The following is a 106,540-nucleotide window of genomic DNA, read 5'->3' as shown; positions in this document are numbered from 1 at the left end:
CTGGGTGGGTTTCGAGTGGGGTCTCCGGATTTGTTCTGGCTGAGGGTGCGGTCTCCGGGTGTGGTCTGAGTGAGGGTGCGGTCTCTGGGTGAGGGTGCGGTCTCTGGGTGTGTTCTGTGTGAGGGTGCTGTCTCTGGAAGTGTTCCGGGTGAGGGTGCAGTCTCCGGGTATGTTCCGGGTGAGGGTGCGGTCTCTGGGTGTGTTTTGGGTGAGGGTGCGGTCTCCTGGTGTGTTCTGGGTGTGTTCCGTGTGAGGGTGGGGTCTCCGGTTGTGAACTGGGTGAGGGTGCGGTCTCCGGGTGTGTTCCAGGAGAGGGTGGGGTCACCGGGTGTGTTCCAGGAGAGGGTGGGGTCTCCGGGTGTGTTCCAGGAGAGGGTGGGGTCTCCGGGTGTGTTCTGGGTGAGGGTGCGGTCTCCGGGTATGGACTGGGTGAGGGTGCGGTCTCTGGGTGTGGTCTGGGTGAGAGTGGGGTCTCCGGGTGTGTTCTGGGTGAGGGTGCGGTCTCCGGGTGGGCACTGGGTGAGGGTGCGGTCTCCGGGTGTGGTCTGGGTGAGGGTGGGGTCTCCGGGTGTGTTCTGGGTGAGGGTGCGGTCTCCGGGTATGGACTGGGTGAGGGTGCGGTCTCCGGGTGTGGTCTGGGTGAGGGTGGGGTCTCCGGGTGTGTTCTGGGTGAGGGTGGGGTCTCCGGGTGTGTTCTGGGTGAGGGTGCGGTCTCTGGGTGTGTTCTGGGTGAGGGTGCGGTCTCCGGGTATGGACTGGGTGAGGGTGGGGTCTCCGGGTGTGGTCTGGGTGAGGGTGCGGTCTCCGGGTGTGGTCTGGGTGAGGGTGGGGTCTCTGGGTGTGTTCTGGGTGAGGGTGCGGTCTCCGGGTGAGGGTGCGGTCTCTGGGTGTGGTCTGGGTGAGGGTGGTGTCTCCGGGTGTGTTCTGGGTGAGGGTGCGGTCTCCGGGTGTGGTCTGGGTGAGGGTGCGGTCTCCGGGTGTGGTCTGGGTGAGGGTGCGGTCTCTGGGTGTGGTCTGTGTGAGGGTGCGGTCTCTGGGTGTGGTCTGGGTGAGGGTGGGGTCTCCGGGTGTGTTCTGGGTGAGGGTGCGGTCTCCGGGTGTGTTCTGGGTGAGGGTGCGGTCTCCGGGTGTGGTCTGGGTGAGGGTGGGGTCTCCGGGTGTGTTCTGGGTGAGGGTGGGGTCTCCGGGTGTGGTCTGGGTGAGGGTGGGGTCTCCGGGTGTGGTCTGGGTGAGGGTGTGGTTTCCGGGTGTGTTCTGGGTAAGGGTGCGGTCTCTGGGTGTGGTCTGGGTGAGGGTGCAGTCTCCGGGTGTGGTCTGGGTGAGGGTGGGGTCTCCGGGTATGGACTGGGTGAGGGTGCGGTCTCCGGGTGTGTTCTGGGTGAGGGTGCGGTCTCCGGGTGTGGTCTGGGTGAGGATGGGGTCTCCGGGTGTGTTCAGGGTGTGGGTGGGGTCTCCGGGTCTGGTCTGGGTGAGGGTGCGGTCTCTGGGTGTGTTCTGGGTGAGGGTGCGGTCTCCGGGTGTGGTCTGGGTGAGGGTGCGGTCTCCGGGTGTGTTCAGGGTGTGGGTGGGGTCTCCGGGTCTGGTCTGGGTGAGGGTGGGGTCTCCGGGTATGTTCCGGGTGAGGGTGCGGTGTCCGGGTGTGTTCCGTGTAAGGGTGTGGTCCCCAGGTGTGGACTGGGTGAGGGTGCGGTTTCGGGTGTGTTGGGGTGAGGGTGGGGTCTCCGGAAGTGTTCCGGGTGAGGGTGGGGTCTCCGGTTGTGGACTGGGTGAGGGTGCGATCTCCGGGTGTGTTCTGGGTGAGGGTGCCGTCTCCGGGTGGGCACTGGGTGAGGGTGGGGTCTCCGGGTGAGGGTGCGATCTCCGGGTGTGGTCTGGGTGAGGGTGGGGTCTCCGGGTGTGTTCTGGGTGAGGGTGCGGTCTCCGGGTATGAACTGGGTGAGGGTGGGGTCTCCGGGTGTGGTCTGGGTGAGGGTGCGGTCTCCGGGTGTGGTCTGGGTGAGGGTGGGGTCTCTGGGTGTGTTCTGGGTGAGGGTGCGGTCTCCGGGTGAGGGTGCGGTCTCTGGGTGTGGTCTGGGTGAGGGTGGTGTCTCCGGGTGTGTTCTGGGTGAGGGTGCGGTCTCCGGGTGTGTTCTGGGTGAGGGTGCGGTCTCCGGGTGTGGTCTGGGTAAGGGTGGGGTCTCTGGGTGTGTTCTGGGTGAGGGTGGGGTCTCCGGGTGTGGTCTGGGTAAGGGTGGGGTCTCTGGGTGTGGTCTGGGTAAGGGTGGGGTCTCTGGGTGTGTTCTGGGTGAGGGTGGGGTCTCTGGGTGTGTTCTGGGTGAGGGTGCGGTCTCCGGGTGTGTTCTGGGTGAGGGTGCGGTGTCCGGGTGTGTTCTGTGTAAGGGTGTGGTCCCCAGGTGTGGACTGGGTGAGGGTGCGGTTTCGGGTGTGTTGGGGTGAGGATGGGGTCTCCGGAAGTGTTCCGGGTGAGGGTGGGGTCTCCGGTTGTGGACTGGGTGAGGGTGCGATCTCCGGGTGTGTTCTGGGTGAGGGTGCCGTCTCCGGGTGGGCACTGGGTGAGGGTGGGGTCTCCGGGTGTGTTCCGGGTGAGGGTGCGATCTCCGGGTGTGGTCTGGGTGAGGGTGGGGTCTCCGGGTGTGTTCTGGGTGAGGGTGCGGTCTCCGGGTATGAACTGGGTGAGGGTGGGGTCTCCGGGTGTGGTCTGGGTGAGGGTGCGGTCTCCGGGTGTGGTCTGGGTGAGGGTGGGGTCTCTGGGTGTGTTCTGGGTGAGGGTGCGGTCTCCGGGTGAGGGTGCGGTCTCTGGGTGTGGTCTGGGTGAGGGTGGTGTCTCCGGGTGTGTTCTGGGTGAGGGTGCGGTCTCCGGGTGTGTTCTGGGTGAGGGTGCGGTCTCCGGGTGTGGTCTGGGTAAGGGTGGGGTCTCTGGGTGTGTTCTGGGTGAGGGTGGGGTCTCCGGGTGTGGTCTGGGTAAGGGTGGGGTCTCTGGGTGTGTTCTGGGTGAGGGTGGGGTCTCTGGGTGTGTTCTGGGTGAGGGTGCGGTCTCCGGGTGTGTTCTGGGTGAGGGTGCGGTCTCCGGGTATGGACTGGGTGAGGGTGCGGTCTCCGGGTGTGGTCTGGGTGAGGGTGGGGTCTCCGGGTGTGTTCTGGGTGAGGGTGTGGTCTCCGGGTGTGTTCTGGGTGAGGGTGCGGTCTCCGGGTGTGTTCTGGGTGAGGGTGCGGTCTCCGGGTGTGGTCTGGGTGAGGGTGGGGTCTCCGGGTGTGTTCCGGGTGAGGGTGCGATCTCCGGGTGTGGTCTGGGTGAGGGTGGGGTCTCCGGGTGTGTTCTGGGTGAGGGTGCGGTCTCCGGGTATGAACTGGGTGAGGGTGGGGTCTCCGGGTGTGGTCTGGGTGAGGGTGCGGTCTCCGGGTGTGGTCTGGGTGAGGGTGGGGTCTCTGGGTGTGTTCTGGGTGAGGGTGCGGTCTCCGGGTGAGGGTGCGGTCTCTGGGTGTGGTCTGGGTGAGGGTGGTGTCTCCGGGTGTGTTCTGGGTGAGGGTGCGGTCTCCGGGTGTGTTCTGGGTGAGGGTGGGGTCTCTGGGTGTGGTCTGGGTAAGGGTGGGGTCTCTGGGTGTGTTCTGGGTGAGGGTGGGGTGTCCGGGTGTGGTCTGGGTAAGGGTGGGGTCTCTGGGTGTGTTCTGGGTGAGGGTGGGGTCTCTGGGTGTGTTCTGGGTGAGGGTGCGGTCTCCGGGTGTGTTCTGGGTGAGGGTGCGGTCTCCGGGTATGGACTGGGTGAGGGTGCGGTCTCCGGGTGTGGTCTGGGTGAGGGTGGGGTCTCAGGGTGTGTTCTGGGTGAGGGTGTGGTCTCCGGGTGTGTTCTGGGTGAGGGTGCGGTCTCCGGGTGTGTTCTGGGTGAGGGTGCGGTCTCCGGGTGTGGTCTGGGTGAGGGTGGGGTCTCCGGGTGTGGTCTGGGTGAGGGTGGGGTCTCCGGGTGTGTTCTGGGTGAGGGTGCGGTCTCCGGGTGTGTTCTGGGTGAGGGTGCGGTCTCCGGGTGTGGTCTGGGTGAGGGTGCGGTCTCCGTGTGTGTTCTGGGTGAGGGTGCGGTCTCCGGGTGTGGTCTGGGTGAGGGTGGGGTCTCCGGGTGTGTTCTGGGTGAGGGTGCGGTCTCTGGGTGTGGTCTAGGTGAGGGTGCGGTCTCCGGGTGTGGTCTGGGTGAGGGTGGGGTCTCCGGGTATGGACTGGGTGAGGGTGCGGTCTCCGGGTGTGTTCTGGGTGAGGGTGCGGTCTCCGGGTGTGGTCTGGGTGAGGATGGGGTCTCCGGGTGTGTTCAGGGTGTGGGTGGGGTCTCCGGGTCTGGTCTGGGTGAGGGTGCGGTCTCTGGGTGTGTTCTGGGTGAGGGTGCGGTCTCCGGGTATGGACTGGGTGAGGGTGCGGTCTCCGGGTGTGGTCTGGGTGAGGGTGCGGTCTCCGGGTGTGGGTGGGGTCTCCGGGTCTGGTCTGGGTGAGGGTGGGGTCTCCGGGTATGTTCCGGGTGAGGGTGCGGTGTCCGGGTGTGTTCCGTGTAAGGGTGTGGTCCCCAGGTGTGGACTGGGTGAGGGTGCGGTTTCGGGTGTGTTGGGGTGAGGGCGGGGTCTCCGGAAGTGTTCCGGGTGAGGGTGGGGTCTCCGGTTGTGGACTGGGTGAGGGTGCGATCTCCGGGTGTGTTCTGGGTGAGGGTGCCGTCTCCGGGTGTGTTCTGGGTGAGGGTGGGGTCTCCGGGTGGGCACTGGGTGAGGGTGGGGTCTCCGGGTGTGTTCCGGGTGAGGGTGCGATCTCCGGGTGGGCACTGGGTGAGGGTGCGGTCTCCGGGTGGGCACTGGGTGAGGGTGGGGTCTCCGGGTGTGTTCTGGGTGAGGGTGGGGTCTCCAGGTGGGTTCTGGGTAAGGGTGCGGTCTCCAGCTGTGTTCTGGGTGAGGGTGCGGTCTCCGAGTATGGACTGGGTGAGGGTGTGGTCTCCGGGTGGGCAACTGGGTGAGGGTGGGGTCTCCAGGTGTGTTCTGGGTGAGGGTGTGGTCTCCGGGTGTGTTCTGTGTCAAGGTGCGGTCTCCGGGTATGGACTGGGTGAGGATGCGGTCTCCGGGTGTGGTCTGGGTGAGTGTGCGGTCTCTGGGTGGGTTCTGGGTGAGGGTGGGGTCTCCGGGTGTGTTTTGGGTGAGGGTGCGGTCTCCGGGTGGGTTCTGGGTGAGGGTGGGGTCTCCGGGTGTGTTTTGGGTGAGGGTGCGGTCTCCGGGTGGGTTCTGGGTGAGGGTGGGGTCTCCGGGTTCTGGGTGAGGGTGTGGTCTCTGGGTATGTTCTGGGTGAGGGTGCGTTCTCCAGGTGGGCACTGGGTGAGGGTGGGGTCTCCGGGTGTGTTCCGGGTGAGGGTGGGGTCTCCGGGTGTGGTCTGGGTGAGGGTGCAGTGTCCGGGTGGGCACTGGGTTAGGGTGGGGTCTCCAGGTGGGCACTGGGTGTGTGTCTCTGGGGGAGTACTGAGTGAGGGTGTAGTCTCTGGCTGGGTTTCAGATGAGAGGGCAATCTTCAGATGGGTTCTCGATGAGGGTGCAGCGTCTGGGTGCATTCCAGGTCGGGGTTGAATCTCTGAGTGGGTTCCAGATGTGAGTGCAGTCCCAGGATGGGTTCAAGGTGAGTGTGGTGTCTGTGTGAGTTTTGGCTCGCTTCTAGGAGGGTGTGAGATTTGGGAGTAGTCCCTTTCTCTGAGCCAATCGGCCAGAACCTAATTCTGTGATTTGCCATTTGCCGGCAGTTTATCATTGCCTGGCTCAGTTATTCTCTGTTCATTGAGAAGTGAAAATTCACCAAAAAATGGTCACCATAAAATCAGGATTCCCTTATATTCCCTGCTCATCTTCAGAGAATCATATAATCCCTTCAACATTTCTGAGCTTTCAAAACAACACCACTCTCTATTACCCCCTAACAATTCATTACCCGACCTTAATTCAGAGTTTTGCAATAAATCCATAATGTTAATTTTTAGTCATTTGTGCAACACGAGAGATCCAGTCTGCTGCTGCTGCTGCTATTGGCGATGAATTGACAATCACTGCTGTTAAAGTAGTTCCAGGGGCTGTGGCTGTTTCTGAGGCAACTCTCCACAACCACAGCTCCAACCCCAACAATGAGGTGGGGCAGCCACTCTGTTTGGACTTTGACGGGGAAGAGTCATGTTTTACACTCACACCATCCCCCGGGAGTGTATTGCCTCCCTCAGTTCTGCTTTTTTGCACTTCGAAGTTGTCAATGCAGCGATTAATCTTTCTGGTCCAGCCACAGCAACGTGGTCCTGATCCTTCACGTCTGTGGAGAGACCATGAAATATTTAAACTTCTTCCTCTGAACCCATCAAAGTTTGAAGCCTGAGCGAACCGACCACCAACAATGTGAAAGCCATTTTTCGACGTGTTTTTCTTTTGCAAAGTTCTTCATTTCATGGAACAGTCAAGGTGAAGACTTTAGTTGGTGCAAGCTCTTGGGATGTGAAGGAAAGTGCGCGAGTGAATTAGGTTCCCCAGTGGCACGGTGGATCAGTGGTTAGCCCTGCTGCCTCGATTACAGACTATCTGTGTGGAGTTTGCACATTCTCCCCGTGTCTGCATGGATTTCCCTCCAGGTGCTCCGGTTTCCAAAGATGTGCAGGTCAGGTGAATTGGCCATGCTGAATTGCCCACAGTACTAGGTGCATTAGTCAGGGGTAAATGGATCTGGGTGGGTTACTCTTCGGAGGGCCGGTGTGGACTTGTTGGGCCGAAGAGCCTGCTTCCACACTGTAGGGAATCTAATCTAATTTCTGGTCACACGTGTTCCAGCAGGTTTGATAAGATGATAAAATTCCCTCGGTTTTCTTTCTTTCCGGAGATGTTACCAAACCCGCTGAGTTTCTCACCCAGTGTTATCTATATTTATTTCACATTTCCAGCATCCGCAGGATTTTGGATTTCTGATTGGCAAACGTTGAAATTACCAATGACCTTGTATAAAGGCAGTGCATGATCTCTGTTCTGTCCCCTCTCTTCCCCCACCACGCCAGAAGCAGACAAACTTTGCACTGGCACATGCTGCAGATGTGAATCAACAGTTGTCAGTGGAACTCTGCAATGCTCTTGCATTTGCTGGAAAACACACGTACTCTCGGGTACACTCAATCCCCTCTCCTTCGCATGCTTGGAGGACGATATTCTGTTAAACTGGTGCAAAGTAATCCCGTTCTGTATCTATCTTCTATTTATTGGACTCAAACATAAGTAGAACATAGAACAGTACAGAACAGGCCCTTCAGCCCACGATGTTGTGCCGATCACTGATCCTCATGTATGCACCCTCAAATTTCTGTGACCATATGCATGTCCAGCAGTCTCTTAAATGTCCCCAATGACCTTGCCTCCACAACTGCTGCTGGCAACGCATTCCATGCTCTCACAACTCTGTGTAAAGAACCCACCTCTGACATCCCCTCTATACTTTCCTCCAACCAGCTTAAAACTATGACCCCTCGTGTTAGCCATTTCTGCCCTGGGAAATAGTCTCTGGCTATCGACTCTATCTATGCCTCTCATTATCTTGTCTACCTCAATAAGGTCCCCTCTCCTCCTCCTTTTCTCCAATGAAAAAAGTCCGAGCTCAGTCAATCTCTCTTCATAAGATAAGCCTTCCAGTCCAGGCAGCATCCTGGTAAACCTCCTCTGAACCCTCTCCAAAGCATCCACATCTTTCCTATAATAGGGCTACCAGCATTGGACGCAGTATTCCAAGTGCGGTCTAACCAAAGTTTTATCGAGCTGCAACAAGATCTCATGACTCTTAATCTCAATCGCCCTGTTAATGAAAGCCAAAACACCATATGATTTCTTAACAACCCTATCCACTTGGGTGGCCATTTTAAGGGATCTATGTACCTACACACCAAGATCCCTCTGTTCCTCCACACTGCCAAGAATCCTATCCTTAATCCTGTACTCAGCTTTCAAGTTCGACCTTCCAAACTGCATCACCTCGCATTTATCCAGGTTGAACTCCATCTGCCACCTCTCAGCCCGTCTCTGCATCCTGTCAATGTCCCACTGCAGCCTACAACAGCCCTCTATACTGTCAACGACACCTCCAACCTTTGTGTCGTCTGCAAACTTGCTGACCCATCCTTCAATCCCCTCATCCAAGTCATTAATAAAAATTACAAACAGTAGAGGCCCAAGGACAGAGCCCTGTGGAACACCACTCACCACTGACTTCCAGGCAGAATATTTTCCTTCTACTAACACTCGCTGTCTTCTGTTGGCCAGCCAATTCTGTATCCAGACAGCTATGTTCCCCTGTATCCCATTCCTCCTGACCTTCTGAATGAGCCTACCATGGGGAACCTTATCAAATGCCTTGCTGAAGTCCATACACACCACATCCACAGCTCAACCCTCATCAACTTTTCTAGTCACATCCTCAAAGAACTCGATAAGGTTTGTGAGGCATGACCTGCCCCTCACAAAGCCATATTGACTGCATTTAATCAAGCCATGCTCTTCCAGATGGTCATAAATCCTATCCCTCAGAATCCTTTCTAACACCTTGCAGACGACAGACATGAGAATTACTGGTCTGTAATTGCCGGGGATTTCCCTATTTCCTTTCTTGAAGGGAGGAATTACATTTGCCTCTCTCCAGTCCTCAGGTACGACTCCAGTGGAGAGCGAGGATGCAAAGATCTTCGCAAGTGGCGAAGCAATCACATTTCTCGTTTCCCAAAGCAGCCGAGGACAAATCTGGTCTGGCCCTGGCGACTTGTCAATCTTAATGTTTGACAAAATTTTCAGCACATCAGCTTCCTCAATCCCTATCCATTCCAGCATGCACACCTGCTCTTCAAAGTTTCATTCACTACAAAGTTCGTTTCTTTCGTAAAGACAGAAGCAAAAAACTCATTTAGGGCTTCCCCTACCTCCTCAGACTCCACACACAAGTTCCCTATGCTACCCCTGATCGGCCCTACTCTTTCTTTGACCATTCTCTTATTCCTCACATAACTGTAAAATGCCTTTGTGTTCTCCCTAATCCGTTCTGCCAAGCTTTCTCGTGCCCCCTCCTGGCTCTCCTGAGACTATTTTTGAGCTCCTTCCTCGCCTGCCTGTAATCCTCTAGAGCTGAGCTTGACCCTAGCTCCCTCCACCTTATGTAAGCTTCCTTTTTCCTTTTGACGAGAAGCTCCACCGCTCTCGTCATCCAAGGTTCCTTTATCTTATCCCTTCTTGCCTGTCTCAGAGGGACATATTTATTCATCATTCGCAACAACTGTTCCTTAAACAGTCTCCACATGTCTATAGTTCAAAGTTTGTGAGAAGATCTGTAGCTCGGGTGCTCGTTGCTGTGGTTCTGTTCGCCGAACTAGAAGTTTTTGTAGGGCATTATAGGGCAAGCGAAACAAAGAACAGCCAGGAATTCCTAGAAGCTTGGCACTCATCCACAAACTCCATCAACAAACACGCAGACCTGGACCCAATATACCGGCCACTACAGCGGACAGCTGAAACTGACAACCGGAAGCGGCAGGGACAGGCTACTATAAATGCCGGAGGAAACACCACAGAAGCGCTTCACAGGAGGCTCCCAAGCACTGAGGATGTCACCTAGACAGGGGACGAAACGTTTGCAACAAAAACTTCCAGCTCGGCGAACAGAACCACAGCATGTCTATAGTGCCTTTACCATGGAACAATTGCTCCCAGTCCATGCTTCATAACACATGTCTAATCGCATCATAGTTTCCTCTTCCCCAATTAAATATCCTCCCATTTTGCCTAATCCTCTCCTTCTCCATAGCTATGTAGAATGTGAGGCAGTTGTGGTCACTATCGCCAAAATTCTCTTCCACCACAAGATCTGATACTTTCCCCGGCTCGTTTCTGAGTACTAAGTCTAGAATGGCCTCTCCCCTCGTCGGCCTGTCAACGTACTGAGTTAGGAAACCCTCCTGAACACACCTTACAAAAACAGCTCCATTCAAATCTTCTGCTTGAAGGAGGTTCCAATCAATATTGGGAAAGTTAAAGTCACCCATTACAACAACCCTACTACGTCCACACTTTTCCAAAATCTGCCGACCTACGCTTAATTCCATCTCCCTGTTGCTATTGGGGGGCCTGTAGTAAACCCGAACGAGGTGACTGCTCCCTTGCTGTTCCTAATTTCCACCCATACTGACTCGGTAGGCAGATTTTCCTCGACAATGGAAGCTTCTGTAGCTGTGATACCCTCTCTGATTAGTAGTGCTACATCCCCTCCTCTTTTTTCCCCCCTCCCTATTCTTTTTAAATGCTCTAAACCCTGGAACATCCAGCAACCATTCCTGCCCCTGAGAAACCCATATCTCTGTTATGGCCACAACATCATAGCACCAGGTACTGATCCATGCTCGAAGTTCATCACTTTTATTTCTGATACTCCTTGCGTTAAAGCAACCACACTTTAACTGATCCCTTGGTTCCTTCCCAGGAAAATCCTTCCCACTAGCTGGTCTAACTCTTGCTATTGCCTCATCTGCATCAACTCTCACCTCCGGTATACAGCTCAGGTTCCCATCCCCCTGCCATCCTAGTTTAAACCCTCTCGAACTACTCCAGCAAACCTTCCACCCAGGACATTGGTCCCCTTCCAGTTCAGATGCAACCTGTCCTTCTTGTACAAGTCCCACCTTCCCCAGAAGGCATCCCAAATTATCTACATATCTGAAGCCCTCCCTCCTACACCAGCTGCGCAGTCACGTGTTAAGCTGCGCCCGCTCCCTGTTCCTCGCCTTGCTATCTCGTGGCACCGGTAGTAAACTAGAGAACACTACTCTGTTCGTCTTGCTTTGCAGCTTCCATCCTAACTCCCTGAAATCATTTTTTATATCCTCAATCGTTTTTCTGGCTATATCATTAGTGCCAATATGTAACACGATTTCTGGCTGTTCGCCCTCCCCTTTTAAAACCTTATACACCCGATCGGAGATGTCCCGAACCCTGGCACCAGGGAGGCAACATACCTTCCGGGAATCCCGATCCTGACCACAAAATCTCCTGTAATTTCCCCTAACTATCGAGTCCCCTACCACGAGTACTTTTCTATTCTGCCCCCTTCCCTTCTTTGCCACAGTGTCAGGTTCAGTGCCAGGGAACTGACTACTATGGCTTTCCTCTGGTAGGTCATCCCCCTCCAGCAGTATCCAAAGTGAGGTTTATTGACTGAAAAAAATGAAAATATTGCATTGATGGAGAACCCTTCCTGACCTCAGACTGCCCGAATGTATTTTAGGCCAGTTTAGTACATTTTGGAACCTGGATCCTGTGAGACGTGGCAGCCAATTTGTTGTGCTTTCTCGAGCACTTTAATGCAATTGTGACCAGGCAACTGGTTTCAGTGATGTTGGTTGTGGATAGTGAAGTCAATCAGTCAGGACTGACCCTCTGTCAGGGCAGTGTTCCCTCAGGACTGATCATCAGTCTGACCCTCTGGTTGTACTGTGCTCCCTCCGTGCCGAGTACTGAGGGATGGACTGTCAACTCAGGCTCCCTGAAATCACTTGTGCTTTCACCCATGAAGGCACAATTATCTCCAGTCACCACAAGGTTAAAAAATCATTGCACAACAAAATCATACCATGTTCAATTTATAAACAAATGTAATACAGAGACAAGATGTACAATTCTGATAATTTTATGAGTGTGTTGGTATTGTTCAGTGATATTCAAATTGTTATTTTGCTCCAATATGTGAAATACATGTTTAATTATTGGTGAAACTTGTTTCTTTACTCCTTCTGCAATGTCCCTTGGACAATGAAACGGACTAAGCTGTCTTTCCAGTCTCCTTGATACATGTGGTCATTAAAGCAGGCAGGAACAATCAGTTATTCAGACTGCAGTATCACCAACCCTGACGTCACATGGTGCCTGCATCTATCTTCTGTTTTGGTCACACATTGGCATTCAGCAGTGGTAAATCTGGCTTGAATCTGCCACCCCAAGTGCCCAGTCCACAAGGCTGACAGTGAACATTTCTGCTGCTGATGTGGCTATAATGAGCTTCCTCAGCACCCTAGAGTCATAGAGATCTCCAGCACGGAAACAGACCTTTTGGTCCAACTTGCCTATGCTGACCAAGTATCCTAACCTAATCTAGTCCCATTTGCCAGCAATATTCCTCTTAAACCCTTCCTATTCATATACCCATCCAGATGCCTTTTAAATTGTACCAGCCTCCACCACTTCCTCTGGCAGCTCATTCCATACACGTACCACCCTCTGTATGAAACAGTTGCCTCTTAATTCTTTCTAAATCTTTCCCCTCTCGCCATTAACCTATGCCCTCGACTTCTGCACTCTGCCTGTTTGTTAAGTGAGTTACCACATAGAATCCTAGGAAGTGTTTGCCATCGCCAACTTATCCTTCGTGGGGCATCTCAGCCTTGTTTCTGTTAACTCCAGACAGACTAGGACATAGCGAGGAAGCCCTTTGAAAGGGCGATCGAGCCTGGAGAGCACGTTTATGCTCACTGCAATCAGCATCACCACTTTGCATCAGGACCTTTCAAAGTTTTTAACGTTGTGCATTGAATAAAGGATCAATTGGTCACTCCCTGTTATGTTAAGTTGACCAGAGGGTTGGTGACATCTGTGATTAATTGCTGTGGTCTTGTTGCTGCTGTGGCCTGGGTTGGCAGATGGGGCGGGGGGGGGGGGTGATGGAGGTGGGGCCAAAATATAATTTGGAAACTTGGGAGGGGGGAAAACACACATTTGGTTTAGAAAGTCCTCATTTCCAAAATAAACATGTCATCATTTTGCGTTGACAACATTAGCTCGCATTAAAAGGAAACAGACGCTCTGGAATCAAAGTGATGATATTGTAGGCTTTTGGAATCCAACTGTCCAGTCAGGTCACAGTCCAATTCTTTTTCATCTTATTACAAAGTCACCCTTGATACAGCTCGCAGACTGTAATGGAAACCAGGCCCCTTAGTGGTGTTACGTTTCTTTAAGTGTCAGAGATGACAAGTGAATCCAGTATTGTGTTTTCCTTCGCATGATCCACATGCTGACGCCAATATTTACATTGCCGAAGTTCCGCAAACTCGGCATATTCACATGACGACAGTTCTTTGCAAAATAATTGCATTTTTGCACACGTTTGCTTAGACTGAAGACTTCATTTCCCATTCCTGTAAAGAGAGGAGGACCACGTCAGTGGGGATAGCAAACTGGCGCAGTGAGATGTGTCCCTGATCAATGTGATTGAGATAAAGTGTCAATGAAATAAGCACCCTGGGTCTAAATTCACAGTTTGTGTTTCTCCCGAGCTAAGCACCTGAGCTGAAGGACTGTGGCTTCCAATGCAACAGACCTGCAGAGTTGAAAGAAGAAAGAAAGAAGAAAGAGTTGAAAGAAATAGGAGCGGAGGTGCGCCATTTGGACCATCGAGCCTGCTCCACCATTCAATAAGATCATGGCTGATCTCTACTGGACTCAGCTCCACTTACTGGCCCACTCATCATGGCCCTTAATTGCCTTACTGTTCAAAAGTCTATCTTTTCCTTCAAAACATTCCACAAGGTCGCTCAACTATTACATTCGGCAGGAAATTCCACGGATTCGCAACCCTTTGGGTAAAGGTGTTCTTCCTTGACTCAGTCTGAAATCTGCTCCCCCCTTATTTTGAGGCTGTGCCCCTTATTTTTCGTTCTGTTAGAGTTGCAAAGTTGCCACAAATAGCAATGGCAAAGTGACCATTTTGTGAAGTTCGCTGGACATTGGTCAAAGAGACCAGGGAAAGATTCTATTCTTTACAGTCACTGAGCTGTACAGCATGAAAACAGACCCTTCAGTCCATGTTGACCAGATATCTGAAATTAATCTAGTCCCGTTTGCCAGCATTTGGTCCATAACCCTCTCAACCCTTCCTATTTATATACCTATTCAGATGCCTTTTAAATGTTGTACCAGCCTCAACCACTTCCTCTGGCAGCTCATTCCACACACACACTTCCCTCAGCATGAAAACATTGCTCCTTAGGTCTCTTTCAAATCTTTTTCCCTCCCACCTTAAATCTGTGCCTGCTAGTTTTGGACTCCACCCCAGGGGAAAATACCGTGTCTATTTATCCTATCCATGCCCCCTCATGATTTTGTAAACCTCTATAACGTCACCCCTCAGCCTCCGATGCTCCAGGGAAAACAGCCCCAGCTTATTTAGCCTCTCCCTACAGCTCAAACCCTGACACCCTCCTTGTAAATCTTTTCTGAGCCCTTTCAAGTTTCACAACCTTGTTCCTGCAGCGGGGAGGCCAGAATTGCACGCCAAGTCCCAGAAGTGACCGAACCAATGTCCCGTACGGCCGCACTTTCTTCAACACTTCCGTGTGGTTTCTCACACACCCAAAAGGGGGGGAAATCAAGTCTCAGTTTAATGCCCCCCTTGAAAGACGGTACATCCAACATTACAGCACCCCTAACAGTATTGTGTGAATAGATTTTGCACTCGACTCATGACAGTGGGACCTTAAACCATGACTACAAAAGCAAGATTGCTAACTGCTGAGTCATGCCTGACCCCCTGCTGTGGGATGCACGAGCCGCTTTTGTGAACCAAAAGATTCACTGGCTCAGAAGTTTGATTTTCTTTGCTGTCATAAATCAGCAGAAAGATGATGGAATGGAGTGTGCAGGCCAAAATTGGTGGAGGGGCAGATCGTATTGAGGAGGTAGGGAGGCCGTAGGGAGAGAGTGGGCAAGGAATTTGCAGATGAAATACACTGTGGGAAAGTGTAAGGTCGTGCATTTTGGTCGGGAGAACAGAGACGTTGACTATTTTCTAAACAGGGAGAAAAATTCCGAAATCGGAAGTGCGAAGGGACTTGAGAGTCCTCATTCAGGTTTCCTTTAATGGAAACATGCAGGTTGGGTCAGTTATTAAGGCAAATACAATGTTTACATAGACCTCTGTAAGATTAGATTAGATTCCCAACAGTGTGGAAACAGGCCCTTCGGCCCAACAAGTCCACACCGACCCTCCGAAGAGTAACCCACCCAGACCCATTTCCCTCTGACTAAAGCTTCTAACACTGTGGGCAATTTAGCCTGGCCAATTCACCTGAGCTGCACATCTTTGGACTGTGGGAGGAAACCCACGCAGACACAGGGAGAATGTGCAAACTCCACACAGACAGTCGCCCCGAGGCTGGAATCGAACCTGGGACCCTGGTGCTATGAGCCACTGTGCCACCTGCTGTTGTCATTCATCTTGAGAGGACTAGAATATTAACGTAGGGATGTACTTCTGAGGCTTTATAAGGATCTGGTCAGACTGTATTTAGAGTACTGTGAGCAATTTTGAGCCCCATACCTCAGGAAACATGTATTGGCCCTGGGTCCAGAGGACAATGATACCAGGAATAAAAGGCTTAACATATGGGGATCATTTGAGGACTGTTGGACACTCCTCAATGGAGTCGGGAAGAATGAGGGGAGATCTGATTGAAACTTAGAGAATACTGAACGGCCTGGACAGATTGGACGTTGGGGTGATGTTTCCATTGGCAGGAGAGACGAGGACCCAAGGGCACAGCCTCAGAGCCAAGGGAAGACCGTTTAGAACAGGGAGAAGGAGACACTTCTTTAGCCAGAGAGTGGCGAATCTGTGGAATTCATGACCACAGAAGACTGCGGAGGCCTGGTCACTGAGTATATCTAAAACAGAGAGAGATAAGCTCTTGATTGCTAAGGGGATCAAAGGTTACAGGGAGAAAGCGGGAAAATGGGATTGAGAAGCCTCTCATCCATGATTGAATGGTGGACCAGACCCGCTGGGCTGAATGGCCTAATTTCTGCTCCTCTGGTGTTGTGATCTTAAAATCTCTGACATGTGACAGTTCTGACTAAAAGTGCCACTGACCTGTAAGGCAAATTCTCTTTCTCTCTCCGCAGATGCTCCCCGACCTGCGGATATCCAGCATTCTTCTGTTCTTCCCAAGAGGGATCTCTGAATCGCAGACCAACTCTCAAAGAGATCGTCAAAGAGGTGGGGGATACATACCTTTGTTTTCTGCAGGACTCGGCCCTTTTCAACCACCGTGATGGACGGTGTCCTTCTCAGAGTGCTTTTGGCTGAGGCTGTGCGTCTTAAGATTGGGCTGACTATCGGACCCTGTGAATTGAATGAGAAATGAGCAGTGACATTGATATCAAGTCACAGCAGATTGGCAGCAGCTCTGCGAGACTGACCAGAGCCCAAATGATGGCATTCCATCAAATCTGATTGAGTCTGGCCCGGGTCAAATCAAAAGGCCAGTTATAAATGAATATCAAGAAGAAAATGCAAAAGCTACATTTGTTGCTGGTGAAAAGCTGCCTGTTTAATTGCTCAAAAAACTTGCTCTTTCAGACTCCAACTCCTGTTTAAACTGGTGGAGTTTGGATCTGAACTCAGAGATCCAAGTGAGTGATTAGAGTCCGCATCTGAACAGATGGGAAAAGATTGAAACATTTGCGATGTTAAAATTGAGATTGGGGATTTGGTAGATTTTTAGTCCGAGGAGCAGGTCAGGGATGAGTAAAATGCTGTGAGATATGTCAAACAGCACTGCTTCAAACTCCAATAGATATCTGCTTCTGTTTAAAAATGACGGAGCATTGTGTACGTGTGAAGTTAGTGTCTTGACTGAACTAACAGCGCAAGGCAAAGTAAGGTCACACATTCCTGAGACGAGTGGAGAAATGCTTCAGACTTCCAACCGTCCCACCCTGCTGTCTGTACGGGCCGCTGTCCAGGCCGTCGTGTTTGACAACTCGAGGCCTCAGGTCGTTTACAGCTGTGAGTCCATCTCAGACTGACCTGACTGTCTAACTGTGCTTTCCACAATCCCAGCCCCCAACCCTGCAGGTGCCATGAAAATATGGGTCCCAGATAGTGAGTTCAAGTCCCACTTGAGGATCTGAGTCCTTAATTCAGGCTGATACTCTGAGTGCTCTATTGTGGAAATGCTGTGAGAGGTGTTGTGATTAGATTAGATTCCCCACAGTGTGGAAACAGGCCCTTCAGCCCAACAAGTCCACCCCTCCCCTCCGAAGAGTAACCCACCCAATCCCATTTCCCTCTGACTAATCCATCTAACACTATGGGTAATTTAGCATGGCAAATCCACTCTAACCTGCGCATCCCTGAGCACTATGGGGTAATTTAGCATGGCCAATCCACCCTAACCTGCACATCCCTGGACACTATGGGTAATTTCCCCATGGCCAATCCACCCTGACCTGCACATCTTTGGACTGTGGGAGGAAACCGGAGCACGCGGAGGGAACCCACGCAGACATAGGGAGAAAGTGCAAACTCCACACAGTCAGTCACCCGAGGCTGGAATAGAACCTGGGTCCCTGGCTCCGTGAGGCAGCAGTGCTAACCACTGAGCCACCGTGCCATCCCGTGTCTTTGAAACATGGAAAATTTGAGTCAGGAGGAGGCCATTCAGCCCTTTGAGCCCACTCCCCCATTCAATAAGCTATTGAATAATAGAATTCCAACAGTGTCAGATGAGGCCACTCAGCCCGTCAAATCCACACCGACCATCCCACACAGACCCACCCCCTTAGCCCGTCCCTGTAACCTTGCATTTCCCATGGCTCATCCACCTCACCCACACATTCCTTGGACACCATTGGCAATTTCCCATCGCCAGTCCACCTAACCTGCACATCTTCTGACTGTGGAAGGAAACCGGAGCACACGGAGGAGATCCTCACAGAGACGGGAGAATTTGATCCCATTGTAACCTCAAATCCACGCTCCCATTCACCCCTCATAACAGTTTGGTCACTTGCTTGGCGTAAAATCCATCTATGTGGAGAGTGTGGGTGCTGGAAAAGCACAGCAGGTCAGACAGCATCCGAGGAGCAGGAGAATCGACGTATCGGGCATAAGCCCTTCATCAGGAATGAGGCTTGTGGGCCGAGGGGGCGCTGAGGGGTAAATGGGAGGGGGGTAGGGCTGGGGGGAGTTAGCTGAGAATGCGCTAGGTAGATGAAGGTGGGGGAGAAGGTGCTCGGTCGGAGAGGAGGGTGGAGTGGACAGATGGGAAAGACGATGGACAGGTCAAAAGGGTGGTGCCGAGTTGGAGGCTTGGGACTGGGACCAGGTGGAGGGAAGGGAAATGAGGAAACTGGTGAAATCTGTATTAATCCCGTGGGGTTGCAGGGTCCCAAAGTGGGATATGAGGCGTTCCTTCTCCAGGCGTCAGGTGGTTCGGGTTTGGTGATGGAGGAGGCCCAGGACCTGCATGTCCTTGACAGAGTGGGAGGGGGAGTTGAAGTGTTCAGCCACGGGGCGGAGGGGTTGGTGGGTGCGGGTGTCCCAGAGATGTTCTCTGAAACGATCCGCAAGAAGGCGTCCTGTCTCCCCACTGGAGAAGAGACCACACTGGGTGCAACGGATGCAGTAGGTGACATGTGTGGAATTACAGGTGAATTTCGCTGGGATGTGGAAGGATTCTTTGGGGCCTTGGACGGAGAGAGGGGGAAGGTGTGGGCTCGGTGGCAAGGGAAGGTGCCAGGAGTTGGGGTGGGAGCGATGGATCTAACAAGGGAGTCGCAGAGGGAATGGTCTCTCTGAAACACTGATAGGGGAGGGGAGGGAAATGTATCCCTGGTGGTGGTGGGGTATGTTTGGAGGTGGCGGGAGTGGTGGAGGATAATGCAATGTATACGGAGGTTGGTGGGGTGGAAGGTGAGGATCAGGCGGGTTCTGTTCTTGTTGCGTTGGGAGGGGGGGGGGTTGAAGGGTAGAGGTGTAGGAAATGGTGGAGATGCACTGGAGGGCACCGTCGACCAGGTGGGAGGGGAATTTGCGGATAGGATTTTCTGTGGTGGAATTGGTCATCCTGGGAACAGATGCAACAGAGGCGGAGCACTTCGGAATTAGGGATGGCATTTTCACAGGAGGTAGGGTGGGAGGAGCTGAAGTCCAGGTAGCTGTGGGAGTTGGTGGGTTTGTAGTGGGTGTCCGTGGTTAGTCGGTTGCCGGAGATGGAGGTGGAGAGCTTCAGGAAGGGGAGGGAGGCGTCCACGATGGTCCGGGTGAACTTGAAGTTGGGGTGAAAGGTGTTGTGAATTTACTGAACTGTTCAACCTCCTCGTGGGAACACGAGGTGGTGCTGATACCGTCATTGATATGGCGGAGGAAAAGGTGGGGAATGGTGCTGGTGTAGCTGCGGAAGATGGACTGTTCCACGTACCCAACGATGAGGCAGGTATAGCTGGGGCCCATGCGGGTCCCATGGCTATCCCTTTGGTTTGGAGGAAGTGGGAGGATTGGAAGGAGAAGTTGTTGAGGGTGAGGACAAGTTCAGCCAGGACGGATGTGGGTGTCAAGGCGGGAAAGGAAGAAATGGAGGGCTTGGAGGCCTTGGTCCTGGCGGATAGATGTGTACAGGGACTGGATGTCCATGGTGAAGATCAGGCATAGGGGGTCGGGGAAACAAAAGTTTTGGAGGAGGTGGACGGAGTGGGTGGTGTCCAGAATGTAGGTGGGGAGCACCTGGACCAAGGGGGACAGGACGGTGTCAAGGTATGCAGAGCTGAATTCAGTGGGACAGGAGCAGGCTGAGACACCTTCTCCCCTGCCTTCACCTACTGATTGCATTTGCGGCTGACTTCCCCTCAGCCCCACCCCCCCTTCCAATTATCTCTCAGCATCGCCCCCGCCAACCGGCCCACAAGCCTCATTCCTGATGAAGGGCTTATGCCCAAAATGTCGATTCTCCTGCTCCTCGGATGCTGCCTGACCTGCTGTGCTTTTCCAGCACCACACTCTCGACTCTGATCTCCAGCATCTGCGGTCCGCACTTTCTCTAAGAATCCATCGATCTCTCCCTTAAAGATGGTCAAGGTCTGTCCTTCCATGCCTTTTCAGGACAGGAATTCCAAAGATTCACAACCCTCTGACAGAAACGAAATTCACTTCCTCTTTGTGATAAGTGATTTTTAAACCGTGATCTGGTTTCCCTGTAAGAGGAAACATCCTCTCCACATCTACTCTGTTCAGACCCTTTCATTGCCTCTTACCCTTCGAAACTCATAGCTGGTCCAACTTCCCCTCGTCATCTGCCTGTCCCAGGTTTTATGGATGGGTGATGAAATCAGTCTGCTCTCTCAGATTGATGTGTAAGATTGCGTGGCACTGTTTGAACGGCTCCCCACTATCCCAGCTGATAAATAACTCTCTCCTGACCGCTAATGATTTATTTCATTGCTGATTGTGGTGATTTTCTGTGCCCAAAGTGACATTTCACTCCATCAGAGCAGTCACCATACTTTGAATGCACCTCAGTGGCTGTGAAGCAGTTTGGGGTTGCCCCTGAACTCGTGGCAGGTGCTATATAAATGCAAGCCTTTTTGTTCAGTTACAGGCAGCGTGGGTAGCATTCAAAGCAGAGAAGTCCCCTCCCCTACGCCCTCCAACAACATGTACAGACCTCAGGACTCGCTGCTTCTGAGTTTGAGGAAAACAGAGCCAGAGACTGGCCACAGGATGCCCGTTTCAACGTCTTGCTCAGGGACAGCAGGTTAAGTTCAGATCCCGACTTCACCCTCTCTTTCGCTCTGTACATAGCCTGCTCGAGACGACGGATCTTCTCTTCCAACCTTGGCAGCGCCTTTTTCTCTGCAGCCGAGAACAAACACAGCATGGGGTTACCGTTGCGCACACACGCACACACACACACACAAAGTTAACAAGCTCCCACGCCCTGTCACAAGCGAGTAGGGAGAAGCGAACATAAAGCGAAGCAACTCGTTTAAAGAAATGGGCCTCAGTGCGATGGGGGTCAGAAGCCAACAGCAAGACATAACACTGCCTGCTGACGTGCGCACACGCCCTCTGGGCTGAAAAGCAGGAGGAGCCCCTTCACAAAGGCGCTGGAGAGCTGAGAGCAAACACAGGTCAGACTAGGACATAACATTGTCAGCGAGGGGTCACCATGGGCAGGACAGGTCAGTGACCGATTTCCCATTGGCCTTCAGCTGAAAACAGAGTCACGCGCACAGACACACTCTCTCTCTCACACAGACACACTCTCTCTCACACACACACACACACTCTCTCTCTCACACTGACACACTCTCTCTCACACTGACACACTCTCTCTCACACTCTCTCTCACACACACTGACACTCTCTCACACACACACTGACACACACACACTCTCTCACTCACACACACACACTCTCACGCAGACACTCTTTCTCATTCACACACACTCTCTCACGCACACACACTCTCTCTCTCACTCACACTCTCCCTCACACACACTCTCTCTCATTCACACACACACTCTCTCTCACGCACACACACACTCTCTCTCACACACACACTCTCTCACACTCACACACACTCTCTCACACTTACACTCTCTCTTTCTCACTCACATTCTCTCACACTCGCAGTCTCTCTCTCTCACACATTCTCTCTCTCACTCGCACACACACTCTTTCACTCACACTCTCTCACTCACACACACTCTCACTCACACACTCTCTCTCTCTCACTTGCACACTCACTCACACACTCTAGAACATAGAAGAATACAGCGCAGTACAGGCCCTTTGGCCCTCGATGTTGCGCCGATCCAAGCCCACCTAACCTACACTAGCCCACTATCCTCTATATGCCTATCCAATGCCTGCTTAAATGCCCTCTCTCTCTCTTTCATTCAAACGCTGTCTCTCACTCACACACACCCTCTCTCACTCACACACTCTCTCTCACTCACACACACTCTCTCATTCACACACACTCTCTCACTCTCTCACATACTCTCTCACTCACACACTCTCACTCACACACACTCTCTCTGACTCACACACACACTCTCACCCTCACTCATACACACACACCACGATAAACACCTCTCCCCTTCCCCCTCTTAAACCCTTTTCTGTCTCAGAATGCTTGTCCAGTACTGGACTGGAAAACATTTTCTCCAGCTAAGTATCGGGAAACCTGAAGCAATTGTCTCTGCCACACTCTGTTTCTTCACCACCAGCTCTTAGCCATCATAGGTGGCACAGTGGCTCAGTGGTTAGCCCTACAGCCTCACAGCACCAGGGACCCACGTTCGATTCCAGCCTTGGGCGACTGTCTGTGTGTGGAGTTAGCACATTCTCGCCGTGTCTGCGTGGGTTTCCTCCGTGTGCTCCGGTTTCCTCCCACAGTCCAAAGACGTGCAGGTTAGAGGTTAGATGACCGTAGTGTTAGGTGCATTAGTCAGAGGGAAGTAGGTCTGGGTGGGTTACTCTTTGGAGGGTTGGTGTGGACTTGTTGGGCCAAAGGGCCTGTTGGGAATCTAATCTAATCTTAGTTTTGTCCCTTTCCATGGAAACTGAGCTGAGACCGTTCTCTATGTTTGATGTTGTACCTAACCCTGAAATGTGCTTGAGCCTCTAACCCAAGACCATCCTATTTCGACCTCGGTGACTTCAGCCAACTGCCCCCTCTTGATCTCACCTGAGCCCTGAGCCCTGCCTTTGTTCCCTCGACCTTTGACTATTCCAACAGATTCCCTCCCAGCTTCCATCTTCCGTGAACTTGAGCTCGCCCAAAAACTCTGTTGTTTGTACCCAAACTGGCATCGAGTCTCATTCACTTGTCACTCCTACATTTTTCAAAATGTAAGCTTTTGTGGGATGTGAGCATCACTGGCAAAGCCAGGATTGATTGCCCACCCTGTCCCTGACTTATATTCGTTTCTTATAAGCAATGGCTCATTTTGTAAAATTCCATTCTTGGCTGTAGGTTTGCTCGCTGAGCTTGGAGGTTCATTTCCAGGCGTTTCGTTACCTCACTAGGTAACATCTTCAGTGGGCCTCTGTGAAGCAATGCTGAAAATTCCTGCTTACTATTTATATGTTTGGGTTTATTTGGGTTGGTGATGTCATTTCCTGTTGTGAAGTCACTTTCTGTTGCTTTTCTCAGGGGGTGGTAGATGGGGGTCTAACTCGATGTGTTTGGTGATAGAGTTCCAGTTGGAATGCCAAGCTTCTAGGAATTCCTGTGCGTGTCTTTGTTGGGCTTGTCGTAGGATGGATGTGTTGTCCCAGTCGAAGTGGTGTCCTTCCTCATCCGTATGTGAGGATACTAGTGAGAGAGGGTCATGTCTTTTTGTGGCTAGTTGCTGTTTATGTAAGTTGTTGGCTAGTTTTCTACCTGTTTGCCCAATGTAGTGTTTTTTACAGTCCTTGCACGGTATTTTGTAAATGACGTTAGTTTTGCTCATTGTCTGTATATTCTTGCTTTCCATTCTTGCTTTCAAATCTCCCTATCTCTGTCATCCCCTCCATCCCCAACCAACCTTCAACAATCTCCAGATTCCCTTGAATCCTTGCTTCTTCCCATATCCATAATTTTATTTGCTCTGTTTATGGAGAATATGGAGATACAGGCTACTAGATTAGATGGGATTGCTGTTGACAAAGAGGAGGTTTTAGCAATTTTAGAAGATCTGAAAATAAATAAGACCCCTGGGCCAGATGGAATTTATCCTTGGATTCTCTGGGAAGCCAGGGAGGAGATTGCAGAGCCTTTGGCTTTGATCTTTATGTCATCATTGTCTACGGGAATAGTGCCAGCAGACTGAAGGATAGCAAATATTGTTCCCTTGTTTAAGGAAGGGAGTCGGGACAACCCTGCTATTTATAGGCCAGTGACTTTTACTTTGGTTGTGGGTAAGATGTTGGAAAAGGATATAAGAGATAGAATTTATAATCATCTGGAAAGGAATAATTTGATTAGGGATGGTCAACACAGTTTTGCGAAGGGTAGGTCGTGCCTAACTGAGCTTCGTGCGTTCTTCGAGAAGGTGACAAAACAGGTGGATGAAGGTAAGGTGGTTGATGTGTTTTTGGACTTCAGTAAGGCATTTGATAAGGTTCAATATGGAAGGCATTTGCACAAAATACAGAGTTTCGGGATTGAAGCTGATTTAGTGGTTTGCATCGGAAATTGGCGAGCTGAAAGAAGACAGAGGGTGGTGGTTGATGGGAAATGTTCACCCTGGAGCTCACTTACCAGTGGTGTGCCACTGGGATCTGTTTTGGGGCCCTTGCTGTTTGTCATTTTTATACATAACCTGGATGCGGGCATCCAGAATGGGTTAGTAAATTTGCGGTTGACATTAAGGTAGGCAGCGTTGTGGATAGTGCTGAAGGATGTTGTGGGTTACAGAGGGACATCGATAAGATGCAGAGCTGGGCTGAGAAGTCACAAATGGAGTTTAATGCGGAAAACTGTGAGGTAGTTCACTTCTGAAGAAGTAACAGGAATGCAGAATACTGGGCTAATGGTAAAATTCTTGCCAGTGTAGATGAAAAGAGAGATCTCGGTGTCCAGGTGCATAAATCCCTGAAAGTTGCCACCCAGGTTGATAGGGTTGTTAAGAATACATATGGTGTTGGCATTTATTGGTAGAGGGATTGAGTTTCAGAGCCATGAGGTCATGCTTCAGCTGGACAAGACACTGGTAAGGCCGCACCTGGAGTATTGCGTGGAGTTCTGGACACCGCATTATAGGAAGGATGTGGAAGCTTTGGAAAGGGTTCAGAGGAGATTTACTAGGATGTTGCCTGGTATGGAAAGAAGGTCTTATGAGGGAATGCTGAGGGAACCGAGGCTGTTTTCATTGGAGAGAAGAAGGTTGAGAGGTGACTTAATCGAGACGTGTACGATAACCAGAGGGTGAAATAGAGTGGTCAGTGAGAGCCTTTTTCCTCAGATGGTGAAGGCTAATGTGAGGGGACACAGTTTTAAGACAGATAACAGGGGTAGTTTCTTTACTCAGAGAGTAGTAGGGGCGTGGAATGGCCTGCCTGCAACATTAGTAGACTCACCGACGTTAAGGGCATTTAAATGGGCATTGGACATACATATGGAAAATAACAGAACGGTGTAGGTTAGATGGGCATCAGATTAGTTTCACAGGTCCTTGATGTGGCTCCGAAGTAACATTTCGGGGTGCTTGCCCAGGTTAAAAATCCGATAAAAATGCAAATTGTTCATATTGCTGCTGGGACACAAGGCTTCCAAAATGAGTTCTGTAATCAATTAGGAAATTACCATGAGCATTTTAATCATAGACGGCTCCAGCACAGGGAGAAGCCATTCAGTCCGTTTGATTCCATGTTCGTCAATAAAGAAGGAACTACTGGAATACCTCGAATGGGAATGGCCTGGGAGGCTACGGCAATGCAATTGAATATCTAAATCCTGCTTAAATGTTAGGAGAGTTTCTGAATCAACCACTCTTTCAGGCAACAAATTCCAGACTGCAATCACTCTGAGTGACAGACATTTTCCTTCTCAACTCTCCTCTTAGCCTTTAATCTATGCCCCTGTTCACTGACTCCTCCTATCCATAGAAAATATTGCTTTCTGTCCACTCTATCCATATCCCTCATTATCCTCTACATCTCAAACAGGTTCCCTCTGAAAGTTCGCTTCTGCGACGCTTGCTTATCCAACCTTTGCTCATTACCGGACAAACCAATCCAGACAGCATCCTGGTAAATCTCCTCTCACCCCTCTCCATGCAATCCCTTCCTTCCCATAATGTGGTGACCGGAACTGCTGTCTCTAACCTGCACTCGCTTTGAACATGACTTACACATTTATCTTATCTGTTTACTGCCTCCATCACCAAATGTGACGGAGTTGGTCAGCACAGTGACAAATCACACAAGCCCTTGCGGCAGACATTATGGTCTCTGCTTACCAGACAGGATATCCATTGCCTCTTTGAAATCCTTCTTGTCTGTCTGCGTCGCTTGATTTCTGAAAGGCTCCTTTTCAGCTCCGCATGTTTTGATTTCAAAGTCGCTCCAAGATTTTAAAAAGTTGGTTTCACGAAACACTATCGGGGAAACAACACAGAAATTGCAAGTATTTCATCCAGCAGAGTCCCTTGCTGTTTCACCTCTCCATCATCCTTTTCAGACTGAATAAATCACTGCCCAGCTACAAGTGTGTTCCATCCGCACATTCATCTGGGTGACACAAGTGGGAATTGAAAATACCTGCATTGAGTAGCGACAACAACTTGAGGTGTTGCCAGAAAGGAAACTTTTATCGGTGCCTACTTCTTCATTTCATGGGCCCACAGTAACTGGAGGGAGGCGATGGTATTATCATTAGACTATTAATCCAGAAACCCAGCGTAATGTTGAGGATCTAAAATCTTGATTTAGGCTGTTGTCAGGAGCAATCATTTAATGCATGCTTTTGCTGACGACAAAATGGCGTCTCAGTGCAAGTAACATAATAAAATGGCTTCAGGCTGCATGTTAACACTGTGTTTAAAATGGCTTCTCACCCTGCTGAAAGCTGTATTCCTGCCTTGCTGAGCTAACTGAATCAAAGATAAAGCAGAACAATGGACTCTTCACAGTATGGAATTAACAAAGCTCGATAGGACGTTACGAACCGTCCCAGCTCACCTTGAAATGCAGGTGTGAAGAGATAATGTGTGTGAAACAACTTTGTTTCCCAGGAAATATCATTGGGTTAACCTGCTGTCCATAATGTCATTTTATTGGATTTACTCTGCAATTAAGGCTGTACTATTTCAGAAGAAACATACAAAAGTTGCCTTTGTTCCAAGGGAATTGCGCAGTTTCTCCAAGGAACACAGAAGCTTTTAACCTCTGTGTTGCTGGACAAACCTGTGCCCAGCCGTTACTAATTAAAGTGTGAAATCTTGCTGAAGCAGACCATAGTTCTGTTGCTTAATTGACCGATCAGGGAACCGAGAGACCCCTCCCAGGGGTTGAGATCTTCAATGTCCTGGGGAACTTGGGTTTGGATCCCACGATGGTGGAATTTGAATCTGGAATTAAGAATTTAATGACGACCAAGAACCCATTGTCACTTGTCAGAAAAAACCCCATCTGGTTCAATGATGTCCCTTCGGAAGATAAGCATCTGGTCCAGTCTACATCTGAGTCAGACCCACGATCAATGTGGGTGACTCTTAAACTGCCCTCTGGGCAATTAGGGACAAGCAATAATGTTGGCCTAGCCAGTGACTCCCTCTTCCCGTGAATGAAGAGAAAAACGTGAAGCATCTACCCTGCTCAGGAGCAGCAGTTGAATACCACCTCTCAAACGCAATGCAGAAAGTTGCCCAAGATCTTGAAATAGCATCTTCCAAACCCAGGGCCCCTTCAATCCAGAACGACAAGGGCAGCAGATACATGGGAACTGCAGGTTCCCCTCCAAGCCATGTATATCACCGTCTGTTCACTGACACTGGGCCAAAATCCTGGATTTCCCTTCCTAACGACATTGGTGGGGGGGGGGGGGGGGGGGGGGATCTACCTATGGGGACTGCACTGTCAACTGACCACCATCTTCCCAAAGGGGCAACTCACACGCACGGGCTCTGTCAGCAACAGCCAAGTCCCATGAGGGAACAAATTTTAAAAAAATGTTCCGACCAGCAATGCTCATCAAAGCGTCACACAGATAGGTCACTGCTTCTGGCTTTGTGCCTGCAATTCAGTTTCGCCCAGTCCCAGCTTTGTTCATTCAGAGAATGCGAGCGTCGCTGACAAGGCCAGCAATTATCGCCAGTTGCGAATGAGCCTGGAGAAGACGCTGGTGGGTTGACCTGCTTCAGTCACGTGACATGGATACACCCATGGTGAATTTTCCTGTGATTCAACTTCTCCAGGAAAGAGTGTTGTGAAACTTAAGAGGGTGCGGAAAGGATTTACGAGAATGTTGACAGCTTTGGAGGGTTTGAGCCAGAGGGAGAGGCTGAATAGGCTGGGGCTGTTTTCCCTGGAGCATCAGAGGCTGAGGGGGTGACCTTATAGAGGTTTATAAAATCGTGAGGGGCAGAGTTAGGGTGAATAGCCAGGGTCGTTTTCATAGGGTGGGGGAGTCCAAAACAAGAAGATATCACCCCAAAGTGAGAGGGGAAAGATTTAAAAAGGAATAACATTTTCATGAAGAGAGCGGTGCTTGTATGGATTGAGCTGCCACAGGAAGTGGTGGAAGCTGGCATAATTACAACATTTAAAAGGCATCTTGATGGGTTAATGAAACAGAGGGTTTAGAGGGATATGGGTCAAAAGCTGACAAATGGGACTAGATCAGAATGGGATGTCTAGTCAGTGTGGATGAGTTAGACGAAAGGGTCTGCTTCCATGCTGTATGCTCTATAACTGGGTGCTCCATTTCGGAGGACAATTAACAGTAACCGCATTGCTGTAGATTTGGAGTTACGTATCGGCGAGGTCAGGTAGGGACTGAAAATTTCCTTCACTGAAGGACACGAATGAATCAGATGGGTTTTTACAACAATATGAAGTTTGTCTTTGCTTCCACTTTATTGTCTGTGCAGAAAATTCCATTTTGATAATTCAATTTTGGTCTGTTGCCTTTTCATGAAAAACTACACCTCAGCAAATAACCTCAGTAGAGAAAAAGAAGTTTCTCAGAGATATCTAACTTTATTTAAAACTTGACTAGATTCCCTTCAGTGTGGAAACAGGCCCTTCGGCCCAACCCGACCCTCCGAAGAGTAACCCACCCACACCCATTTCCCTCTGACTAATGCACCTAGCACTCTGGGCAATTTAGCATGGCCAATTCACCTAACCTGCACATCTTTAGACTGTGGGAGGAAACCCACGCAGAACACGGGGAGAAGGTGCAAACTCCACACAGACAGTCGCCCGAGGCTGGAATCGAACCTGGGGCCCTAGTACTGTGAGGCGGCAGTGCTAACTGCTGAGCCACCGTGCCACCCATAATGTATTGAAAGTTCCAGAGTAGTTAGAGTAATGAACCCCTCCACCTCGAGTACACGTTCTCATCCTTGCATCAGCTCGTGTTAAAAGTTCTCACAGAGAAGCTCACAAATGAGTTAATTAGCTGACATTTTCTGCGCCTGAGAGATTATAATCTTGTCCCTCAATAGGTTCAACAGTAATACTATCGCAAAGGGTGACCTCCCAGTTCAAAACACTCTTTACTTGGACTAACATGCTTCAAGAGCAGATTTCATCGCTGAAGATCAGTTTATCACATCTCTTTCCTGCCTGGTTTAGTGACCTCTGTGTTATTAATGGACGAGTATTTTATTGGGATTCATTAACTGAATTGGAATTCCTCTAGCTGTTGGGTGTGATTTTAACCCCCGGTGTTTTAGTCCAGGCCTCTGTATTGCCAGTTACAACCACAATGTTACCATCCTCCCTACTGATATATGGAATGTTGATTGTTTTCAGATTGACCTCAGCAAGACATGGGACAGGATAGTTGAAGGGAGGAGCTAAACAGAATGCCCAGCCAACACTTACCACTTGGCAGGGTGCTATATCTTGCCGGATTATTGTTGTTTGTACTGCTGCAATGTTCCCTGTCTTGAAATGTTGCGCCTTCTCTGTTCACTACTTCACGGCTTGGCCAGTTGACCCTCTGCAGGAAACAAACAGATGGAAAGAATGGCCCTCATCTCTGATCTGCTGCTCTTTACTGAGGATCAGGCCCGGCAATGCAGTGAGCTCATTCTCAGTCGTCAAGGGAGACGAGACCTCGCTTAATCTCAACTGAGCTCACCTCAAATCTGGGAACAACAGACCAGGAATGGTCCAGAGTTGCGTGTTCGGAAAACTATATCAAGTTCCTTAAATTGGAACGCTGTACCAGTGAGTAACGCAACTGCACCAACCTATTATCGCTATTGCTGTTTCTGTTCAACCACAGAATGGCTCCACCTTAACCGTGATGGATTAGGTGTTAGGAATGCGCGGGAACAAGATGGAGGACACAAAGGTACTGCAAGGAGGTAAAAACTCAGGTGGTTCAAGTGCTGTGTAGCAAGTGTCTTGTCCATGATTGCCAAGTGTGTTTCAAGCAAAAAATGTACAAGAAAGTTCTTTCTGAACAATTAATTCTTGCAATGTGAGATGCACTGGCAATCCATAGACCCATCGGGCAGATGCTGGAAATCAGAGTTTAGATCAGAGTGGTGCTGGAAAAGCGCAGCAGGTCAAGCAGCATCCGAGGAGCAGGAAAATCGATGTTTCGGGCAAAAGCCCTTCATCAGGAATGGAGGCAGGGAGTCTCCACCCTGGAGGCTCCCTGCCTTCATTCCTGATGAAGGGCTTTTGCCCGAAACGTCGATTTTCCTGCTCCTCGGATGCTGCCTGACCTGCTGCGCTTTTCCAGCACCACAGTCTAATCTAGACTCCGTAGACCCATAGCTGATGCAACTAACGGCTTCTCAGGCCCTTTCAAAGGACCTTTTAAAAAGGTGGGGGACTGATGTGACTTCTCTGGGTCAGGCCAAAAGGTTTCCTCTTCTAAAGAAACAATGACAATTCAACTGTCACATATACTGAGACCCAGTTTCTAAATTCTACATTTGGTAAAACGAATGAGTTCAGATTTTGCCCTGAAATTTGATCTTGCTTTTCTTTCGCATTATAAATCTTAGTACACTCCCTCCACTCCTCTGCTTCTCCACAGCAAGATCAATCTCAGCACCTCTTTCTCGTGAAGTGCTTACGTCCTTGTTTTCAGACCTACCGTCTGTTGAGTGGCTCCCGAGCTCCTGTCTTCTAGAGCGTTCTGACCGGACACTTGGCCGAATGGGTCATCCATGTACGTGTTGGGAGTGGTGATTCGTCGCTGAAGCAAACCACTGAGAACAATGAAAACATCACATTGAGCCAACAACCATTCTGCACAGCTCCTCCTCAGCACATTTTAGTGACATTCAGTCGTATCAGCGAGATGGTATTGCAGAGTCTGATCTCAACAAGGAGACTGGGGAAAATTTCACTCCAACTCCGAAAGGTGCATTAAAGCCCCTTGGATCCTCGAGACCAGAAACAAGAGGAGATGTAGTCAATCGTTTTTGGATCCCGGAAACTCTTTGACAGCAAGTTCCAAAATTCAGGACTGAATGTTTGTATTCCAAAGAGCGAGGACCATTCAGCCCCTTGAATCTGATCTGCCATTCAATGTGGTCAAAGTTGATCAATGAATTTACTCCATGTATCCACCTTTGACTTTATTCCAACGGACAATAAATATTTACGGAAGGTCTTATGAGAAAAGGCTGAGGGAACTGAGGCGGTTTTCGTTGGAGAGACGAAGGTTGAGAGGTGACTTAATCGAGTCTATAAGATAATCAGAAGGTTAGATAGGATGGATAGTGAGAGTCCTTTTCCACGGATGGTGATGGCTAGCATGAGAGGACATAGCTTTAACTTGAGGGATGATAGATTTAGGACAGATATCAGAGATAGTTTCTTTACTCAGAGTAGTAGGGGCATGGAACTCTACCAGAGTTTGCAACAGTGGTAGACTCACCAACGTTAAGCGCATTTAAATGGCATTGGACATGCAAATGGATAATAATGGAACGGTGTAGATTAGATGGGCATCAGATTAATGTTGCCAGTTGGTGCAACATCGAGGGCTGAAGGGCCTGTACTAGCTGTAACGTTCTATGCTCTATTTAACAATCCCTGATTTAAAATGAATAGTTATCTATCATTAACCGCTGATTGCAGAAGAGAGTTGCAAATTTACACCATATATTGTGTTATATTTTATCTGAGTTTCACTCTTGAAAGGTCTAACGCAGAGTTTTAGACCTCTGGTTCGAGATTTGAAATGGCTTCTCCCTCCTTTTATCCTGTCCGATCAAATCCCCCTTTCATTCTCAAAATTTGAGGGGATACAGCTTCCACTTGTTGAATCTCTCCTCAGCTCTCAACACGTGGAGGCCAGCTATCATTCTGGTAAACCGACACTGAACTCTCTTCATATCCGAAAGTGTAATGCCCAGAACTGCTCAAAGATATGATCTCACTGGCGTTTTGTGTCGCTGTAAGACTTATACCCTTCCTGTATACCTTCGAGATCTCTAAATGTCAAGGTCAACACCCCATTTATCATTTTTGGTGTATCTCTCAACCTGTTTATCATGTTTTACTCGTGTATCTACCTGGACTATCAAGTCACTTTGAATCCACACTGTTTCTGACTTCTCACCATTTCACACCGGATCCTGTTTTATTCATTTTTAATTCAAAGTAGATCACACATGCCTACCTTGAAATCCACTGTCCATTCAGTTAATCTAAGAATGTTACCCTGCTGGCAAAACTTTTGTATTGTCATGAATTTGGAATGTTAGAACTATTCTGTGACTGAAACATGGAACTTCGCAACTAGTGACTGAGTTTTTCACGTTTTGTTAGTTTAGTTGTCCATTCTGTTCACCCAGTCCAAAACTTATTGGAGGTTGCAAAGACCTCCTGTCGGGCTAAGCAAGTGTCAGAGCACAGGAATACTAGGGTGGTCTTTAGTCACAGGGACAGAGTTCTGGTCCCACATGTCACACTGCAAGTGTCAGGCAGAAAAGAAGCGCAAAATATGACCCAGAAATCTCGGGGAAAAATTGCAAACAATCCGTACTAAGACTGAGCAGCAATCTAGGTGGAAACGAGAGAAAGATGGCTGACCTGACTTGGTTTCCATCCCTTGGAGCTACATCAGTTCCACTCGGCAGGACAGTGTCTTCGTACAGGTGAGCGGGTTCTGTGTTCATGCCACACCCTGCCTGCAGGAGGCCGAGCCATCGATCTCTGTCCTCTGGCGAGCTAGTCTGTGAGAGAACACTGAATTGAGCTTCACTATCCAATCCAACACAGTCTGTCCAGTTAAAACAGCCTGTCCAACACTATAACGTTGGAATATTTGTAGCAATTTACAATTCAGAGTTGGGGACCAAGTGTGTTAAAATTTGCAGATGAGTGGGAGGGCAAAGTGTGCAGATGACACGGAAAGGCTGCAGAAGGACATAGATAGGTTAAGTGAGTGGGCAAGGGCCTGGAAGATGGAGAACAATGCTGGTAACTGTCAGGTCATCCGTTTTGGAAAGAATAGATGGTGGGACATTGCAGCGTGCTGCTGTGCAGAGGGACCTAACTGTTCTTGTGCATGAATCACAAAAAGTTGGTTTGCAAGTGCAGCTGGTAAGTAAGAAGGCAAGTGTCCTTCGTTGCTAGAGAAATGGAGTTTAAAACAGGGAGGTTGCGCTGCATTTGTAGAGGGTGCTGGTGAGGCCACACCTAGAGGACTGTGTACATTTTTGGTCTCCTTACTTGAGACAGAATGCACTGGAGGGTTTGCAGAGGAGGTTCACGATCCTGGAATTGAGAGAGTTGGCTTATAAGGAGAGACTGAACAGATTGGAACTGTACCCATTGGAATTTAGAAGAATGGGGAGGAGAGGGTATCTGATAGAAACATATAAAAAGATGAAGGGACTCGATAAGATAGAAGCAGGGAGGTTGTTTCCATTGGTGGGTAAAACACGAACCAGGGGATGTAGTCTCAAAATAAGGGGAAGCAGCTTTAGGAGTTGAGGAGGGATTTCTTCACTCAGAGGGTCGTGAATCTGTGGAATTCTCCGCACAGCGATGCATTTGAGGCTTCCTCAGTGAATGGTTTTAAGGCAAAGAGGGAGAGATGTTTGAACAGTGAAGGAAATCAGAGTGATGGTGAGCAAGTGGGTAAGTGGAGCTGAGTCCACAAAAAGATTAGCCATGATCAGACAGCCCCAAGGGGCCAGATAACTCCTGCTCCTGTTTCTTATGTTGTGACGTAACCGGGCTGCAGTCGGTCATTGAAGAGCTGCCAGTAAGAAGGGGGGAATCATGGGATGGTAGACAAAGCATCTGGCCTCTCTGCCTGCCATCAATGTCTACACAGTGACCAGTCCTGCAGCTTGGTTGAGGATTGGGATGATAGGTGAAGATAGCTCCACACGTGTCAGAGAAATTGGCTCAGTGGTTACCACTTCTGCCTCACAGCACCAGGGACCTGGGTTCGATTCCCACGTTGGGCAACTGTCTGTGTGGAGTTTGCACATTCTCCCTGTGTCTGTGTGGGTTTCCTCTGGGTGCTCTGGGTTTCCTCCCACAGTCCAAAGATGTGCAAGTCAGGTGAATTGGCCAGGCTAAATTGACTGTAGTGTTAAGTGCATTAGTCAGGGTTAAATATAGGGTCAGGGAAATGGGTCTGGTTGGGTTACTCTTTGGAGGGTCGGCATGGACTTGTTGGGCCGAAGGACCTGTTTGCATTCTGTCGGGAATCTAATCTCGAGATCACAAAACACAGATCGAAGTGAAATTAACTTTTCGTCTGGTGGAAGAGAAATTGACTCAGCTGAAGCAGCACAGAGAGTCTGTCCAGGTGCTGGGAATTCTCTTCCCCGAGCTGAGAATCATGCCAGGTTTTATAGGAATCTTGTGCAATGAGGTGAATTAAAATGGGGAAAGGTACAATGTATTTGGAAATTAAGTAATCCAGTGACAATGGTGATAATTGAGAAAGAGTTATCAGAAAAGTGTCCTGATTGTTGATGCAAGTAACATCCTGACAGTATCAATCAGTTCTTGATGGGATCGGGAGATTCCAGCTCTCTTTGTAGGTAGGTGAGAGTTCTCTTTTGAAACAGGAAGGTGCTTCCATTGTTCCTATCCTGGGAGCGAGGTCCTCTGCTACCTCTCCGTCTGACTTATCCTTTGTGTTGCTTTGATATCTCTGTGTTATCAGACTGCTCTTGGGCTTTGGGACAGCTTTGTTGACCGGGTCCAGGGAAGCTTATTGTTAGTGTGTTTTGGGAAATGTATTCCCTTGTCTGCGAGTGACTGTGGTTCTCTCTGATTTCACTTGTCAGCCTGTTTGGTCAATGCTGAGGCATTCTGGGAGTTTCTGGTATCGTTTGGCCAAGTTTGATTTCCTGTGTGGGCATACAAATGGGTAGGCAGGGTGGCAGATTTTTTTCCCACAACTCGTTACTCTAACTGAACCCAAGAAGCCATTCAAAGGAGCACCTTACCTGCAGCACAGCCAGATCCTTGTGCTGCTGTGAGACAGTCAGCCTGTACTTGTGGGTGCTGTCAGCCTGCATCCTGACCTCACAACCTTGCAGGTCCACGGAGTAGTGCAGCCTCCCGGCTCCGCCGACATCTTTATACATCAACAGCACTCGGTCCTCAATGTGACACCACAGAGTCTGCCAGTGGCTGTTCACGAGCACCTTCAGGTAACCTGGGCAGATCAGATGGAGTGCCATCAGTGTGGAATCACGTTTCTAATCACTGTCCCCTTCCCCATATCTGTCGTTCCCTGTCCTCCAGTGTGGAACCACTTCAAACCTCCAGTTTGCGATACAGATACATCAAGTAAGAAGTAATGGATATGGAAAGGGAGTGCAAGAGCTCATGTAGTGATGATATCAGGCCAGAAGCTGACCAAAGATCCAGGAACAAAGGCCAAGTGATTTCCTCATCTGTTTGTTCTCAATGTCCCGACATTGTGCAGCTCAGAGGAGAATGGGAGACTTGCGACTGTTAATATCTCAGTGGCTCACTTGTGTTGACAAGTAAAAAGACTTAGATAAGCACGATCATTTAGCTCCTCAGGACGACGCCACCATTCAACAAGATCATAGTTGATCTCCCCCAGGCCCCATCTCCTCTGTCTTGCCAGTGGCTCATCGTCCTCCACTCCCTGATATTGCAAAGATCTCTCTCCAAGTCAGAGTCATACAATGTAGGAACAGGCCCTTCGACTCACCATGTCTTTGCTGACCAATAAACACCAAACTGCACTGTAATCCCATTAACCTGCACTTGTTCCATAGCCGACTATGCCATGGTCTTTTAAGAGCTCTTCCAAATGCTGCTTCAATGCCGGGAGAATATCTGTCTTTACCAACCTCTCGGGCAGCATGTTTCACATTTCCACCACCCACTGGGCGAAAAATCTTTTGCTCAGATCTCCTCTGAATCACTTACTCCTCAACTTAAACTTCTGTCCTCTGGTCTTAGATACGTCTGTCATGGGGAAAAGATTCTCATGATCTACTCTGTCTCTGTCTCTCTTAATAATGTCAGTCTAAGTCAAATCCTTTCATTGCTCCAGGGAAAACAAACCCAGCCTATCCAGTCTCTCCTCATAACTGAGATTTTCCATCCCAGGCAACGTTCTGGTCAATCTGATCTGCGTCTTCTCCATTGCACTCACTTCCCACCAACTCAGTGGTCACTGCTGCCTCACGGCGCCAGGGACCTGGGTTCGATTCCCGCCTCAGGTGACTGTCTGTGTGGAGTTTGCACATTCTCCCCGTGTCTGCGTGGGCTTCCTCTGGGTGCTCCGGTTTCCTCCCACAGTCCAAAGATGTGCAGGTCAGGTGAATTGGCCAAGCTAAATTGCCCACAGTGTTAGGTGCATTAGTCAAGGGTAATTTAGGGTAGGGGAATGGGTCTGGGTAGGTTACTCTTCAGAAGGTCATTGTGGATTTGGTGGGCCGAAGGGACTGCTTCCATATTGAAGGGAATCTATTCTAAACCAACCATCTGTGGGCTAACCAATGTTTTAGAAGATTGTCACAAGATCTCATTGCTCCATATTGTATACCCAGCTAATAAAGGCAAGCATCCTGTATGCCTTTTTCACCAACCTATCTACTTGTGCTGATTAGAGGCTGAAGAGTAACCTTATAGAGATTTATAAAATCATGAGGGGCATGCGTGGGTGAATATTCAATTTCTTTTCTCCCAGGCAGGGGTGTCCAGAGCTAGAGGGCATAGGTTGAAGGTGAGAGGGGAATGATTTAAAAGGGACCCAATGGACAGCTTTTTCACACAGATGTGTGTATGGAATGAGCTGCCAGAGGAAGTGGTGGAGGCTGGTACAATTACAGCATTTAAAAGGCATCTGGATGGGGACATGAATAGGAAAGGTTGAGAGGGATATGGGCCAAGTGCTGGCAAATGGGACGAGATTAGGTTCGGATAATTGGTTCATATGGACAAGTTGGACCAAAGGGTTTGTTTCCATGTTGTATGACTCTATGAAGAAATTCTTCCTCCTCTCATTGGCCTCCTTCTCCCTCTGAGACTGAGTTCCCTGATTCTGGAGTCCACAGCCAGGGAAGCATTATTTCTGTTTCTGAAGAATTTTGTAAGATTCCATGAGATTACGTATGTCAGTTGGCTTGCTGAGCTGGAAGGTTTGTTTTCAGCCTTTTGGTCACCATGACGAGGTAACATCATCAGAGTCTCACGTCCAGCTTGCAGCTCAGCGAGCTAAGTTACATACTTCGCATCAACCTGAGCTACAAATCTTCTCAAACATTGCTGTTCTGTGAGATTGCCACTCGTCCTTCTAAATTCAGGATAACACAGACCCAGTCTCCTCAATCTCTCCTTTGATGACAGTCGGACTAGTTAAGAGAACAATCCCATGAACCTCTGCTGCACTCCCTCTATAGCAAGTCACTCCCTCCTGAGGTCAAGGGACCACATCTGCACAGAATTATCCAGGTGCGGTCCCAGCAGTGTACAATTGAAGGCAGACTTCCTTGCCCTGAACAGAAATCCTCACAACAAAGGTGAGCATAACGTTTGCTGCACTGGCTTTCAGCTCCCTAAGAACAAGGCACCCAGATCCTTGGGAATCTCGAGGAAAATAGATGGTGACATCTTGCAAAATGTCCATATTACAGAGGAGGAAGTGCTGGATGCCTTGAAACGCATAAAAGTGGATAAGTCCCCAGGACCTGATTAGGTGTACCTTGGAACACTGGGGAAGTGATTGCTGGGCCCCTTGCTGAGATATTTGTATCATCGATAGTCACAGGTGAGGTGCCGGAAGACTGGAGCTTGGCTAACGTGGTGCCACTGTTTAAGAAAGATGGTAAGGACAAGCCAGGGAACTATAGACCAGTGAGCCTGATGTTGGTGGTGGGCAAGTTGTTGGAGGGAATCCTGAGGGATAGGATGTACATGTATTTGGAAAGGCAAGGACTGATTAGGGATAGTCAACATGGCTTTGTGCGAGGGAAATCATGGCTCACAAACTTGATTGAGTTTTTTTGAAGAAGTAACAAAGAGGATTGATGAAGGCAGAGTGGTAGATGTGATCTATATGGACTTCGGTAAGGTGTTCGACAAGGTTCCCCATTGGAGACTGGTGAGCAAGGTTAGATCTCATGGAATACAGGGAGAAGTAGCCATTTGGATTCAGGACTGGCTCAAAAGTAGAAGACAGAGGGTGGTGGTGGAGGGTTTTCAGACTGGAGGCCTGTGACCAGTGGAGTGCCACAAGGATCGGTGCTGGGTCCTCTACTTTTTGTCATTTACATGAATGATTTGGAGGTGAGCATAAGAGGTATAGTTAGTTAAGTTTGTAGATGACACCAAAATTGGAGGTGTAGTGGACAGCGAAGAGGGTTATCTCAGATTACAACAGGATATGGACCAGATGGGTCAATGGGCTGAGAAGTGGCAAATGAAGTTTAATTTAGGTAAATGTGAGGTGCTGCATTTTGGGAAAGCAAATCTCAGCAGGACTTATACACTTAATGGCAAGATCCTGGGGATTGTTGCTGAACAAAGAGGCCTTGGAGTGCAGGTTCATAGCTCCTTGAAAGTGGAGTCGCAGGTAGATAGGATAGTGAAGAAGGCATTTGGTATGCTTTCCTTTATTGGTCAGAGTATTGAGTACAGGAGTTGGGAGGTCATGTTGGGGCTGTACAGGACATTGGTTAGGCCACTGTTGGAATATTGCATGCACTTTGGTCTCCTTCCTATCGGAAAGATGTTGCGAAACTTGAAAGGGTTCAGAAAAGATTTACGGGAATGTTGTCAGGGTTGGAGGGATTTGAGCTACAGGAAGAAGCTGAACAGGCTGGGGCTGTTTTTCCTGAGCGTCGGAGGCTGAGGGGTGACCTTATAGAAATGTACAAAATTATGAGGGGCATGGATAGGATAAATAGGCAAGGTCTTTTCCCTGGGGTTGGGGAGTCCAGAACTAGAGGGCACAGGTTTAAGGTGAGAGGGAAAAGATTTAAAAGTGACCTAAGGCGCAACTAATTCACGCAGAGGGTGGTGCGTGTATGGAATGAGCTGCCAGAGGATGTGGTGGAGGCTGGTACAATTGCAACATTTAAGAGGCATCTGGATGGGTATATGAATAGGAAGGGTTTGGAGGGATATGGGCTGGGTGCTGGCAGGTGGGACTAGATTGGGTTGAGATATCTCGTCGGCATGGACGGGTTGGGCCGAAGGGTCTGTTTCCGTGCTGTACATCTCTCTGACTCTATGTACTTAGCAGCACTTTTCCTCCCACCAAACTGGATAACCTCCCATTTAAAACATACTTACGATGTAAGTCGGCTAGATTTCAAATAAGCAGTTTCAGAGTTTGTGGTTGTGTTCCCAATTTCAGAATTATCGACATAAATACAGCAAGGGAACGCATTTCTCTGAATCGGTTTAAGATCATCACTGCCACTACTATTTATCTTACACCTGCATTCATTCAACAAAATCCAGCAGCATCTCAAATTAGAACCGTGGAGTCATACAGCACGGAAGCAGACCCTTCAGTATAACTCGTCTATGCTGACCAAGTTTCCCAAACTAAGCTGGTCCCATTTACCTGCAATTGGCCCACATCCCTCCTTAGCCTTTGTATGCCTGTCCAAAGTTCTTTGAAAACGTTCCACTCGACCACTTCCTCTGGCAGAACAATTCACATACAATGCCCTCAGTGTGAAAAGGTTGCCCCTTGAGTCCCCTTCAAATCTTTCTCCCCTCGCTGTAAAAATCTATCTTTTAGTTTGACATTTCTTTACCCTTCAGGAGATGGTCTTTGCTATTCACTTAATCTCAGCCCCTCATGATTTCAAAAAATCCCCACGTTTTGTTTCAACAAAACTATGCTTTTGCTACCATGCCTGTACTTTACACAAAGGATCTGGGTATGGATGCCATGTGGGTGGTGGGCATGAGGGTTTGGGCTGGGCACTAAATGAAAAGACATAGGCTACACTCTTGAGTCCAGCTTGGAGCCTGAAGTCCAGTGTTTGAGATCAGAGCAGTTGGCGAGACAGACAGTAACAACTCCTGAGGGAATGGAGGTCAGAGAGTGAGGCCTCACCTGTGTCTCGAGTGGCTGGGTTGTCAGCGAGCACTTCACCTGGGGGTCTCTCCAGTTCGGAACCTCGACTGCCCCTCAGTGCTGACTGTGGGAAAGCAAAGCACATTATTTCAGAAAACATGGCTCCCTTGGCAAAGCATTCTTGTTAGTTCAGAGGCCATGACAGGTCATACAAATGTCACGAGTCACATGCTAGTCTAAGTACGTGGTGGGAAATTCATTTCAACCTGAAAAACTTCAGTTGTGGGTCGAACTTTGTGTGTATTCATGTCCACAGCAGGCGTACAACTTTCTCTTTGAATCGAATCCCTCTGACCCCTGACCTTTACCTTGGCCTCCTTATTCCTCTTGGTGTTGGATCGACACGCAAAGGGATTCCCCTTACCTTCCTTTCCCAAGCTTGGCAGACTAGCTCTTGACATAGAATGTTCATCGTCGGATTAGCCCACTTGGCCCAACCTGTCTCGACCAAAATGTTGGTGCCTCTGGGGTGAACATTGAGCGGTATGTTTTGACTTACTTTGCTTGCGACACATTGACTGTCCGTCCCTGGCGTCTGTGATGAATTCCATGATGATGTTCGGGAAGACATACTGCTCACCTCTTCAACGACCTAAAGACAGTAAAAGCTCTGCATTATGGGACCCAAGATGAGTCCAGAATTGTTTCAGACCAAATCGTTTCTCACTGGCATTGTTGTTTTGATTCCCCCCTCCCCCCGCCAGATAACTCCAGTTACAGCTCGCTCCTGCCACAGTCCCCCTCTTCCTGCAAGGAATAGGAGAGTGTCACCAACAACTGCCCGACCACTAACCCAAGGCTGAAGGGTACAACTAACTCTGAGAGACCTGGGAAACAAAACTGGCCAGTTTCTGGCCTCTACACCTCACTCCTGTATGCAACAGTGCCCTTCCACTCTGCAATTAAGCAACGTTTAGCGTAAAATTTGATTCATGTCCCCGATCGTCCCACAAGACAAATTTATGACCTGACACATGCTTCTCCTTCTTTTTGGAACACTCGAAGGAGGCTGTTCAAACTAACTCCATTCGATCATGTGTATCAGAGTTAAACCCATGCTTGTGTATTTTATCATGAGCCAGACAGGCTTCTGAATCATAGAATCCCCACAGTGTGGAAACAGACCATTTGGCCCATCGATTCCACATCAATTCTCCAGAGATCATCCCACCCAGACCTGCTCCCCCACCGTGTCACCATAACCCTGCATTTCCAATGGCTAACATCCCAGGACATGATGGACAATTCAGCATGCCCAATCCACCTAACCTGGAAGAAAGTCAGGATTGCAGATGCTGGAGGTCAGAGTCGAAAAGTGTGGCGCTCGAAAAACACAGCAAGTCAGGCAGCATCTGAGGAGCAGGAGAGTTAGATGATCAGCCCTTCATCTAATCTGTTTAACCTGCCCGTCTTTGGACTGTGGGAGGAAACCAGACCAAGCTGTGGGAACCCATGCAGACACGGGGAGAAGTTGCAAACTCCACACAGACAGTCACCCGAGGGCGGAATCGATCCCAGGTTCCTGGTGCTGTGAGGCAGCAGTGCTAACCACTGAGACACAGTACCAACCATACTCTAAAGCAGATGCTCTCAGGCCAAACTACCAGTGACCAAGGGGTACTGAAATGCTTCATTCCCTGGAACAAGGCATACAGTAAGAATTAGTCGCAATGGGTGCTGTCAATATCAGTGAATCCACCTAAATGCTGTTGTTGTACAAGTTAGTAAACCAATAAAATGAGGTAATGTCACAGGGAGTCATTCCTAATGATGGAGATTGTACCAACAAGCTCCCCGAACCATAGTTACTACACCACTTTGTACCCGATAACATAGATCACCGTTAGTGTTCTTGTTAGTGCCCGCAACAAGGATTAATGTACCGGTTAGTCACCCATAACAAGGTTTAGTTGTTCACCAGCTATACCCACAATTCCTATACTGGTTAGTGACTTGTAATGAAGGTCATTCTAGTGTTGAGTCATTTATAAACAGGGTTACTGTACAAGTTAGTCGCTGAGTTAAATTTCTGGTGTTAACACCTCCAAACCTTCCGCCAGTCCTCAGTCTGCTCACGACTCTGCAGGCCAAGCACCAGAGTCTCATTACTCGCTGTGGTAATCTTAAGCTCGTGCTGTATCTTCTTACTGCGTTTAAACTTGTACGTGACCCGGGATCCCTGCAGGCTGAGCTCCATCAAGGGATACTGGTCCTTCATGCACTTATAACACTGCAGGAAAGGAGAACTGATTAAGCGCTCAAGGCTAGAAGGTTATTGACATCAGCTGTGGACAAGATGATTTGATCTGACACAGAGCCCACACCCCATCACTCAAACGCACAGGGTTGCTGCATAAGTCTGTGATTCCAGTCGACACATCGACCTCACTGAGACTACAATGAGAGTGAGTGGCTGATACTGTCCTGCATTTTCACCGGTTTCATTGTTTGACCACCATCCTCGTTGGAAATGGGGACACCTCCTACGCCATTCAACACTACCTCCTGCTCCTCAGATCCTTACCTTCTCTTAATGTCCAAAGGAACCTGTCAATCCCAGTCTTGAATACTCTTGTTGACCTTTTTTTTCCCCTCATTCGTTCACGGGATGAGGGGATTGCTGGCGAGGGTATCCCTCATTGCCCCAGAGGGCAGTTCGAGGTCAACCACATTGACATGCGTTTGGAGTCACATATTGGCCAGACCAGATAAGGATAGCAGTTTCCTTCCCTGAATGATCGAAGTGAAACAGATGGCTTTTTCTAACAGTCAACATTGGGTCCATGGCCAGCATTAGGCTCTTAATTCCAGATTTCTCCCTGTTCAATTCAAATTCCATCACCTGCTCTGGCTGGATTCGAACCTGGATCCCCAAAACATGACCTGGATCCCTGGGTTAACAGTCCAGCAATTAAATACCACGAGGCCATCACCTCCCTCCCCACAGACATGCATGGACATCGCAGCTGTCTGGGTTGGCGAACTCCCAAATGTCACAAACCTCTGTCCAAAATGGATGGCCCCTTATCCTGAGACAATGATCGCGACCTCCTGACTCTCCAACCTGGGAAATTGTCTCTTCCCCCTCCGCCCCTTGTATCGATCTTGGCAAGAATTGAACACATTTCAATGAGGTCACCTCATTCTTTTGAAGTCCTGAGTGTGAGTCCTATTCTCCTTAATCTTTCCTCCCTGCACAACGCTGTCATATGGGATCAGTCCTGATTGAGTTACCGCATTGACTGGTGAAGTAATTCTTAAAACGCTGAGGATGTACCCTGAGTATTGGACAGCACTGCAGCCTACCCTATTGGAAGTAACTGTTTCAGATGGTTATCAACATGGGCCCAGAATGGTGAGCGAACTTGTAACATCTTTATCATATCCCAATTCAGTTATCAGTCTGAACGATGATCATACTTTTGAATGACTTGTTACAAGACCTACCCAACAATGTTAAATATCAATAGCATTTTGGGAAAGCAAATCTTAGCAGGACTTATACACTTAATGGTAAGGTCCTTGGCAGTGTTGCCGAACAAAGAGACCTTGGAGTGCAGGATCATAGCTCCTTGAAAGTGCAGTTGCAGGTAGATAGGATAGTGAAGAAGGCGTTTGGTATGCTTCCCTTTATTGGTCAGAGTATTGAGTACAGGAGTTGGGAGGTCATGTTGCTGCTGTACAAGACATTGGTTAGGCCACTGTTGGAATATTGCATACAATTCTGGTCTCCTTCCTAACAGAAAGATGTTGTGAAACTTGAATGGGTTCAGAAAAGATTTACAAGGATGTTGCCAGGGTTGGAGGATTTGGGCTATAGGGAGGGGCTGAACAGGCTGGGGCTGTTTTCCCTGGAGCGTCGAAGGCTGAGGGGTGACTTTATAGAGGTTTACAAAATTATGAGGGGCATGGATAGAGTAAATAGGCAAACTCTTTTCCCTGGGGTGGAGAAATCCAGAACTAGAGGGCATAGGTTTAGAGTGAGATGGGAAAGATATAAAAGAGACCTAAGGGGCACCTTTTTCACGCAGAGGGTGGTGTGTGTATGGAATGAGCTGCCAGAGGAAGTGGTGGAGGCTGGGACAATTGCAACATTTAAGAGGCATTTGGATGGGTATATGAATAGGAAGGGTTTGGAGGGATATGGGCGGGGTGCTGGCAGGTGGGACTAGATTGGGTTGGGATATCTGGTTGGCATGGACGGGTTGGACTGAAGGGTCTGTTTTTGTGCTGTACATCTCTATGACTCTAATAGCCATCTGGATGCCTGTCTACCTCAGTGGTGAAACAGGCATCCAACTGAGCACCAAATGAGAGAGAAATTGTGAGCGTTAATACCCATGCATTAATGAGAGAGGGTGAGTCTGTGCAATGCAGAGAGATAAAAAGGAGCTATGGTTAGACCACAAATGCAGGAGACAGAAGGAAGTCAGGATATCGAGGCTGTTGGAGGAGACTTGGGCAGGGAGGAGAGTCTACTGTAGAGCAGTCTTACTGAGGCTCTGGCAAAGGGTAGATCAGAGTGAAGAAAGTTCCGACATTTCCAGGACCGTCTCAGGCCAGCGTGAGGGAACATACCAGCAGAGCTTGGTCTCTGATGAGAAATAACTGCTTTGTCCACTGTCCCAGCCACTTCTTCCGCCAGAGAAAGCCACAGATCCGTGGGTGGGGCGGAGGCCGTGTGGGCGAGTCTGTGGGCAGCATTCGAAGGGAGCCTGTGCGGTTGTTCCCGGAAACGTCATCCTCTCCGTAAGACTCATAGTGACTGCTGTCTGAGTCCGCGCACTCTGGAAGCACATTCATTTCGTACAGGTTCAAATGAGAATGCTCTATAAACACTGACGTGCTCCTCCCCCAGGGACCCCTGTCAATACAGACACACTCCCCTGGAGACCCCTGCAAATACAGACATACTCTCCCAGGGACCCCTGTAAATACAGATACACACCCCTGGAGACCCCTGTAAATACAGGCACACTCTCCCAGGGACCCCTGTAAATACAGACACACTCCCCCAGGGACCCCTGTCAATACAGACACACTCCCCTGGAGACCCCTGTAAATACAGACACACTCCCCCAGGGACCCCTGTAAATACAGACACACTCCCCCAGGGACCCCTGTAAATACAGACACACTCCCCCAGGGACCCCTGTCAATACAGACACACTCCCCTGGAGACCCCTGCAAATACAGACACACACCCCTGGAGACCCCTGTAAATACAGGCACACTCTCCCAGGGACCCCTGTAAATACAGATACACTCCCCTGGAGACCCCTGTAAATACAGGCACACTCTCCCAGGGACCCCTGTAAATACAGACACACTCCCCCAGGGACCCCTGTAAATACAGACACACACCCCTGGAGACCCCTGTAAATACAGACACACTCCCCCAGGGACCCCTGTAAATACAGATACACTCCCCTGGAGACCCCTGTAAATACAGGCACACTCCCTGGAGACCCCTGCAAATACAGACACACACCCCTGGAGACCCCTGTAAATACAGGCACACTCTCCCAGGGACCCCTGTAAATACAGATACACTCCCCTGGAGACCCCTGTAAATACAGGCACACTCTCCCAGGGACCCCTGTAAATACAGACACACTCCCCCAGGGACCCCTGTAAATACAGACACACTCCCAGGGACCCCTGTAAATACAGACACACTCCCCCAGGGACCCCTGTAAATACAGACACACTCCCCTGGCGACCCCTGTAAATACAGACACACTCTCCCAGGGACCCCTGTAAATACAGACACACTCCCCTGGAGACCCCTGTAAATACAGACACACTCCCCTGGAGACCCCTGTAAATACAGACACACTCCCCCAGGGACCCCTGTAAATATAGACACACTCCCCTGGCGACCCCTGTAAATACAGACACACTCCCCCAGGGACCCCTGTAAATACAGACACACTCCCCTGGAGACCCCTGTAAATACAGACACACTCCCCTGGAGACCCCTATAAATACAGACACACTCTCCCAGGGACTCCTGTAAATACAGACACACTCCCCTGCAGACCCCTGTAAATACAGACACACTCCCCTGGAGACCCCTATAAATACAGACACACTCTCCCAGGGACCCCTGTAAATACAGACACACTCCCCTGCAGACCCCTGTAAATACAGACACACTCCCCTGGAGACCCCTATAAATACAGACACACTCCCCTGCAGACCCCTGTAAATACAGACACACTCCCCTGGAGACCCCTATAAATACAGACACACTCTCCCAGGGACCCCTGTAAATACAGACACACTCCCCTGCAGACCCCTGTAAATACAGACACACTCCCCTGGAGACCCCTATAAATACAGACATACTCCCCTAGGGACCCCTGTAAATACAGACACACTCCCCTGCAGACCCCTATAAATACAGACACACTCCCCCAGGGACCCATGTAAATACAGACACACTCCCCTGGAGACCCCTGTAAATACAGACACACTCCCCTGGAGACCCCTGTAAATACAGACACACTCTCCCAGGGACCCCTGTAAATACAGACACACTCCCCTGGAGACCCCTGTAAATACAGCCACACTCCCCTGGAGACCCCTGTAAATACAGACACACTCTCCCAGGGACCCCTGTAAATACAGACACACTCCCCTGCAGACCCCTGTAAATACAGACACACTCCCCTGGAGACCCCTATAAATACAGACACACTCCCCCAGGGACCCCTGTAAATACAGACACACTCCCCTGGAGACCCCTGTAAATACAGACACACTCCCGTGGAGACCCCTGTAAATACAGACACACTCCCCTGCAGACCCCTATAAATACAGACACACTCCCCCAGGGACCCATGTAAATACAGACACACTCCCCTGGAGACCCCTGTAAATACAGACACACTCCCCCAGGGACCCCTGTCAATACAGACACACTCCCCCAGGGACCCATGTAAATACAGACACACTCCCCTGGAGACCCCTGTAAATACAGACACACTCTCCCAGGGACCCCTGTAAATACAGACACACTCCCCTGGAGACCCCTGTAAATACAGCCACACTCCCCTGGAGACCCCTGTAAATACAGACACACTCTCCCAGGGACCCCTGTAAATACAGACACACTCCCCTGGAGACCCCTGTAAATACAGACACACTCCCCTGGAGACCCCTGCAAATACAGACACACACCCCTGGAGACCCCTGTAAATACAGACACACTCTCCCAGGGACCCCTGTAAATACAGACACACTCTCCCAGGGACCCCTGTAAATACAGACACACTCCCCTGCAGACCCCTGTAAATACAGACACACTCCCCTGGAGACCCCTATAAATACAGACACACTCCCCCAGGGACCCCTGTAAATACAGACACACTCCCCTGGAGACCCCTGTAAATACAGATGTACTCCCCAGGGACCCCTGTAAATACAGACACACTCCCCTGCAGACCCCTGTAAATACAGACACACTCCCCTGGAGACCCCTATAAATACAGACACACTCCCCCAGGGACCCCTGTAAATACAGACACACTCCCGTGGAGACCCCTGTAAATACAGACACACTCCCCTGCAGACCCCTGTAAGTACAGACACACTCCCCTGGAGACCCCTATAAATACAGACACACTCCCCCAGGGACCCCTGTAAATACAGACACACTCCCGTGGAGACCCCTGTAAATACAGACACACTCCCCTGGAAACCCCTGTAAATACAGACACACTCTCCCAGGGACCCCTGTAAATACAAACATACTCCCTGGAGACCCCTGTAAATACAGACACACTCCCCTGGAGACCTCTGTAAATACGGACGTACTCCCCAGGGACCCCTGTAAATACAGACACACTCCCCCAGGGACCCCTGTAAATACAGACACACTCCCCTGGAGACCCCTATAAATGCAGACACACTCCCTGGAGACCCCTATAAACACAGACACACTCGCTGGAGACCCTGTAAATACAGACGTACTCCCCTGGAGATCCCTGTATATACAGACACACACCCCTGCAGACCCCTTTAAATACAGACGTACTCCCTGGAGACCACTGTAAATACAGACACACACCCCTGCACACCGCTGTAAATACAGACGTACTCCCTGGAGACATCTCTAAATACATACGTACTCCCTGGAGACCCCTGTAAGTACAGACACACTCCCCTGGAGACACCTTTAAATACAGATGTACTCCCTGAAGACACCTATAAATACAGACATACTCCCTGGAGACACCTGTAAATACAGACACACTCTCCTGGAGACCCCTGGAAATCCTGATGCATTCCCTGGAGACCCTGGGCACTCACTAAATCCAACTGTTCTGGGATGGTTTACCATTGGCCAGTCAGATGAAAGCAAATTGTCGTAGATGCTGGGGATTCGAAGCAGAGCCATTCAGATAAACAGAACTTATTTTTCACATCTGATATGACTCCTTTTCATTACTGGTTCGAAGAAACCTTTGGGTTGGCAACATTACCTCTGCTACTCTTTTCATAGACACTGCCAGACCTGCTGAGATCCTCCAGCGCTTGTTGGCTTTATCACCATTGACCAGTTAGACTGTGAATCCAGAATCTCTGTGAACTGTCTTTCTGTTGTCGCACATACCTCAAGGATTGATGTTTGCATTTGTCAGTTCACATACCTGCAGTGCACTGCGTGAGGGGGTTGAGTGGTTCTGCGTCCTCGTAGGAGTCATCGGGGTGGACCTCATTGGTTTGGTGAGGGGCCGGTGGAGGAGTACTCTGCATCTGTTGGGAGGAAGATGTGGTTAGAGCTGTGGGAGCAATTGGAGCTCAACTCTGGGCATTGAGACAGTATTTGCCAACGTACAGGACATTGGTTAGGCCGCTGTTGAAAGATTGCACGCAGTTCTGGGCTCCTTCCTGTCGGAAAGATGTTGTGAAACTTGAAAGGGTTCAGAAAAGATGTTGCCAGGGTTGAAGAATTTGAGCTATAAGGAGAGGTTAAATAGGCTGGGGCTGTTTTCCCTGGAGCGTTGGAGGCTGAGGGGTGACCTAATAGAGGTCTATAAAATCATGAGGGGCATGGATAGGATAAATAAAGTCTTTACCCTGGGGTGGGGGAGTCCAGAACTAAAGGGCATAGGTTGAGGGTGAGAGGGGAAAGATATAAAAGAAACCTAAGGGGCCACATTTTCACACAGAGGGTGGTACGCGTGTGGAATGAGCTGCCAGAGGAAGTGGTGGAGGCTGGTACAACTGCAATATATAAAAGGCATTTGGTTGGGTATATGAATAGGAAGGGTTTCGGAGGGATATGGGCCGGGTGCTGGCAGGTGGGACTAGTTTGGGGTTGGGATATCTGGTCGGTATGGAAGGGTTGGACCGAAGGGTTTCTGTGCTGTACACCTCAATGACTGTGGGGCAACCTTTCTCAGAGGAACCAGCACTCTGTCCATATTAGCTCAGAGTGCCAACAGCTTCATTGTGACTGACAGTGTTAAAAGGAGCTTGGAGTTTGTCGCTTGTAGCCCAGTACTGGGCTTGCTGAGGAACTGGGAGCAACTGGCAGTGACGCCCCAGAGCACGAACCTGTTGTCCCCTCCCTCTCAGGGGATGATAGCATCTGTCCTGCAGCTAGTGTCCACTGACCGGCGCCCAGACTGCTGCCTCTCGAGTCACTTTCGCTGCCTAACCCACCCAAGCTAGAGCAGCATCCATCCAGACACTCGGCTCCACAGTCAAACAGCACACCCCCTGACACCCTATCGCAAACCCGGCATGCTGGGGAATGCTGCAGAATGACTCGATCATCTTGAATTCCTGTAGCTTTTGATGCGACTGAGGGGCCCTCAGTGCTTCCTCTGTTTACGTGGGTGTTCCTGGTCTTGCAAACATTTGTCCAGACATTAATTATGACTGATTTCCTGCCGCTGATGGTATCAGGACAGCAGCTCAGAGGGGGAGCTGGGGAACGAGCCCACGTCTTGTAAACAGGACATTTTCCTTCTCTCTGGAGAGGCTTGCGCCCTTTTGAAGATTACGTTGGCCTGCGTTTGAAAGAGCACACCATAACTTTATCATAAGCTCAAGTGTGGGCTTGAGTCGGGTTCTGGATTCAGGGCCGTGCGTTGGTTGCCATGATGCTGTGCTCGCTCTGCGCTCCAGACCTTACTGGTCAGCTTTCACAGATAATGCAAACCTTGGTGAGGCACCTGTCAGGATACTGTTAGCCAGAGCGCAGTCTTCAGGTCACCCGCTGTGGTCATCCTATCCACACACACAGAATTTGATGGACAGCAGCAGGGTTCACAACGACAGTTGGAGGCTGCAGAGATGCAAAGCATGAGCTTTTAATTCCACAACACTCGACAGTCAAGATGCCATCGAGAGGTGGTTGGGCCCAGTCTCATCCGAAGCCGCCCCATGATCCTCTCTGAGATGCTGTTGTCTCATGAGGAAACATTGAGCAGGTTGGGTGCAAATTCATTGGCCTGTTGCGGAAAGACACATATAAAATACAAGCGGGGTTGACAGGAAGGATAGTGAGAGGATAAATCCCCACTGATGAAGACTGCAACAAGCCTTGCTCCATCGGACATCCCAGGGGATTTGGCACTGAGTGGCTTTTTGGTTGGTGAACGTTAACAACGAAAGGCCGAGGAGTGTTGGGGGCGCCAGCATTACTCAGTGCTGACAAATGGCCAATGTATCAGGGATAGACTCGGTAAAAACAATGACTGCAGATGCTGGAAACCAGAGTCTAGATTAGAGTGGTGCTGGAAAAGCACAGCAGTTCAGGCAGCATCCGAGGAGCAGGAAAATCGACGTTTCAGGCAAAAGCCCTTCATCAGGTATTCCCGAAATCAGCTTTTGCCCGAAATGTCGGTTTTACTGCTCCTCGGGTGCTGCCTGAACTGTTGTGCTTTTCCAGCACCACTCTGATCTAGTATCAGGGATGGACGTCCTTGTTCCCTGCAACTCCAATTGATTTCCACCAATTCCCTGCAACTCCAATTGATTGATGTGCCCAGACCACGGGATGTGAGACTCACATTGATTGCCCATCTCTAATTTCCCCTTGAGAAGGTGGTAGTGAACTGCCTCAGAGAACCCCGGGGCATAAGGACCCTCGCACAGTGCTGTTCGGGGAGGGAGCTGCAGGATTCTGACCCACCGACACTGAAGGAACGGCCATCTCTATGACTCTCTGATATTCTTCCAAGTCAGGATGGTGAGGGGCTCAGAGGGTAACTTGCAGGGAGCTGGTGTTTCCATGTATCTGCTGCCCTTGCCCTCCTAGAGAGTAGAAACCACGGGTTTAGAAGGTGCAATCAATAGATTCTTGGTTCTTGCGTCTTGCAGTTGGAACATGCTGCTGCTACTGTGCATCAGTAGTAGAGGAAGAGGATGCTGAAGGGATTGGATGGGATACCCCTCAGATGGACTGTTGTGTCTTGAATGGTGTTGAGAGCTTTTGTAGCTGCATTTAGCCAGGCAAATGGGAACATTCTATCACATTCCTGCTTGGTGCTTTGTGATCTACACAGGCAGGATTCTGCTGGGTTCTAAGCCTCTGACTGGAATCCATGGTCCAGTTCCAATTCTAGTCATTGATAACCTCCAGGATTTCGAGGGGGTGATTTTTATTTTCATTAATTTGCAGAATTCCGGACTGTGTGAGCTCCAACTCATATTAGGAAAACATAATGATGAGCTGGGGAGTCGGTTCGAACAGAACTTTGCGAGGGCTGTTGCCAGCTAATTGAGCCAATGGGGCCCAGTCTTCAGAGGCTTTTCTCTGATGTGGTCTCATTAGTGCCACTCATTAGAGGATCTGTGGGAGTGCGGATTGTCACGGACTCAGGTCTGGCGCGCTGCCAGACAGCAGCAGCTGCCCAATGTCAAACCAGAAGCTTAAAACAAATTAAACTGCATTCACCAACAAGCACTTATGACACACAGCGCTGTTTGGTAGGGGGGAAGCAAGCAGGCGCGGGAATGGAGAGGTGAATGAGAGAAACGGAGGAACAGAGAGTTGCAGGAAAAGTGGCCGAAGGAAAAGAGAGAGGGAGGAGAAGGGGAAAAGGGATAACGAAAGGGAGATGAAGGCTGACTTCTCCTGTCTCGAGCACGGTCTGACCTATTGTGTCAAATTGGGTTTGGGCACAGAAGCGAAAATTGCATTTTAACTTTCTGTGGAGACCAGGTTTTTGGATTGATCTTGATTCTTGCTTGCAGTTGCGAGACTGTTAACATTTGTGCTACTTTTGCAAAATAAACAGCTTAATTAGTGGCAGAGAGAGAGTCACTGCTTTGAACCTTTTGTGAAAACAAAAACAGCTGCACATGAACCGTTCGGACTAACTTTAACTGAATGATTCTCCCCTTTCTGTCTGTTTGGGCTAGTTTTGAAAGGGTCCCGTCTTGCTTGGGTTTGAATCCCACGGTGGTGCTGCATTCTCAATAAAGAAGACCAGACCCACTCAAAGTCTCTGTCAGTTTCGAACCCGATCAAGGTACTTCCTTATTATCTGTGTGACATCCCGACCAGTACCTTTGTCTCTATCCAAAGACATTGCGTGTCTAAAAGTCCCTTCAGAATGATGTATGGATGAAAAGAGCTCGGAGTCGCGAAAGTGTAGGGCTGGAGAAAAGCACGGCAGGTCAGGCAGCATCTGAGAAGCAAGAGAGTCAACGTTTCGGACAAAACCCCTCATCAGGGCTCTCCTGGTGAAGGTTCATGCCTGAAACATCGACCCTCTTCTGAAAAGGTCCCACACAATGCTGCACTCAGAGATGAGGCACCAAGCTGCAGTGAAAGGTTTATCAAGATTAACTTAAGAAAGACAGGTCACAGATTTGCAATATTATCTTTGTGTCTCTCTGCACAGTTGCTGCGAGACCTGCCAAGTATTTCGAGGAATAATTGTTTTCATTCCTTCTAAAAATCTGCTTTTTACAGCTCCCCTTGCTCCCCATACAGGGCCTCAGCTGCTCTCAGCGATAGGACTTGTTTCCCCAGATAAGTGTCAGTCTGTAATCTCTGGTTGTGCAGACACATGAATACCCCCTAGGCCTAATCTGAGATACCATCTTGAATTGATTTGGTTTTCTACAGTGTGGAAACAGGCCCTTCGGCCCAACAAGTCCACACAGGCCCTCCGAAGAATAACCCACCCAGACTCATCTCCCTACCCTCTTAGTCTACGTTTACCCCTGATAAATGCACCTCACCTACACACCCCAATTCGCCTGACGTGCACATCTTTAGACTGTGGGAGGAAACCGGAGCACGACACGGGGAGAATGTGCAAACTCCACACCCAAGGCTGGAATCGAACCCGGGATCCTGGTGTTGTGAGGCAGCAGCGCTAACCACTGAGCCACCTCATGATTGCCTCGCTCCCCTTTAAAAGCACCTGTGGTATTCGCCTCAACTGCTGTTATGAGGTCCCATGCATGTCTTCCTTACCTTTTGGCTTATCTCTTCCCACAGACTCCTGGCTGTCCATCTGCATTCTCCCCACATGGGGGCGGTAGGGTGGCTCAGTGGTTAGCACTGCTGCCTCACAGCACCATGGAGCTGGGTTCGATTCCATTCTCGGCAACTGTGTCGAGTTTGCCCATTCTCCCCGTGTCTGCGTAGATTTCCTTGTGCAGGTTACGCGGATTGGCCATGCCAGATTGCTACTAGTGTCCAGGGATGTGTGGGATAGTTGGATTAGCCATGGGAAATGCAGGGATACGGTAGGGGAGCGAGACTGGGTGGGATGCTCTTCAGAGGATCAGTGGGCCGAATGGCTTGATTCCACACTGTAGGGATCCTATCCTCCCTTTAATCTGTGAAACTGCACTGACTGTGTCCCAACTTGCACCAAGGCATGTTCACCCATCAGCTCCTGAACTCACTGACTTTATGTAGGTCGGTCTCAAATTTTGTTCGATGAACTCTCCTGTCAAGGACCTTTTGGGTGCTTGATAAATACAAATGGAGTAGGGAAATTCCTACTGAATTGTGTTGACTCACAGTTATCGTAACTTCCTGGTCTTGAACTCCCCACATGTGAAAACAGCTTCTCTGCACTCACCCTGTTAAAACCTGTCATAATTTTAAATACCTTGGCCAGGTCATCTCTCAGTGTTCTGTGTCCAATCGGAAGGCATCTGAGCCTGTTTCATTTTCTCTTGTCACTGAAGACCTCTCGGGTGTTGTCTCGTCCCTTGTAAAATCATTTTCTTGCACTTTCTGCAGTGCTCCTGTATCTTTATTGTAGTTTGGAGAGCAGCAATGTGCCTCTCAGTAAATGAAGTGTGGGAGTACAGAAGCTGATTACTGGAGAGGCTTAATTATCAAGTCGATCCAAGGCTGAGATAGACAGACAGATTTTTAATCAGGAAGGGGATCAAAGGTTACTGGGGAGAAAGCACCAAAGTGGAGATGATCAGATCAGCCATTGAATGCAAAGTGGACTCAGGAAAGGCCTCCTTTTCCTCCATCTTCGGCATTGAGTCATAGTCATAGAGATGTACAGCACGGAAACAGACCCTTCGGTCCAACCCGTCCATACTGACCAGATATTCCCAACCCAATCTAGTCCCACCTGCCAGCACCCGGCCCATATCCCTCCAAACCCTTCCTATTCATATACCCACCCATTTTTAAAGTTGCAATTGTACCAGCCTAGGTTCTAATATCTCTCAGGACTGATGGAATACACTCTTTCAGAGCTGAGAAATGTGATTTAACAAGCTTGATTGCCAGTCCTAATGTTATTCATAAAAGAAACTTTGACCTTACCACTTTGGTTTGGAAATCATCCAATAATTGGGGGCAGGGCGAAACGTCTTCTGTGTCTTCGATGATCTCCAGAACGTTCCGCAGCTTGCTCGCTGTTGGACAACAGTGGAATTACTTCAAAGTATTGGGAGAGTTCGGAACATTCACGTTGTTTTCACTGATATTATTGACAGTGCATTGTTATCTCGTGCTAACCGCTGCAAGTGAGCAGTGTTGGCCATGTCCAACACTGACCTCCCCTTCACCTCTGCGGGAGGCTGCAGTTGATGTGAAATATAGGCCACAAATAATCAGTGAACAGGCACAAGGTGCTTCAGGGCCTACTCTCCCACTCCTCTTTATTGGCCTGTGCTAACCAAAAATATCAGTGAGTAGGTGACCAAATCCCACCCCACTGCCCATTGATGAGAGCCAATAGGAGGGACTAGGAGCTGACAGATTCTGCGGCCTAGCAAAGTTTGTTTCTCGTAGGTCTATAGACATAGCTCACTCTCACTGGAACCAGCTTCCATTTCATAAACTCCCCCAGCAAAACAGCATCTCCAGAGCTCCTGTTTCATGGAATTATCAAGGGGAGGGGATAGCCTCGGGGTAATATTGCTGATTAATCCAGAGACCCAGCTAATGTTGTGGGGACCCAGGTTCAAATCCCACCACGGCAGATGGTGGGATTTGAACTGAATAAAAATCTGGAACTGACAGTCGGATGATGACCGTGAATCCATTGTCAATTGTCGGAAAAAAACCATCTGGTCCACTAATACCGTTTGGGGAAGGAAACTGACATCCTCACCTGGTCTAATCTTCATGTGACTCCAGACCCACAGTAATTTGACTGACTCTTAATTGCCCTCTGGGTAATTTTGGATGTCACCTCGCCAACAAGGCTCTTGTGAAAGGGTTAAAAAAAAACCCTCAAAACAGTCAGTGAAGGGCCATCACTGCTGTAATAAAGGAAACAAGACAGGCAATGGCTGCACAGCAAGATCCCACAAACAGCATAGAGATAATGAGCATGTTTGACACGAACTGAGGATCAACATAGTGCAAGACACTGATGATTAACCTCCCTCCCCCATTGGCCCTCTGAGCAGTGCCACAGAGTCTTTTTAAATATAGCTGCGCCTCAGGCCTCCATTTTATACCTCACCTGAAAGCCAGCACCTCTGACCGTCCAGCACTTGATCAAGCCTGCATTGGAATGGCAGCCTAAGTGTCACATTCAAGCTTCTGGAATGAGACTTGGTCCATGATCTTCTGATTCAAGAGGACAGCAGTGTCTGTGACTACTTATTGCCGCTCGAATGGGCTGACCAGGAAATGTACAATGCGAACATGAATCCCACCTACCACTTGTGGGGAGCTGCATATCCAAGCGATTCTCTGCCAGGGTAACACAACTCATGAACATGTAATCTGCATCCTCGGCTGCCACTGAAACACAAGAACCTCTCATTAGACAGCCGACAGTCATTGGTTTGCTGTGCTCTAAAGTGTTTGTCCCCAGAGGGGTTTCCCTTCTAAATTTCCCACTTGCCCAGTTGACACAGCCTGCCCTTAGGTGACTGTCTGTGTGGTGTTTGCACATTCTCCCTCTGTCTGCGTGAGTTTCTTCTCACACTCCCAAGATGTTGCGGGGTTAGGTGGAGTGGCCGTGCCGTGGTGTCCAGGATGTGCAGGCTGGGTGGCTTAGCCATGGGAAATACAGGGTTACAGGGGGATGGCTCTGGGTGGGATGCTCCTTGGAGGGTCAGTGTGGACTCAGTGGGCCAAAGGCCTGCTTCCATACTGTAGGGCATCTGGAGTTCGTCCCAGAGGCTAAACAAGAGCAGTTTATCTGTGCTTTTGGATAGCAGTTCAGGTCCGAGCACACTCTTCAGAGAAACAGAGGAGGCACAAACATTTTCTTCCTAAGGGAGCCCAGGACATGAAATTACTGTTGACAGCAACTTAACTCGACTACACATATAAATACAGTGGCTACAAAAGCAAGTCAGAAGCTGGGAATACTGCAGTGAGTAACTCACCTCCTGTCTCTCCAAAACCACCCGGAAGGCACAAGTCAGGAGTGTGATGGAATACTCCTCACTGGCCTGGAAGGGTAAAGCTCCAACAACACTCAAAAGGCTCAGAAACACCCAGGACAAAGCAATGTGCCTGATTATAAGACCACAAGACACAGGAGCAGAAATTAGGCCACTCAGCCCATCGGGTCTGCTCCGCCATTCAATCATGGCGGACAAGTTTCTCAACCCCATTCTCCCCCTTTCTCCCCATAACCCTTGATTCCCTCGATACTCAGTGACCTGGCCTCCACAGCCTTCTGTGGCAGTGAATTTCATAGATTCCCCAACTCTCTGGCTGAAGATGTTTCTCCTTATCTCCATTCTAAAAGGTCATCTCTTTACCCCAAGTCTATGCCTTTGAGTCAGAGTCTCTCCAACCAATGGAAACGTCTTCCCAACATCTACTGAGCCCAGGCCATTCAGTATTCCATATGTTTCAAATTAGATCCCCCCACATGCTTCTAAATTCCATCAAGTATAAACCCAGACTCCTCAAACGTTCCTCATATGTTAAGCCTTTCATTCCTGGGACCATTCCCTCTGAGCACGCTCCAGGACCAGTCCATCCTTCCTGTGATATTAGATTAGATTCCCTACAGTGTGGAAACAGGCCCTTCTGCCCAACCAGTCCACACCGACCCTCCGAAGAGTAACCCACCCAGATCCATTTCCCTCTGACTAATGCACCTAACACTGTGGGTAATTTAGCACGGCCAATTCACCTGACCTGCACATCTTTGGACTGTGGGAGGAAACCGGAGCAGACACTGGGAGAATGTGCAAACTCCACACAGACATATGGGGCCCAGAACTGTGCACAATCCTCCAAATGTGGTCTGACCAGAGCCTTATTGAGCCTCAGGAGTGCACTGCTGCTTTGGTATTCAAGTCCTCTCAAAATAAGTGCCATCATTGCATTTGCCTTCCTAATGACTGACTCAACCTGCAAGCTTACCTGGAGAGAATCCAGGACTAGAACTCTCGAGTCTTTCTGCACTTCAGACTTCTGAATTTTCTCCCCATTGAGAAAATAGTCCATGCCTCTACTCTCTGTCCCAAAGTGCATGCCCTCAGACTTACCCACATTGTCCTCCATTTGCCCCTTCTTTGCCCACTCTCCTCACCTATCCAAATCCTTCTGCAGCTTCCCTGCTTCCTCACTGCTACCTGTCCCTCTACCTCCCTTTGTATCATCTGCAAACTTAGCCGGAATGCCCTCAGTTCCTTCATCTCGATGGCTAATGTATAAAGTGAAAAGTTGTAGACCCAACACTGACCCTTGTGGAACACCACTTGTCACCAGCTGCTATCTTGAGAAGGATCCTTTTCTCCCCACTCTCTGCTTTCTGCCAGGCTTCTGTCTGTGCTAGCACCTTGCCTCCAACACCATGGGCCCCTTATCTTACTCAGTAGCCCCCTGTGCAGCACCTTGTCAAAGATCTCCTTGAAGTCCAGGTAGATAACATCCATTGGCTCTCCTTGGTCTAACCTGCTCATTAATTCTTCAAAGGATTCTAGCAGATTTGTCCGGCATGACCTCCCTAATTGGCACCACATCCACAAGCATCCACTCCCTCCATCACCAACACTCAGTAGCAGCAGTGTGTACCATTTCCAAGATGTACTGGAGAAACTCACCAGGGCTGCTTAAACAGCACCTTCCAAATCCATGACCTGTACTGTCTGGAAGGACAAGGGTAGCACCTGCAAGTTCCCATTCCAAGTCCTACATCACCCTGACTTGGAAATATATCACCATTGTATTCACCCGCTGGGTCTAAATCTTAGAATTCACTCTCTGTTTGCACTGTGGGTCGACCAACATCAAATCGGTCCAACTCATCCAAATCCGAACCCAATCTGGTCCCATTTGCCAGCAGTTGGCCCATATCCCTCTAAACCCTTCCTTAACATATACCCATCCAGATGTCTTTTAAATGTTGTCATTGTACCAGCCTCCACACTTCCTCTGGCAGCTCATTCCATAAAAGGGCCCCTTAGGTCCCTTTTAAATCTTTCCCTTCTCACCCTAAACCTATGCCCCTCTAGTTCTGGACTCCCCCACCCCAGGGGAAAGACTTTGTCTGTTTATCCTATCCAATTGGGGTGGCACGGTGGCTCAGTGGTTCGCATCACTGCCTCACAGCACCAGGTTCCTAGGTTCGATTCCAGCCTCGGGTGACTGTCTGTGTGGGGTTTGCACATTCTCCCCGTGTCTGCTCCGGTTTCCTCCCACAGTCCAATGATGTGCAGGTCAGGTGAATTGGCCATGCTAAATTACCCACAGAGTTAGGTGCATTAGTCAGAGGGAAATGGGTCTGGGTGGGTTACTCGTCGGAGGGTCGGTGTGGACTGGTTGGGCCGAAGGGTCTGTCTCCACACTGTAGGGGAACCAAATCATGCCCCTCTTGATTTTATAAACCTCTGTAAGGTCACTCCTCAGCCTCTGACAGCAGCGGTTCAAGAAGGCACTTTCTCAAGAGCAAAGAGGGGCATGCACTAAATTCCTGGTCAAGCCAGTGATACCCACACCCCATGGGTGAATTTTAAAAAAAAAGGATTGATGACACCAGCCTCATGGGTGACCCGGTACGTACTGGATCCAGTTTGCTCTGCACACGGACTTGTGTTCAGCTCTTGGAGCAACTCCGCCACCGACTCCTTCTTCGACTCGGCCACGCAGCTGAGACACTCTGTGTCCAGCACCTTCAGGAACGACTGCAGCTCTGAGAATAACTGGTCCAGATCTGAGGAGAAAGAGAGTGATTAAATTCTGCCGCCTCATTCGGAGCGTGTTTCGTGATTGAGGAGGACATCGGAAATCGGTCCAGGAACCGAGCATTCAGCCCATTGCGCCTGCTCTGACGTTCAGAGTGTTCACAGCTGGTCATGGGCGTAGCCTCCATTACCTCGTTAGTCCCCCATATCCCATGATTCCCTGAAACAAAATTTGGTCCATCTTGGCTTTAATTACTCAATGAAGCAGGCACAGCAGCGACACAGCACGGAAACAGGCCCTTCAGTCCAACCAGAACATAATCTCAAACTAAACTAATTCCACTTGCCTGCAGAATTCTTTCCTATTCATTTATGCATCCAAATGTCTTTTAAACAGTGTAATTGTGCCCACATCCACCACTTCCTCAGGAAGTTTACTGTGTAAAAGATCGGCAGTTTGGGAGATATAATGTTCCAGGAGCGTGAACTGGGGCTTTTTATTTATTAATTTGCAGGATGTGAGCTTCGCTGGCTGGGGCCGGCATTTATTGCCCGTCCCTAATTGCCCCAGAGGGCAGTTTTAAGAGTCAACCACATTGCTGAGGGTCTGGAGTCACATGAAATGATGGCAATTTCCTTCCCGACAGGGCACGAGTGAACCAGGTGTCTTTTTTTCTCCCCGACAATCGACTATGGATTCATGGTCATTATTAGATTCTTAATTCCAAGTTGTTTTAAAAAATTGAATTCAAATTCCACCACCTGCCTCAGGCAGGATTCAAACCAGGGACCCCAGAACATTCCCTGGATTAACAATCCAGTGTTAGTACCGCTAGGCTATCTCCTCCCCTAGCTAGGGGCACTCAGATCTTGATGGGCTGAATAGCCTTTCCTCACCTCTTCCTGTCCTTTCCCAAAGACAACTGAGTCTTTGTAGGCCCGCAGGATGTGTGCCCAGTTTCAACTGTGAGTACCGACAGTCAGTGTCAGCATCAGAGGCAAATTTTGACTTTCTGACCATACAATCCTCTGGGAAATCTGCAGCCATCTGATTTTGGCCTGTCGGACATCCCCCAGTTTTAGTCAGCTGGTGGCTGGGCCTAAACCATAGGCCTCTCGAGGCTTTCCTTTTCTAGATCTCTGTTTCAAACCTACATCCTTGATTCAGCATTTGTTCGCTCACCGTGATGTCTCCTCAGTGTTAAAAATGTGGCAGGTAACAGTCACGAGGAGATGTTTTCTAACGCTAAAGTTGCTATCTAAATGCAGATTGTTTTTGAGCTGGGGGAGTGCAGTCCAGCAGCAAGAGGAAAGGTTTCGGGTGGCACGGTGGCTCAGTGGTTAGCACTGCTGCCGCACAGCGCAAGGGACCCGGGTTCAGTCCCAGCCTCGGGCGACTGTCTGTGTGTGGAGTTTGCACATTCTCCCCCGTGTCTACGTGGGTGTGCTCCGGTTTCCTCCCACAGTCCAAAGATGTGCAGGTCAGGGTGGATTGGTCGTGCTAAATTGTCCATAGCAATTAGGTGCATTAATCAGAGGGAAATGGGTCTGGGTGGGTTACTCTTCGGAGGGTCTGTGTGGACTGTTTGGGCCGAAGGGCCTGTTTCCACACTGTAGGGAATCTAATCTCATCACTGCCCTGGAGATTGAGGAGAAAGTGAGCCATGGGCAGTTTGTCGACTCAGATTGTGGGAGAGCTTTTTGAGGGGAAAAAAAAACCAAACGTATCATTTTTGTTTCTCTGCCTGACAGTTTTCATTGGCTGAGAATATGATCTAAAGCTCTGTTGCTGATCTATATTAAAAGTTCCTTGCATTGTGCGGGCCCACAGTGCTAATCTTGTCTCATTCACATAGTTGACTGAACAAGTGACTGTGTCAGGAGAATGAATGGTCTTTGCTCTCCGTGCTCCGTGAAAGGGAGTTCACAACTTGGATTGCAGCTGAATGAAGCAGTTTATAAACACCAGAGTATCTGAGCAGCTGCCACAAAGAATCTCATTGTTCACTCAAAACCATTTCTGCATCTCCTTGTGAAGTTGTGGGAGGTGGTGGGGGGTGGGGGGGGGGAGTGGAAAAAGAATCTCTGAGCCGTGGAGGTAACTGCGCCACAGAATAACCTGACAGCCCATGGCTTTTCACCTTTCCCTGGTCTTTGCATTCTACTAACCAGTAAAATTCCAAGTTGTTGGATGAGAACGATCACCCCGCTGTTGTACATCTTCTTCACAATGGTTCGGAAAGCAGGAACTGAAGTGGGACACAAACAGCTCCATTGTATCCTCCGAGTCTGCAGCGCAGCACATTGGCTGGGCTGTTTGGCCCATCGTGTTGATGCTGGCTCTCTGACAGAGCTCTCCAGTTAGTTTCGCTTGTACCACGTCTCATGGAGGACTGATCATTGACAGTAAAAGTTCACAAAAGGCATGTGAAGGAGAGAGGGAGCAGGGAAGACGCAGCGATTAAGAAAGGAAATGAAAGAGAGAGAAAATCAGAATGGAGGGAGAAAAGGCAAAGCAGCTGCAACACCTCAAGGAGAAATGGACTGTCTTATCCTGTTATGGAGAGAAAAAGGCCCTCCCATTGCACAGCAGAAGCTCAGATAACAGTCGACAGTCTCAATTAACAGTTCATGACCAAGACTAACAACCCTTCAAGTAGCAACTTGTTTGCAGTATCGCACTTCCAACTACGCAATCACAAGGTGTTGACAATATGGCCCAAAAACACAGAAATTGCTGGAAAAAGCTCAGCAGGTCTGGCAGCATCTGTGGAGAGAAATCGGAGTTCACGTTTTGGATCGAGACCCTTCCTCAGAACTGATGGTAACGGGAACGTGTCTGTTTGTGCGCAGAAGAAGGATGGGCAGAGGGGGTGAGGTGTAAACGATTGGTGGAGATAGAGGCCAAAGAGAGAGAGAACGATTGGACAGACAAAGGAGTGAATAACGATCTGGTGAGGAGGGTGAAGAGCTATTAATGGGGTCTGTTAGTGACTGTTAGCCAATCGACCCGCAAGGTGAACTCTGATTTCTCTCCACAGGTGCTGCCCAGACCCGCTGAGCTTTTCCAGCAAGTTCTGTTTTTGTTTCCGATTTACAGCATCCGCAGTTGTTTTGGTTTGGATTTAGCTACAATATGACAACATAGTATACGGCATCCATTTAAAGGATGGGTGGGACTTTACGAACACCAGCTTGCATTTATATAGCACCTTTTAACACAGCTAAAACACCCCCAAGGCATTTTGGCAGGACCATTCTCAGGCGAAATGTGACAGTAAGGTTTTGAAGATGCTGGAATTAGAGGAGCTTTGACATTTCTGAGCATTATGGGGCTGGAGAGGATTACAGACACTGGGGGATATGGCAGCTGAGGCCAGGGAAGTAATTGAAAACCAAGTCAAAGGATTTGTAAACTGACGTACTGCCAGACTGAGAACTGACATCAGTCAAGATTAGAGTGGTGCTGGAAAAGCACAACAGGTCAGGCAGCATCCAAGGAGCAGGAAAATCGATGTTTCGGGCACAAGCCCATCATCAGAAATGACCTGACGAAGGGCTTCTGCCCGAAAGGTCAATTTTCCTGCTCCTCGGATGTTGCCTGACCTGCTGTGCTTTTCCAGCACCACTCTAATCTTGACTCTGATCTCCAGCATCTGCAGTACTCACTCCTGCCTGAGAACTGACATCGGTCAGTAAAGTCTCTGGAAGAAGAGGTGAGTGGGACTTGTAGTTCAAGAGACAGAACTAGCTGTGAGGCCACCTGAGATTGTAAAAGATGTGACCTGAATGTATCTCCTTCTACATAGCAAGCTTCCCACATTACAGCTGTTTTTAAGACTACAGAGTGGGCTTAAGGTATGTTGAATCATTCAGGGTGGAAGAGGCCCTTTGGCCCATCAAGTCTGTACTGTCAAAGCTACATTAAATCTACACTTGTCCCACTGAGCAGGAAGTTCTTCCAAATTTGAACTGCATCGTGCTGGACGATTAACTTAATTCAGTGGATGTAGGTTTGCTCGCTGAGTTGGAAGGTTCATTTTCAGACGTTTCGTCACCATACTAGGGAACATCTTCAGTGAGCCGCCGGACAAAGCATTGCTGATGATTCCTGCTTTCTATTTACATGATTTGGTTTCTTTGGGTTGGTGATGTCATTTCCTGTAGTGATGTCATTTCTTATGGTGATGTCATTTCCCGTTCTTTTTCTCGGGGGTGGTAAATCGAGTACAAGTCAATATGTTTCTTGATAGAGTTCTGTTTGGAATGCCATCCTTCGAGGAATTCTCGTGCGTGTCTCTGTTTGGCTTGTCCTCAGAAGCAGGAATCATCAGCAGTGCTTCGTCCAGAGGCTCAATGAAGATGTTACCGAGGATGGTGGCGAAACGTCTGAAAATGGACCTTCCAGCTCAGCGAGCAAACCTATATCCAGAACCTCAACCTGAGCTACAAATCTTCTCAAAACTCGCTAACTCAATTCAGTCTTTGTGATGAATCTTTGTTGAATTTGTCGACACAGGCTTGTAAACAAGTGAAAACTCCAGCTATGCCTTGGCATTCAGTTCAGGCTGTGTTTTTCTAGCTCCACTGATTTTGCGGTACATGGCTTCCATGCTTGTGAGAAATTTCAGTTTGGTGGCGAGGGAGTCAAGTATATTAGCCGTCATAATCATTTGCAGGATTCCTGTCCCAAAGTATCTGGGAGCCTGATTATTGCCCTCATTCTGTTCCCTCAAAGGCACTGACTCTCACTCAGGTAAGATCTCTTTGCCAGATGTTCGCAGTGCCTTTCCCAGATGTGCACCCAAACTTGATCATGGAGCTAACTCTGCCTCTCATAAAGGACAGGGTGGGTGGGAGGTGGTTATGGGGCTGTGCTCAGTGATACGGACCAAATCAAACCACCTCAAAGCCACAGTTTGGTCACATCAGGAACAAGGACCCTTTGCCCACTCTCATTCAGTACCCTGTGGAATTACAGAGGGTCTAAACCTGACATCGGCCAGAGATCGGGCATGGCACCACATTGTATGTGTACCTCAGGACCACACCGAGTGACGTTTGCGCACTAACCATTGTTGAAGCTTTACTAATTCCTTGTTTGGGCCTATTTTGTTTTGCAACGTTGTCTCTTTTCAAACCCTCAGGAGAAAGAGCACGCCTGGGTAAGTCTCTCATTTTCTTACTTCACTGTATAAGCTGCTTGCACCCAAAGAGTTGCTGATTGTCTGGTTGGCATTTTCCAAGTGTAACAACCGAGTTCAAAATGCTCACCCTGGCGAATTGTGGAACTGGATTCAGTTAAAATCACCAATTTACGCGCTGGCATCAAGCAAGTGGATAAGTGTCAAGGAGGCGTATGGCATGCTTGCCTTTAGTCGGGGCACTGAGTATAAATGTTGCAGCTGCATGAGACTTTGTTCAGGTCACATTTGGAGCACTGTACGTGGTTTTGGTCACCACATTCGTAGGAAGGATGTGGAGGCTTTGGAGACAGGGTGTTGCCTTGATCGGAGTGTGTGAGCGACAAGGAGAGGTTGGACAAACCTGGATTGTTTTCAGAGGCTGAGGGGCAACCTGATAGAAGTGTGGACATTGTCAGGGGCATGTAAATGGGGGGATATGCAGAGTCTCTTGGAAATGTCGAACACATAGATTTAAGGAGAAGCATTTAAAGGGGATGTGCGAGGAATAGGTGTCTGGAACGAGCTGCCATTGGAAGGAGGAGAAACAGATCCGATAGCCACGTTTTAGAGACATTCAGACAGACACATGGACAGGCAGGGAACAGAGGGTCACGGACCACATGCAGGCAGATGGGATTAGTTCAGAACAGCATAACGGTCAGCCCAGACATGATGAAGCCTGTTCCTATGCTGCACTGTTTGCTGTTCTATATGCCGGATTGTGTGATAATGAGAATAATTGGATTGTCTTAAAAGTACATCAGCTTCATTCTTGCCCCTGAATGATGTGGATTTTCTGTTTTTATTTTGCCTGGACTATACCTGACTCCAAATTCAGTCTACAGCATTGAGTGTAAATGCTATCAGGACGTAGAGTCTCGAAATGAAATCCATCCCTTCTTTGCAATCTCTTGGAATATCTGGCTTTCGTTCCTCCTCTCCCTTCTTTCTGTTAGATTTCAGCCCTCCTTTCCTGAACAGTTTCTTGTTGAGCTATTTGCAAAGGGCACTGTTCATTTCCCCTTGACATAAGGCAGCCCAGAAGCAGTACAATGGTGAGAGATTCGTGAGTGAGTGAGTGTTGTCCCCAAGGTCACTGTTCTCAGGTTATCACGGAGAGTCTGCGGATAGGCACTCGGGAGCGGGCGAAATCGCTGGGCCAGCTCCGCAAACTTCCGCCCTCAGCAGGACCGCCAAAAGCAGCGGTGGGATTGAGGCTGAACCGGAGGCTTTGCTGATCTGTGTTGACATCTTGACCAGTGGAGCTTTCATTTTGGAATGCCATTCTCTCACTGTTACACACAGCACAGTGTTTACTGCTGGATGTCAGAAGACAAATGCACACTCCGTGGGTGGCACGGTGGTTGTGGGCGGCACGGTGGCACAGTGGTTAGCACTGCTGCCTCACAGCGCCAGAGACCCGGGTTCAATTCCCGCCTCAGGCGACTGACGTGTGTGGAGTTTGCACATTCTCCCCGTGTCTGCGTGGGTTTCCTCCAGGTGCTCCGGTTTCCTCCCACAGTCCAAAGATGTGCAGGTCAGGTGAATTGGCCATGCTAAATTGCCCGTAGTGTTAGGTAAGGGGTAAATGTAGGGGTATGGGTGGGTTGCGCTTCGGCGGGTCGGTGTGGACTTGTTGGGCCGAAGGGCCTGTTTCCACACTGTAAGTAATCTAATCTAATCTAATGTAAGACAGAGTGAACGAAAGACTGGCCTTAAGACTAAACAATGAAAACTGCAACGTCGTTTCAAGCATCATATTCACAAGACAAAGAGCATGAATAAGGAGCCCTCAGCCCAGCTGTTGCAGTTACTGAATCATTGCACTGTCAATGTTGAACTAAATATAGACTTAAAATCAAAAGGTCCTTTGCTCTCAGTGAAAGCTTCGGTTACTGTTGGTACAGAGCTTCTTTGGCATAGTCCACGGTGAACATATCACTGCTCCTGTGTTGAGTGTTCGGCACTGCCTGAGGGGGTGTCTCGCTGCGCAGGGGCTCCGGAGACAGAGCCATGGTGGGGGTTGTCCTATAGCAGTCTGAGGGAGGCCCATTGCCAAGGGCTTGAATGGCCCTGGAGGAGAAAGTGAGGTCTGCAGATGCTGGAGATCAAAGTTGAAACTTTATTGCTGGAACAGCACAGCAGGTCAGGCAGCATCCAAGGAACAGGAGATTCGACGTTTCGGGCACAGGCCCTTCTTCAGGAATGTCAGAAGACAAATGCACACTCCGTGGGTGGCATGGTGGTTGTGGGTGGCACGGTGGCACAGTGGTTAGCACTGCTGCCTCACAGCGCCAGAGACCCGGGTTCAATTCCCGCCTTGAATGGCCCTGCGCGGGGAGAGCTCTGTAAGTGCACTCAGATGAATGCAGACCTTCCTTATGGAATGAAGGGTAGAGAGTCGTGGGAGAATGGCATTGGATGGTCGGCTCATGAAAGGAGGCAGCAGTCTCGTGGTAACATCACTGGACTCATGATCCAGAACTCCTGGCTCACATTCCGGAGACCGGGATCCAAATCCCACCATGACAGGCAGAGAAACTTGGAAGTCGCCGAACCATCCAGAACTAAAAACAACGGCGACCGTGAATCATTGTGAAATCCAATCTGATTCACTAATGTCCCCTTCAGAGGGAAATCTGCCTTCCTTACCTGGTCTGACCTGGTACAGACCCTCAGCAATGTGGTTGACTTTTAAGTAGAGAGTTAAGTAGGGACAATTAATGCTGGTCTGGCCACCGAAACCCATATACAGGACCATGAATTTGCATGCACTGGATGGATCAAATGGACTATTTCAGCAACAGAACAATGGAAGCAGCATTGCTGGGGCATTACTGACCCACTGTACCTCACACTCACCTGGATAAATTCCAAAATTTATGTCAGCCTAATACAGTTTTGACAGTGAAATCCCCCAGCAATCAAATTCGAGCTCCCGAAACCATTTTCCCACACTCCCAAAATACTCTCACTCAAAGCTCAAGGTTGGTTTGGTTGTACCAAGGTTTACCGTGCAGGATAGTGCTGGAGGCCAGAGTCAAAAAAGTGTGGCGCTGGAAAAGCACAGCAGGTCAGGCAGCATCCGAGGAGCAGGAAAATCAAGCATAAGCTCTTCATCAGGAATATGGGGTGGGTGGGGCAAGGGTGCTCAGAGATAAATGGGAACGGGGGCAGGGCTGGGGGAAGGTAGCTGGAAATGCAATAGGTAGATGAAGATGGAGGGTGATGGTGATAGGTTGGAGTGGAGGGTGTCGCAGATAGGTGGGAAGGAAGATGGACAGGTAGGAGGGTGGTGCCGAGTTGGAGGGTTGGAAGCCCCCTGGGATAAGGTGGGGGGAGGGGAGATGAGGAAACTGGTGAAATCGACATTGATCCCATGCGGTTGGAGGGTCCCAAGATGAGGCATTCTTCCTCCAGGTGTATGGTGGCTAGAATTTGGTGGTGGAGAAGGCCCAGGAACTTGCATGTTCTTGGTGGAGTGGGGGTTGGAGTGTTCAGCCATAGGATGGTGGGGTTGTTTCGTGTATGTGCGTCCCAGAGATATTCTGTGAGACATTCTGCATGTTGGCATCCTGTCTCCCCAGTGTAGAGGAGACCATATCAGGAGCAACAGACACAGTAGATGACGTGTGTGGAGGTGCAGGAGAATCTGTGTCAGATGGAGAAGGATCCTTTGGGGCCTTGGATGGAGTTGAGGGGGGAGGTGCGGACACAGGTTTTACACCTCTTACAGTGGCAAGGGAAGGTACCGGCTGGGTTGGTGGTGGGGGGAAGGGGGGGGTGGGGGGTTGGGGGGGGGCATGGACTAACTAGGGAGTCATAGAGGGAATGGTCTCTGCGGAATGCTGATGGGGTGGGGAGGGAAATATATCTCTGGTGGTGGGGTCTGATTGTAGGTGGTGGAAATGGCGGAGGATGGTGCATTGTATCGGGAGGTTGGTGGGATGGAAGGTGATGACTTGGTGGGGTTCTGTCCTTGTTGCAGTTGGAGGGGTGGGGTTAAAGGGCGGAGGTGCGGGAAGTGGAGGAGAAATGCCAGAGGGCATTGTTAACCACTTGAGAGGGGTAATTGTGGTCCTTGAAGACGGAGGCCATCTGAAATGTTCTGGATTGGAATTGGTCCTCCTGGAAGCAGATGCTGCAGAAATGTAGGATTTGGGAGTAAGGGATAATGTTTTGCAGGAGGGGGTGTGGGAGGAGGTATAGTCCAGGTAGTTGTGGGGGTCGATGGGTTTGAAGTAGATGTCCAGCTTGAGTCGGTCACCGGAAATGGAGATGGAGACGTCCAGGAAGGGGAGCGAGGTGTCCAAGATGGTCCAGGTGACCTTGAGGTTGGGGGTGAAAGGTGTTCATGAAGTTGATGAACTGTTCAACCTCCTCATGGGAACACGAGGTGACGCTGATACAGTCATCAATGTAGCGGAGGAAAAGGTGGGGAATGGTGCCGGTGTAACTGCGGAAGATGGACTGTTCCATGTACCCGACAAAGAGACAGGCATAGCTGGTGCCCATGCGGGTGCCCATGGCTACCTCTTTGGTCTGGAGGAAGCGGGAGGACTCAAAGGATAAATTGTTGAGGGCAAGGACCAGTTGCCAATCAAATGAGTGTGTTGGTGGAAGGGGACTGGTTGGGTCGGCGGGAGAGGAAGAAACGGAGGGCTTGGAGGCCCAGGTCATGGGGGATGGAGGTGTATAGGGACTTGGATGTCCATGGTGAAGATGAGGCACTGGGGGGCCGGGTAACCCAAAGTCAAGGAGGACGTGGATGGGGTGGGTGGTGTGCCCAAATGTTTGTGGAGAGATCCTGGACCAAAGGATGGTGTCAAGGTATGCGGAGATATGTTTCGTGGGGCAGGAGCAGGCTGAGATGACGAGAGCAGTCAGGTTTGTGAGTTTTGGGTGAGAGGTAGAACCGGGAGGGGGTGCAGGGTCCCAGGGCTATGAGATTGGAGGCTCTGGGTGGGAGATCCCCTGAGGTGATGAGGTTGTGGATGGTCTGGGAGATGATAAGTTTGGTGATGGGAAGTGAGGTTGTGTTTGATGGGGCTGTAGGAGGAGGTGTCTGTGAGTTGGCACCGAGCTTCAGCGGTGCAGAGGTCGGTGCGCCAAACTCCTCCTGCGTTCCCTTTGTCCACTGGTTAAATGGTCAAGTTGGGTTGGAGTGGGGGCAGTGGAGTGGGTGAGGGGGGTGGACAGGTTGAGGCGGTCGATATCACAGTGGCAGTTGTAGATGAAGAGATCGAGGGTGGGTAACAGACCAACATGGGGTGTCCAGGTGGATGGAGTGTGTTGGAGTTGGGAGAAGGGGTCCTCAGAGGGTGGGTGGAAGTCCTGATGGAAAAAGTAAGCACAGAGGCGGAGGCGACGGAAGAAACGTTCGATGTCATGGTGCGTGTTGAGTTTGTTGATCCGGCAGCGTTTGGCGGTGGGCCTCCTCCACCGCCGCCAAATCTGAGCCACCCTACACCTGGAGGAAGAACGTTTCTTCTTCCGCCTTGGGATCCTGCAACTGCACGGGATCAATGTGGACTTCACCAGTTTCCTCATCTCCCCTCCCCCCAACTTATCCCAGATCCAACCCTCCAACTCTGCGCCGCCCTCTTGCACTGTCCTACCTGTCCATCTACCTTCCCACCTATCCGCTCCACCATCCACTTTGACCAATCATCATCAGCCCCTACCTCCATCTACCTATTGCATTCCCAGCTACCTACCCCCACAGCCCATTTATCTCTTAGTACCCTTGGGCCCCCCTACATTCCTAATAAAGAGCTTGTGCTTGAATCCTTGACTCTCCTGCTCCTCGCATGCTGTCTGACCGGCTGTGCTTTTCCAGCGCCACACTTTTTGACCAAGGTTTACCACAGGACAGATGGCAATGTGGAATTCAGACGATAGACATATCACCATGATTTTGTTGAATCATGGATCAGACAAGAGGGGCTGAGTGGTCCAGTTCTACCCCTATTAGAACCAAATTTGGTAACTATTCCAATTCACCCAAGCAAAACTTTCAGTTGCCTTGGCCCTGATATTAAGATGTAGAGATAAAGATCAGCATTCCATTTGCCTTTTTAATTCGTTCCTGCATCTGTCAATGACATTTTAATGATCTGTATATCTGAACCCGTAAATTATGCTGTTATACGGCATGGAAACAGACCCTTCGATCCAACTCGTCCACACCGACCAGGTTCCCAAACTAAACTTGTCCCTCCAAACCTTTCCTATTCATGAACTTATCCAGATGTCTTTCAAATGTTGTAACTGGACCTTCATCCACCACTTTCTCTGGCAGTTCATTCCATAAATGAGCCACTCTCTGTGGGAATAAAAGTTGCCCCTCCATCTTCTTAAATCTTTCCCCTCCGCACCTGAAAAATAGTCTTCCTGTTTTCAACTACCACCCGAGGGAAAGGATGCTTACTACTCACCTTATCCATGCCCCTCATGATTTTATAAACCTCTGTAAGGTCACCCCTTAACCTCCTACACTCCAGTGAGAAAAGTCCCAGTCTTTTCTGTCTGTTTTTATGACTCAACCTTCCATTCCCAGCAACATCCTGGTTAAACTTTTCTGAACCCTCTCCAGTTTAACAATATCCTTCCCATGACCTTCCCAACTCCATTACTCAAAGGTCTGAGAAATGACGGCAAGTGTGTGAAATGTCTTTTTCACCAGTTGAATTGAACTTATTGTCACGTGTACCGAGGCACAGTGAAAAGCTTTGGCTTACGAGCAAGACAGGCAGATCGCAGAGTTAAGTAGCATAGATAAGTAAATGATAGGTAAACAGTGGCAAAAACAAAAACACAGGGACAGGCAACTGTTTGTGAGTCTATTCAGTATTCGAACAACAGTAGGGTAGAAACTGATGTGAAACCGGCTGGTGCGTGTGTTCAGGCTTTTGTACCTTCTCCCCGATGGTAGTAGAGGTTGTAGAAAAACATTGCCAGGGTGGGGTGGATCTTTGAGAATATTGGCGGCCTTTCCTTGACAGCGGGCCTGGTTGATGAATTCTATAGATGGGAGTCTGTCGACCGAAAGTCAAAAAGTTTGGCGCTGGAAAAGCACAGCAGGTCGGGCAGCACCGAAGGAGCTGGAGAGTCAATGGGTTTATGCCTGAAATGTTGATTCTCCTGCCCCTCGAATGCTGCCTGACCTGCTGTGCTTTTCCAGCGTCACACTTTTCCAGCATCTGCAGTCCTCACTTTCTCCTGATGGTGCAAATTTCTAAGAATGATGTACCTGGAGCCCAAGGTGTCTTGTCTTCCACAATGCTATTCTTTAGATTTCCACTGTTTTTAACTTCTCAGCATGGCGTCGCACTCTGCACTGTGGGTCCAAAGTGGACGACATTGCCAACATTACCAACTGATCCAGATTAATCTCTGACTCTCCGAGCGCAGATTAATTCTCTCCCTCAAAATTGCTTCCAACTGTTTCCCACCCATGGAGATCAGACTGACCGACCTCGGGTTTCCTGGTTATATCCCTCCCTGCCAATCCATTTGCCAACATTGCCACAGTTTTGGCCATCTTTGTAACTTTATGCTATTGGGTATTATAGAATATGTTAGGGGAAACTTAAAACGGAAATTAGGAGAGTATAAAGAGGCGTGAAAACATAATAGCAAGCAAAATAATGGAAAATTCCAAGTTATTTTCTAAATACATTAAGAGTGCATGGATAACTAGGGAGAGTCGGGCCCATTAGGACCACAGTGGTTACCTTGTGCAGCTAAAGATATAGTTAGGGTTTTAAATGAATACTCTTTTATCGCTGTTCATGCGTCAGAGGGATAATGTGAGTTCAGAAATCAGGGAAAAGGACTGTGATGTACTTAAAGAAATTAGTGTAGACAGAGAGGAGGTTCTGAGTGGTTTAGCAGGCTTGAGAAAGATAAATCTCCAGGGCCAGATGATATGTAATGTAACACAGGCTGTTGAGTGACTCAAGGGAGGAAATAGCGAGGGTACTGGCAATAATTTTCAGTTCTTCTCTGGTCACAGGAGAGGTGCCAGAGGACTGGAGGATGCCCAATATGGTGTTGTCATTTAAGAAAGTAGGGAGGGATATATCCAGGAAACTCAAGGTCGGTCAGTCTGACCTCCATGGGTGGGAAACGGTTGGAAGCAATTCTGAGGGAGAGAATTAATCTGCGCTCGGAGAGCCAGAGATTAATCTGGAACAGTCAGCATGGCATTGTGAAAAGGAAAGGTCATTCCTGACCGACTTGATTGAATTTTTCGGAGGTGACCAGCTGTGTGGAGGAGGGCAGTGCTTTTGATGTCAATGATTGGCCTTCAGCAGGGGCTTTGATCAGGTCCCGCATGGGAGACTGACAGCAAAGGGAAGTGCCTGTCCAATCCATTGAAATGTGGCTGATTGGATTCACAATCAGTTGAGTGACAGGAAGCCACGGGTGATGGTCAAGGGGTGGATTTTGTGCCCAGCGGGGCTCTGCAGAGATCACTGTTCGGATCTTTCATTTGTGGTTTATATAAATGATTTAGAATTGAGTGTAGGTGGGTCGATCAGTAAGTTTGCGGATGGTGCGAAAATTGTTCGGGTGGGAAATAGTGAGGAGGACAACCTTCGATTATAGGAGCTTGGGCTGAAGAGTAGCAAATGGAATTCAATCTGGATAAGTACAAGGTGATGCACTTGGGCAGGTCAGACATCATGACTGGAAGGACTCTGGGAAGAACCGGGGATCAGAGGGACCTTGGTGTGCAGGTCCCATCGGTCTCTTCAAGTGTCCAAAGAGGGTGGATAAAGTAGTTAAGAAGCCATATATTAGCTAAGGCAGAGAGTTGAAGAGCAGCAAGATGATGTTGTAACTGTAAAAGGGTTGGTTAGGCCCGAGCTAGAGTATTGTGTGCGGTTCTGGCATCACATTACAGGAGGGATGTGATTACACTGGAGTGGGTGCAGAGGAAGATTTCCTAGGATGTTATCTGAGCTGGAGAGCTTGTTATTGAAGAGAGATTGGACAAACTGGGGTTGTTCTCCTTGGACCAGTGGCCATTGGCTCAGGTGAGGGGACATGATTGAGATGGATAAAACCATGAAGGGCATAGAGAAGATAGATTGGAAGCTACTTTTCCCCTTGGTGGTGGGAACATGGCCTTTAAGGGTGAGAGGAGCAGGGGCACTCATCATATTGAGGAATCATTTGGATGTGCACTTGCAATATGGGCCAAGTGCTGGGAAATGGGGATTGAAATAGTGAAGTGGCTTTGATTGGCACAGATTCATTGGGCTGAAGGGGCTTTTTCTGTGCTTTTGAGTGACATAAAACCAGCTAGAATACAGATTGTGTTTCAGTCAGAAACGTGCATTGTTACCAGTACCTGAAAGAGAAGTCCTTGTTGATGGGCAGGTCCACGTTCAGTAAGATGTCTGCCTTAAAAACTTCATCATTTACCAGAAATGTTTCCAGGGATGAGGGATTTTTGTGAAAAAAGTTCAGTTGGAGAAGCTGGGGTTGCCAAAGGACATTGTGGGGGGAGTTTGATCAAGTTACGAGAATATGCCAGGTTGAGATCCGACAGAGAAAGAAAAGTGAACAGTGAAGAAGGTTACCTCAGACTACAACAGGATCTTGATCAGATGGTCCAATGGGCCGAGGACTGGCGGATGGGGTTTAATTGAGATAAATGCGAGGTGCTACATTTTGGTAGGGCAGATCAGGCAGGACTTACACACTGAATGGTAAGGTCCTGGGGAGTGTTACCGAATAAAGAGACCTTGGAGTGCAGGTTCACAGTTCCTTGAAAGTGGAGTTGCAGGGAGACAGGAAAGTGAAGAAGATGATTGGTACACTTGCCTTGATTGGTCAGTGCATTGAGTATAGGAGTGGGATGTTATGTTGCGGCTGTTCTTGGTTAGTCCACTTTTGGTAGCATAGACGCATTGAGCTGAATGGCTTGTGACACACACACACACACACTCTCCTTCATACTCTCTCTCTCACACACACGCACACACACTCTCACACAGACACACACAAAAATACACAAACATTCTCTCACACACAGACAATCTCGCACACACACAAAAAACAGACACACAGGCGTGCGCACACACTCTCTCTCTCTGTCTCTCAAACACACACACACAAAAACAGACACACAGTCACATGCACACACTCACATAAAGACACAAACACTCTCTCACACACAGGCACTCACACACATACACAAAAAACAGACTGACAGATAGACAGACACTCTCTCTCACACACACACACACACTCTCTCACACACACACTGTCTCTCTCTCTCTCTCACACACACACACTCTATCTCACACACGCACACACACACACACACACCCTGTCTCACACACACACACACACACCCTCTCTCTCTCTCACACACACACTCTCTCACACACACACTCTCTCACTCACACACTCTCTCACACACACACTCTCTCTCACACACACACACTCACACACACACTCACACACTCTCTCTCTTTCACACACACACACTCACACACACACTCACTCTCGCACACACACATTCTCTCTCACACATGCTCTCTCACTCACACACACTCGCACACACTCTCACTCATACACACTCTCTCACACACACTCTCACACACACTCTCACACACACACACTCTCACACACACACTCTCTCTCACACACACACACTCTCACACTCACACTCCCTCACACACACACACCTTCCCTCACACACACACAAATACTCTCTCTCCTACGCAAAACGCAAATGAACGCCTCACTGCCAGCTGATGGAGCCACAGGATTAGAGAAATGTTGAGAAAAAGATCAGGACAAACAGAGAAAGAGATGAGAGAAGAAGGTTTTCATGGACTCAATTGTCTCCTCCTACAATTCCTTGCAGTGTCTTGCTATTGTCCTGTCTCCTGTGTTGCGAAAAGCAAGACATAACAAGAGTTATCAGGGAACAAGTGTTCCTGTGCACAGCTCCACATTGCAGGCTGTTCCATTTGCACTCCAACCGAATGAACCTTTCAGAGTAACTTTAACCGGATCTCAAGCTGGGCCTTATGAAGGTGTCAGACCTGTGTGTTGGCGAAGTGCTCCTTGACCCCAGCCCAGTTTCACCCTGCATATTCCAGCCGCAGGTGCCCTCATCCAGAAAATGAAAGCCAACATTGAGATCGATTTTCCCACATGCCACCTTCTTCCCAAGAAAATGTGGGACTTGGCTGAGTAATTAAGCAACGATTTTCCCAACAAAGGGGTTTTCTGCAGCTGGATTGAGAATGGCACAGAGTCATTTGTGACACGTTCAGCCAATTGAGTCCTTGCCAGTTCTATACTGAACAATCCAGTCAGTCCCATTCACTCACTTGGTGTCTGTCACCTTGCAAGTTTATTTCCCTTAAGTGTCTCTCCTATCTTCTTTGGGAACCATTCATGATTTCCATCACCTCTGTGAACAGTGGATTCCACGTCATTTTCACTTGGAGTCAGAGAGATGTACAGCATGGAAACACACCTTTTGGTCCAATTCATCCATGCCCAATTTTAAATTAACCTCGATCCATTTGCCAGCACCCGGCCCATATCCCTCCGAACCCTTCCTATTCATATACCCATCCAGATGCCTTTTAAATGTTGCAATTGTACCAGCCTCCACCACTTCCTCTGGCAGCTCATTCCATACACGTACCACCCTCTGTGTGAAAACGTTTCCCCTCAGGTTCCGATTAAATCCTTCCCCTCTCACCTTAAACCTATGCCATCTAGTTCTGGACTCCCCACCTGAGGGAAAAGACCTTTGTTATGCACCCTATCCATGCCCCTCATGATTTTATAAACCTCTATAAACCTCAGCCTCCGACGCTCCAGAGAAAACAGGCCCAGCCTGTTCGGCCTCTCCCTATCACTCAAACCTGGCAATCTCTTCATAAATCTTTTCTGAACCCTTTCAAGTTTGACAACATCACTCGCTGCATAAAATGTCCTTCATAATCTATCCACATCTCCTGCCCAAAACTCTGCATTCCCCCAAGTACAATTGGCGAATGGAAAGAGCTTTCCTTGTCTCCCTGACTCAAGCCTGTCATAATCTTGTACACCGCTCTCAAATCCCCCGGGAGAGAATTTGGAAAGGCGGAGAGCTTTAGGGAGTGAATTCCAGAGCTTGAGATCGAGTTTAATAATTGACGGAGCGAATATAAATTAAAATGCGCAAGAAACTAGAATTTGAGATGGGGCATTGCTATGGAGGGTCTTGGAAGGCAAAGATAAGGATTTTAAATCAGACAACGCTGGGCCAAGAACTGTCAGTCAGCAGCCCCGCAGAGCTGTTGGGTAATTTTGACCAAAATTATGGGATGTTTCCAGTGCAGACTTTTATCTCAGTCCAAAAGTAGGTTTCCTTGCTGACGCATTTTTAACAGAATTTGCAAACTGTTTTGGCTTTGTGAATCAAAAGTCAGGAGCATGTGTGCTGCTCCATCGTCCATGTAGCTGAGTCAGTGCAGACACATCCAACATGAATGTCAAGTTTGATATGAACTTTGGGGATTACAGTAGGAACAGATGGGGGTTTAAAGTCTGGCATCATTCTTAAGGAGTTCCTGGGAGTAAGCAATTCTTGAATCAGCCCATCCTCCAACTTGTAAAAAAATCATTTATCGCTGGAGAGTTATCACTGGATGAGCTGGATATAAATCAGATCTCATCACTCATTTTATATTCGCTGTTAATGACACTCAGGGAACTTTGGTTATTTGAGTCTGGCAGTCAGATCCTTTACATTTATTGAACAGTTCTGATGAATGACATTAGTTTGAGTGCTCCAGAGAAGTTCCTGTGTTTCCTGGCCTCAGCATGACTGGGTACACTTGCCCTTCTGTCGCACTGGGAGACCAGCAACGCAGCCGAAACGTCTTAATCTGTATCAGCAACCAGCTCAGACGATAGGCTGCAGTTCCCGAACCGGAGAACTAGCCGTGTCAAGTGTCACAAAATGTCTGTCAGCTCTGTAGATTTTCAGCTATCCTCAGTGACTGGAACGTGCAAACAGCTTCCTCTCACTCGCCTCCAAAGGGCTGAAAGGGAGGGCCAAGGGGGAATCTTTGGGATTTGCAGAAAGCCAACAAATATTCATCATTTGTTGCAAAGATTACTTAACAGTAATTGGAGCTTCAGTTTAACTACAAAGAGTGATCTTCCTGGACGACAGACTCCAGATGTGAACTTTCTTTGCCCAGTGAACGTTGGAAAGCGAGCACTTGGTTCCTGGAAACATTTAACAGCGGGATTAGATCCCACCCCAGCAATGCAGGACTTGGGAAAACCTGCCTCAGGGAATGCAGTGCTGGTGCCAGCACCCAGACACAGCCCTTGCCTGCATATGGGAATTACTTCAATGCCATTATCCCTGTCTAAACTGAGGGACATCAGTGTTTCAAAGTGTTTCTGTGCTCTGCGTTGAGGGATAAATATTAGTCAGGATACTGGAGGGAAGAGCATGACTTTCTGAATACTGCCATTGGATCTTTGCCAGTCACCACCTCGGAGAGCGTTGTCAGGGCAGACAGGGTCTCAGTTTAATATCTCTTCTGAAAGACAGTACCGCTGACAGTGCAGCACTCCCTCAGCACTGCACTGCGCTTGTGATTCAGAGGCAAGATCAGAGTGGCGTTGGAAAAGCGTGGCAGCATCCGAGGAGCAGGAACATTGATGTTTCAGGCAAAAGCCCTTCATCAGATTCAGAGCTGTATCCAGAACTTGACCCTGCTCACTGCTGCTTCTGAACAACGTTTAGTTTCTGAATTCCAGATTATATGCCGTTCTTCCTGGTATCTCGTCATTTATCAAATATGCTGCAGGAAGCTGGGTAATTGGGAAAGGGTTGGACTGTTCAAAAAGCTCCGATGGTGACAGCAATCTTATCAAACTGGATCTGTGATTCATGAGTGTATTATCTCATGGGAAAAGATCAAATGAGAATAGACACTGAAAACCCCCCGAAACTATATTTCAGTGTATGCATGCGGAAAACACATTTGGTTTGGTTTTACTCTGTGGGTTCTTGACTTGGCATTCAAACTTCTTGGCTCCGGGAGTCAGGAATGACAGCACAGTTGAGGAATTAAGAGTCACACATAAACAAATTTTCAAAGCATCTGAGCCAGTCTTGACCTTAAATGGAGAGTGACAGCAGCATTTACAATGTGCGTTTGTCAGGTCCAAGAGGCTGTGCTGTTGGATTCGGAAAGGCTGAGTGAGATAGATTTTTGATCGAGAAGGGAGTCAAGGGTTATGGGAATGCGGGGGAGCGAAAACAAATGGATGAGATGAAAACAAGGTCAGTCATGATCTTCCTCAATGTAGGGTCAGCTAGAAGGGCCCAATCCTGTTCCAGTTGAGTTTCTCGGATGACCAGGGATGGAAATTTGGCTGATAAAGAACTGACTCCAACATTTCCAGTGCTACACCTGCTTTACAGAGTCAGATAACATGGAAACAGACCCTTCGGCCCAGCCAGTCCGTGCTGAACATAATCCCAAACTAAACTAGTCCCACCTGCCTGCTCCCGCGAAACCTTTCCTCTTCATGGGACCCATCCAAATGCCTTTTAAATGTTAAAAATCACACAACAGCAGGTTATAGTCCAACAGATTTATTTGGAATCACTAGTTTTCGGAGCGTTGCCTCTTCATCAGGCACCACCACATCACGGCTACCATCATGGGCTCTTAAATATTGTAATTGTACTGACATCCACCAGTTGCTCAGGATAATTCATTCCACACGGGAACCCTCTGTGCAAAAAAAAATTGCCCCTCATGACTTTGTAAAATCTTTCTCATCTTGCACGAAAAATGCACCCCCGAGTCTTAAAATCCCTCATCCAAGGGGAAAGGAAACTGCTGTGAACTGTGTCAATACCTCTCATAATTTTTTAAACATCTATCATATTGCCTTTCAACCTCCTATGCTCCAGTAGAAAAAAACTCCCAACTCTCCACCCTTGTGTCTCAATGTTGGGGTACAAGTCTCTCAGACAGTGGATAAGGGTTGCCCGAATTGGGTTCACACAGAGCAGTTTGAGCGGAGGTGAACGGCTATAGCACAGAAGGAGGATGTGCAACATTTAGAGTCGAGATAGTGGCACCGCAAGTAAAGGGGGACTCGATCAGTCAGTGGTAAAGTGTGGGGGCAGCCAGATTATGCCAACACAGAGGCAGCTTCAGATGATTCACTGCAGATGTGCTATTCTACTCCTAAAATCTTCAGTCGAGATATTTGAAGACATTTGGCACAAACGCGAATGTAAGACTTGATATGTGGTCCAATCACGCAGTACCCAGTGGTTTGCACAACTTTGACACATGCCCTGACACAGACTTTATATCCTGCTGCCTCACGTAACAAGTGCCACGTGCCAATTTCTTCCTTACGACAAAGCAATTGGCAGAATTGCACCAACTTGCACCGATCTGCGATGTCAAACTGACCCGATCAGCCAGTTCAAAAAGAGAAAGCCATACTTTTACTCCTGGTTTCTGATCTGCTGGCTCTAGGGGAATTAAACTCTAACTGCCCTCATGATATTTAAAACTTATAAGATCCTAAAAGACATACCCTTACCTTTACAGCAGACGAGAGTGTTATGTAGTGGGTGTTGTAGAGATAGTATCGTCCTGAGCCATCGCATTGATAAATTGCCAGTGATCTCAGGGCCAGTCATGTGAGAGTCATTGCCTCAAAGGGGTGCTTTGCAATGTCAGCCATAGCTTTAGGGGCCCTCAATGTCCAGCCTCTCTTTCCTGCTCGCGGTCAGTACAAATAACCCATCAATGAAGCCACAGCTTCTCAACAGAGGAGACAGAAGGGTTGGAGGGACTTGTTTTTTAAAAAAAAAAACCCCATTGTGAATTGCTTGGGGTCATCACAGTGCTTAAAGGAACGCATTATTCTCAGACTTCAGCTCTGGGCCGTAACTCGCCATTCAAGAGATCGCAATCAGTCAGAGCCCTGCTTACCCCATCAATAAACAACAGGCTGAGCTGTTCTCTCTGGGGAATGGGAGAGTGGAGAACGTTTCCGATTGCTGCACAATTATGATGTGCATTCCAAGATTGAGATCTTTTCTGACGTGACATTGAATGGGGCGTTGTACCGGGCATCAGAGAGAAGGATGATTTATTGCTGACCCCAGTTTTGAGACCCCTTTTGATTTGTTTTCCCTCTCTTTCTCTTCCTGGTTCTGCTCCCTCACCTCCCAAATGAAACTTGATGCCAGGGGCCCTCCTGAATCCTCAGCTAAACTGGCCTACTCGGTCCATGGTTGCCTGCCAATTCTGATTAGCTCGAGTTGAGGTTTCCCTATGCTCTTGAAGACAAAGAGAGTTGAAGCGATCAAGGCAAGACAAAAACTCGATCCAAGCCTGAGAAACAGAAAGCCGCCCAGATCTAAACCTGTCTGATTAGATAAGATTCTCTACAGTATGGAAACAGGCCCTTTGGCCCAACAAGTCAACACTGACCCTCCAAAGAGTAACCCACCCAGACCCATTCCCCTGCCCTATCTTTACCCCTGACTAATGCACCTAACTCTATGGACAATTTAGCGTCGCCAATTCACCTGGGGTGCACATCTTTGGATTGTGGGAGGAAACTGGAGTAAACTCGCTCAGGTACGGGGAAGAATGTGGAGACACCACACAGACCGTCGCCCAAGACTGGGATCGAACCCGAGTCCCTGGCGCCGTGAGGCAGCAGCGCTAACCACTGAGCCACCGTGCCGCCCCGAGGTGGAGATAGACTTGACATGAAAGGTTGCTGACCTTTCATCTGAAGAGCGAACGGTTGAAATGGAGGAAGGTGGGAAAGAGAACAAGAAAGGATGGAACAAGTGTAAGTTGGAAGACAGGAGGGATTAAATGACAAGAGAGTTGGTTGTGGAGGCCCAAAGGAATTGGCGATGAGGCAAGGAAGAGAAAGGTCAAGACGTGGCCTACAGCAGGTGGCAAGGGTAGGGTGATGGATATATCCAAGCAACATAACCATGAGCAAAATGGGAGCACAGAGATCTGCAAAGGAAAGGAAACAAAATGGGGAAGGGGGAAGTTGAGATTGTCGTCTGCAGTTGTTGAACTCAAATGTGGCTGGAATACTGCAATGTACACAATCAGAAACAAAGGACTTTTCTTGATTCAGTCTAGGAATGGCGGGGTCACTGGCTGGGCCCAGCATTTATTGGCCCGCCCCTAATTGCCCTTGAGAAGATGGTGGTGAACCGCCTTCTTGAACTGCTGCAATCCATGTGCTGTAAGTTGACCCACGGCGCTATTAGGGAGGGAATCCCAGGATTTTGACCCAGTGAAAGAACGGTGATGTATTTTCAAGTCAGGTGGTGTGGTGTTTGGAAGGGAACTTGGAGGGCTTGATTCCCGTGTATCTGCTCCCCTTGTCCTTCTCGGTGATAGTGGTTCTGGGGTTTGGAAGGTGCTGTCTGAGGAGCCTTGGGGAGTTGCTGCACTGCATCTTGTAGAGGGTGCCCACTGCTGCTACTGAGCGTCATGGTGGAGGGAGTGGGGGTTTGTGGGTGTGGGGACAATCAAGCGGGGGCTGCTTTGTCCCTGGATGGTGTCGAGCTTCTCGAGTGTTGTCGAAGCTGCCCCCCCCCCCTCCCCCATCCAGGGCAAGTGGGGAGTATTCCATCACACTCCTGATATGTACTGTGCAGATGGTGGACATGCTCTGGGGAGTCAGGAGATGGGTTACTTGCTGCAGCATTCCCGAGCCTCTGACCTGCTCTTGCAGACATTATGTTCATGCGGTGAGTCCAGTTGAGTTTCTGGTCAATGGTAATCCCCCCGGAGGTTGATGGTGGAGGATTCAGTGATGGTAACACCATTGAATATCAAAGGGCAGTGGTAAGGTTGTCTGTGTGTTTGTGACAACTACCTGATGAAGGAGCAGTGCTCCGAAAGCTAGTGTGCTTTCCAACTAAACCTGTTGGACTATAACCTGGTGTTGTGTGATTTTTAACTTTGTACACCCCAGTCCAGCACCGGCATCTCCAAATCATGCTCTACAACTGCATTTTATGATGAGGATATAGGTCCAGGATAGAAAGGGAACGGTAAGGGCATGGGAAAACGTAGGTTCACCTCCCCTGTCTTCCATCCCATTGTAGACCTTCCCTTGTTTCATTTCCTCTCCTCCCCACTTCCCTGACCCCACTGCTCGCTTCAAACCTGTTTCTCTGTTCTGAAGAGTTAACTCCATACCCCCCCCATACTGCCAGAGGATTTCAAGCATTGGCTTTCTTACGAATTCCCAGCCCCCAAAGAACAATCAAAGCCAAATATTGAACTCTTCCAATCCTGGGATATGAGTCTTCTTGTCTGTATAATATTTGAGGAACTATCGACTCATTTTGGAGAACCCAAGAGCACTTAGAGATAACCTTTAGTGTTCAGATAACACACACCCATCAGTAACGGGACTGATGCTGCTCAGGGTCCTGTGCTCGTTTCTTGTCTCACACAGCCGTTGATGGCTTGCCCAGTTTGACCAACTTGGCAATCAGCAAATTGTTGTGTGGCAGAAATGATGTGTGTTTCGTTCCAGCAGGCAGGGATACAGGAAATCAATTTAGCGAATCTCATTCCAATATTTGCCAACCTTCCACCTGCAGCAGGTGCCCTGGCACCATGCCTGTCAGTCGCCTCCCATTACTCTTGGTAATATACTGTTTAGGTCGAGAGGTCAGACTGCAAATACAAAGGCGGTCTGTCACTTGTAGAGCGCAAAGATTTCATTGAGCCACAAACTCATCGTCAAAAGAAAGTCACGGAACAGCTTTGTGCCATGGCTCGAGCACAGGAAGATGTCATTGAGCCTATTGTGTCCATGCAGGAACCCTGTAAAATTATCTCAGCCAGTCCCACTCACTGACCTTCTCTTCAGGAAACTGGGAATTCTTTCTCTTCAGGTAATGATCCAATTCCGTTTTGAAAGCCTCCGTGAACCTGCCTCCACCACTCTCTAAGAGAATGCATTCCAGATCCTGACCACTGACTTTGTGAAATTAGTTTTTCCTTGTCACCTTGAGCCAGTCTTGGTTCTTGGCCCTTCCGCCAATGGGATCGGTCTCTCCATCCACTCTTGCCACACCCCGCAATACAGTGAACGTCTCAATTAAATCTCCTGTCGATGGTGAACGGACCCAGTGCCACCTATCGTTCCACATAACCACCCTTGGAACCACTCATATGGATCTTTGCTGTCTCTTCTATATTATCTTCACATCCTTCTGAAGGTGTAGTCCCCCCAACTGGGCACAATACTCCCTTTGAGGCTGAACCAGTGTCAAAGGTTTGTCATAACTTTGATCTTTATTCCTCTGTTTCTGAGAGCAGGGGTCTTGAATGGCTCAGATGAGGAGCAATTTTATTGGTTAAGGATATTTATTCAGCTCAAATGAAAGAAAAGAATATCACAGCTGAACCATGAGCGAATGCTTCCATCTGACAGAGCTTGGAATGAGCAAATCATGGAACAAACACTGTCTTATCACAAAGTACCTCAGTCACCATTGCCGAGCACACACAGACACACACGCAAACACACACGCGTACACACAAACACAGACACACACACGCAGACATGTACACACATACTAACACACACACAGATACAGACACACACAAGCACGCACCCACACACGCACAGACACACACACACACCCACACAGACGCGCACACACACTCTCCCTCTCTTTCTCTCTCCCTCACACACACACTCTCTCTTACACACACAGACACACACAGATACAGACACACACTGACAGACACACCCACACAGACGCACACACACACGCGCATTCCCTCCTCTCTTTCTCTCTGTTTCACACATACACACACACATGCTCTCACACACACACACACAAATACAGACACACACACATACACGCACTCACACTCACACACAGACACATGCATGCACACACTCTCTCCCTCGCTTTCTCTCTCTCTCACGCACACACACTCTCTCTTACACACACACAGACACACACACAATAAATCCATTAATCATCCTGCAATATCTTAGAGAATGAGTTAAGCTTGAAGTGAAATAATTGTGGGCAAGATTAATCTTTATATAGACTGGGAAAGCTCAATCAGGAAAAGCAGTTTGGAGGTCAGTTCACAGAATACTTTGAAGATGGTTGACAAGAATGATATTTCAAAAGACCAATGAGAGAACAAGTTGCTTTGCTTTAATTCTCTGCCTTAATACAGGGTTAATTTGTAATCTTCCAGTAAGCTATCTCTGGGAAGAGTGATCATAATACAAAAGGAATTCACGCTGAGTTTATGAGTGAAGTGTTTAAATCCGAATGAGTTTTAAACAGTAAAGTCTAAATATAAGGGGCTGTGTAGCTAAAGGAGTTTGGAAAAATGGAAGTGGCCTCAAGTGAATACTTAAATGAGAGATTTATTATTTGCAACAAATCTCTTGATTTTTTTTTGGAAAGGATACAAAGGCATTTGAGAGAGGGGACACAAGAGATCCAGAAGAAAGATTCCAGGGATTGAGGACTTCGGTTATGATGATAGGTTGGAGAGATTAGTGTTGTTTTCTTTCAAGGAGAGAAGGCTGAGAGTTCTGATTTTAACATGGTGAAGGTCTGGATGGAGTAAATGGGGAGAAACTGTTCCCACTCGTGAAAGGGTTGCAAATGAGAGAGCACAGTAACTGGCAAAAGAAGCGAATGTGAGGTGGGAAAAATCTTTTTCACACCGGGCGTGGCTATGGCCTCGATTGGAGGATCAATAAGTGCATTCAGAAGGGAGTTAGACTGTGATTTGAAAAGGAATCGTGTTACAGGGAGAAAGCAGGAGAACAGCAATCAGTGAAGTGCGAACTCAGAGACCTGATGCCAACACGATGGGCTGAATGATCTCCCATCTCCCGTTTTTGGAAGTTGTAACTTTTGAGGGTCGATAAAGAAGAATCTATGTATATTTGGAGTTTCCAAAGCCATTGAATGAGGTGTTATAAGGATGTTGTTACAAAAGACGAGGGTGGACTGAAACAACTGGGATATCTCATGGAGCAGGGGACTGATGTGAAACATCCAAGCTTATGGACGATACGAAATGGGAATGTAAGCTGTGAGGGGTATGTAAAGTGATTGGAAAATGAAATGGCACGTGCTGCATAATTTGAGGAAATGCAGAATTGGTTGGAAGAAGAGACAAAGCTGAATGTTTCTCCAAAAGGCGAGAGATTGGGAAATGTGGATATTCAGAGGATCTGGACATAGTTGGATCACATAATGTTCACATATGGATACAGCATGCAGTTAAGAAGGTAGATGATGTATTAGTTTTTACAGAATCTCGACACAACAGAAGCAGGCATTTGGCCTATTCCGTCCACACATACTCTCCATAGATTATCCCACCCAGATCCACTACCCCCATCCCTGCATTTCCCATTGGCTAGTCCACCTAGTCTGCATATCCCTGGACATTATGGGCAACTTAGCGTGGTCAACCTGCACCCCTTTGGTCTGTGGAAAGAAACCGGAGTACCCGGACGAACCCATGCAGAAGTGGGGAGAACGTGCAAACCGTCTCCCCAGGGTGGGATCGAACCTGGGTCCCTGGTGCTGTGAGGCAGCAGTGCTAACCACTGAGCTTCCCCTTTATTGCGAGGAGACTGGAATATGAGTAAGAAGATCTTGCTGCAATGAGATGGGGATTTGTGAGGGAACCTACACTGAAAACATCGTGAACAGCTTTGGATTCCTTACCCAAGGAAGGATATTCCTGCCTCAGTGGAGGTTCTCCAGTTTGGAGTTTTCCTCTGAAGGGGAATTGGGTCTACATGTACAGAGAATGAGAATTGATCGAATTGAAAAGTGAAACATTTCTCAATGATTTCACAGGTCATATCTTTGAGCGTGTGCGTCCTTTGCTTGGAGAATCTCAAACTCGGAGACACCATCTCAGAAGGTAGGATCAACAGTTCGGGACTGAAATGAGTAGAAGTGCCTTAATTCAGAATTAGGAATCCCAGGATTTCTTTATGCCCCACCCCACAACGACCTTTGGATGCTCAGTCATTGAGTATATTCAAGACTTCAAAGCAATCTGAGGTTTAGGCAAGAAAGCAGAGTCATAGAGATATACAGCACAGAAACAGACCCTTCGGTCCAACCTGTCCATGCTGACCAGATATCCCAACCCAATCTAGTCCCACCTGCCAGCACCCGGCCCATATCCCTCCAAACCCTTCCTATTCATATACCCATCCAAATGCCTCTTAAATGTTGCAATTGTACCAGCCTCCACTACATCCTCTGGCAGCTCATTCCATACACGTACCACCCTCTGCGTGAAAAAGTTGCCCCTTAGGTCTCTTTTATATCTTTCCCCTCTCACCCTAAACCTATGCCCCTCTAGTTCTGGACTCCCCCGCCCCAGGGAAATTACTTTGTCTATTTATCCTATCCATGCCCCTCATGATTTTATGAACCTCCGTAAGGTCACCCCTCAGCCTCCGACGCTCCAGGGAAAACAGCCCCAGTCTATTCAATCCCTCCCTATAGCTCCAATCTTCCAGCCCTGGTAACATCCTTGTAAATCTTTTCTGAACCCTTTCAGCGAAAAATCATGACTTGTTGACTGACAGTGCAGGCTCACGGAGCCAAATGGTCAAATCCTGCTCCGATTTAACATGCCCTTGTAACACAGGTCTCAGAAACAGTGCAACACATTACACTACAAACAAACATTACGCCACCAACATGCATTACATTCCAAGATTTCTTTGCATTGGAAATAACATTTGTAGTGTGAACAAAGCATACTCCTGTCAGCCTGAAGAGATGAATCTCCACAGCAGTTCGGGTGTCAAAACATTGCGGGTTTGGTCTGCGTTTCCAAATCAGTCTGGATTTACTGTAAGTTGTTGGAACCGAATACTGTAAAGGCACTCAGCAGCCCATATTTCTAATTACTGTTTCAGACGAGAAGTTTTGGCCGAATTAAATCTCAACATTCTGTGACAGTTGAAAGATCGAGGCGGGAAAGTCGGTTTTACCTTTTTGTTTGTTCATTGTGGATGGCTGGATCTAAAACCAGAGGATTCCTTCTTCATGTCCCATCGCTGCTGCTCCCGGAGCTCTGCTCTGCAGCGCGATCCTTTCTTTGTCTTTCGGCTGCGTTGAGTCTGCAAACTATTACAGTGCTCAGCACGACCCAAACTGGACACTATATCAACAACTCAGCTTCTTAAACAGGAAGCCGGTCTCTCAGCTCCCTAGTACAGCACCATCTGCTGCCCTGGGAGGTTCCAACAGATCGGGCTGGTGACAAGACTGTCTCTGGGGTAGGATTGTTCCCTGATAACCGATGAGGGACAGTAATCAGACCCCTCCACCTTGTGGACACCTTTCCACACGTCACTGAATTTATTCTTGTCCAAGGTCTGTTTTTCTCTCTCCTTCCTTTTCTCATAAATAGAATGGTTTTTCTGCTCACAAGCACCGTAAACCACACTAATTATCTTAACGATACAGCTAAAAGGACTCAGCTTGCCCAACACAGAATGAAGTGATCTAACACAGTGTGTAACCCAGTAAAATGAACCTTTTTAAAAACGTCAATGAAGAGCAATCGCTATCAAGTGTAATCTTGCATGTTTTCAATCACTGGGACTTGCCAACAGTTGAGGGTCAGTACATAGTGTCAGGGTTTAGGTCAGAGTGATGCTGGAAAAGCACAGCAGGTCAGGCAGCATCATCAGGAATAGGGCTTTTGCCCGAAACATCGATTTTCCTGCTCCTCGGATGCTGCCTGATCTGCTGTGCTTTTCCAGCACCAATCTGATCTAAACTCTGGTTTCCAGCATCTGCAGTCCTCACTTTTGCCAAATAGTGTCAGGGGCTGACCCAGGACCCCAATAATGTCAGAACACAAGAGGACCTCACACACTTTCACACGTTCGGGTACTGAAAATGTGAAGAGTTGACTACACCTGTTTGCCGAGGGCGTATTCTGGAGTGTCAGTTTGCAAAGAGTCTGCTCTTTGTCCAAAGAGGACAGAATTTGTGCTTTCCCTGCCCTGCATGTGACCATCCTGTGCCATCTTTATTTCTCCCTCAAACTGAGGATTCCCCAGCAGTGTTGTTGACACGGCCCTTAGCCAGGTCTGACCCATCTCTCGCACTCATCTCTTCATTTCCCTCCTGCAACAGCGATAGGCTTCTCGCCTACCAGCCCATCAGAAGCTACATCCAGAGGATCGTGAGCTGCCATCTCCGTCACCTCCAGCAGGACGCCATCAACAGACACATCTTCCCCTCCCCCTCCCTTGACAGCCCTCTGCAGGGACCGTTCCCTCTGGTCCACTCCTCCTTCTCTCCCAACAGTCCAGACTCCCTCAAAACGCTTCAAGAAAAGAGCCCAGACCCAAACTTGTTTTCAACAGGTGAAAAATGTATGTACCAGAAATGATGAAGATAGCCCGACCACTCGCTGGTCAACAAAACAGAATTTATTCAGACATGAACAAACGAGAACCAAATTGAGAACAACGTAGCAATTTGAAAACCCAATCGCGATACCACGCCTTCGTGATGCTGTTCCAAATTCCTGCAACAATCCCTGTAAAAGGTAAAATCAAACACGGTCTCCGACAGAGATCGTCTAGGAGAAAGTGAGGACTGCAGATGCTGGAGATCAGAGCTGAAAATGTGTTGCTGGAAAAGCGCAGCAGGTCAGGCAGCATCCAAGGACCAGGAGAATCGACGTTTCGAGCATGAGCCCTTCTTCAGGAATGAGGAAAGTGTGCCAAGCAGGCTAAGATAAAATGTAGGGAGGAGGGACTTGAGGGAGGGGCGTTGGAAATGCAATAGGTGGAAGGAGGTGAAGGTGAGGGTGATAGGCCAGAGTGGGGGTGGGGGCGGAGAGGTCAGGACTTGTCGAGGGAGAAAGAGAGCTTCTTCATGGAAGGCATCCTTGCAAGAGGATTACTTGTAGAGGGAGGAAGAGAGCTGCTTCAAGACTTGTAGAGGGAGGACCTCTCCGCCTCCAAGTCTCCTTCTCAACTGTTGAATATATCTGTTGATGAATTTTCAGTTTCCTGGAGAAATACCCGATAGGTCTTTCTGTCTTCTCACCGTCTTCGACTGACACCTCCATCACTCACATTGACAGCCATAGTGATTAGGTGTGGCTAATACTGGGGCAGTGGTTAACACAGCTTTCAGGCTGTCAAATGCCTTCTGACAATCTGCCGTCCACTGAAACCTCTTGCCTTTCTTTTGTAATTCAGTGAGTGGAGCAGACTCACTGCTAAAATTTGGTCCGAATTTCTGATCAAGTCCACTCAATCCCAGGAACCGTAGTACTGTTGTTTTTGTCGATGGTGTGGGAAACTCCCCAATAACCTTTTACGTTTTACGTTCCATGAGGCCATTTGTCCATGTCCAATAACATGGCCCAGGAAGGGATCAGAAAGATGTTGCGAAACTTGAAAGGGCTCAGAAAAGATTTCCAAGGATGTTGCCAGGGCTGGAGGATTTGAGCTATTGGGAGAGGCTGAACGGGCTTGGGGCTGTTTTTCCTGGAGCGTCGGAGGCTGAGGGGGTGACCTTATAGAGGTTTATAAAATCATGAGGGGCATGGATAGGGTAAACTGACAAATTCTTTTCCCTGGGGTCGGGGAGTCCAGAACTCGAGGGCATAGGTTTAGGCTGAGAGGGGAAAGATATAAAAGAGACCTAAGGGGCAACTTTTTCACACAGAGGGTGGTACGTGTATGGGATGAGCTGCCAGAGGAAGTGGTGGAGGCTGGTACAATTGCAACATTTAAAAGGCATTTGGATGGGTATGTGAATAGGAAGGGTTTGGAGGGATATGGGTCGGGTGCTGGCAGGTGGGACGAGATTGGGTTGGGATATCTGGGTCAGCATGGACAGGTTGGACCGAAGGGCCTGTTTCCATGCTGTACATCCCTATGACTTGAGCTTTAGCAAATTCACCTTTCACCAGGTTTATCACCAAACGTGCCTCCCGAAGTCGATGCAACAAGTTTGATGAATGTTGCAAATGCAACTTCTATGTGTGACTAAAAAAACACCAGGTCATTAATATATACAACACGATTGGGTAATCCGACAATGACCTTATTGGTTAGTCTCTGAAATGTGGCTGGTGCATTTTTCATACCAAATGTTGTGATTTTAAACTGATACAGTCCATTCAGCGTTAGAAAAGCTGAAATTCTCTTCACTCTTTCGGACAAAGGTACCTTCCAGTGTCCTCTGGGCGAGTCAAACTTAGAAATTGCTTGTCCCACTTTTTTAACACAGTCTTCGAAATGCAGAATCAGATATGCATTGACTTTGTGATCATCCACACAGAACCGTTGGGTACTATCTGGTTTTGGCACCATTACTATGGGTGAGCTCCAGTCACTGTGACTCACTTTGATTATGTCACCTTGGAGCACGCGTTCAATCTCCTTTTGAACCTCTGCCAACTTTAGGGGTTCAGCCAATAATGATGTTGCTTAATCAGGACAGCATCTCCTATCTCGACATCACAGATAATTAGGTTAGTACTTCCCAGTCTATTTCCACGTATTTCCCCATGCGATACCTCCTGTAGATGGTAACTCAATGATTTATCCTATTTTTTGACAACTTCCTGATTGTCCAATTTAATTTGAGGAATGTCCAATTCAGAATCCTCTGAACTTGGTTCTGCCCTCTGTGTTGCAACCAGTAACACAGTCTCCTTCGGCTTTCCTTCCCTGTCAAAATACCTTTTCACATATTCACATATTCACATGACGCACTCTGTGAGATTTCCTTCTGTCTGGAATCCTTATCAAACAGTTCACCTCACTCAATCTCCTTTTGACTTGATAAGGTGTTAAGTAATTGGACAACCATAGGCAGTAATACCTAATCCTGCATGTGACGAACCTTTTACAAGAGTCTTAAATGATTGCGTCGGACCCCCACCTAAAACAAAAAGTAGGGAATCATAACAATAATGGATGCGTCCACTGGATTTCCAGAGCCCATTCTGTTACACAATATCACCGGTATAAAGATTGGGGAGAAGTTACTCACGTTTTTCACCAGATACAGACTACCCACAGAGGTCAATCTTCACATCAAAATTATTCAAGGAAGTTATGGACAGTTTAGGAATAAAACAATTCCCATCTACTGCGTCTCATCCACAGTCACACAACCTGTTGGACTATAACCTGGTGTTGTGTGATTTTTAATTTTGTACACCCCAGTTCAACACTGGCATCTCCAAATGAGAGTCACAGAAAGTGCTAGAAACATGGCATCAGACATTAGAGACCATGTTGAGGGCTTATCGTCAAGACTATCCAGGATAAAGGAGTTCCGGTTGTACTTTTTGCCATCAGAGATGCACCAAATGAATCGACCAAATTCAGTCCATTTGAATTAGTTTTTGGGCAGGAAGTGAGTAGACCGTTAAAATTGGTAAGGGAGAAATGGGTAAGTCAGAATTCAGAGACCACGTATTTGGACGATGTGTCAAATTTTAGGGGATGATTAAATCGAGAGGGGGAGTTGACTGGACAGCATTTAAAAGTACCACAAAATACAATGATTCCAGAAGCAGTCAAGAAATCAAAAACTCGCAGTTTTGCTATCGGAGGTAAGGTGTTTGTGTTCATTCCAAAAGGTTCACCTATCACTGGAATTTACACAAACACCTTATCTCTGAAAGCAAAATTGCGAGTTTTTGATTCCTACTTTTTGTTTTAGGTTGGGGTCCTATGTGATCATTTAAGACTCTTGTAAAAGGATCGTCAAATGCAGGATTAGGTCTGACTGCCTGTGGTTTTCCAATTACCTGACATGTATGACATGTCTGGCAAAATTCAACTACATCCTTATGCGGTCCAGGGCAGTAAAAATGTTTCTGTATTTTCCCAGTGCTTTTCCTAACCCATCAACACCGTGATTTCATGTGGCCTATTTTATTGCAGTGAAAACACCAGAGCTTTTTAACTTTTCTTTTCCCTTCAAGGGTTTCCTTTTTAACCCTGCGCTACACTATCCTGATGATCTTCACCGAGATCTACCTTTCCCTTTCCACATGAGGATTTCTCTTTGCCCCAATTTCGATCTCTCACGGATTGAAATTGAATTTGGGAGCTGCTAACCTCACTGTTTTAACTCTCTCCTCTTCCACATGAGTTCTCACTACCTCAGGAAGTGAATTTCTGAACTCCTCCAAAATAATCATTGAAGAGCGTCAGAGGTTTGCACTATTTTTAATGCCCTTATCCACCTCTCAAACTTACTTTGATTGATCCTTTCAAACTCAGTGTCGGTTTGATCAGGGTCCCACCTTAGATTCCTGAAACGCTATCTGTCGGCTTCTGGTACAAGCTCAGATGCACTGAAAATGACTTTCCTCACCTCCTCACATGCCCCAGATACCTCCTCTGATTGGGATGCAAATACCTCACTAACTTTACAAGTTTTGTTTGGATCAACAAAACCCACATGGTCACTGGCCACTGCATTTGTTTAACCACCTTCTCAACTGAGACGAGAAAAGGCTTCTATATCCTTCCCATCAAATTTAGGCAATATATTTAAACAGATTCTCACTTGGCTCTTGCTGACGATATCTTTGCTCGCCTTCACTCCCTTCCTCACTATGTTTACCTTCAGCCTTCATCTCCATCCTTTTAAGCTGACTTTTCTGTCGAAGTGGCGAAAGTGAGGACTGCAGATGCTGAAGATTGGAGTCAAGATTAGAGCGTGGTGCTGGGGAAGCACAGCAGGTCGCCATTACTGAGGCCAGTGTGATTTCCACTCCATCGTCAACCTGTCTAGGATTAGTGCTGGATGTTCTGGTCAGTGGGATAGAAGTAAAAATGGGAATGGCGTTCATGCGGGAGCTCACTGAGACCAGTCACTCACAATAATCAACTTCTTCCGGGTCAAGTTGGGTCCAGGGTCACACACCAAGCATCATACTGGACAATCTCAGAATTGTTACGCAGCAGAATGAGACTGTTCAGCCCATCAATTCTCCGAATGAGAAATTCACCTGGTGCCTTCTTCCCTGTAACTGTACGTAGTCTTCCTTTTCAAATCAGGGTCTCGTTCCATCTTGAACACTTTGACAAACCTGCCTCCGCCACACTGTTAGGCAGTTCTGCTAAACGTTGATGCTTGCAAGTCTGATGGTGAAGGATCACACTTTGTTGGGTAGAGGGATGTTCTTTGGGGGGGGGGGGGGGTGGAGGCAAGGGCCCAAACACTGCTGTTTGCTGGAGGTCAAATGAAAAATTCCCAAACTGAGTCTTTGTTACACAGAAAAGAGTATTAAATGATTAGATTAGATTCCCTACACTGTGGAAACAGGCCCTTCGGCCCAACCAACCCTCTGAAGTTCATCAGGAATTTGGGAAGGGACTTCCACAATACTTTGTCTGACGAAACCTAGTATCTGAACTCTAATTTTGAGGATGTGCTCTCCTCATCATGGACTGCCTTGCCCTTAATTGTTTCTCACTGCATGCTTTGTTGAATCAGTTCATCATGTTACGTAACTCAGTCAGGTCACCCCTTAATCTTGTTGACTGATCAACTGGTAATGCGCGGTGTTACAGTTGCAGAGAATGTTAGGACTCTTTTGCTTCACTTTGTCCCCCCCAAGAACATCCCTTTGCCCAACAAGGTGTGGTGGAGGCAGGTTTGTCAAAGTATCCAAACTACTACACAATGAATTAGAATTCAAGAAGACAGCTCACACTGCAGCACAGAGGAATTACGCAGAGCAGAGGAAAATCACCGAGACGATGTACGCAAAAAGAACGGGTCCCCAATGAACACAGTCCTCCGATTTCCCAGCAACAAACCGGGGCGGCACAGTGGCACAGTAGTTAGCACTGCTGCCTCACAGCGCCAGAGACCCAGGTTCAATTCCCGCCTCGGGTGACTGACTGTGTGGAGTTTGCACATTCTCCCTGTGTCTGCGTGGGTTTCCTCCGGGTGCTCCGGTTTCCTCCCACAGTCCAAAAATGTGCAGGTCAGGTGAATTGGCCATGCTAAATTGCCCGTAGTGTTAGGTGTAGGGGAATGGGTCTGGGTGGGTTGCGCTTCGGCGGGTCGGTGTGGACTTGTTGGGCCGAAGGGCCTGTTTCCACACTGTAAGTAATCTAATCTAATCTAAAAAAAACCCCAAACAAGCAGACAAAACACGTCCAGAAACCCTCGCCACTCTCCCCTACATCAAAGACATCTCTGAAATGACTGGCAGACTAGTCAGACCCCTTGGCATCATGGGAGCCCACAAACCCACCAACACACGAAAACAGCAGCTCATGAACTTGAAAGACCCTGTACAGACAACAAGCAAAACTAATGGCATTTACAAAATACTCTGCAAGGACTGTAACAAACACTACATTGGACAAACATGCAGAAAACGAGCCACCAGGATACATGATCATCAATTAGCCACAAACGACATGATCCACTCTCACTAGTATCCTTACGTGCCAATGAGGAAGGACACCACTTTGACTGGGACAACACATCCATCCCAGGACAAGCCAAACAGAGACACATACAAGAATTCCTAGAAGCATGGCATTCCAACGGGAACTCTATCACATTGACATGGATCCCATTTACCACCACCTGAGAAAAAGAATAGGAAATGACATCACCATAGGAAATGATGTCACCACAGGAGATGACATCATTAACCCAAGGAAACTCAAGCATATAAATAGAAAGCAGGCTACACCACTTCATTTGGGGGCTCACTGAAGATGTTACCTCATTTGGTGACAAAACATCTGAAAATGAACCTTCCAGCTCAGTGAGCAAACCTCCATCCAGAACCTCAACCTGAGCTACAAACCTTCTCAAAACTCGCTAACATCCAGCACTCTCGAGTTGGGCAATTAGAATGGGCAGCAATAGTTGGCCTTGCTGATGCCTGTGTCACTTGAAAGAAAGAAAAAGGAAAATGCCATTCGGGGAATGATGTGTGCACGTGAGTGGAAGCAGAGCGACAGAGAACCCTTTGATAAATTAAGTTGGGCAAGGAACAAACAGTTCATGATGTACATGGTACAGTTGGAGTCGCCTAAAATGACTTGCATGGGCAAATCGGGCCATGGGGCCTGTTTCAATGTTGTCGCCCTCTCTGACTCTGATCAATGGACAACCATTGATCCTCAATTCATTTCAACTGGATGGAGCAGACCAGGGAGAGGGTTTGCTGATTTCTGCACTGTGCATACTATGTGATATTCACACAAGTTTCATCCCAACAAGATGTCTTGCATCCTTCATCCCTTCTGGTGCTGTATTTCATTGGGAGAACATTTAGAAAAAATATCCATATTACACTCTGAGCAATCAGTAGATTGCCAGAACAGTTCCTTCATCAGAATTTCCGAACTGATTCTTAAATTAGATTTAACGCCAACATAAATCAAATATGCATTCTGGATAAATTTACAGTCAGACATGTGTCCTATCTTCCTCATCACTTCACTGTTATCAAGATTTCTCTTAATTGTCTGTCTTTTACTGCTACTTCTCAAATGATCACTGACCTTAACGGGAAATATGTATTCCTCTGCTGCTTCTGGATTATTTTCAACCATGCACAGTTCTTCAAAAGTTGGTGTTAGCAGTTTATTAAAAAATATATTCTCCATCAGACTGTGCTGAAGGAGCCAGGAAAGAACAAAACTAGTTTACAACGTGGGAAGGCATTGATCTCATCCCCAAGCTGATCCCACACTCTCTCACCAAAGTCTTGTACAAATTCCCTTGCCTCATTCTTTTTCCAGACCTCTGTATCATTCTTAAATCAGTCCCTCTGCCCCACCCCTTCTCCAAAGTCTTTGACCAACTCCGTTGTCCTCATCTCTCCCCCATTTGTTTATCAATCCCAAACCAATCCTCCTGCCTCTCTCCACAGCTCTGAAACCAACCCAAAACTCATCTCAGCATCCTCCACTCTGCCCGTAACCTTGTATCTTCGAGTCATATCACACGGAAACAGACCCATTGGTTCAACCAATCCATGCCAACCATAATCCCAAACTCAACTAGTCTTACCTGCCTGCGCTTGGCCCATATCCCTCCAAACATTTCTTATTCATGTACTTATCCAAATGTCTGTTAAACATTGTAATTGTACCCCTATCCACCACTTCGTTTAGAAGTTCATTCCAGACACTGTCCACCCTGTGCAAAAACAATGACCCATCATGTCTTTTTTTAAGTCTCTTACCTTAAAAATATGTTCCCTAGTCTTGAAATTCACTGCCCTCGGAAAAAGACACCTGCTATTCATCTTATCTATACAACTCATGATTGGAAAACCTTGAGAAGGCCACTCCTGAACCTGGAGAAAAAAGTCCCAGCCTAAATGTAGGGGTATGGGTGGGTTGCGCTTCGGCGGGTCGGTGTGGACCTGTTGGGCCGAAGGGCCTGTTTCCACACTGTAATGTAATCTAATCTAATTTGGGCGGCACGGTGGCACAGTGGTTAGCACTGCTGCCTCACAGCGCCAGAGACCCGGGTTCAATTCCCGCCTCAGGCAACTGACTGTGTGGAGTTTGCACGTTCTTCCCGTGTCTGCGTGGGTTTCCTCCGGGTGCTCCGGTTTCCTCCCACAGTCCAAAAATGTGCAGGTCAGGTGAATTGGCCAAGCTAAATTGCCCACAGTGTTAGGTATAGGGGTAAATGTAGGGGTAGGGGTATGGGTGGATTGCGCTTCGGCGGGTCGGTGTGGACTTGTTGGGCCGAAGGGCCTGTTTCCACACTGTAATGTAATCTAATCTAATCTAAAAATCTATCCCATCTCTTCTGATAACAGGGTGGCACGGTGGCTCAGTGGTTAGCACTGCTGCCTCACAGCATCAGGGTACCAGGTTCGATTCCAGCCTCGAGCGACTGTCTGTGTGGAGTTTGCACATTCTCCCCGTGTCTGCGTGGGTTTGCTCCGGGTGCTCCGGTTTCCTCCCACAGTCCAAAGATGTGCAGGTCAGGGTGGATTGGCCGTGCTAAATTACCCCTTGTGTTCAGGGATGTGCAGGTTAGGGTGGATTGGCTGTGCTGAATTACCCATAGTGTTAGGTGCATTAGTCAGAGGGAAATGGGTCTGGGTGGGTTACTCTTCGGTGGGTCGGTATGGACTGTTTGGGCCGAAGGGCCTGTTTCCACACTGTCAGGAAATCTAATCAATAAAAAAACTCAAACCCTCCATTCCTTGCAACATCCTGGTAAATCACTTACTGAACTCTCTCCAATTTAATAATATCCTTCCTCTAACAGGGCAACCAGAACTGCACACGGTATCCCAGAAGAGCCCTGTACAACCTCAACGTGACGTCCCAACTCCAGTACTCAAAGGTCTGAGCAATGAAGGCAAGTGTGCTGAACACCTTCTTAACCACTCTCTCTCCATGTGATGCAAAGTTCAAGGAATTATGTACCTGCACCCTGAGGTCTCTCTGTCCTGCGGGAATGAACTTCCTGAGGAAGTGATGGATGTGGGTCCAATTAAAAGGAAAGGTTGGGAGGGATGTGGGTTAGGAGCAGTCTCATGGGACTGGATCAGATTGGGATTATGGTCAGCGTGGACTGGGTTTGTTTCCATGCTGTATACTACCCAAGACCCTTTTAATTGCATCAATCCCACACTGATGGTCTCCTCCCCTCTCCCTGTAACTCTGTATCAGTCCTAAATGAATCACACCGTTCCCAGTCTCCCTCTATTCTGTATCAATCCCAAACTAATCCCACTGCTTTTGTTATGAAGATGTGGGTATACTGCACCGTTAAGAGAGTTAAAAGCTAGCAGAACAATCTGACAGAACCAAGTGTTCTGAATAAGATACAATGTAACATATGTTTCAGTTACTGGGGCTAGCTGGTTGCCTGGAGACAAAAACAGATTCGAATTAGGCCAGTCAGTTTAAATTATCCCTCAAAAAGACCAAAGTCCAATCCAGTTTGATTTGAGTATATTGATAATCTTAAAAGCCAATGATACAATCCAATGCTTTGGGGGTATAAAACTGGGGAAAATTTAACACTTGGGAGGAGAACTACCATGCCACCAGCCTGTAGAGACTCCTGAAAAATAGTTCTCTTTAAGGTGCCTTTATCGATCAGTAATCTGTGAAGCAGAAATCCCGAAGAAAAGAAAACCGAGGAAGATATGAAGAGAAGATATGATATCTGGCTGGTTTTGAAAACTTGAATTTTTGGTAAATCTTAATTGGGGTGGTGTTTTATCGGATGAGTATTATAGCAGGGAAGGTAAAAGATAGGTTCGAGGAAGGAGTTGTAAATAGTTGTTAGTTAATTATTCTCTGTTAGACTTTCAGAAATAAAGCTGCGAAGTTTTACTTTAACTCGTTCTTGGCCTCTCAAATTTTCACAGATTACTGCACGGGATAGATCTTTTTCTGTGTTGCTGGTTTAAATTAAGCAGGAGGGTTTACCCCATGTCGTAACACCTTGTTCTTTGCCCATAGTTCCACACCAATAGCAAACTAATGGGTCTTTTCTGATAATCTTGTACCAGTTCCCAACTCATCCAACCGCCCCATGCTCTCTCTCTCTCTCTCCTATAGCTGCCCTCTGACTGTGAAGCCTTGTTTGGCATGAGACTCTTGATTCAGTGATTGGCATGAGGAAAGTTTGTGAGTGGATTAATGTTTCACATGGGGAGGTCAGAGATAAAGCAAATGCAGTTTGCAAACACTTCCTTTGAAGTAGCAGAAAAACAATAAAGCATCCTTCACATGTGAAATCCAAATCAGCTTCATTGGATAAATACTTGTAACATTTGAAGCTGTGGACCCAATAAAGTTGGAAATTAAACACTTCAAAGAGAAGCTGAAAGCAGACTCCGCCACACTTAAAGGCTGTAATCTGATCACCTGACTGAACCTCTATTGCCAGAATTGCGTGTTACAGCTTCATTAGTGTTAAGTGTGCTTCAGGCCTGAATCCCAATGTGAAGCAGCTCTGCTGACTGTATGTTCAAGGATGAGAGATTATCGAGGTCACTTTGGCTGTCACAACCCCATGTGCTCACTGATCTACAGTGGCTCTGGGCACATGGACTTGGCAAGTTGGCATGGCTTGTTTTCAACCCCCTGCCTCGACTATGGGCCTCACCCCTTCCTGAGGCTGTAGCAATTTCATAGTCTTCACATGTGTATATATACACACACACACACACACACTCACTTACACACATTACACCTACACATACTACACCTACACACACACTCACTTACACACACACTCACTCACTTACACACACTACACCTACACACACACATACAGACACACATTCACTCACTCTCACACACACACACTCACACACACTACACCTACACACACATACAGACACACACTCACACACACACAGACTCACACACTACACCTACACACACATACAGACACACACACACTCACTCTCACACACACACTCACTCACTTACATACACTACACATACACACACACCACACACACATAGAGACACACACTCACACATACACACCACACATATACATACACACCGCACATATACACACACACTAACTCACTTATACACACTACACATACACACACATACAGACACACACTCACACACACACACTCACTCACTTACACACACTACACATACACATCACACACACATACAGACACACACTCACTCACACACCACACACACATACAGACCCACACTAACTCACACACACATATACAGACACACACAAACACTCACCTACACACACTACACCTACACACACACTCACTCACTCACACACATACCTACACACACACCACACACACATACAGATACACATTCACACACTTACAGACACACACACACTCACTTACACACACACTCACTTACACACACACTCATTCACTCACACACACACACACACCTACACACACACCACACACACAGACACACACTCACTCACTCACACACAACATACAGACACACACACCACACACTCACTCACTCACACACACACACACCACCCATACACACAGCACACATACACAGACACTCACTCACTCACACACACACCACACATACACACACACCACACACATAGACACACACTCACCACACATACATACACATTCACTCACACACATAGACGCACACTCACTCACACACACACATACACACAGACACACACTCACACACAACATACAGACACACACACAACATACAGACATACACATCACACACACACATCACACATACACACACACCACATACACACACACAACATACAGACACACACACTCACACTCACACACAACATACAGACACACACACACACTCACTCACTTACAACATACACAACAACCTGCAGAAACACAGTCACACACACTCCCTCCCTCACACACAACATGCAGACACACACACCACACTCACACACAGACACACACAACATACAGACACACACACACACTCACTCACTCACATACAGATACACACACACACCACACACACACACACACACACAACATACAGACAGACAGACAGACACACACCACAGATATACACACGTACACACCCCGAACACATACAGACACTCAGACACACACTCCAATTCTTGCCTCCCAAGCAATCTGGGTTTCCATCGCAGCACCATGAGCTGCCCAGGCACGAAGCTCTCACTGTCACTGTCACTGTCACTGTCACTGTCTCTGTCACTGTCTCTGTCTCTCTGTCTCTCCCTCTCTCTCTCTCTCTCTTCCTCCTCCATTAAGGTGCTCCTTCAGACCTACCTCTCTGACCAACATTATGATTATAGCACCTCCTTTTGCACCTCAGTGCCAGCCTTTGCTTGTTCACTGCCCTGTGAAATCGCCTTTTGCCACCTTAAAGGCGTGATATCAACAGAGTAGGTGTTGAGTGCATCCTGCACCTCACCGATTCAGTTTCTGCAAAGTGTTGCTGAAAGCACTGATTGGTTCCTCCTCCTTGCTGTACACCTCAGGGAGATTGATGGCTCCGTTCATGTACGCTACAGACTCTCAGGACAACATTGAGACTTTGCAACCACTCAATTAAATGTAAACAGCGGGATTGTTTTAATGTAGAGGTCGGACAATAACCATCAGTGGACAACGTTGTTTCGAGGGTGTGGAATCATAATTTCTTGCCTTGCTAAACCCAACCCACCCAGCACCCTATCTTACCTGATGCCCTTAAACATACCTCCTTTCATCAGACACCCCTTTCTGTTGCTATTGAATTGATCCATAGCAGTTTGCCCACACTTGCAGCACAGTAGTGCCTGTGATTCATGTTCATGTCTAATATTCACTAATATATGATAAAAATTGTAAAGTTCCAAAAACCTGCAGCAGATGTGAGAAAGAGAGAAAACAGGGAGTACGGGGGAATATGAGGGTGGGTTGTTTTTCCCCCAGAGAATGGGAATGAGCTGTAGCTTTCTGCCAATGAGGGTAAAATGCTGAATGAATATCCGAAAGGAAACTAGATTGCGGGAAATAAACTCAGAGGGCTGCGGGGAAAGAGAGAGAGAGAGAGAGAGAGAGTGAGAGCATGAGGGAATGTGACTGACTGGGATTGTTGTACAGAGAGCTGGCCTGGATATAATGGGCTGAATAGGCGAAAATGAGTACTGCAGATGCTGGAGATTAGAGTCAAGATGAGAATGGTGCTGGAAAAGCACAGCAGGGTCAGGCAGCATCCAAGGAGTAGGAAAATCGACGTTTCAGGCAAAAGCCCTTCCTAATGAAGGGCTCCTGCCCGAAACGTCGATTTTCCTGCTCTTCAGATGCTGCCTGACCCTGCTGTGCTTTTCCAGCACCACTCTAATAATGGGCTGATTGGTGACCTCTGTGTTGACTATGATGAAAGCGAGGGGGGAGATGAAGAGAGAGAGAGAGAGAGAAAGAAAGGGGGGAACTGTGAGTCAGTGAGGAAGAGGGAGAAAGCGAAGGATCATGACAGAGACAAGAAGTGAGAAAGAATAAGCAAATGAGGGAAAGAAAATGATTCCTGGAAAACCATTATCAAACTCCACTCCTAACGTTTGCCTCGCTCCTGATTATTTCCAACACTTTGTAATCTTGGTTGAGAGTTTCCGTGCTGTATAAATTGATACCACATGTGTAACAAGGACAGACGTTCTATTGAGAAGGCCATGTTACAGGTTTATTCAATTACTGCCAAGTGTTGTAATGTTACCACAGCAGCCTGTGGTTACTGAGACGGTGGTGCAACATACAATACACAGAACTGCACAGACCCTTTCACTTTAACCATAACTGCACTGTCGACGCCCCGCGTAAGCTGTTGGTGCTCCAGGTGGGCTTGCTGTGGAATTGGTTTACAACAAAGCATTTTTACAGAGTACCTTGTGGTGTACCTTGTACCAAACACTAGGAGCAAAAGCAAAGCAAAATTATGATTTGCGAGAGATAATGCATTTTCACAGGAGAGGAAAAAAAGATGCGTGTTCTTCAGGGCACTTATTTAAATGCTGCCCACCTAACGTCTCATTGAAATATCACCTTTTGTGAACATTGTTATTGTCACAGCACGGTGGCTCAGTGGTTTGCACTGCTGCCTCACAGCGCCAGGGACCCAGGTTCGATTCCAGCCTTGGGTGACTGTCTGTGTGGAGCCTGTACGTTCTTCCCCCCCCCGGTGTCTGTGCGCATCCCCTCTGGGTCATCCGGTTTCCTCCCACAATCCAAGGATGTGCAGGTTCGGGTGGATTGACCATGCTGAATTGCCCCATAGTGCGCAGGCTAGATGGATTAGCCCTGGAGAAATGCAGGGTTACAAGGGGAGGGTGAGTCTGGGTGGGAAGCTTTTTGGAGGACCAGGATGGGCTGAATGGCCTGCTTCCACACTGTAGGGATTCTAAGATTCTCTGCACGAATCCCATCCTCCATTATATCAAGTTTGTCCCCCACTTTAACAGGGACTTTAGTGTTAGGACAGCCCAATTTGCCAGTACCTCCAATTTCTGAGGCACATTGTCTGACTGTCAACTGCATAATCCCCTGATCCATGGAGAGGGCTGTCATCTTAGTTAGGAAAGGCATCAAGCTATAAAACAGAATTGTATTTATTTTAAACACAAGATATATAACAGGTACTCAGGGGGTGATTACAAAGCAGTTTAGGGGTGGATGGGCCTTATGTGTTTTGGGTGTACTAATCATTGATAAATACCTGGGCCCAATTATGTGATGGCAGATCAGGAGCCCATTCACCAACACCCTGAGGACTTGTCACTGTTCTTCAGATCAGGTGGAGAAACCAGAGCATGTTCTGGGAGACATTATCTCCACCTTGTCCTTTGATTTGGCCAAGAAGTCAAACTACACTTTCTTCGTCAACTCCAGAAACAGTCCAGACCATAATATTGCAAGTCAATGTCAGGGTGACAGGAGGCACTCAAATGGAATAACACGCTCAGTCTCCAGTCCTTCCTGTGAGGTGCAGTAGCACAGCAGAGGCAGAGGTGTGTGCCATGTACCTCACAGTCACAGACCTACAGCTAACCATGGTTCACTGTACCTCAGGACTAAGAACAATAGCAGCAGAGAGAATAAATAGATTTTTCTTTGAAATATAGATTAGTTTTGATATTTGGATGAATTCATGCCCCCTTCTTCCATATCCGGATCGGACCGACTTTGATCCTTTGCGTGAGTCTTTCGATGTCGGGAGTGGATTTGTCAAAGATGCGAGGTGCACAAAACGTGAAAGCATCGGACCCCAGGTTTTCCCAACATCTGAAGAAGGAAGTTCGGCTTCCGATTTCAAGTTGTTGAGTGATTCGGTCCAGAGGGGAAGCAGACTCTGGATTGTTCCTGGCTCAGAGCTGAGCGAAATGTCTGAAGAGGACAAACGCTGAAGTGTCAGTGCTGCGGATGAACTGGCCATTCAGCCCTTCGGAAGCCTGTTCCACCAGGAACGCAATGCGTTGCAGACAGGGCTGATCACACGCCAAACCGCACTGCAACTCAGACATCAGGGACTGATTGGATACATGTGGAGCTCATCACGGTCGCAGTTCACTTTCGGCTTGTGGTGAGGGGGATGTATGCAGCACAGCCAATCCAAACCAAACCAAAATACCATCGTGAGATCACCAGGGTTTCCAAGCCAGGATATTTGAAAATAGAAGAGGAGAGAAAAAAAAAAACACACGTGGAAAGGAAAAACGCTTTAAAGTTGAGTCGTGTGTGAGTGATATATTGGAGCAGCAACAACCATTTAGCAAAGCAGCCAACGTCAGGATTCTCCATCCCACCCTTCAAGCACATTAAAAGAGACAAGCCTTCTTCTTCAGATCAGTCCTCTTCCACTGGGGAAGCTTATCAAACTCTTTAATTGTCATCCCGAAAACCTCCTGGAACTCCTCAGGGGACAGATGTCTCTGTCAGAGAGAAGGCAAATATTTTAATTTGTCAGGTGAAGGTGAGAGATTCAAGAGAAATCAAGTCTACCCCCAGTCTTGCTGCAAGAGACTTTCAATCATCATGCTTCCTCCCTTGGAAAAGGTCCCCCGACCCCCGTCACTTTCCTCCTCTTAGGAATGATCGATGGCTATTGTTCTGGCTTCAGTTATTGAAAAGCTTCCAATACGGCACAATGAATGGCTGTGCCATGGATATCCCCCACCAACCTGAGTTGAGATCCACGAACCAGGTCACCTCAGATGCTGAGTGGTTCAATCCAAACCTAGCATCCTCTACAAGTCAACTCTCCTTAAATTACCCCCTGCTCTGTAATTAGACCCTTCCTGAATCACCCTTCTTCTGTGAATAGCCCCTTCTTGAATCACCCTAACTTGTGTGAATAGTCCTTTCTTGAATCCCACTCCCCTCGCTCTTCCTGAATTGTTCCCCAAACTCTGAACGGGCCTCCCCCTGAATTGTCCCTCATTTTTTTCCCCCCACTGAATTGACCAGTCCCACCTCAAATTGATCGCTCTCCATTGAATTGACCCTCCCCCCATCCTGAATGATCTCCACTCCCTGAACCACCCCTTTCCTGAACTGTGTCCTCTGGTCGCCTCCTCCTTGAATCAGTCCAACTGTGAATCTTGACCCCCCCCCCCCCCAACATCCAAATCGCTTGAAGAGTCACTGCACTTGAAACGTTAACCCTGTTTCTCTCTCCACTGTGCTGCCAGACTTGCTGAGTTTCTCCAGTAATTTCTCTCTTCCTGGATCAGACCCCAAGGATCCTGAAGTTAGTTTTTAAAATCACTTCCTCCTGTTGTCCCACCGACTTCAAGTTTTGCGACCATTCACCCACCGACACTCCTCCTGGCTTCTCCTTCCCATAACCCCCCCATCCAGTTGGACCAAGTTTGGGTCTGCTCCCACTTCCAACAAAATGGCTGGCATTTCACACTGCTCTATATTAAATGTCCCCACCATCTGAAGTCTGTTATTATTATCCTTACTGTTCAGTACTTTGCTCAGCTACATGATGTCTGCCTTCTCGCTCAAAGTCCAGCTAACCAGTACAAATCAAGAGAAGCTGTTCTTATACTGACCCATGCAGACATATTGAATCAATCTGTAGAGTCATACAACATGGAAACAGACCCTTTGGCCCATATCCCTCCAAGCCTTT

The 106,540-nt window shown here is 48.4% G+C and overlaps 2 protein-coding genes across 5 annotated transcripts in view; both read right to left on the bottom strand.

The window, feature by feature from the left end:
• Positions 1-11,623: 11,623 nt before the first annotated feature.
• LOC122542973 (actin filament-associated protein 1) lies at positions 11,624-88,038 on the bottom strand. Of its 4 annotated transcripts, XM_087984265.1 has the most exons (17): positions 87,911-88,038; positions 59,510-59,659; positions 56,197-56,280; positions 54,847-54,938; positions 48,728-48,833; positions 44,649-44,857; positions 42,121-42,300; positions 40,570-40,662; positions 40,050-40,134; positions 34,939-35,150; positions 32,555-32,697; positions 30,606-30,720; positions 29,375-29,492; positions 25,783-25,920; positions 20,493-20,680; positions 16,061-16,171; positions 11,624-13,190 (listed from the first exon to the last, which is right to left on the bottom strand). In XM_087984265.1, the coding sequence occupies exons 1-17, from the start codon at positions 87,924-87,926 to the stop codon at positions 13,164-13,166; spliced, it is 2,067 nt and encodes a 688-aa protein (XP_087840391.1). In that variant the 5' UTR covers positions 87,927-88,038; the 3' UTR covers positions 11,624-13,163. The 4 variants fall into 4 exon arrangements, with proteins under 4 accessions (XP_087840391.1, XP_087840392.1, XP_087840393.1 ...); XM_087984266.1 differs by lacking the exon at positions 25,783-25,920; XM_087984267.1 differs by lacking the exon at positions 42,121-42,300.
• A 15,039-nt stretch (positions 88,039-103,077) lies between these two features.
• Positions 103,078-106,540, bottom strand: part of dmtn (dematin actin binding protein) — a 70,684-nt gene continuing 67,221 nt past the window's right edge. The window contains exon 17 of the mRNA XM_087984441.1: positions 103,078-105,332. Within this exon, the coding sequence (XP_087840567.1) occupies positions 105,219-105,332 (114 nt within the window). The 3' untranslated portion in view covers positions 103,078-105,218. The remainder of the gene's footprint in view (positions 105,333-106,540) is intronic.

Source organism: Chiloscyllium plagiosum, unplaced genomic scaffold (assembly GCF_037043375.1).
Source record: "Chiloscyllium plagiosum isolate Xiang-an unplaced genomic scaffold, Cpla_swu_hap1 HiC_scaffold_48, whole genome shotgun sequence".
NCBI lineage: Eukaryota > Metazoa > Chordata > Chondrichthyes > Orectolobiformes > Hemiscylliidae > Chiloscyllium > Chiloscyllium plagiosum.
Note: the sequence above shows the minus strand (reverse complement) of the source record. Positions and strands in the feature narration are given on the sequence as shown.

Coding starts and splice junctions, on each gene's coding strand:
- LOC122542973 (XM_087984265.1), bottom strand. Junction 48,834..54,846: donor ATGATTTCCAAACCAAAGTG/GTAAGGTCAAAG, acceptor TCCTCCCAACAG/ATGCAGAGTACTCCTCCACC. Junction 16,172..20,492: donor CAGAAGCAGCGAGTCCTGAG/GTCTGTACATGT, acceptor TTCAATTCACAG/GGTCCGATAGTCAGCCCAAT.